The sequence below is a fragment of the Hemicordylus capensis genome, chromosome 11 (assembly GCF_027244095.1).
Source record: "Hemicordylus capensis ecotype Gifberg chromosome 11, rHemCap1.1.pri, whole genome shotgun sequence".
In the NCBI taxonomy this organism is placed as follows: domain Eukaryota; kingdom Metazoa; phylum Chordata; class Lepidosauria; order Squamata; family Cordylidae; genus Hemicordylus; species Hemicordylus capensis.
This window is the reverse complement of record NC_069667.1, coordinates 23802219-23922177: the sequence shown is the minus strand read 5'-3', so window position 1 is coordinate 23922177 and position 119959 is coordinate 23802219. Positions and strand designations below refer to the sequence as shown.

General features: G+C 48.2%; 6 protein-coding genes and 1 long non-coding RNA gene across 14 annotated transcripts; 3 read left to right on the top strand and 4 right to left on the bottom strand.

Annotated features, from left to right (window-relative positions):
• Nucleotides 1–3478: 3478 nt before the first annotated feature.
• On the top strand, nucleotides 3479–47974 carry SEPTIN6 (septin 6). 2 transcript variants are annotated; one of them, XM_053273311.1, is made up of 10 exons: nucleotides 3479–3815; nucleotides 14043–14157; nucleotides 25936–26131; nucleotides 26767–26953; nucleotides 27949–28110; nucleotides 30887–30983; nucleotides 31473–31641; nucleotides 32881–33013; nucleotides 33565–33755; nucleotides 38246–41176. In XM_053273311.1, exons 1-10 carry the CDS (start codon nucleotides 3786–3788, stop codon nucleotides 38259–38261), a joined length of 1296 nt encoding a protein of 431 aa, XP_053129286.1. In that variant the 5' UTR covers nucleotides 3479–3785; the 3' UTR covers nucleotides 38262–41176. The 2 variants fall into 2 exon arrangements, with proteins under 2 accessions (XP_053129286.1, XP_053129288.1); XM_053273313.1 differs by lacking the exon at nucleotides 38246–41176 and adding an exon at nucleotides 46479–47974 and having other exon boundaries at nucleotides 3485–3815.
• On the bottom strand, nucleotides 44612–53773 carry LOC128335298 (uncharacterized). Its single transcript, XR_008311568.1, has 3 exons — nucleotides 53551–53773; nucleotides 48796–48891; nucleotides 44612–45286 (listed from the first exon to the last, which is right to left on the bottom strand). It is a non-coding gene; the product is annotated as an uncharacterized LOC128335298 (long non-coding RNA).
• Nucleotides 51971–62859, top strand: NKRF (NFKB repressing factor). 3 transcript variants are annotated; one of them, XM_053273308.1, is made up of 3 exons: nucleotides 51971–52525; nucleotides 58541–58680; nucleotides 59437–62859. In XM_053273308.1, the coding sequence occupies exons 1-3, from the start codon at nucleotides 52239–52241 to the stop codon at nucleotides 61407–61409; spliced, it is 2400 nt and encodes a 799-aa protein (XP_053129283.1). In that variant the 5' UTR covers nucleotides 51971–52238; the 3' UTR covers nucleotides 61410–62859. The 3 variants fall into 3 exon arrangements, with proteins under 3 accessions (XP_053129283.1, XP_053129285.1, XP_053129284.1); XM_053273310.1 differs by lacking the exon at nucleotides 51971–52525 and adding an exon at nucleotides 53735–53833; XM_053273309.1 differs by lacking the exon at nucleotides 51971–52525 and adding an exon at nucleotides 56117–56226.
• Nucleotides 62860–63971: 1112 nt separating this feature from the next.
• UBE2A (ubiquitin conjugating enzyme E2 A) lies at nucleotides 63972–74718 on the bottom strand. Its single transcript, XM_053273314.1, has 6 exons — nucleotides 74207–74718; nucleotides 73888–73968; nucleotides 68935–68960; nucleotides 67460–67549; nucleotides 66519–66607; nucleotides 63972–65313 (listed from the first exon to the last, which is right to left on the bottom strand). Exons 1-6 carry the CDS (start codon nucleotides 74248–74250, stop codon nucleotides 65185–65187), a joined length of 459 nt encoding a protein of 152 aa, XP_053129289.1. The 5' UTR covers nucleotides 74251–74718; the 3' UTR covers nucleotides 63972–65184.
• A 2958-nt stretch (nucleotides 74719–77676) lies between these two features.
• Nucleotides 77677–86060, top strand: STEEP1 (STING1 ER exit protein 1). Of its 3 annotated transcripts, none has more exons than XM_053273235.1 (7): nucleotides 77677–77947; nucleotides 79511–79628; nucleotides 80611–80652; nucleotides 81955–82093; nucleotides 83465–83554; nucleotides 83925–84017; nucleotides 85577–86060. In XM_053273235.1, exons 1-7 carry the CDS (start codon nucleotides 77824–77826, stop codon nucleotides 85637–85639), a joined length of 669 nt encoding a protein of 222 aa, XP_053129210.1. In that variant the 5' UTR covers nucleotides 77677–77823; the 3' UTR covers nucleotides 85640–86060. The 3 variants fall into 3 exon arrangements, with proteins under 3 accessions (XP_053129210.1, XP_053129212.1, XP_053129211.1); XM_053273237.1 differs by lacking the exon at nucleotides 77677–77947 and adding an exon at nucleotides 78858–79000; XM_053273236.1 differs by lacking the exon at nucleotides 77677–77947 and adding an exon at nucleotides 79125–79389.
• Nucleotides 86061–98291: 12231 nt separating this feature from the next.
• SLC25A5 (solute carrier family 25 member 5) lies at nucleotides 98292–105522 on the bottom strand. Its single transcript, XM_053274319.1, has 4 exons — nucleotides 105282–105522; nucleotides 101416–101902; nucleotides 101169–101309; nucleotides 98292–98688 (listed from the first exon to the last, which is right to left on the bottom strand). Exons 1-4 carry the CDS (start codon nucleotides 105390–105392, stop codon nucleotides 98531–98533), a joined length of 897 nt encoding a protein of 298 aa, XP_053130294.1. The 5' UTR covers nucleotides 105393–105522; the 3' UTR covers nucleotides 98292–98530.
• A 1900-nt stretch (nucleotides 105523–107422) lies between these two features.
• SLC25A43 (solute carrier family 25 member 43) lies at nucleotides 107423–119319 on the bottom strand. Of its 3 annotated transcripts, XR_008311697.1 has the most exons (7): nucleotides 118145–119319; nucleotides 115852–116093; nucleotides 114819–114991; nucleotides 109837–110085; nucleotides 109412–109546; nucleotides 108663–108961; nucleotides 107423–108139 (listed from the first exon to the last, which is right to left on the bottom strand). XR_008311697.1 is itself a non-coding variant. In XM_053274399.1 (6 exons), the coding sequence occupies exons 1-6, from the start codon at nucleotides 118417–118419 to the stop codon at nucleotides 108785–108787; spliced, it is 1251 nt and encodes a 416-aa protein (XP_053130374.1). In that variant the 5' UTR covers nucleotides 118420–119319; the 3' UTR covers nucleotides 107423–108784. The 3 variants fall into 3 exon arrangements, 2 of the variants coding, with proteins under 2 accessions (XP_053130374.1, XP_053130375.1); XM_053274399.1 differs by having other exon boundaries at nucleotides 107423–108961; XM_053274400.1 differs by lacking the exon at nucleotides 109837–110085 and having other exon boundaries at nucleotides 107423–108961; nucleotides 118145–119308.
• Nucleotides 119320–119959: the final 640 nt, after the last annotated feature.

The window sequence follows — 119959 nt, the reverse complement described above, 5'->3', positions numbered from 1 at the left end:
GCCCCACTGTTCTCGCGAGAACTGGGGATGAGATGTTGGTGAGATCCCGGCTCTTGTGAGGGCTGCAGAGGCTGCACACAGACATCTAAGGGAGCTCTGGCCAAGGATGAGGGCTGGGCTAGAACTCCAAGGAGGGCAAGAGGTGAGCATTGCCCTGGGAGTTGGAGCCAGGCAGGCAGGTGGGGAATGGAGAAGGGGGCAAGAGGTAGGGGTGTGCAGGGACCAAATCCGAACCGAGCTGGGGGTCCCTGAACCGGTTCAGTCGACCCCATCGGCTGGGCCTGTCGGGTTGACGAACCAGCTCAAACCGGTTCGAAGTGGTTTGTGATCCAACTGCTTGAACCGGCCCGGTTCGCGGCGGACCAGTTTGCAGTCGAATCGGTTCGGCACATCCCTAGCAAGAGGTGAAGTAACCTCCACCTCTCCACCCCTGAAGCCTCTGAGGGCATTCAAAGAGCCCCAGGCCTGTGGAGGAGGAACTTCACACTGGGAAACCAGCAAGATGCCCTACACCCTGCTATCGGGGCAGCTCTTCAGGACCTTGCAAGGGCCAGCCTTGCCAAATTTGCAGGGAGCACTTCACCTCACACTCCTTGCAAAGTCTGCAAGAAGCACGAGGAGAGACGAGGAGGCTGGTGGCCCCCTTCCCTCCCGCCCCTGCTCCCCACCCCACTCTCAAAGCTTGTGAGGGTCAGTTTTGAAAGGGGATTGGGGCCCCCAGAGGCGAGGGGCCAGGCAGCATTTGGCACATCAGGCACTGCGACTCACTGGGCCACCCCAGGGTCCCACCCCCTTCGTTTTATCCTCACAACAACCATCTGAGCAGGGGCGTAACTACAATAGGGCAAGGGGAGACAGTGGTCTGGGGGCCCACAGCAGAAGGCACAGGCCCCCACTGCCTAAACAGTGAAGATCACTGTTATATACACAGGTTGGGCGCGCGCGCGCATGTACACACACACACACACCCAGAGCCCTATCACAGATATGAGATTTCCAGGTACCACATTTACCTGAATAGAAGGCAACTCCAAAGGTAAGGCGATCCCTTAAAGGACAGAGGTTAAATGTAGGTTATACCTGTACTTGCCCCAAAGAAAGAGGACTCTGGATTGAAAATGAAATGCCCACACACACCCCCGGCCCCATATAGCAGGAAAGAACTGGGTGTGGGGGGATTTTGGATTCAGTTAAATACAGCAATCTGTTGTCTGGCCCGGTTCAAGACCGGAGGCAGAAGGAAATGACGAGAGCACCAAAGTGATGCAGAAACAGAGAGCTCGGCGACGTCGAGCGACATGTCAGGAAGACGACAGTTGTGAAAATGTGGTCTAGAAAATGGCCACAGCGTTTGTTGTAGAATCAGTGAGGGTTACAAACGGTGTTCTCTATTGGTTGAGCGGTCTTTGTTCGGGATCAGTGTTGTTACTGATCGGTCAAGCCGAACGCAAGCTTTCAGTCTCTGTATTCCACCCCCCGCACCCCACCCCGGCCGTTGCGAGAGAGCCTGCTTGACATTAATTAATAAAGATGTACAGAAGAGGTACACAAATGCGGTCCTCCTTTCTAGGTCTCCGGATGCATTTCTGGGCCGACCCACCAGGGGGAGGAGGTGAGACGCTTCCCCCTAAAGACGCACTTGCTCCTATGCTAAGGATGCTGACAAAGAAGCCGGCCCCATTCAGCTCAGCAGGGCTTGCTTCGGAGTAAAGAGGCCTTGGTTGAGGTCGTCAGGGGAAAGGAAGCCCTGTCCAGTCCCTGGGTACTGTTTAAAGCTCTCTGAGTGTGAGTGTCCTCCTCGTGGCGTCACTGAATTCCATGCAATAACCACGGACGCTGTGTGAAGAACATAAAACACTGGCTCGGCCTGCACAGCTCTACCTGACGAATGAGCAGCCTGCAGGCAGTGCGGAGAGGAGATGGAGGAGCACCTGGAGAGCTGCGGGGAGCCAGAGGCAACTGCACCTCGTTTGACGCCCCCCCCCCCGGGCTTGTTAGGATGTTTATGGGCCTCTGAACAGGTTCGAACACTGGCCGGTTTGGGGCGGGTAGGACTTTTTGGGCGGGGGAGGATGCACTTACCCCTCCCTCCGCTTCCCCCCCCCCACCGGCGCTGGAATCCTGTAGAATCTTTCGGGGCAGCAGTAAACCTCCTGGCCGCCCCTTCCCCTCTTCGGCCAGAAGTACCGGTCATGCGCATGTGCACGTCAGACGGGTTTGCGTGCGATCGTGACGTGCACCTGATGTGCACACATGTGCCTGGTGCTTCTGGCCGAAGAGGGGAAAGTGTGGCAGGGAGGTACTTTGCCACCCCGAAAGATTTTACAGGACTCGAGTGCCAGTGGGGGGGGAAGCGTGGGGAGGGGTAAATGCACCCTCCCCTGCCACCCTTAAAGCCCTACCCCCCACCCCCTTCGAGCCACCCCCGCCCGGTTCCGTGCACATCCCTGCACGTGAGAAACTGTCTGCTGTAGATCCGTAGATGGACTTTATCACGGTTGGTGAGCAGTACATGTCTGCTGTAAGATATTCCCCTTCAGGATGAGGCCCATAGTTCAGTGGTAGAGCATCTGAAGGGAGCATTTCAGGGAGGAGAGCTGGTCTGGTGGTAGCCAGCAGGACTGGTCCCCTTTGCTAAGCAGGGTCCACCCTGGTTTGCATTTGAATGGGAGACTCCATGTGTGAGCACTGGAAGATATTCCCCCTTAGCAGATGGGGCCGCGCTGGGAAGAACATTTGCATGCTTGCATGCAGAAGGTTAGAAGTTTCCTCCCTTGCCAGGGGGTAGCTATAATTGAGCGGATGGGTTCCAAGAACCTGGTCCCCCCAGCTCCCGAGGGCCCCCCAGCTCCACCCCTCCCTCTTTTCTTCATCATCTCCCTCACTCCAAGAGGCCACCAGAGAGAAGGGCGAACACGGCCCGCCTCTCCCTCCCCTAGCTATGCCCCTGTATCCCTGGCAGCATCTCCAAGCGAGGACTGAGATGGCCTCCTGCCTGCAACCTTGGAGACGCTGCTGCCAGTCTGTGTTGGCAATACTGAGCAAGAGGGTCTCAGGGCCCGGTTCGGTAGAAGGCAGCTTCCTATGCGCTTACGTCCCCAAATGCAAGGAGGACAGAGAGAGAGGAAGGTGACTGCTGTGCCGGCATTCAACACAGACGTGTGAATAAGCGGACCCGTGGACGGGTCTGTACCTGTGCCCACCGCGCACAGTGTGGCCCAGCAGCATCGCGTGTGCTGAAGAGGAGTAAAGAGGCGCCGCTGCTGGGAGGAGGAGGAGGGAGGCTGTCTCGGGGAGGTCGCCGTAGGGCGCTCGCCTCCGCCTCTTGGAGAACCATCCAGGCAGGCGCGCAGCCACATTATAGCGGCGGCTCGGCCTTTTCTCTCCCGCGCGCGCTCCCGCGCGCGCCTCGGCCGGCTCCATTCTGGGACGCGGGGGGGGGGCGCGCGCCAAAGGGCTGCTTTGTGGGGGCGCCGCTGGACGAGGAGCTGGCTGGGGGGACCCCGCGCGCGCGCTCTCTCCTCTGCGCCCTAGCCAGCGCTCCGCCGCCCCTGGGGCTCCGGCGCAAGGCGGGTCTGCGCCCCCGGCCCGCGCCTCCCCCCCTCGGCAGTGCCGCAGTGGCCGAGCCCTTCCTCTCGCCCGGCCCGCCCCGCCCGTGGTCCAGCCTCTCCCCGCCGGAGGACGGAGCAGCCGCCGCCAGCCAGCAGCGAGAGGAGCGCGATCTCCCTGCGGCGCGCTCGGCTCCCGGAGGCGGCGGCGGTGGCGGCGGCGAACGGAGGCAGCCCATGGCGGCCACCGAGATAGCGCGCCAGGTGGTGAGTGGCCTGCGCCGGGGGCTCCCTCCCTTGCAAAGCGGCTGGGCGGCGCACCTTGCCGGGCAGCGGCTCCGCGCATTGAATGGAGCCGCCGCCCGAGCGGGAGGGCTTGGGCAGGGCGGGAGGCGGCGGCGGGCGGCTGCTCTTGCTCCGGGCCGGATGGCAGCAGTTCCCCCCCCCAAAGGCAGCCCCCGCCCCATCCCATCCAGGGAGGAATCCGAATTAAGACCTGGCCGTTCACACGGGGGAGGAGGAGGAGAGGGGCTGCGGGGTGTGCGTGTGGATGGGCTGGTCCTTTCCCGGCGGCGGCGGCGGCGCGTCTTCTTCTTCTTTCCTTTTTTCCCTCTTTTTGGGGAGGCAGCCGGAGGGAGGCTGCGTTGGGGGGGACTCTCTCTTGCAGGTGATGGGATGGGCGGGCGGCTAGCTGGGGGAAGGGGGGCTCTTTGTTCAGGCTGCATGGTGGGGCGAGGTGGGAGGGGCGGATGGAAGGGCCGAGGATGCTCTTGGGCAAAAGGGATGGCTTCAGGGGACGCCTTCTCCTCCCCCCCCCCTTTTAAGGATCAGGCAGGTTTGCTTGGTTCGGGATCCGCCGGGTAATTTGGAATAGCCGTGGCCGCCATGGGCTGGAGTTGATTTGCTTCCAGTGCAGGGTGGGATTGGTTAGTAACTGTTCCGTAGTGGAATGTTTCACAGGTGACTCTCAAAAGGTCACCTAGGCCTAAGCAGGATAAGAAGGGTGTAATCCCCCCCCACACTTTTTGCAAAAAGGGGGGGGGGCAGGACCAGAAATGGATTGCAGCAAATTGTAGTTAGGATCAGGGTGGTCAGTTAAGAGCTCTTCTTTTAAATAAATTTACACATTGGGGTTGTGGTGTGTGTGTTTCTTCCAGTGTAGTGCGCAGAAGGGGTTGTTTTTGCGGGCGGTGGGTCGCGATGGCCACGGTCCACAGCAAACGCCCTCTTAAAGTGCTTCTGGGTTCGATCGTAAATGGTGCCGTCCCAAGGCAGATTGATCTCCCCTGTGTTAAATGCAAAATATCGTGTGTGTCTCTCTCTCTCAATCTGGTTCCGCATGGATGTGTACATCTATTGGCCTGATCCTCTTTGGGGCAACATCAGAGCATTGTGGCATCTCCCAATGTGACACAGGGAAGGGTTTTTCAAAATGGGGAGGCTGGGGGCCTTTGTCTCCTCAAAAGCTTCATGAGGTCCTGCATTGAGGTCCCAGCAGGTGCTATTCTCTGCTACAGTGCAAGAAAGCGACACTGAAGGCCCTCTCCAAGCAGGAGATGGAGTCTCTTCTTTGTGCTCAGAAGGTGAACCTTGCCATTGACAGATGGGTCAGTTTCCTTGCCATCCCCCACTTCTTTTAAGGAGGAAAAGGATTGCTAGCACTCCTGGGCTTCTCGCCTGCTAAGGACCTTAGAGCAGGGCTGCCCAGTAGAGTGTGCTCTCGAAATGAATGATCTCTCTGTGCTTGGTCAACGGGTGGGATGCATTTCTGGGGCTGGAATGGCTCAGGTTTCTGGGTTCAAGTCTGTGCTCAGCTTTCATTCAGAGGACTGTCTCATTGCAGATAAAAAACCAGGCATGTACACTGTTCCGTCGGGTAGTAACTAGGATTCATTCCAACTGTGTGCTTGGGTGACTTTTTCAACCAACGGCACATATTGGGTTTGGAACGAAGGGGCCTAAACTCGGATCCCTCCTCAGCCGTAAAGCTGATTATGGGCAAGCCGCCTGGCACCTGTCCTGCTCACAGAGCTGTAAGGATAAAATGGGGTGAGCTCCTTGATGAAGATTGGGACGCTAAAAAAACCCCCCAAAAACAGGCTTGGTGGCCAATGAGATGAAGTAGCTTTCCTTCCACTGCGTGTGATGTCCTTGTGGGTGTTGGCCGTTTATATCCTGCTGTGTGCCCTTCCACAAATATGTTTTTGAAATTGGCTCTTTGACTGTATTGCTGTGTGCCCTGCAATTCTCTAAGCAGTCCATTGGAGTCTGGGGTGGGTTTCCCTTTCTTATGTGCCTGAAGATGCCTGGAGCACCTTCCCTCGGAGGCAAGGCTGCAGCATCGGGGGCTTTTTAGTCTGGGAAAGAGGCGACCACAGGGAATAATAGAGGTGTATAGAAATATGTGTGGAGTAGAGAGAGTGGATAGCCACCTAAGGGCACAGAGGAGAAGTAACTTGCCTGGGGAGCAAGAGGTTGCTGGTTCAAATCCCCGCTGGTATGTTCCCCAGACTAGGGGAAACGCCTATATCGGGCAGCAGTGATATAGGAAGGGGATGAAAGGCATAATCATCATCTCACACTGTGCAGGAGATGGCAATGGTCAACCCCTCCTGTAATCTACCAAAGAAAACCACAGGGCTCTGGGTGCCAGGAGTCGGAACTGACTTGACGGCACAACTTTAGAGAGAGTGAACAGAGAGAAATTTTTCTCCTTCTCTCGCAACGCTAGAACCAGGGGCCATCCCGTGAAACTGAAGGCCAGGAAATTTAGAGCCAACGGAAGGAAGTGCTTTTTCACACAACACGCAATTCATCTGTGGAATTCTCTGCCACAGGATGTGGATGTGGTCTGTCCAACCCAGAATCAGTGGCTTTCCAGGGTCTCTCTCCTGGGGGAGCTACCTGGAGTCCTTCTAAGTGGAGGTGTCTGGAACTGGCGTCTTCTTCGCTAGGGCTGCACATCTGGGCCCCTCCCACTGTGGCTGGTCTGCAGCTCCTGCCAGCCTTGGTCGCTGGGCACTGCGGCTGACGACGATGGGAGGTTGCAGACCAACAACGCCTGCAGGGCCCCAAGTCGTATTGTCCTCTTCTGCACAAACCATGTGCTCCCCCGGAACTCATTTCTGGGTGGGGCAGGGACTCTTCCTGGGGTCAGTGGGTGTCGCCGACTCCAACGTCAGTACTACTAGGCCCGATGATCAAACTCTCCGACTTAGGGTGAGGCTAATTTTTACTTCTACATTCCCTCAGTTCCAAGCTGCCAGATGGTCTATTTATTTATTTATTTTTAACGTGTCTTTCAAAAGCCAGCAATTAGTTTGCAAAGTCGGTTTGAAATTTTTTTTTTAAGAGCAAGATAGGAAGTGGTTTCAAGAATTCTCAGCCTTGCTGCTTTTGGAGTTCTTTGTGCGCGGGGAACTCCATTCTGCACAGGCTCTTCAGTGGCTTGGTGTGGCGTGTGGATAAGCTGTGAGCTTCGAGCAAGAGTGCCTGGCCTCGGTTGGGTCTCCAGAGGCGGTTGGGCGACAGTTCCGTAGCCACAAGGGCTGGAGGCCATTTGTTGCTGTAGTCCCACGAGATCTGGGGGTTGGGAAGGCCTCTGGCTTACAGGTCTCGCCAGAAGAGCTCATGCGACTCAATCCAAATGGAAAGGCTGCCGAATGTAGCTTTAGGGAGCTTAGTTAGGAGAGGATAATTTGTTTTCTGTGCTTCTGTTAAAAGGATGCATGTGATAACCTTGTGGGTGTTGGCTGTTTTATATTCTGCCATGTGCCCTTCTGCAAATATGTTTTTGAAAGTTGCTCTTTGATTGTGTAGCTGTGTGCCCTGCAATTAGAGGAGAGCTGGTCTGGTGGTAGCAAGCATGGCTTGTCCCCTTAGCTAAGCAGGGTCCACCCTGGTGGCATACGAAAGGGAGACTAGGAGTGTGAGCACGGTAAGATATTCCCTTTAGGGGATGGAGCCACTCTGGGAAGAGCATCTAGGTTCCAAGTTCCCTCCCTGGCAGCATCTCCAAGACAGGGCTGAGAGAGATTCCTGCCTGCAACCTTGGAGAGGCCGCTGCCAGTCTGTGAAGACAACACTGAGCTAGATAGACCAAGGGTCTGACTCAGTATATGGCAGCTTCCTGTGTTCCTATGTTCCTAATTATCTAAGCAGGTAGCAATCCATTGGAGTCTAGGATGGGTTTCCCTTTCCCTTTCTTATGTGCCTGAAGATGCCTGGAGCACCTTCCTTAGGAGGCAAGGCTGCAGCATCTGGGGCTTCTTTGGGAAAGAGGTGACCATGGGGAGACATGATAGAGGTGTATAGAATTATGCATGGAGCAGAGAGAGCGGACTGAGAGAAATTCTTCTCCCTCTCTTGCAACACTAGAACCAGGGGGTCATCCCATGAAACAGGAGGCCAGGAAATTTAGAACCAACAGAAAAGGGAAAAGGAAAGGTTGTGCCGTTGAGTCGATGTCAATTCCTGGCGCTCATAGAGCCCTGTGGTTGTCTTTAGTAGAATACAGGAGGGGTTGACCATTGCCATCTCCCACGCAGTCTGAGATGATGATGCCTTTCAGCACCTTCCTGTATCACTGCTGCCCAATAGAGGTGTTTCCCATAGTCTGGGAAATATACCAGGGGGGATTCGAACCAGCAACCTGTTGCTCCCTAGGCAAGTTACTTCTCCGCTGCGCCATTAGGTGGCTATCCACTCTCTTTACTCCACACATAATTCTATATATTATTCCTCTTAGTTTCCCATACAGAAGGAAATGCTCTTTCACACAACACATAATTAATCTGTGGAATTCTCTGCCACGGGATATGGTGATGGCCACTAGCTTGGATGGCTTTAAAAGGGGCTTACACAAATTCATGGGGGACAGGTCTCTCAAAGCAGGAGAGAGGGCATGCACATTCCTCTTGCCTGTGGGCTTCTCAGAGGGCATCTGGTGGGCCACTGTGGGAAACAGGATGCTGGACTAGATGGGCCTCCTTGGGCCTGATCCAGCAGGGCTGTTCTTATGCCTGCTTGCTGGTTATGGGTAGTCCTCCTTGATACAGTAGTAAACAGCAGAGGATTGTACATCGTCTTGAAATCAGACTAGCAAACAGTGCAGTCAGTCGGGTTCAATTTAAAAGGATGTAGAGAACATCCCAAGCTGGGGAACGTGAACCCTGCAGTGGCAGCTTGTCCGGCAGGGCTGTTCTTATATATCTGGGCTAGATGTGCCGGTGTCCTGATGGGTGTGCTACCCTGAGGCCCCAGAACTCCTTGCCTTCCTTTCCCTGGCTCCTTCCGCCGGCTATTTCACAGCTCCCTGTCCAGGAACCACTCCCACTTCTGTTGCAAGTAGCCAGCACTGCCGGGAAGGAATAAGTCACTGAATGTTTCAAGATGTGACCTGGGAAGCATCTACTCTGGCCCTCAATACAATATGCCCAGTATTCAAATTCTTTGCATTTGTTTTCTGGTGCATCTTACACAGGAATATAGGAAGCTGCTATATACTGAGTCAGACCATTGGTCTATCTTGCTCAGTATTGTCTTCACAGACCGGCAGCGGCTTCTCCAAGGTTGCAGGCAGGAGTCTTTCTCTCAGCCCTATCTTGGAGATGATGCCAGGGAGGGAACTTGGGACCTTCTGCTCTTCCCAGAGCGGTGACTCCATCCCCTGTGGGGAAGATCTTCCAGTGCTCACACTTCTAGTCTCCCATTCATATGCCACCAGGGTGGACCCTGCTTAGCTAAGGGGACAAGTCATGCTTGCTGCCGCCAGACGAGCTCTCCTCTTGGAAACTGCTAAGCTGGCTTCCCACTTCAAGAGCACCCAAGGCAACTGACAAGGGTTGCGAACCCGCTGTATATAAACACAACGAAAACATTCCTAGAGCAGCATAAATATTTTCGGTAACTAGGAGAGTTTTAAAAAGGCGTTTGGATTGTGAGCCCCTTTGGGGCAGGGAATCCTCTTACTCCAGGCCTTGACACGTTTTCTTTGGATCTAGGAGCCAGCCGCAAAATTTGGGAGCCAGACAAAGGACCCTTGACAAAATTCCTGGAATTAATGATGGGCATTGTGGAGGGGGGGGAAGGTGAATGAGCTTCTCTTTCTCCCCTTTACAAGCAACATACTAGGGACAGGGACAAAGAAAGAGTTTATTAAATAAGTCTAGCTATTAATATTGTGCCTGGTCTTTGACCCAAATCAAGAGGAGGAGGAGGAAGACGACGACAGACAACCACCACCAGCTCTGAATATCCTACTTTAGGTGCCACTGCCATGGTTAAATTTCTAGGCACTGTGCATGGCTCCCTAAAGCCACCGGGGAAATGACTTGACTAGCAAGCCTGAGGTTGCTGGTTCGAATCCCTGCAGCTGGGAAGTAACTTGCCTAGGGATTAAGAGGTTGCTGGTTCGAATCCCCGCTGGTATGTTTCCCAGACTATGGGAAACAGCTCTTTCGGGCAGCAGCGATATAGGAAGATGCTGAAAGGCATCCTCTCATACTGTGCGGGAGGAGGCAATGGTCAACCCTTCCTGTATTCCACCAAAGACAACCACAGGGCTCTGTGGGTGCCAGGAGTCGACACCGACTCGACGGCACGCTTTGCCTTTACTATGGCTCCCTAGCACTAGGGATTTGTCAAGCCCTGTTCATGAGCAGTTTCTTCCCTGGAATGTGAAGTCTCCTGTTTCAGGAAGCGTCGACAGTGCATTTGCAGGTTAGACAGGACCATTGGCTTGGTAGAAGGCAGCTTCCTGTGTTCCTCTAAATGCACCACGAGAATCAGCAGTGACTGAAACCTATTACTAGGACACTGTAATTTTAAACCTTGTAGCTGATCTAGTTGATTTTTTTTTAACTGACTCCGATATTGAAACAAATCGGTATCTCCATGTAGGTAATACTTGAGCATATCTTAAGAACTAGCTTAACCCATGCAGAGCATCTGTCTAGTGTGCCTGCACACAGAGTGATTGCAGACATCCCTTTTCTCACTTCTCTTGATATCTGGAGACAGAATCCTTTTGCTTGAACTCAAAGCGGTATTGGCAGGCGTATATACAGAAGCCGGTTTCTTTGTAGGGAGGAGAGCTGGTCTTGTGGTAGCCAGCATGACTGGTCCCCTTAGCTAAGCAGGGTCCACCCTGGTTGCATATGAATGGGAGACTTGATGTGTGAGCACTGTAAGATATTCCCCTCAGGGGATGGAGCCGCTCTGGGAGGAGAATCTAGGTTCCGAGTTCCCTCCCTGGCAGCATCTCCACGACAGGGCTGAGAGAGAGATTCCTGCCTGCAACCTTGGAGAAGCCGCTGCCAGGACTGCTCAACTTCGGCCCTCCTACAGATGTTGGCCTACAACTCCCATAACCCCTGACTATGGGCCACTGTGGCTGGGGATTATGGGAGTTGTAGTTCAGAAACGGCTGGGGGGCCTAAGTTGAGCAGGCCCGGGACAGTACTGAGCTAGATAGACCAATGGTCTCTCTCAGCATATGGCAGCTTCCTGTGTTCCATGCGTTAGCACAGATGGGGTTGGGGACAACCTCGCCCTTCCTGCTTTCGGTTCAGAGTTGCCGTCCACTGTGCTGTGATGGGATTGCACATTGCAACAGGCAGCAGTCGCTGGAATAGTCTCCCCGCTCTCTTCGCTTGAAGCCCCGCCCGGCTACCAACGGGTTAGATTTCCAGCCAAGTCTCTGGACACTCTCTGTCATCACTCACTCCTGCTTCCTTCCCTGCCCTTCCTCTGAACTCTGATGCTTCCTGGCCAAAGTCGGAGAAAGTGGGAGCTTTTCGGCCTTATGAGCATCCGCCGAATTCTCCCTGTAATGCCGGGGCAGTGACTGGCATCCTTTTATCTCTGTTGGGATTGGCTTAGGGCAAATCGAACTGGGAAGATATCCAGGTAGCTTGTCATTTCCGTGCCCTTTGTCAAGGGCTTCAAAGCCAGTTCGTGAAGAGCTGTCAGGATCTGTGAATCCAGATGGCCGTTGACTGTTCTTGGATGCCAGACGAGTGAGTTGTGGAATAAAGAGCATGACGAGAGGGCTGCCTGGTGCATTTTCTGCTGCTGGTGATGGTGTTGGAACACAGGAAGCTGCCATATACTGAGTCAGACCACTGGTCCATCTAGCACAGTATTATCTACACAGACTGGCAGTGGCTTCTCCAAGGTTTCAGGCAGGAGTCTCTCTCAGCCCTATCTGGGAGATCCTGCCAGGGAGGGAAGTTGGAACCTTCTGCATTCAAGCGTGCAGATGCTCTTCCCAGAGCAGGCCCATCCCTTAAGGGGGAATATCTTGCAGTGCTCACACAGAGCAGTATATAAATATTTGTAGTTGTAGTAGTCGTAGTAAACTGAGCACTCCTTTGGACATTGTGGCTAGGGATTATGGGAGTTGTAGTCCAACAACATCTAGGGACCCAAGTTTGAGAAGTCCTGTCCTCAGGGGAATATCTCACAGTGCTCACACGTAGACTCCCATCCATATGCAAACCAGGGTAGACCCTGCTTAGCAAAGGAGTTAATGTTTGCTACCACAAGGCCGGCTCTCGCCCCCTAAAGGGAGCCCCCTTCTTCATCACCCCCAGGCACATGGTTTTGCTGCTGGGTCCTGCTACAGGGAGGGAAACAGTGCAGTTCAGCACTTGTGAGATTGCCAGCAGATTTGAAAAGAGAGAGGTGGGGCAGAAAGTTCTCTGCAAACGAAACTTCTGCCTGGTGGCTGAATCAGGTTGTCTTCTCCCCCTGCCCCCTTTTGCTGCACCTGTGTTGCATTTGTGCGTTGTGGCTGCAGAGAAAGCGACAGGAGCAGGAAACCGAAGCGTAGCCCTGCATATTCCCCTGCAACCAATGGCTTCCTGCACAGGCATTTCAGAAACGCTGCTGGGGCTTGACATTTCTGAGATGTGCTTGATGTGGCTTCCATGATGGGCACGCCATGTTTGGCGCTTCTCTTCGGGCTAGTGAGATGGGCGGCTTCCGTCGCCGATAAGAGGAAGTTGGCTTCCATGATGGTGCCTGCATTCTGCCGGCTTCTCCGTTGCTCGGTTCAGCTTGTTTTGAAAAAAGCTCCTCTGTTTCTCTGACTCCATTCTTCAGCGGTTCGCTTTGCATGAAGGCATCTGACTCTTGCTTGACTCGGTCGCTTCAGCTTTGTAAGAACCAGGGGAGTGTGTGGGTCCCAGATTCCTTGAGTGTCCAGCACGGCGTTCCTCCACCAAATAGTGGAGACTTTGTGGCAGGCTCTCGTGGGATTAGTAAAACCGCCCGGTGTGGTGTGGTGAGCAAGTTGGGAAGGGAGAAAGAGGCGTGCACTGCATGGTAGGCGGGAGAGAAATATGTTTTGCATCTGGCTCTACAAATGGCAGATGAGGACCCAGACGTGGATCTGGCCCAAAGCTAGTTAGTTATTTATTTAAACATTTCTATCCCGCTCTTCTTCCGAGGAGCCCAGAGCGGCACACATGGTTATTTTTCTCCTCACAACAACCCTGTGAAGTCGGTTAGGCTGAGAGTTCAGTGACTGGCCCAGAGTCACCCAGTGAGTTTCATGGCTGAATGGGGATTCGAACACGGGACTTCCTGGTCCTAGTGCAACACTCTAACCACTACACTATTCTGGATCTTGTTAGGGGCTGGGCTGTTGGATTACAGCTCTCCAATCGGCTTGGCATTTGCAGTTCTCCAATCGGCTTGGCATGCAGAGGGTCCCAGGTTCAATCCCTGGCAGCATCTCCCGGTAGGGCTGAGAGAGTCTCTCGCCTGACTCAGCTGGGAGAGCTGCTGCCTGTCAGTGTAGGCCAGGCATAGGCAACCTTGCCACTCCAGTGGTGGTTGAACCACATCTTCCACCGCTCTTAAGGGGCCACGCCTTGCGCCCTAGCCACACCCCCAGATTGGGGGCCCCCATGCCCGCCGTCAGGCATTAACCCAAGCTGCTGCCTTTGGCATCCCCTCCCCGCCCCGGCTCATTGGTTAGTTTGTTTTAAGGCAAGCATCCCTCCCAGTAGCGGCTTGTCCTTACTGGTAGGGATGCTTGCCTCCAATCAATCAATCAATCAATCAATCAAACTAGATGCAGAACGAGAGCTTCTCTTCCTCCGGCTGACACCTGTTTTCTCGAGCTTTGAATTCACATTAATTTGAAACGGTTTGGTTTTTATCTTGTGAGGTTGTTTTCATGGTTTGGGAATTTAATTTGATTTCGGTTTGTTTCACTCTGTGAATTGTGTTTGATTGTTTTTATTTGGTGCTTGGTTTTGTTTTGTTTTTAAGATTGTGGTTTGGATTGTGTACACTGCTTAGAGATGTATGTATTGGGTGGTATAGAAAAATGATAGCTAGAGAAATACATAAATAAATATCCCAGGGTCTGTTTGGGCGTTAGATGGCTTTTTCAATGGGAAGGGATGTTTCCAAAGGGTGTCTGGAATAGAAGATGTCTTCTTAGGTGTGGTCTTAACATCTATTTCCTTAAAACCATCTTAGGGAGAAGGCTGCCGTACCGTTCCTCTTTCTGGCCATGTAGGATTCGATAGCCTGCCAGACCAGCTGGTAAATAAATCGGTTAGCCATGGATTCTGTTTCAACATCCTGTGTGTGGGTGAGTACTTCTTTCTTTCTTTCTTTCTCTTCTTCCATTTTTGGGAAATTCTGTTGTTGAATAGGGGCTTTTAAAAAAAAAATAAATCCTGCTGCTACAGTGCCGCACAGAAGTAAACTGGCTTACTCAAGTAATCCTTTGACTCGTCCAGAATACACATTCTCTGTCGTCGGATCCAGTTTTATGATGAATAAATAAGATTTGCTGCCTCTTTGGGTGGTCTGAAGAGCATGGGATGGGATGGGATGAACTGACGAGGAGTCAAAACACAGGGAGTGAGAGGATGGAGCCCCCGAGGATTCTGAGACCTGGGCTGAGATGTTGTATGAGAGAGCCAGCGTGGTGTAGTGGTTAGAGTGCTGGACTAGGACCAGGGAGACCCGAGTTCAAATCCCCATTCAGCCATGAGACCTGCTGGGTGACTCTGAGCCAGTCACTTCTCTCTCAGCTTAGCCTACTCCACAGGGTTGTTGTGAGAAAGAAACCTAAGTATGTAGTACTCCGCTCTGGGCTCCTTGGAGGAAGAGCGGGATATAAATGTTTGTGTATATATATATATATATATATATATATATATATATATATATATATATAAAATTAATAATAGTAATCCCTGACTATTGGCCTCTGGGGATGATGGGGGTTGTAGTCCAGAAACAGCTCGAATATGATGGATATTTCTATACCGCTTTTCAACAGAAGTTCCCAAAGCGGTTTACACAGAGAAATCAGGATAAATAAAGGTGGCTCCCTGTCCTCAAAAGGCTCACCACCTAAGAGAGAAACATAAGGTAGATACCAGCAGCAGCCACTGGAGGGATGTTGTGCTGGGGACGGAGAGGGCCAGTTGCTCTCCCCCTGCTAAATAAAGAGAATCACCACTTTTGAAAGGTGCCTCTTGGCTCAGTTAGCAGAGAGACAGCTGGAGGGCTGAAGTTGTACAGCCCCCCTTTAGGGCCTGTAATTGCTGGAATGGAAATAAATCCAGAGCTTCTGTCGAACATGCTGCTGCCGCTTTTGTGAGTTTCCTCGCTCCAGTATCTGCTTATTTCGGCCTGCTGGGCACAAACAATGAATGAGATTTTAAAAACCTATTTCTGGAGTGTGGCACTTCAGACTACTGGGGGTGGGTGGGAATTGTGGTTGTGTGCTTCTTGGAGGGGGGGAGGGGGGAATGCCCTGTGCATAGAAAGTTATCAGGATGGGGGAGAAGGTTAGACTGGAACCTGAAGATCTGACTTTCTAAGTGCAACTTTCTAAGTGTTTTTCTGGAGACACGTTCAGTCAGATGATTTCTCACCTGCAGCCTGAAGTGGTGCAGTCCAGAAGCAGGTTTACTTCTTTATCTGCTGTTTTTGAGAACAAATTTTGTGCAAATGACTGGTAGAGGTCTTCTGGTATTTGCAGAGGAGAGCTGGGCTTGTGGTGGCAAGCATGACTTGTCCCCTTAGCTAAGCAGGGTCCACCCTGGTTGCATATAAATGGGAGACTAGAAGTGTGAGCACTGTCAGATATTCCCCTCAGGGGATGGAGCTGCTCTGGGAAGAGCATCTAGGTCCCAAGTTGCCTACCTGGCAGCATCTCCAAGATAGGGCCGAGAGAGACTCCTGCTTGCAACCTTGGAGAAGCCGCTGCCAGTCTGTGAAGACAATCCTGAGCTAGATGGACCAAAGATCTGACTTATGGCGGCTTCCTTAGTTCCTAAATGCAAAGCAGGGCGGACCCTGCTTAGCAAAGGGGACAGTTCATGCTTGCTACCAGAAGACCCGCTCTCATCGCCTTCCATCAGCACCCACACTCTTTGGAAACGGCACGTCTGTAGAGGCTTCCTTGCTGAATTGCTTGTCCTTTCAAAAACCTGTTTGCTTATGAATGTGTTCCCTTATCCAGATCAGCAACTACAGACTGTGCAGCCAGCCGGGCACTAGAAGCTGTTTTTAAATAGTGAAATGTTTCAAATGCAGGCATTGGATGTCTTCTGCTTGCTCACTGGAGCTCAAAGCCTGACAGGCGCAGAACTGTGCACTCTCTTTATCTGGGTTTGGCAAGGACGGCCCAGGCTTGGCAAACCGTGAAATATCTCATGCTAGAAATTTGGTGACCCCTCTGTCAGGAAACGTTGCCCAGGCAGAGATCCAGGATGGCATTGTAATGAGATCTGGGATTGGGCTGAAATGTTCAATTCCAGGAAACACTTAAGTTTGAAGGCAATACATCCATACACTTCCTCCCAGAACAGCTGATGCAATCTGCCTCCTCTCCTTAATAAGGTCTCGCTTTGGGGCTTTGTTTCCAGGATATCCGGAGCTCATTCAATAGCTGTTAACTTGCTTGGCAATAATACAGACAGGGCCACTAACGCCCAGTATCTTGATTGAAAGCAACTTGAAAACCAGTGAGCTGGCTTCTGGGTTTCACATGACTCTTTGTCAGGCCCAGTTTTAAATAAAAGGAGGAGCAAGAGGGAAGCAGAGATGATGCCGATAAAGGACACGATGGGAGCTCTGTGCAAGATGTTAGTCTAAGATGGCATTTCAGAAAGCTGTTTGCAAATTAATTGGATCAAATTGCACTCAATTCCATGAAATCAGCTCACACATTCAGTTGGGAATAGCTGAGTGCATTGTGTGCATGTGTGAACCAGCTCACATACATAGGAAGCTGCCTTATACCTTGGTCCATCTAGCTGAGTGTTGTCTTACACCAGGGATTCCTAAACTCTTTAATAAATGTACCCCTGATGTCACAAACCTTCAGCTCAGGTACCCCATAGAGAGGGGTGTGTCTGTGTGTCTGTGTGTCTGTGTGTCTGTGTGTGTACGTACGTACGTACTTATTAAACTGTTACAGTTATGAGACCGACTACACCTAATGGCACAGCGGGGAAATGGCTTGACTAGCAAGCCAGAGGTTGCCGGTTCAAATCCCCACTGGTATATTTCCCAGACTATGGGAAACACGTATATCAGGCAGCAGCAATATCGGAAGATGCTGAAAGGCATCATCTCATACTGCGCGGGAGGAGGCAATGGTCAACCCCTCCAGTATTTTATCAAAGACAACCATAGGGCTCTGTGGTTGCCAGGAGTCAACGCTGATTTGACAGCATACTTTACCTTTACTCCGTAAGTACTCCCATTGAAGTTGATACAAGTTCACTTAGGAGTACTCTTCTAATTTTCTGAAGCCTGTCAATCAAGCAGAGGGGAGGGGCATGCTGAGCTTCAGCACATAGCCAGCCAATCAGGAACAAAGGGGGAAGGTCTTCACCCTCCTCCCTTTCCTTCTGCAGCTGACTGATCTCTAAGGACATGTCGCCTTCAGGCCAGCAATCCTCAGATGGGGAACAAATAGTACAGCTGCAGCATGAGGAGACAGGAAGAATCTGAGTACCCCCTGGGAGCTCTTCAGGTACCCCTAGGGGTACTAGTTCTCCCTGTCAGTGTTCCCTCCAACAGGGATTCCCAGACGTTGTTGACTACAACTCCCATCATTCTCATGCAACGGCTATTGCAGCTGTTGATGCTGGGAGTTGTTGTCAACAACATCTGGGAATCCCTTTTAGAGGGAACACTGCCTCCTGTTGGGAACCTTTGGTCTACTCTACACTGACTGGCTGTGGCTGCTCAAGATTTCAGCCAGGAGTCTTTCCCAGCCCTACCTGGAGATACTGCCAGGGATCGGACCTGGAATCTCCTGTATGCAATGCCGGTTCTCTGCCACTGAGCTGTGGCCCCTTCCCCAGCATTTTGTGCTTGATCTCTAGGAGGGCATTGCAAACACATCATTAAATGGGTTTGGCTGTAGATTCACCCAGCTGTTGAACCGTATTAACACAGCTTTTAAAGCAGCCTTACTCCATTTTTGCACTATTTTTGTTTTGTGTTTTTGTGTGTGTGTGTGCTTTCTCAAAGAGGAAGCTTTTCTTCTGATGAGGCTCCTCTTGCAAAAATAAAAAAATAAAATCTGCCATTGTGGTTTCCAGCTTCTCAGCTTGCTCACTTGAAGCAGCGCTACTCCCCTTCCATACGCTTCAATTGGAAAAATATTTTTGTTGCCAAACATCCCCAGATGGTTTCCTATTTTAATAACCTGGCAGACTTAGTCTCTCTCCCTTTTTAAAATAAAACAAAAAACAATTGCCAATTGTGATTAATAGCACGATGCGCACGAACCGGTCTGGCAGTCCTACAGACTGCCGAACCGGTCGGGAGGTCCAGCATTCGGATGGTTTGTCGGCGAGGGAGGTTACCTCTAAGTAACAGGGAGGGTGCCGATCCCCACCCCCACATTTCCCCTGCTGGAGCTGGCGCCAAAAAGGCTGGTGTGGGGCTGCTGCGTACCACCTCCTGGCCCTGGTCAGCGTTGTACCGGAAGTGGCCGGCGAGCGCGTCTGATGTGTGCATGCACACCAGCCACTTCCGATACGACACTGACCGAGGCTACAAGGAAGTAGGCAGCAGACCCACGCCAACGTTTTTGGAGACAGCGCTGGTGGAGGACAAGGGGTGGGAGGAGATAGGCACCCTCCCTGATACTTAAAGGTTAACCACCACCACCACCACCACCACCCCACTGAACCATCCAAATGCTGGTTTGTGCACATCCCTAGTGATTAAGTCATGACTGGGCTCACTTTTTGCATTTCCTTTGGTTTTATGCAGTGTATTTTCTGTATAAAGTCAGTTTTGCTTTTCAGTTCTCAGTGTGATGAGCTTTTTAATTCCAGATACAGTAGGCAGTTTTAAAAAAAAAATCTTTCCTGGAAGGTTTTGAACGTCCTGTTTAACTGTACTTCCGTTTTAATAATGTTAGAGATTAGGTATTTGTGCTTTGGTGGATGGTGATTATTTGGTGCGTGATGCCAACTCGCATGGCACCAGATTTAAACGTAATTTTATTTAATGGCATCTTCTCAATATCACTCCGGTCTTTTTAAAAAATGCTGTCTTTAAAGAGAAAGAAAAGAAGCATTAACGTTTGCTTTCAGAGGGCTCACTCTGAGTCAAATTAAAACTTAAGGGTCAACGTAGTTGATGGGAAAGAATCTTTAGCAAGCTGATGCTTTCCTTAAAAAGCAAGAAGAGATTCTAATTTTGGAGTGGCATATTCGAACAATCTGGGGTCTTGCTTAAAATGTCGCTCTGCCCACAGAACGGATGCCTGCAGCTGTGCCATTTAGGGGGCAGGGTTCCCACTTTGGACAGAGGCCCGAGATGGGGCCTCCTGCACTCACTAGTAAAGTGTGCCGTCAAATCAGTGCCGACTCCTGGCGCCCACAGAGCCCTGTGGTTGTCTTTGGTAGAATACAGGAGGGGTTGACCATGGCCATCTTCCGCACAGTATGAGATGATGCCTTTCAGCATCTTCCTATATAGGAGTTTCCCATAGTCTGGGAAACGTACCAGTGGGGATTCGAACCGGCAACCTCTGGCTTGCTAGTCAAGTCATTTCCCTGCTGCACCAGCTCATCCTAATGAACACAGGGGGCACCCAAGGAGGCAGCTTGGGTTGTTTGGCTCCCCACTCTGCCTGAGAGTCGGGCTGCCTGCCGGCTGGCCTGCAAGCTGTGTGCAGCTCTACCTGATGGATGGCCAGCCTGCAGGCAGTGCAGCTCTCCGGTGGGGTGGGAGAGAGAGAGCACAATGCAAGCTTGCCTTCTTGGCAACCCCCTGGCTTGTTAGGACAAGCTGCTGCTGGCTCTTTACCCTTGAGCTATACACAGCCATAAAGGGGGGAGGATACCTTGGAACATGTGCAGAGTGCCATCCCTCCCACTAATGAGTAATTGCAAGTAGCTGGAAGTTTGAAATCGGGAAGAAGGGTTTCCAGCTCATCAAAGGCCTTGACTATCCTACAATACTCCCAGTGGCTGGCTGTTGACTGTGTGAAGTGACTCCATTGAAAAGCATAATGGGATATGTTTGAGATAATGGGAGGCAAAATGAAGGCTCTGTCTGTGGTGTTCGTCCTGGGGTGACGCATTCACACATGCACAGACGTCATTTGGTCTCCTGTCACTTGATTAGCCAATACCTGAAGACTCTCAGCTCAACGCGTGAAACTACCTTTATCGGGAAGGGCTGTCAACCATCTGTGATGGTTTGTTCATGCATGTAAGTGCATGTGGCAGTCATTGCATAATGAACGTGTGGGTGGGTGTATGTGGTAACCAGCCTGAAATCTTGCAAACATGTCCGTCAAATCAGTGCCACCCACCTGCCCTGCCAGAAAAGCAGTATTTTTGTCTACTTTACTCATGTTTCACCCTTCTTTGCCTAGAGGCATTTCTTACTAGCTGATAAGCATTCTGCTAACACCAAAGACACCTAGCTTTTATGGAGCTCCTTTGGTGTGCTTGAAAAGTGTTCCTTATGCATGAAACATTCCATAGTCCTTACAACAACCTTGTAAAGTAGGTCAGTATTATCATTGCTGCTGAGGCTGGAACATAGGAAGCTGCCATATACTGAGTCAGACCCTTGGTCCATCTAGTTCAGTATTGTCTACACAGACTGGCAGCGGCTTCTCCAAGGTTGCAGGCAGGAGTCTCTCTCAGCCCTCTCTTGGAGATGCTGCCAGGGAGGGAACTTGGAACCTAGGTGCTCTTCCCAGAGCAGCTCCATCCCCTGAGGGGAATATCTTCCAGTGCTCACATTTCTAGTCTCCCATTCATATGCAACCAGGGCAGACCCTGCTTAGCTAAGGGGACAAGTCATGCTTGCTACCACAAGACCAGCTCTTCTCCCTCAGATGCTCTACTGCTGAGCTAAGGTCCCTGTGATGTCCTCCGTGTCCTGGGGCTTTGGTCTTGACTGATATCTGGTTCACATTTAATCTAGTTTTTTTTACTCTCTGCTCCTGCCGATCTCCAAGAGACTCAACATAAATCAGAGGGGGTGCCACATGGGTGGGTGGGGAGTCATGTGATGTGCCTCTGGGGGGGCCCCTCAAGGCAGTGGGGCCCCGAGTCGACTGCCTTCCCTTGCCTAATGGTAGTTACGCCCCTGGAGAGAATGAGAGGACGAGAACAAACTGGGATTAGGACAATACTGCAGGGTTTGACAAATCCCAGTCACCAGGAGGCCATGGCACCTAGAAATTTAAACATGGTGCCTAGACTCGGATATTTAGAGTCAGTTCAATCAAATCTTGATTTGTCCCAGGTAGCCCTGCTCCTGTTCCAAGGATGTTACTGGTAAAGGGGATGAAGAGAAGCCCATTTACCTCCCCCCTCCGCCAAGAGTGATTGCTGCCAGAGATGTAGAACCTCTGATCATGGCGTTCTTGTGACAAAGCATTTGACGAAGGAGATTCCCGGCAGGAGTAAATGCTGTGATGTTGCGCTTTCCTCTTGCCACTTTGAAGCACAGTATGCCCGTCTGTTTTAGTTGCTTGATCTTGGCTTCTTTCACCACGATTGTTCTGTCCTGGCATATTTCTCTCCTCCCCGCCATCTCTCTCATTCATATGCTCACACACAATATCAGAGCAAACATTATTACATCCTGTATGTACACCTGCACCTGTTTCCCGATGCATTTATTTATTTATTGCAGTCTATATAATCTGCTTTCTGCTGTCAACATGTGTATACATCTCCTTGGGTGAAGGCAGAGATGAGATTTTGAGATTTGTTGAGGAAGTTTGGTGGCACCAGCTCATATTCTGGCTCCTGTAGGGAGGAGAGGAGAGCTAGTTTTGTGGTAGCAAGCCTGACTTGTCCCCTTAGCTAAGCAGGGTCTGCCCTGGCTGCATATGAATGGGAGACTAGAAGTGTGAGCACTAGAAGATATTCCCCTCAGGGGATGGAGCTGCCACTCTGGGAAGAGCAGAAGGTCCCAAGTTCCCTCCCTGGCAGCATCTCTAAGATAGGGCTGAGAGAGAGTCCTGCCTGCAACCTTGGAGAAGCTGCTGCCAGTCTGTGAAGACAATACTGAGCTAGATGGACCAAGGGTCTGACTCGGTATACGGCAGCTCCCTATGTTCCTATGACACAACTGGGACCTGCGTGGAGCTCTCCCAGTCCTTCTGCATGCATGCAGTTGTTGAAGTGGACAAAACATAGCTGCTCTTCCTGCACTCTGGAAACAATCTGAAGAGAGGGAACATGTCACTGCTATTGTTCTCTTTTCTAGAGCACTTCTGGAGTGTAGGCAGAGTGGGGGTGTTTTGTCTGCTTATGCAACAACACAGATCTATAGGGACCAGAGGAGTTGCATGGGAGTCCCAGCTGGGTCCACGCAGTTCCTCTTCACACGTTCACTTTAGTAATCAGGATGTGAGCCACTGTCACTACCATCCAAACATGTGCATTTTTTTTTTAATCCCAAGGCAAGCATTAAAAAATGATGATTATTCTTCAGATTTCTACCATAGTCCAATTTAAGCTTATGGTGGGCACTTCTATTGGCTAGTGCCTGTGACATCACCAACCTTTCTCTCTCCTGTCCCTGCAGCTATTGCTTTTGGCTGTTGGGTGGTTAATTTTATTAGTTGCCATTTGATTTATTTATTTTTAACGTTGTTCTGCGAGCCTTCTTGAGCACAAACTGTAGAAAAGAGAGTAAAAAGATTGTACATAAATACATAAAAATAGATTTCTTTTTCTCTGCAGATCAGGCAAACAGGTGCTTGGGTGTGTAATGTTTTCAGCTGCGGTTCTTAAATCGTCTCCTGAAATCCAGTTCCATCTCATGTAACTAGCTGTTCTTTTTCCTTCCAATCCTCTCGCTTGCTTTTTTTTTGCGACCCAAAAAGCGGAGGGCACAGCCTTTCTGTTGTGTAGTGACTTGGGTTTCCCACCCACCCCATCTCCACCCCCGGAGGGCAAATGCTTTCCTGATCTGTGATGCGGGAAATTTGTGTCAGTGCATTAATGTACTACGAAAGACTGTGGGCAAATCAGCAGCGAATTGTAAAATTGCTCTTGATCTTTGTTGCTGGGTTTTGATGAAGCCCCTGGCCAAAGCTAACATGCAAGCGGTGTTGTTATCGCACATCATGCTTTCGGTGGCTCAGGGTGCATTTCTGTGCCCTTTTTATAGCTTTTGAACATAGAACTAGAGCTAGAAAAAAGTAGTTTCTTATTCTGCAGCAGCAGCAGCATTTCTGAGTGTTCAGCTGGCCTGGAACCTGGGGTCCCTCCCCCCTCCACCCGTCACTCATACACTCTGATCATGCTAATGAAGCATCTCTGCTTTATTTGGAAGTTTGTTTGTGCAAAATAAAGTCATTCTTCCCAATGACCTACCGATACCAAATTTACATACACAATCCTGCTACACCAGAATATGCCAGATGGATGTTTCGAATGTTTTTTTAGGTGGTTTTTTCTTTTGGCAGAAATGCTGAATATGTAATGATCATATTTTAACTGTTATTGCTCTCAACAGATTTTTAACACTCAATCAGATAAAATGACATCAGGCCCAAGAGAAACAGAAGATCTTTCTCAGATTCAAATTTACTATGATTCAAAGTTACTATGTATGATGTTTGTTTAATAAAATAAAAGTGTTTGACATTGAAATTGTACCAATTAAAAATTGTTCTTTTACTTGCCTTTTGCAAGCACATTAATAAAGCATTTTATTATTCATTTCTTGAACTTTCCAGTAAGTGTAATCTATGTGAAATGACTTTGCCTGGTCAATGACAGGCCACTGACATAATTCACTAATCCGCACACATTAATACTAGCCTGCCCGCCTGCCTCTGTATATGTCTGGGAATTTTTTATATATTGGTTTTATTATTTTAAATTTTCTATACTGCTGTTCATTAAAAAGCTGTATAATGGCCACTTACAACATACACATTTTATATCTCGTTTCCAAATGTACACTTGTTCACTCACACTGTGAAAACCACGTTTCCCCTCGCCTACCAGGACGTTGAAGACTTTAGATAATTCAGAACTGCTGTTGGGCTCTCCATCTCGGGACACAAAATGAGCATCTGGGATCTTTAGGGCACTTTCTCACGATGACCTTGTGGGCTGGCGGGAAAGTAGGGACCTTGGAACCAACCAACATGCAGGTTCCCGATTGTGTGTCGCGAGAACTCAGAAATGTGGTCTGGGTGTGATTTGCAAGCCCAACATCTTTGGGGTCTCACAGCACAACATGGGGAGCGTGCATGGTGCTTAGATCTAGGATTCCCCTTTCCCTGCGAGCCTGGACCATTGTGAGAACTTGCCGTTTGTGAGCTATAATAGAGAATTCCATTAATCAATGGAATTCGCTGTCACAGGATGTGGTGGTGGCCACTAGCTTGGGTGGCTTTAAAAGAGGCCTAGCCAAATTCATGGAGGACAGGTCTATCAATGGCTACTAGTCCGGTGGCTATAGGCCACCTCCAGCCTCAGAGCCAGGATGCTTCTTAATACCAGTTGCAGAGGAGCAACAGCAGGAGGGAGGGCATGCCCTCACCTCTTGTGTGTGGGCTCCCCAGAAGCATCTGGTGGGCCAGTGTGTGAAACAAGATGCTGGACTGGGTGGGCCTTGGGCCTGATCCAGCAGGGCTCTTCTTATCTTCTTATGTCCCTTAAATTCAGCATCATTGTTTTCAGTGGAGTAACAGCTCTGTCTCCTCCTCTGAGCCTTTGAATGCCGCTTCTCCTGTGTTCACGTGGTATTCTCTGTAGTGGCGTCTCACCTTTTGGAACACCCTCCCCAGGGTATTTGCCTGATGACCTACATTGTTCTTCTGTAGGCACTCGGCAGAAACCAGGCTAGGCTCTCATGCTGTCAGTTTGAATTCTGCTTTAAAGGTGGAATTTTGCTCTAGCTTGCTGTGACCCTGTTGCTGTTTCAGCACTTGGGTTTTCTGCTGCTGTTGGGTTGATTTTATGATGCTTGGCTTAGTTTTAAGCTAATCTTGGTTGTCATTTGACTGGGACTGTTTGTTTCACCCCACAAACTATAGGACACCTAATGGCGCAGTGGGGAAATGACTTGACTAGCAAGCCAGAGGTTGCCGGCTCGAATTCCTGCTGATATGTTTCCCAGACTATGAGAAACACCTCTATCGGGCAGCAGTGATATCGGAACATGCTGAAAGGCATCATCTCATACTGTGCGGGAGATGGCAGTGGTCAACTTCTCCTGTATTCTACCAGACAACCACAGGGCTCTGTGGGTGCCAGGAGTCGACACCAACTCAACAGCACAACTTTACCTTTACTCCACGAGTACTCCCGTTGAAGTTGAAGTACTCTCCTAATTTTCTGAAGCCTGTCAGTCAGGCAGAGGGGAGGAGCATGCTGAGCTTCAGCACATAGCCAGCCAGTCAGGAGCAAAGGGGGAGGATCTTCACCCTCCTCTCTTTCCTTCTGCAGCAGGCTGATCTCTAAGGACACATCGCCTTCAGGCCAGTAATCGTCAGGTGGGGAACAAAATAGTACAGCTGCAGCATGAGGAGACAGGAAGAATCTGAGTACCCGCTGGGAGTCCTTCAAGTACCCCTAGGGGTACTAGTTCCCCCTGTCAGTGTTCCCTCCAACAGGGATTCCCAGACGTTGTTGACTACAACTCCCATCATTCTCATGCAACGGCTATTGCAGCTGTTGATGCTGGGAGTTGTAGTCAACAATGTCTGGGAATCCCTGTTAGAGGGAACGCTGGTCGCCAGGAGTTGACACCAACTCGACGGCACACTTTACCTTTACTCCTTTACTTTACCACAAACTATAGGCACAGAGAGTGAACCACTTAACTTTTCAGGGTCTTGTAAAAAGTTTCCTCTTTTTCTAAAAAATTCTTGTTATTTCCAAAGGGGAAACGGGCCTTGGGAAATCAACGCTGATGGACGCCCTTTTCAACACCAAGTTTGAAGGTGAACCGGCCTCTCACTCACAGCCGGGAGTTCAGCTGAAATCCAGTACTTACGATCTTCAGGAAAGCAACGTCCACCTGAAGCTGACCATCGTTAGCACAATGGGCTTCGGAGACCAGATTAACAAAGAGGACAGGTAAACAAACCTGCATTTTCCTTTCTTCATGCTGTTCCAGTCTCTTAGAACTTTGCACCAAACTTAGTATCCGTGTTAAGACGACAGGGGACATGAAACCTTAATATCCCACAAATGAATTTCAGACCCCATCTCAAAATGGCAGCTGTGTGTGTGTTCCCCCTAACAGCTTTGCAATGCCTTGACCACTTTATTCCCATCTGAAGTCGGCTTGTTCCCTTAATTTCAGTAAGACTGAAATGAACATTGTGGGAGGCAGAGGGGCTCCCTGTTGGGAAGCCTTGCAATTAAAGGTGCGGGAGACCAGCCCTCTTTTCCAGATGGTAGCCCTTCTCAAGTCAGCCTCAGGGGTGCCATTGGAACCAACTCCGTGCCCGGAATATAGAGGCATTTTTGCTCTTCCGTTGGGGCTGGTTAACTCTGTATAGAGACTTGGTCTATCTGACGCAGATTTGTAAGACATTTTGAATGGGGGAGCAGAGTCCTTGCTGGCTGTTCGTGAAAAGGACAAGTCGTTGCGTAAACCAGGCGGTGTCATGAATTGGGCAGGAATGTTGGCTTATCTCTGGAATGAGAGGCATGGCCCACCCTTTGCAACACCGTTTCTGTGGTTTTTCCTCCCGCATCCTAACCAGCTATAAGCCCATTGTGGAGTTCATCGACGCCCAGTTCGAAGCTTACCTGCAAGAGGAACTGAAAATCAGGCGGGTGCTGCACAGCTACCACGATTCCCGGATCCACGCCTGCTTGTACTTCATCGCCCCAACAGGCCACTCATTGAAATCTCTGGACTTGGTAACCATGAAGAAGCTAGACAGTAAGGTAGGGGTTGTGTTGGCCTCGGTGAGGAAGTGTGGCTTGGTGATTGCTCCTGTTTTATGTGGTGTTGGGTCTCTTTTATTTCCTCTTCTCCCTCTCTTCTACCATGTCTTCCAGTTCCTTGAGAAAAGACCCACTGTTCACCTTTACAATACACATTTTGCATGCTGAACATAACATAAGAACAGTTCTGCTGGATGAGGCCCAAGGAAGCCTATCTGGTCCAGCATCCTGTTTCCCCCAGTGGCCCACCAGATGCCTCTGAGAAGCCCACAGGCAAGAGCTGAGGCCATGCCCTCTCTCCTGCGGTTGCTCCCCAGTAACTGGTATTCAGAGGCATCTTGCCTCTGAGGCTGGAGGTGGCCTATAGCCACCAGACTTCCACCCAGACTAATAAACTGGCTTAAAAATAAGCTACTAAGCTATTGGTAGACCTGTCCTCCGTGAATCTGTCCAAGCCCCTCTTCAAGCTAGTGGCCCTCACCACATCCCGTGGCAGAGAGTTCCATAGGTTAATTATGTGCTGTGTGAAAAAGTATTTCCTTTTGTTGGTCCTAAATTTCCCAGCCTTCAGTTTCATGTCCCTGGCGTATCCTCTTCCGTAGCATTTCACCCAAATGAGCCAGGGGGGCGCCAAAGGAGATAGCTCGGGTTGTTCCTCTCTCTCTCCTGCCCTGCCCAAGAGCCACACTGCCTGCAGGCTAGCCATTCATCAGGTAGAGCTGCACGTTTAACTGCACAGCTCTACCTGCCAGTCAGACTACCTATGAAGCTGCTTTATACTGAGTCAAGCACTGGTCCAGCGTGTAGTTGAGTGCTATCTACTCTGGCTTTTCCCAGCCCTACCTGGAAATGCCAGGGATTGAGCCTCTGCCAGTCAGAGTAAATGGTTTTGGACCTGATGGAACAGTGTTGTTACTCAGTATCGGCTAGCTTCATATGTCCAATGGGATATCCACACCTTCTGTCATTTTGGTTCCTTCTTGCTTTTTCTGCAGGTAAATATCATTCCTATTATCGCCAAATCGGATGCCATTTCCAAGAGCGAACTGACCAAATTCAAAATTAAGATCACGAGTGAGCTCGTCAGCAACGGGGTGCAAATCTACCAGTTCCCTACAGACGACGAGTCCGTGGCAGAAATCAACGGGACGATGAATGTAAGCTTCTCCACCCACCCCAGATCCAGTTGTTGTGGCTTATTCTTAATAAATGTATTTGGTTCGTTTTGTTGTTGGATTGCTTTCTGTCTCTTACCCTTGCAAGATGGGATGCTAATGCTTGCCTGTTGCTTTGAGTTGTTCTAAGGACTGACTTGGTAACACGCGTGAAGTACTTTGAACGCTCAAAAAGATGCACAGGATATTGTTATATTTTTTTTAATGTAGTCAGTAGGGCTCAGCCAAGACAGACATTCAATAGTGAAATGCAAACTGTGGCTGCCAGTCTTTCTTGAATCTACTGTGACGGTCAGTTGGCTTTACTTTCACCATGCATTGGTCTCCATCTGGTGAACCATCCCTTCCAGATAAAAATGACAGAACGGGGATGGAACCATAGCTTAGTAGCAGAACATCTGCTTTGCATGTAGAAGTTCCCAGGTTCAATCCCTGGTAGCATCTCCAGGTAGGGCTGAGAAAGATTCCTGCCTGCAACCTTGGAGAAGTCGCTGCCAGTCAGTGTAGACCAGGGATTCTCAATGTTGGGTCCCCAGATGTTGTTGGACTTCAAATCCCATAATCCCTAGCCCCAGTGGCCTTTGGTTGGGGTTTATGGGAATTGAAGTCCAGGAACATCTGGGGCCCAATGTTGAGAATCCCTGACGTAGACAATACTGAGCCAGATAGACCAATGGTCTGACTCAGTATATGGCAGTTTCCTATGTTCACTCACAAGAAACCTGTCTAAAACCCACTTGTTTTGTAGCTAAGAGCACATCAGGGTCATGGCAACACAGACCATTTGGTGAGGTACTGAGCACCTATTCAGCTACCCATTCCAAGCCCTAGCTGCTTTGGCACATTTTCAGCCATAAGGACTAGTAACTTGCCTTCTCTTCCCCCCCCCTTTTTTTTTAAAGTGCTGGAAATCTCTATATCCCATTCTGTGTGCAGATATATATCAGTATTATCTAGTGGTCAGTATGCTTACAATCTGGGTTTACATCTTGCTTCTGTCATTGAACTCCTTGGTTAGCAAGTCCATTGACTTGGATTCCAGCTGACAAATACTGTCTTTACCTGAATCCAAGAGTGGGTGTTTTTCCAAGGTTTTTTGGATGTTAGAAATCAGGGGGGTGGTCTTAAATTCAGAACTCTCTTCCTTTGGGGTAAAGATAGGTATACAAATACGACGAACATTTATATGCTGCTTTGCAACAAAAGTTGCCAGAGCAGTTTGTAGATATAAATAATTAAATTAAATTACAATGGTATAAGCTGTATTTAAGCTCTGTTTTTAAAGGGGCTCATCTTAAATTCAGAGTTGTCCTGTATTCGGGTAAATACGGCAGGAACGGCAAGCAGAGACCCGTGAAAACATATGGGGGGGTTATGACTGCTGTGCCAATGAAAATTTGAAACATTCCCTCCTTTCTTTTAATAAGCGAGGGCTGATTCTCGCCCTCTGCTATTTTCCTCCAGCGATGGGAAACTCTCGTTCTCCCCCTGATCTCCCGGTCTGGCACCCTCTTCGTCTGCACACTCAGAGATCTGGAGATGCATAAAGCAAAAAGAAGCAGAATCCTCTCCATGCACGGGCTTTATAGGCCTGCCTTTAACTTGCATGGCTGCTCAGTCTCCCTGAAAGAGCACAGAGAGGATTTAATTATGATAGCTACGAGTCTCTGGAATATTCCTGTCATCCTGCTGCCCATGGTGGGTGGGTGTAGCCGAGTGCAAAATGCGGCTGCCTGCAAGGCACTGTGTCTCCCTCTTCTCCCCAGTTCCACCGCCTTTGGAAACGAGTTGTTTTCTGCCAGCCATTTTTGGCTTTTGCTGCAGAAGGCAATGAGAAATACATTTCCCATTCATTTCCTGTAGGGTGGAGGCATGTATTTATGTGCTGTTTTCTCATGACTGCAGGAGCCGGACTATTTCTGGGCCTGGCACTTGCCTTTCCCAGCTTTAGGAATGTGCTCTTTTCAAAAAGGTTGGGTAAAAGTTGTTTTAAGTGGAGGATCAGAAGGTCATCTATACACCGTTCTATTTTGGGTTGTGGGGTTCCCCCCACCTTTTTTTTTTAACATGGATACAAATTTTCCATACATGGAAATATTCATTGCTCCTTTGCACCCACGTTGCCTTGGCATGGCTAGACCACAAACATCAAGGCCTACAGCCAGAGAGAACACATCAAAGGATTGCTTGTCCTTACTGGTTAGTGACTTGAGTGCAAGAGGTGCAGTGCTGCTTTTTACCTGGCAGGTCCCCCTCTCCTTTTACATAGGAGGCTGCCATATACGGAGTCTGACCATTGGTCTATCTAGCTCAGTATTGTCTTCACAGACTGGCAGCGGCTTCTCCAAGGTTGCAGGCAGGAGTCTTTCTCAGCCCTCTCTTGGAGATGCTGCCAGGGAGGGTGCTTGGAGCCTTCTGCATGCAAGCAAGCAGGTGCTCTTCCCAGAGCGGCCCCATCCCCTAAAGGGAAGATCTTGCAGTGCACACATATGCCTCCCATTCAAATGTAAGACCAGGGCAGACCCTGCTTAGCAAGGGGGACAATTCATGCTTGCTACCAGAAGACCCCTCTTGTATTCTACCAAAGAAAACCACAGGGCTCTGTGGTTGCCAGGAGGTGAAATCGACTTGACACTTTACCTTACCAGAAGACTAGCGAGTTCCTAGAAGTAACATATAAATGCTAATTATGGTTATTGTTAGAAGGAATCCTGCTTAATTTGGATCTCACCCTCTCTCTCTCTCTCCTCTCTTCTAGGCCCACTTACCATTTGCAGTGATCGGCAGCACAGAGGAAGTCAAAATAGGAAACAAAGTGATGAAGGCGCGTCAGTATCCCTGGGGGACGGTGCAGGGTAAGTGATGATGCTGGCCTGCCTCCCAGGGTTGTTGTGGTAAAAAGGGAGTGGGTAAGGGCCTTGTACATCACCCACGCTCTTTGGAAGAAGGGCAGAATAGAAATGTGGCCACCAGTTGCAGAGACGTGGGGTTTCCCGTGGGAAAATTTTCCATTTCTGAAACTACGACTTGGCTACTTGAAAAGCTTTTGAGATACAGTGAGGGGAAATTAATATGGTGGTGGTTTTGTTTCTTTGTTTTTTTTATAAATAGGTCAAATATTTAGAATTATTCTAAATAAATATCTTATGTAGACCCCTCCCTGGTCCCATCCCCCCATCACCTGACTGCATTTCTTCCCTGTTTCTTATTTGCTGTCCATAGTATAGGCTACCCTCTTTGTTTTCCTTAACTGAGAGGGACTCAGTAGGGTGGATGTTTAGAACCACCCTGCATTCAAAAGCCCTTTGCTTGTGTCTCTGTCTTTTTTGCCACAAACTCTACAGTGGAAAATGAAGCCCATTGTGACTTTGTGAAGCTAAGAGAGATGTTGATCCGTGTCAACATGGAGGATCTCCGGGAGCAAACGCACACGCGCCATTACGAGTTGTACCGGCGATGCAAACTGGAAGAAATGGGATTTAAGGACACCGATCCAGACAGCAAGCCGTTCAGGTATTGCTCCCCAGAGTAATGCTAGGAGTTAGGATGTCATGGCTGTTGGGGAGGAGAAAGAACACTTCCCTGCTGAGAAAGCAATCCACCTACAGCTACCAACACTTCACTAACTGGCCACAAAACAAATTGTAATCTACAAATTCTTGAAATTTTGTTTATCATATTTTAATACCACCTGATATGTACATCACTAGGCGGTGTACAAAATATAAAACAATATAAAAAGTCACAGATTAAAAAACCCCTAAACACAATAAAAACAATCGCATAAAACAGTTATTAAAACAAATTATTAAAATTAATTCTAATCAAAAGCCTGAGAAAACAGGCAGGTCTGGAGGGTCTTCCTGAAAACGAGCAGAGAAGGAGATGCTCTTATTTCAACGGGGAGCAAATTCCAAATCCCTGGGGCAGCCACAGAGAAAGCCCGGTCCGGAGTTGCCATCAAACGAGCTGGTGACAACTGGAACCGGACCTCTGCAGAAGATCGTAATAGGCAGCAGGGTTCATGACAAATAAGGTGCTCTCCTTAAAATTTTAGAAGTGGCTTGTGCATACGGAAGGCAGTGTATGTTCGGAAAATCTCTGGTGCAGAATTTTGACTTCTGGGAAATCTGACATAATGTGATTGGAATATCTTATGTTTTTAGTCTTTATGGCCTCCGTGAGTGTTTGGAAACATATGGGCAGAGTATGTTAAGAGCTCAGCACAGGTTCTTCTGTACCACATACTCTCCCTTGCTCTTATCCTTAGCTTACAGACTCTCCATGTCACACTTTCTTCATTCTTTATAGTCTCTTCCCTATAAAGAGTCTATAGACTATGGACTACATCTCTCTAGTCCTTTAGAACCAAAGCAAACATCCAAATGATTCAAAAATCTAGACCTTGAAAATGGAACAAACACAGGAGATTTAGTTTGACTATGATGATTCTAATCTTTCATTCATTCTGGTTCAAAGGGGCCTTGTTACAGTGGAGACGAGTGGAGTGCCTCCATCCTCCGCTTATCCTGTCTCTTCAGTGCTAAGGTTTAGAAACCTCTGCATTTATTTTTAATGAAAACTCAGGTTCCATGGCAGCTAGATATTGAAGGTTGTGTTTCGCACAATTCCTCATTCTTGCAACCATGCAGATTTCTAGACTCTCAGGGACACTGCCAGGCTTTGGATTGCATGCCCTGCAGGCAGAATTTGATCCACCGATCTGTTCTCTTCTGCCTGCTCCAACCTTAGTTTACAAGAAACATATGAGGCCAAAAGGAACGAGTTCTTGGGAGAGCTACAGAAAAAGGAAGAGGAGATGAGACAGATGTTTGTCCAGAGAGTCAAGGAGAAAGAAGCAGAGCTGAAAGAGGCCGAGAAAGAGGTGAGGGCAAACGTGCCTGTGTGTGATGGTGAACTAATCTATGGTTCAGTATTGTGGAATCCACTTCTGTTTTTTTACTCTGTGTATTCACCCTTTTTACATAGGCAGCTGCCATATACTGAGTCAGACCTTTGGTCCATCTAGCTCACTATTTTCTACCCAGATTGGCAGCAGCTTCTCCAGGGTTACAAGCAGGAGTCTCTCTCAGCCCTTTCTGGAGATGCTGCCAGGGAGGGAACTTGGAACCTTCTGCATGCAGATGCTCTTTCCAGAGTGGCCCCATCCCTTGAGGGGAATATCTTACAGGGGATTCCCCCTAAGGGGAATATCTTCAGTGCTCACACATGTGGTCTCCCATTCATCTGCAAACCAGGGTGGACCCTGCTTAGCAAAGGGGCCAATTCATGCTTGCCACCATGAGACCAGCTCTCCTCCTTTGATCAGCTTCTGCAGTCCCCCTAAACATGGTTAGAAATACCTCCGCCCAGTACACCACGCATGATGTCCTGGGTGCCTTGTGCTGCTCGTGCATCTTGGGGCTTCTCTTCCAGCTGCACGAGAAATTTGATCGCCTGAAGAAACTGCATCAGGACGAGAAGAAGAAGCTGGAGGACAAGAAGAAGTCCCTGGATGACGAGCAAAACACGTTCAAGCAACGGAAGACGGCCACAGAATTGCTCCAGTCTCAGGCTCAGCAGGCCGGAGGGTCACAGACTCTGAAAAGAGACAAGGAGAGAAAGAAGTAAGTTGGGCTGCATTGAGGGGGGGCGGAGGCATTTTGCGCCATTGTTTCTCCCTCCCTAGTGAGGCTGTGCCTTCAGTGCACGTCATGACTTCAAACAGCGGAGGGAGAAGCTACCGTGCTCTACCGCTGGGCTGTACAACTTCAGCCCTCCAGCACTTGTTGGACCAGAGCTCCCACAATCCCTGGCCGCAGTGGCCAGTAGGCATGATGGGAGTTGTAGTCCAATGACAGCTGGGGGGCTGTAGCCGTGCAGCCCTGCTCTGCTTCGAAAGGTTGCGCCAGGTTTGCCACGGGGTCCGTTGGCATCCCCTTCATCGTCAGTCCATGGCCTCGCCAGTTTTCGTGTTGGTGAAAACTGGCCAACGGAAACTTCTGAGCCCAAACGCCAGGAAGCCCTGTTCTGACCTACAGCCTGATCTTCGTTCAGTGATGAACATGCTGTGGCTAATGTACGGCAATACGGCTGCCACACAGTGGTTGCTTCGAATCGCTCCAGGTAGTCACCACATGCATTAGATCTTGCATTAGATTAGGCCGCCATCTTTTGGGCACCCGAGTTGTCTAAAACCAAAGGTCTGCTGCTTAACACAAATTGTTCTCCATCCCAGTGCAGTCCTAGTGGTGCGCTGCTGGTATTTATTTGAACCGGTTGTCACTCTGATGCTGACTGCTAGGCCTGGAGGGCTTTCACCATAGAGTAGCAGGGACAGAGTGACACCTTTTGTCTGCGCCCATAGAGTTCCATGGCCAGTTGAACTTTTCAGTTTAGTCTTTGAAATGTAGGCTGTTGGCCTATTCAAATATGACGTCCAACACTTGCACAATTTGTCTACAGCGTACAGGTACGCGTGGGTTATTTTGAACGCGGGTACAGAAGTACACTTCCAGACTGTACCATGCATTTGAGAGACCTGCAACCTCAGTGAAAATGAACCTCTCTCAAATGTGTGGTAGAGACAGGAAATAAGCACAAGTACAGTCATTCACACAAACACAGGTACAGATATCTGAATGCAGGATAATGTATGCTTATATGTCACTCCAGTCCAGTATTTGGATTGTGGAGGAAACAGTTGTGGGGGTCCTTAATAAAACCCACAAGCCCCTCCAACATACACATACACCTTTAAACTAAACCAGCCACCCAGCCTTCTAAAACAGTAGTCAGTGAAGCCATCCCATAAGGTAAGAGAGTCAGGCTTTCTCCCCTTCCCTCTGTCATTAAATCTCACTCCCGTCTTTACATCCCTTTTTTGTTTTTGAAGTGGCTTCTGCTTGTAGACCATTAACTGGCCCTGAAGCTATTCCCTTTAGTTCAGTCCTCCTTTTTTAAAAAAACAACAACAACTAATCCCAAGATTTGATTTTCTTTTTTCCCCCTCTTTGTTTTTGGTGCGCTTTTTAAAAAATTATTATTATTATTTGGTTCATTTCCCTTAGTTGTCATTTGTATGTTGTTTTTACAGTTAACCCACTGTTTGCTGCATGGTGCATGAGGGTACATTGTGCTGGTAAGCTTGACTAAATGAAATGGCCATTGCCGGGGGAACCCAAAAGGCACTTTGGGAAAGAGGCAGACCCGGCCACTCGGAGCCTGCAGCCTGGCCCCGGGTTTAGCCAGCACCCGAAGGCCAGCCCTTATGATGCGTCTCCGCTGCTTTTCCCCACAAGGGATGAGAGTCAGGCTAGAAACTCTTTAACCTCCTCCTGCTCTGTCAAAGAACTCTGGCAGCGTCCTTAGGTTATGCACTCCAGTGACTTACTCCTGTGTACGCAGGGGAGTAAGTAACAAAGATGCATGGTAGGAGACATCTGACAGGTCGCCTGCTCCTCTTCACCCTGCGGAAGACAGGGTTAAAGAGCCTTTTGCCCATGTGGGCAGCGCCAGATTTCTGACCCTTATGTTCTTGCTGCCCCTCAAAATATGGAGTTCTTCCAGATGGCCATAAACTGCAGAACATGCAAGCTTGTGCACAAGTTCCATGTACAATCACCACACACACACACACCCGCCCCTGAGACAAGCTGCAGCAAGCTTCCACTCTGTTTCTTAGTATGATCTTATTCTCTGCACACATGCCAAGCAGGGAAGAGAGTGCAATCTTCACAGTGCCACCTGCGAGCCAGCTTCTGCATTCCAAGGAGTCCATGCTCCTAGTTGCCACAGAAGTAGTGGGTGGGCTCTTCTTGGAATGCAAAGAAGAGGCCAGCAGGAGGCGCTGCAAAAATCGCACAAAGTCCCTGCTCGGGATATGTACAGAGAATAACACTGCTGCGAAGTAGCGTGGGAGTTTGCTGCAGCTTGTTTCCAGGGCATAAGATCACTCCTGAAATTTGTGTGAAAGCCTGACATACTCTGCAGTTCATTGCCATCTGGAAAAGCCCATGGCCTCTTTAAAAAACAAAACAAAAAAAACCCCTCACTGCTGGCCTAGCTAATTAATAAATGGTCTAGATTAATGTCCCACAATTGGTTAAGTGCCACCTGGAACATAGGAAGCTGCCATATACTGAGTCAGACCCTTGGTCCATCTAGTTCAGTATCGTCTACACAGACCGGCAGCGGCTTCTCCAAGGTTGCAGGCAGGAGTCTCTCTCAGCCCAATCTTGAAGATGCCAGGGAGGGAACTTGGAACCTTCTGCTCTTCCCAGAGCGGCCCCATCCCCTAAGGAGAATATCTTAAAGTGCTCATAAGTTGTCTCCCGTTCAAATGCAACCAGGGCAGACCCTGCTTAGCTACGGGGGCAATTCATGCTCACTACCACAAGACCAGCTCTCCTCCCTGGCTACTCCACAAGCAAGAAAGGTGGCTTTCTAGTGGCATCTAGGAAGGAATCTTGTTTGCATCAAATCTCTGTCCATGCTCAGATTTTTCCCTGTATGGGCTGATACATAATGCAAATGGGAATTCTCCTGTGTCCGATGTGCGCTTGTGGAACAATAAGCATTCAGAGCAAAAGAGAGGGTGAAAGTGGGGAGAGAAAGCAATTGTTTGCTCTCCAGGGCTTGAAATGTGAAAAATAAGCTCTAACAATTGCAATGATTATACAAGGCCTGAGAACATATTCGGGGGCTGGAGTGTTGCTGGAATAAACATTGTGGGTTCTTGTTAGCTTTGGATGGCTTTTGGCCGGCCTCCATATACAACACTGTGGCATTCTAGTCAGTGGCTCAAAGAGGCCTCCTTTTTGTTCCTAAGACAATTTGCAAATATTGCCGTCCTGAATGGGGCATCTGTTCTTGCCCATGCCAAGCTCAACAGCCAAATGCTCTCCCGCCTCACCAACAGTTCACAAACACTCCCAGTATTGATGTGGTCTGAGGAGTCTTGCATGGCTTGCCCGTTTGGGTTGGGGCATCAACAATTTGCATCCAAGTGAACAACCAGGCTGCAATCTGCTGAGCACTGGAAGGCTGCGTTCATCACACTCTGCCTTCCAGTGTGTTCTAAGTCAAATTTCAACCAAACCAAATCAACACTTTTCTCCTTCCTGCAGATGAGAGACTAGGGGTGGGCCACTCACAGGCTGCATGTGGACCCCAGCGTTCTTTGGGTGCTGCTCATGATCTTTTATTAGAAGTCTACAAATGTCAATTTGAACATTTCCTTCAAGGCTCGTCCCTTTGGCAACATGACGGCCATATTCATGAGCTCAATGGCTCAGAAACCAAAAAGAGAGACTAAATATTGATCCAAATGTATTTCTCTCCAACCCCGCCCCCCATTATTTCTTTGGACCAGGGGTTCTCAAACGTGGGTCATAGGGACATAGGAAGCTGCCATATACTGAGTCAGACCATTGGTCTATCTAGCTCAGTATTGTCTACCCAGACTGGCAGCGGCTTCTCCAAAGTTGCAGGCAGGAGTCTCTCTCAGCCCTATCTTGGAGATGCTGCCAGGGAGGGAACTGGGAACCTTCTGCTCTTCCCCAGAGTGGCTCCATCCTAAGGGGGATATCTTACAGTGCTCACACAGATAGTCTCCCATTCAGATGCAACCAGGGCAGACCCTGCTTAGCTAAGGGGACAAGTCCTCCTTGCTACCACCAGACTAGCTCTCCTCTCTCCCCAGATGTTGCTGCACTACAACTCCCATCATGGTCTTTGGCCATTGGGGCTGGGAATGATGGGACTTGTAGTCCAGCAACATCTGAGGACTCAGGTCTGAGAATCCCTCCTTTAGACCATGATGCGAAGCTCTGCTTTTTAGGTTATTCAAGTGAAGGGTTATGGTTTCGGGACAGAGATATCCGAATGAGCACTGCATGTTCACCTTCAGTGGCTTGGCATCAACCATTGTCATACTAATGGTAACTGCATGTAATCACCATATAAAAGACCTTTTGTGTCCCATGATAGGAGTCCAGTGTAGCATTTGATTCCAGTTATGTTGTCCCCCCCCCCACGCTGTTTAAGCCATATTTATCTTATTAACTTATTATTAATCAAGAGAAACATTAATCCCCCCTTTTTTTTCCATTTTCAGTTCAGGTTTCCTGTAGATCCCTTCCTTTTGCACCAGCAACGGCTGCCCCACATTTTGCGTTAACCCACAGCCCACCCCTCTCTACCCATTTCTCCACCTTCTCCCCAGTGCAACCTCTTGCTCTGTTTGCCGTTTCCCTAAACACCCAAAGAGGCTCTACTCTCTTGACTGTTTTGGTGAAGAACTCGGCCATCTTTTTTTTTTCTTGGAGCTGCTGAGAGAGGTTCCGAGCCCGTTGTCTGCCTGAGCCTGTTCTGCCAGAAGCTTGCAGGAGACATTCCTTCTCATCTCATTATTGCATCGATGTGCGTGTGTGTGTGTGTGTGTGTGTGTGTGTGTGTGTGTGTGTGTGTGTGTGTGCATGGGAAGGCCGCATGTATCCTAACGGGTTGTGCCTCATGCTGTGACACCTGAGCCCTGTCGTGGATTCTTTTGTGAAGGTGGCAAAAAAAAAAAAAAAGGGTGCATCAAGGGTTACTTTTGGGTTTGTTTTAGAGAGGACTAGTCATCATGAGTATTTTATTCATTGCATTTTCGGCTGCATTTTGACTGTTGCAGAGTTTGCAATGATGCAAAATTCTTAAGGGTTAGAAATACAGGAAACCCCTGAAGATCGCAGGGGAAATGTTCCACGGAAGTACCATGAAAGTTAAAACGGCAGTATTCAAAACTTAAGCCTAACTTGAAAAATTGGGTTCGGTTCCTGGGAGTTCCTGAGAAGCAGCAGCGAGAGCTGTTCATTTGTGTTTAACTTTTTAATCCCCAGCTCTTTCTCAGCTGAGAAGTGGCATGGGCTGCTCATTCAGGGGTTGGGGGAATTTAAAAGTTAAAACAAATAAACAGCCCACCACTGCAGGAACTCCCAGAAACTTAACATAAAAACATAAAAGAATCGGGAGAGCCAATCACAGATTTCCATAATCTCAGCTAGCCTGGTCCTAGTCAGAGAGGCAGCCTAACCCTTAAACAGCTTTACTCAGGAGTAAGTCCAACTAAGTTCAGTTGAACTTATTTCCTAGGAGGCACTTGAACAAAATTCATACTGCTTCCAAAGGATTGTGCTTAGAGTTGCATCCAAGCACCCGTTTAGTGGCAAATAAGGCCTTTGATAGATATGGAGCTTGTTTCCAAGTTAGTATTGCAAGATCATTCTTTCAGGTTAATCAGATTCAGATATTTTGCCTGGCTGTGTTAGTCGACTGTCTTCTACAAATCTGGCCTCTTGTGGTTGTTTGTTTAAAGTATATAAAGTATATAAACTATGGCTGGTTTTTTTTAAAAAAATGGTAAGTATTTTTCTTTCCAACAGTGGAAAGAAACCATGTGTTTACATTTTTAGAAATCCTTTGTTGGGTTTTTAAATCACCTTTTTCAATGTGATTCAGTACTCACACTGAAACTTTTGTTTTGTTTTCATACTGGAAATCTTGGTTTGGTGGGGAAACTAAAAAGGGAAATGGAAATGTTAATTTTGTTTTGAATCTGTCGATTTTTATTTCACTTCGATTTGCAAAACAATTTGATCAGATTTTTTAATGGGTTTTGCGGTCTTTTGACATGGTAATTTATCAAACCTTGCAGAACTAGTCTAGTTTTTAAAAGGAATAATGAGCAAAGGAGTTAGGAACATAGGAAGCTGCCATATCCTGAGTCAGACCATTGGTCTATCTAGCTCAGTATTGTCTTCACAGGCTGGCAGCTGGAAGATAGTTGGAGAGTTGGAAGCTAGAACAAAATAAAACCAACGTAGAAATAAAGGCTCTTCCCACCCCCACCCCAGTTAACCATGGGCACATTCACACTAGACTTAAACTGGTTTCATATGCATCTCCTTCTCCAGAGAATGCTGGGAACGGTACTCCTGTACAGGGTAGTGGTGGTGGTGCTTTGGATTTCTAGCAGAATTCCAAGTCTACTCACCAAGCCACAGTTCTCAGCCTTCTTTGGTGGAAGCCATGACACTTAAAGTGGTAGGAAACAGATACATGTTTTTCATGTGTGCATGCTCTGTATGTTGTTTTGGGTATCTAAAAAGAGCAAATTGGATTCCCCAGAGTTTACAGTCCTCAAACCTAGACAGGTTTTACTGGACCGGACTGGGTGGAGGCAGATTTCAGTTGCCATCATCCTGTCCCCTCTCACCACCTTGGTCTTTCCTGCCACTTGGACAGGAAGAGAAAACTAGCCTGGAAAGCAATTTGGAAGGTTTGGTCTGATCAGAGGTGCACCCAGGTAGTTTTGGAGCCTGGACCTAAAGGCCTTTGGAGCCCCGCCCCCCCTGCAAGTTAAGCATCACTTTTTAACATGTAGGTTCTTGAGGGCACAAACCGCACCACCCAGGACAGACTAAAGATGATTTGGTGGAGGCCCTGGACTTCAGCCCCTAAGTCCAGGGCTAAGAACGCCTCTGGGTCTAATCTGGAGACAGTATTTTTAAAAGTATTTAGTATTTAGTAAAAAATACTAAAAGACAGTATTTTCTAAGAGGAATTTGGTCCATTAAGTTTGAATATATCAAGCAAGCTTGTGAAACAGTCAAGTGATGTTTGCAGCAGAATATACCTTTGCCCCACTGACTGGAGAATCGAGAGCCCCCCCGAGCACCTATAATCTGTTTAGTGTCCAGATGTATACCTTCCCAACACCTACACCTATACCTACCTCCCCAACACACACCCACACCCCGCCCCCATAGGCATGACTACATTATTCTTACCAGGATTTCTAGGCATGCAAGGATATTTAGAATGAGGGCATTATTCTTGGATTATGAAGTATTTTTTCCTAGTGAAATCATTGCACTGAATGAACATGGTTCTAAATTGGTATGGTCCCCTTATATGTACCTAAATGTGTATCTATGTGTTACCCTGTCAGAGTCTATATTTTTGATGGGAAAACTTTTTAAAATAAACTTCTTTCCGACAATAATTCTGGTTAATACTTTGCTCTTGTTTTTGTTGTTTTTTGTTTTGCCCTTCTTTTACAGTAACCCATGGCTGTGTACTGAATAGTTTCCCTTGAGTAGAACTGGGCTGGAACGGACCTTCATTTATTTAATATGCTTCAGTTCAGCCATGGCCTTCTCATGATGCTTCCACCAATGATAATCTAGATTCATGTTCTACATAATCAGGATCTGATTATTTTATTTTATTTTTATTTTTTTGGCTGTGTAATGGTGTGTACTTGTAAACCATGTAAAATAATTGAATTTAGACCCTTTTTTAAAAAAAGACACTGTGGAATTCTTAGGGTACTTTCCTAGGCAGTGGAAGATTCACTACATAGAGTTGCCCTTCTTGTTCTCTTGAGCTTTTTGGAGCCAGCAGGATTATAGGAATTGTTGCAAACCCATGTAAGCCAGGAGTACTACATGGGATTGCAGCAAAAACCTTGACATCACCTTGTGGGCATTTTCCTGTAATTTAACCTTGGCACACTATGACAAGCTCAGGGCTGCCATCAAAAATGGCAGCCCTGTGCAGCGTTCTCCTCTTCCACCAACTCAAAACCCTATGTTCTGACATCATCCTGTTGTCTTTATGTCAGCCAGGGTTAAAAGGCAGAAAAATGCATCACAGGATGATATCAAGACACGTGGTAGGTTTTACACAGCGGAAAGCTCAAACACAGGGCTGCCATTTCTGGTGGCAGCTTCGTACACTTTTAGTCCACTGTGAGCCAGAAATCAGCATGTATCCTTGCATCAATTCCTGTGATCCTGGTAGCTCCAAGAAGTGCCTCCCTTTCTGCAGAATTGCTGAAGACGTCTGTACCTTCAGTCCATGTTGGGATCCTTGTATGAAGCGAGTTCAGCTTCTCCACCATTTGCATGTACCAACCCTAATTCCACTGCGATTAGACTTTAGCTTGTTAAGGTCACTGGAGTCAGGATTCAACCAAGCTTTATCGCTCTTAAATCCTGAAACTCCACACACTGGCACAAGTGTCTGTATATAGCTGTTGTCCTTGTTTTGTGTGTGCCCTGACTAACCGTGCCAGGAAGCTGACTGGACACCTGCTGGTGCTGAATTCTGTCCTACTTTCACAAGATGAAGGAAAAAACAGTAGTTGGGAGGATGGTGTGGTGTGGCTGAAGCAGCTCAGAGCATTATGGGAACTGAAATCTGCAGAGGCAAATGAACAGGGCTATACATCTCAGAAGAAGCAGGAAAGCCCACCTGTTAAAAGAGTTGCCGTGCATCTCATGGGACAGCCATAAAATCTGCCATGGCGTCTAGACAATCCTTATGTTTATCTGGCTGTATCAAGGCCTTTTCGTCATTGTTTGTCAGGCTGTTAACCCACCACAATCGACACCCCAGCTGAATGTGGGCCTTTTGCTGGGATCCTGCAAAGATAAGCGTCCCAATTGAGCAAGTAGCCCAACAGTATTCCCTGTAACGGGGATTTCCAGATGTTGACTACAACTCCCAGCATCCCCAAGCAAAGGCCATTACAGCTGAGGATTCTGAGACGTGTAGTCAACATCTGGTACCAGGGAACACTGGTACCCGGCTCTCTTGACAACTGCTTGGGGTCACGCAGTGTGCCCAGCACTCCTGTGATGACTGTCTGGCTTAAGCTGTTACCTTCGCTGTGCATGCATATAATACCTTGTGTTCTGGTACCTCTCTATCAGGAATCCCCAGCTGTGGCCCTCCTGCAGATGTTGGCCTACGACTTCCATCACCCCTGGGCACTGGTCATTGCGATGGGATTATGGGAGTTGTAGACAAACAGCGGAAAGGTTGCGGTTTGAGACCCCTGCCTGCTCTACAGGAATTCATACAGAGGCCCTGTCTTTTGAGAGGCGGTTCTATCTTTCCTTTTAGAGGGGAGGAATCGCATGAAGAGAGCCCTTGTGACCAGCTCACGGGGAAAGTGAACTGATCCTCTTGCGGGCAGGATCAGAACTGATGGGTTGAAATTAGAACGAAGCAGACTCAGGCTAGTCAGTAAGAGGAACTTCCTGACTGTAAGAGTCCTTAAAACAGTGGAACTGTCTGCCTCATGCAATGCTAAGTTTTCTCCATTGTTGGAGGTTTTCAAACAAGGGCTGAATGGCCCACTGTCAGACTGCCAAACTTTTGCAGGGTTGCCAGAACCTAAGGGGTATACTTGTGGGTCAAATGGGCCATAAGCCAGAATTTGGCTTTTTTAAAGCCAAATCTGGCCACCTAGCGCCAAGGTCCCTTCCATCTCTAAAATTCTATGAGTCTGTTTTCTCTGCCTGGTGGCCTCTGTTCCCACATGCACGATTTCACCACCAGTTCCTGGTAAATATGTGAAGCGCACCTTGAGACATTAGTTCTTGGAGAAGGAAAGATTAGCCCTATTTAATATTTGGGTCCCTTTAATTCTTATTTTTACTGTTCTCCCTAGCAAACAGAATGTCAGTTCTTAGCTGTGGTCCACCACCCCTGCCCACTCAATTTAATTTTTACTGGCAAAAAAACCAAACCCATGCTGTCTCAGACTGCTTTGTTTTTTAAAGACACCACCACTGCCTTTGTAAAGTTTTGGAGTGGTGAGAGCATTGACAAACCTTTCCTGTGCACTAATTGTCAATATACTTCATTTTCCCGCTTGATACTTCAGGAGTCAGGCCACCTGGGGGAAAGGCCAGGTATGGTGCAATCTCACACAGGCACCTTGCCTAGATGTTACGCTTGACAGCTGGATATTCAGATATGCTTTTTACACACAACTGTATTTTGCACGGGGCTGTGGAAGGGGGAGGAAAATCTGGCATCAGTTCAGGCAGCAGTTGAACAAGCATTCTGTTTCTATGTAGGTTTGCAAATAACCTCTGGAATATGATTTAATATTTTAAAATTATTATTGAAGGGGTTCCTGTCTTGATTGACCTGTTGGGGGAGCTGAAAAGACTCTTTTCTGCTATGCCCTTTAAGGATGGGAAGGTCCTTTGAAAATAGTGAACCAGATTTCTAAATCACCTTGAACAGGACCAATTGGTGCCCTGGTCTGTTACAGAAAGGGAAAGTCAGGTCGATTTCGACTCCTGGCACTCACAGAACCCTGTGGTTTTCTTTTGGTAGAATACAAAAAAAGTTTACCATGGCCTCCTCCTGCACAGTGTGAGATGATGATGCCTTTCAGCATCTTCCCATATCGCTGCTGCCCGATATAGTACCAGCGGGGATTCGAACCGGCAACCTTCTGCTTGTTAGTCAAGCGTTTCCCCGCTGCGCCATTAGGTGGCAAATTCAGCTCTCTCCGGTTGCAAAATTCAAGCAATATGCTCTCTGTCTTTTGAACCAACTAGTAAGACTGCTGATTAGAGTAGAATTTGCTTGAGAGCCAGGGTTCTTCTCGGAGTAGGTGATAGACCACTGGAAGTAGCTGTTATCCAAACCATGGCTGACTCAGTTTTGCCAGCTGGCACCACTGAATTCCAAATTTCCAGAGCAAAAAAAGGGGGGGATTCCCCCCCCAAAAAAACCCAAGACACTTGTGGCATCTAGAAGGTGACTAAGAAATTTATTCGAGCATAAACATTTGTGGACTATCATCTGCTTCAACAGATGCATAAATATTATCCTCCTTTGGTAGCAGGGAATGGAGGGAGGGGAAATGTAAACAGCAAAGTCAAGTGTCGTGAAATGGAAGAGGTATCCTCCGTCTCTGGAAATTTTCTCAAGCATAGATTTAAAGCCAAAGCCTCAATGCTGACTCTGTTCAGGACCTTCAGTATTAGGATGGGTTCAAAGGTCACGGAAAATGATGAACTGTCCATTCCTGGAACGTGGTAGCCAGTCCAGCTTCTGGTTTGGGGACCTGCTATGCTGACATGCCTAATGTCAGGACACACCAATACCTGCAAATTCTGCGCTACTTGTGGTTGCAAACCCGACATCTAGATCCAGCTTCAAATCTTGGTTACGGATGTCAGGTTCAGAACTGCAAGTCAATGCCAACGTATGTGTTGGGTTCAGACCACACACCCAACTGAGGCATAGCTCTCCCAGCAGAAGTCAGGCTTGATGTTGCACTCTGCCAACTGGTTTCCCGAGCCTGCCCAAAGAGTAGAGAGATCTTTTTCTCTTCAGCACAGAGTGATCCTTCCTTCCCCCCAACCCCACACCCAACAATAGGTTTTTAGCCTTTGCAATCACTAATATGTCAAAGGGATCAAGTGGAGCGGTTAGGTTATCCAAAAAGCCTCTTCAGGCGACCCATGTTAAGTTAGCTAACACAAGGTAGATTTTAAGAGCTTGACCGTAGAATCTGGTGTTAGTTTGTAGTGACAACCCCCCAAATGACGGCAGAATGAAGAGTCTGATTCTGTCACCATGGAACCTCCATTTTCAAGAGCAGTATACCACTAACTAGGAGGTCTATTTGTGCCCCTGCTTGCCACTTGCTGGAGGCATTTGGTTGGCTGCTGTTACAAATGCAGCATTGCATTAAATGCCGGTCTTTTAAAAAAAAAAAATCTTGCAGTGGGTTGCAGTGGAATTCTATTGTATTGTGTGTTGTGCTCAAATAATTGGTGTGTTGGTTGTCTTCTGACCAGGGAGTTGAACCATTGCAAATTTGGTCTCCATTCCAGTTCTTCAGTCTTTTTTTAAAACTCTGGTTCAGAAGCTCATTTTTAAAAATGGTTCAGGAATTGGTTCAGATGCCTGGAACAGGTTCAGATATTTTGCTTGCAATGTATCTCAGTAAATGAATGCAATGGCACTAGTTAATTTGAGAAACCCCAGTGGGCTTTTAAAACTGTTTATTTCTGCATTTTTAAAAGTGGTTTGGTTTTTTTAAACGCACAATGCTTACCACAAGACCACCACCCCTCCCTTAAGAAAACAAAACAGTTATACAGTTGAAAGCAAAGTGTCTGATTCCTGAACAGCTTTTTAACTGGTTCCCGCTTTTCATGCTTAGGGGTTTCAGCAAGTTAAAAGCAACCAAGAGATTTCAGATTTTTGGTTCCCTTGGGAAATCCTCCCTCAACTGGTTTCGGGATTCAGGTTTGGTTCAGCTCCCTGCTTCTGACACCACAACATTACACTTTTGGGGGCCCCAAGTGTTGATCTGTTCACCTGTCCTCTCTCGGTTTGATTGTGTCCTGGGCTGTTTTCTACTTTGAATCCGGTTTGTCTTTGAATGTGGCTCCTTCTTGCTTTGTTACTGATGATCTGTGTTTTTCTCTCTCTCCCCTTCTCTCTCTTTCTCTCTCTCTCTCCCTCCTTCTCTCTCTCTCTAGCTTTTTCTAATCTGTCTCCACCTGCTGCATTGTGTCTGAGGGAGAAGATTGCCACTTGAGAAGAAGAGTTTAGGGACCCCTAGTCTGGGAGAGGGAGGGGGAGGAATAAGTAAGTCTTTCGGTATCTGGAGAGACTCTGTCTTTTCATTTTTCTGACATGCATGGGGTGTTGAAAGCTGAGGCATCTTGTGGTTTTATGTAACAACACAGGAGACATCCTGGGAAAGTTAACACCCACGTGTAAGCTATAAAAAACCTCAGAGGACTCCGCAACCTAAAGGTGATGGACAGATTGATGATGTAGCAGCCGAACGATATTGAGACAGTGTTGTAGGGTTTTTGGTTTTTTTAATTTTTACATTTCCTTCCTATTTTGCCTAATCTGATGGATGTTTTTAAGTATCTGTGGGAAAATTGTGCTAATTCATTGATTTGCTTGGATTTTTAATTTTTTTTTTTTTTTAAGTTTTATGCAATGGACAGCCAACAGAGAAACAAGCGACTTTGCTACCTCTGAGGAATATTTAATTTTAACTATGAAGTAAAGGGCAATGAGGGAAGAGCAAGGGGGTGGGGAATATATTTTCCATTGGGGTCATCGCTAAACTCTGCCAATTCATTCAAAAATAATCCGCTGATTGAGTAATATTTCTACTTTTAAATTTTACAAAACTCCACTAAATTGTGTCCCATGGTGGTTAGGAAATGGAAATGAGCCACATACTATATTCAATCGTCCCTCCAAGGGTGGTATTATACTCTCAGCTGCCGCCCCCCCCCCTCATATGGGGTTTATAAAACTGGCCTACCTCACAAGGATGTTGTGAGGAGTGCCGTGACAATATAGGATGCATTTTAAGCGCTTGGGAGGACAAAATTCGCAGAAACACTCTGTATGATTATTGTGATGAGTTTCATCCCCAACATCAAACCCTTCCCAAAGTCCTTCTGGCTTACAAACTGACTTTGCTGTTATCACTATCAAGATTGTGGAGACACTTGTGGGTATCTTGGTCACCTTGTTTCTTAAAGTTCTCTTGAAACTCACATGGACCATCCTTTAAAAAGCTTTGGGAGCTTTCTTCTTCTTCTGAGCACCCTGGGAACCTTTTTGGAACGTTCACTGCATGACTGTTTCCGAAACCAGGGGTGCTCAAACTTGGGTCCTTGGATGTTGGTGGACTACAGTTTCCATCATCCTCAGCCACAAGGGTCAAAGGCAACAAAGCCCATTGTGGTGGAGGATGATGCGACTTGTAGTCCAACATCCAGGGACTCACGTTTGAGTCCCCTATATAAACCTTTGTTCTCCTGCCTCTTCTCTCTCTCTGTCTCTCAAAAAAAAAAAGGTTTTGTTTTTCTTTACAAACAAGAATTGTGATTTGACAGCTGCACTCAGTATATCTTTACACGACCCCCACGAAAGAACCAGCACTGTTGAGCTTTGAAACCTTTCTAATGTTGTCAATTTTCAATAAAAAGTAATCCTCCCAAAAGAGTCAGTTCCCGGGTGATTATTGGTTCTGCCATCTCTTCAATCATACCTGTACCTTTTGGTTTACCTTGCAGCATTTTAATTGCTGTATAGCATAATCAGCCACCTTTGAAACATACATACTGTCAAACGACTTCATAGAACACTGAAGTTCTCAAACTTGGGTCCCCAGATGATGTTGGACTACAACTCCCATCATCCCTAGCTGCAATGGCCATTGTGGCTGGGGATAACGGGCACTGTAGTACAACAACACCTGGACACCTAGACAAATCTGGTGGGCCACTGTGGGAAACGGGATGCTGGACTCGATAGACCTGATCCAGCAGGGCTGTCCTTGTGGTGTTAACATCTGGGGACACACATTTTGAGAACATAGGAAGCTGCTATATACTGAGTCAGACCTTTGGTCCAAATAGCTCAGTGTTGTCTACCCAGACTGGTAGCGGTTTCTCCAAGGTTGCAGGTAGGAGTCTCTCTCAGCTCCATCTTGGAGATGCTGCCAGGGAGGGAACTTGGAACCTTCTGCTCTACCCATCCCTTAAGGGGAATATCTTCCAGGGCTCACACATGGAGTCTCCCATTCATATGTAACCAGGGTGGACCCTGCTTAGGGGTTAACTGCTAACTTGAAATGAGGATAAAGCTATTTCAAGCAGGTCTGACTTTGGTAAGTTCCTTGATCGTTGACTACCTGGGAACCCTAGGTACACCAGCATGAGTTCTAAGGGAAGAAACACAGGAGATAAATGACTATTAGTCAAACACGTGAGTTTGCACCACACCTACAAGATGCCCCGCGTCAGATGACCATTTCCGTACCTGAAGAGTCCAAGTGAACAAGACCATCTGTTGTCTGATGCTACTGCAGAACTGAATAGGCAATTTAATCTGGATTCGACCAGTGACCCAGGTTTCCTGTGGGGGAAAAAGAAAAAGATGAGAGCAAACCTCTTCAAATAGAGACAGATTTATTTATTTTTTTGTAAAGTAAGTGTTTGCATGCAAGATGAGACCCTCAAATATTTTTGATCTGCAAGAGATTGTCCACCGGACTCCCCCCAAATAAGTTGGCTCGAATTCCTCCTTTAAAAAACAGCCCTCTGAGTGGCCCTCCACTTTTATCATAAAACTTGGTTGAGCCTCACCAACGCCCTGCATATTTGCACTAGAAGGGGGATGAGTGCTCGAGTAAAACCAAATGTACGTAGTAGGAAGCCTGGTCTGCAATCCCTGGTATCATTAAAGGCTTCAGGTTGTTTTTGCAGAAACAGAGCTGCTTCCTCCGTTGGGGAAACCTGGGTTCAAACCTCCACTCAAGCATCAAGCTGTTCATGCCAGGGCAAGGAGAGTCTGTGATAGACACCAGGGCTGGATTGGGACCTGAGGCCAGTGGCCAGACCAGACATGTTCTTCTGCACTACTAAAAACAGCCAAACTACTTCCTGTCAGTAGAAAAACAACAGAGGCAAGAGGCATGGGCTACGTTCTCTCTCTCTGTGATGCCGTTTTTCCTTTCAACTTAATTGAGTTTATATAGTGTCATCAGTGCACATGAAAATAGCAGGTAGCCAGGCTGCTCCATTACATACACACACAACCGTAATGGAAGGCGTACACCTTTTATTTTGATTGACTGATTAAGTGCCGTCAAGTCGGTGTTGACTCTTAGCGACCACATAGATAGATTCTCTCCAGGATGATCGGTCTTCAGCTTGGCCTTGAAGGTCTCTCAGTGGTGCATTCATTGCTGGCGTCATCGAGTCCATCCACCTTGCTGCTGGTCATCCTCTTCTTCTCTTCCCTTCCACTTTTCCCCAGTATTATGGACTTCTCAAGGGAGCTGAAGATTTACATAATGTGTTTGAAGTATGATAGTTTGAGCCCGGTCATTGGTGCCTCGAGTGAAAATTCTGGATTTTAGGACCAATTGAAACAAAGGAGAGGGAGCAAACTTTTGAGTTCCACAGAGCTCTTCTTCAGGCTGAATGTTAAGCAAAAGATAAAATGTGTGGGGAGGAGGGAAGCAGGGCATAATGGGAAAACCCCTAAGACTACTGCGCATGTTGCTTTAAGGAGTAACAAGAAGAAAAGTCTCTACCCTGAGGAGCTTCCAATCTAAACATCTGAAACAGGGGAAGGCAACGGGAGGGAGATTAGGTGTGTGTGTGTTGCATTTCACCTGGGAGAGTATTTAAAGAATGCTAATCTCACCCTGCAATTTCAAGCGGAATAGAAATTTTAACCCCCTTCGGAGTCCGTCACTTCATTTGGCTGCCTGTGTTAGAAAGCCTGCTCTACACATTATTATTATTAGTAGTAGTAATACTATTTATATAAGAACATGAGAACAGCCCTGCTGGATCAGGCCCAAGAAGGCCCATCTAGTCCAGCATCCTGTTTCACACAGTGGCCCACCAGATGCCTCCGAGAAGCCCACAGGCAAGAGGTATAATGCATGCCCTCTCTCCTGCTGTTGCTCCCCTGCAGCTGGGATTGAGAGGCATCGTGCCTCTGAGGCTGGAGGTGGCCCACAGCCACCAGACTAGTAGCCCTTGATAGACCTGGCCTCCAGGGATTTGTCCAAACCCCTCTTAAAGCCATCCATGCTGGTGACCATCACCACCACCTCCCATGACAAGGAATTCCATAGATTAATTATGTGCAGGGTGCAAAAGGAACTTCCTCTTGTGTTGGTCCTACATTTCCCGACCTTCAGCTTCATGGATGTGAATTCACCCAGTCTATGTGTGGGTAGTTAAAGTCATCCATTCTTACTGCTCTGTCTTTGACGCCGCTCTTATTCGCTTCTACAACTGCAGGTCACTCTCAGCGTTTTGAGCAGGAGGGCGGATTACTTTTCCACCAAAGTTCTCAAAGCAGTTTACATAGAAAAAGTAAATAAAATAAGAGGTCTGTCCCCAAAGGATGCGCAGTAATAATAATGTTTATCTGCTGCTTTTCAACAACAACAACAACAAAAGCTCAAGGCCATTTAAAGGGACGAGGGTGGGTGGGAATAAGATGATTCCTTCTCCGCAGAGGGCTCGCAATTTTAAAAAGCAGCACAAGATAGACACTAGCAACTTGGGATGCTCCTTTCAGTCAACGCTCCACTGCTAAGTGAGCAAAGAGGCACCTTTTTAATATCTAGGAGAAAAGGTTTGTCCCAAGCTGCTCCCTGCAGCGTTAGTTTTCTACTTGCAGGGTGGTGATCAGGGGGAGCAGTCCAAATGGCAATTCACCCACCCACATCTTTAACAATGTTTAATTTTAATTTTATCCTCAGGGAGTTTTGTAGGGAATATATATATACTTGCAGAGGATGGATGGATGGATAGGTAGATAGTCCCTGCAAGTAGAAAGCTAGCACCAGGGGCATAGCTAGGGGAGAGGGGGCCATGTTCACCCCTCTCCCTGGCAACCCTTCAGAGTGAGGGTGATCATTATCAATAGGGAGGGGTGGAGCTGGGGTATCCCTCAGGATATGTGGGGCCCGGGATCTTTGGAGCCATATGCTCAGCTGAGCAAAGAGGCACCTTTTCAAACGGGAGATTCCCTCCATTGAGCAGGGGGAGAGCAACTGGCCCTATCCGTTCCCAGCACAGCATCCCTCCAGGGGCTGTTTGTTGAAAAGCGGTGTATAAATCTTCTTCTTCTACATCCCCTGGCTAGCACTGCAGGGAGCCAGTAAGCCTTTCTCCCCGATGACACAGGTTTGGGGTGGTGCTTTTTGTTTGTTTGTTTGTTTGTTTTTAATGCTCATCATGGAGGGCTTCTTTTTTGGCTTCTCTGGCCAGCAGCAGCCCGAAGTGGTACAGTCTCCTCCACCCCGCTCAGGACTCCACCACCACCACCCCCTCCCTTCTCCTCCTCGCCACCGCCTTTCCGGGGTCCTCCCGCCCGCCAGGGGGCGCTGTCCCCGCTCGCCGCCCCACCGAGCGCTCCCTCCTCCTCCGCCTGACCTCCGGGAAGAAGAAGATCTCGCGGTCTTTCGGCGTTGCGAGCCGCGCGCACGTGAGCAGAGTGTAACAAGGCGAGAGAGAGACAAGGGGCGGCCGGGAAGGGGCTCCGGGGCGGCCAGGTGGGCCGGCGCGCGTGCGCGAGACAGGGGGCCCCGGGAGGCGCGCCCGCCGCACGTGTGAACGGGCCGGGCGCTCCCGCGTGCTCGCGCCGCCGCCGCCGCCGCCTTCCCGCTCCAGGGCTCCGGGCCGCCCGCCTGCTCCGCCGCTTGGCGCGCCGGCCGGGGTCGGCCCTTGGAGCCCATGGCCGGCGGAGGGTGGCTGGTGCCCGGCGGGGATTTCCTGTCCCCGCAGCCGCCGCCTCCGCCTCCCCCGCCGCCGCCTCCCCCGCCGCCCGCCGCGGCTGCTGCAGCTGCTTCCCCCGCGCCGGAGCCGCCTCCCGACCTGGAGCCCTGGCGGGAGCCCCAGGAGAGCGACAAGCACTGGGCGCTGCGCAGGCAGTTCCTGCAGCGCAACCTGCCGGGCGCCGACCTGCAGCGGCTGCTCGCCCTCTCGCACGTCTGGACCAACCACGTCTTCATGGGATGCAGGTGAGGGAGGGAGGGAGGGAGCGGTGGGGCCCCCGCCTGGCTGCCTCCCCCCGCCAGCCACGCGGAACCCGGGCCCTTTTGGTGGGGAGGGTCTTGTCTCCGCCCTCGGGACGGGCTGGGGTCCTAGCCATGTCTCCCTGGATCAGGGGGGGGGTCCCAGATGGGCCTGACTACAACTCCCATCACCCCCAGCTGCCGTGGACTTGGGCAGAGGGTGATGGGCAGTGTTCCCTGGATGGGGGGGGGGTCCCAGATGTGCCTGACTACAACTCCCATCACCCCCAGCTGCTGTGGACTTGGGCAGAGGGTGATGGGAGTGGTAGCCAGCAAGCTCTGGGAATGTAAACAGGGAATATTGCTGATGAGAGTGGTAGCCGCCAATGTCTAGGAGCCCTTGGTACAGGGAACAGGGTCTTGGCTGGGGGGGCCGATCACCTGCTTTGCAAGCAGAAAGGCCTGGGCCAAGTGAGGGCTGGGCACAGCACCAGGCTGGAAAGTCGCTGCCTGTCCGTGGAGACTGTTTTTGGACTGCAAACTTATTGTGGCTGGGGTGGCAAGGGCATGCTGCAAGTTGTAGTCCGAAAACGGCTGGAGGGCCAAGTTTGCCCAACCCTGCTGCAGACACTCAGACGCACCAAGGGTTTGATGGGGTAGAAGGCAGCTTCGTATCTTTGGGGGATGTGGAGGAGGCTTCAGTGGTAGGACCCAGTGGTCCCTCTGATTTTTTTCTCATCTCTGCGCGGAATGAGTTTTGTTCTGGGCGGCAGTATCAAGGCAGCGTGTGTGTACCTGCAGTCAGAGTCGGGCCTTCCTGATTCAACCTGAGCGGGATCTAAAATGAACTGAGCGGACGTCAAAGAAACTTGTGAGCGTGCGCACACCTTAGAGGGGAACAGTGTTAGGACCCCTAATTGGCATTCAGAAGGTCTCAGTTTCAGTCCCTGGCTAGGAGCAGGAGAGACCCCCTCTTTGACTCCCTGAAGAAATGCTGCCAGTCAGAGTAGCTAATACTGGGCTAGACGAACCAATAGTCAGCAGAAGGCAGTTTTGGACTGTGTCAAAGTTAACCAGGAGGAAATTCAGATTTGGAATAAGAGCCTTCCCCGACACACTCGCACATCTCTGATTCATCCATTGCATTCCTCTCTCCGTCTCTATTACTATTATTCCCCATCATTCTAGAATTCTGCTTCCTCCTCAGTCACAAAAGGCAGTTCATGCCTGATGAGATTCTGCCCAGCAGACAGGATGTCGGGTTTGGACAGGTCTTTGTTGAGGCCTATGCATATAGCCTCCCAAAATCAGGAGGTACACACACGGAATATGGGAAGGGAGACTTATCTTGGTTGCTTTAGTATCTGTCTCTTGAGCACAGAATGGCTTACCGCAATATCTTTTTCTGAATGTTAACAGTTGTGTCCTGAGGGGGCTCCCACTCTAAAAACAAAGCAAAAACCCAAAACACCCTAACGATAGCATTAACCATTTATGGTAATTTTTTTAAAGATAAAAGAGGCCAAATGGCGGGGTGGGGGGAATGACTACCCATACCTGTAAAGCACCACAAGAAGCATCTGTTGCCAGGCAAGCCAAGCCATATAAGATTTGCACTGGAGATTTACTGAACTGTAAATGTATACAAAATCCCGACGCCTTTCGGGCTTTACAGCCCTTCTGCAGAGAGTTCTATTAGTTTTTTTTAATTCGCTATTAAACTCTTCGTGCCTTTGATCCTAAATGGGCCCATAGGACTTCTCAGCTATTCAACTATTTATTTTATTTGATAAGCAGTGCTCCCCAGAGGAAGGGCTGTACAGCTTGAAAACTTGTCGAGAAAGTATCTATCTTTGTCATTCAATAAATCTTCAATGCCCTCTTTATCACCACCTGCTGTGATACAGCCGACAGTACTGAGCTAGATGGACCAATGGACTGACTCAGTATATGGCCGCTTCCTATGTTCCTAGCTGTTTTAACTACAACTACAAATATTTATATACTGCTTTTCAACAAAAGTTTCCAAAGCAGTTTTGGAAAGAGAAATAAATAAGATGGCTCCCTGTCTCCAAAGGGCTCACAATCTATAAAGAATAGATTAGAGATTAGATTATTGAAGAAGACAATAGATTAGAGATTAGATTAATAAAGAATAGAAGGGGTACTGTGCTGGGGCTGGATAGGGCCAGTTGCTCTCCCCTTGCTAAATAAAGAGAATCACCACTTTAGAAAGGTGCCTCTTTGCCCAGTTAGCAGGGGATCAAAGCAGCAAAGACTATAGAGTCTTGTGGCACCTTAAAGACTAGCATGGGTATTGTGGCACAAGCTTTTGTGGACTGGAGCCAACTTCATCTGGTGAATGAAGCATTATCCTCAGTTGCCAGGTATACATAAGTATAGAGAAGACCATGAGATGCAACATATATTCCATTGCAGGATGTAATTGACCTACCTCTATAAATGTTTACGTAAAAATCACAGAAAGCTGCCACAGACCGTTGCAGATAAGTCACTGGTGGGTCCGAAAAGACTAGTTCAAATCAGAAATTCTGTTGAACACTCATACAATGATCTGTTCACAGGTAGAGTTATTCACACATTATGTTGGACACAGGGACTTTCTATCTGCACCATGCATTGGAGGGGCCACTCTTTAAATGAATGCATGTACAGTTCTTCACACACAAACATGTACAAGTGTACAGATATCTAATGTACAGATATCTGTGCTTTCCTACATGTCTACCTGCATTCATTTTAAAAGTGGAAGTAGGTACAGCCCCCTAGAGCAAATATTTATCTATCTGTCTATTTATTTATTATTATTGATTGATTTCTATACCGCCCTTCCAAAAATGGCTCAGGGCGGTTTACACAGAGAGTGAGTGAGTGAGTGAGTGAAATAAATAAGTAAGTAAGTAAATAAGTAAGTAAGATGGATCCCTGTCCCCAAAGGGCTCACAATCTAAAAAGAAACATAAGATAGACACCAGCAAGAGTCACTGGAGGTACTGTGTTGGGGGTGGATAGGGCCAGTTGCTCTCCCCCTGCTAAAGAAAGTATCATCATCTTAAAAAGGTGCCTCTTTGCTAAGTTAACAGGGGTACATTTTATTTATTTACAGGGGTACATTTTATTTATTTACAGGGGTACATTTGTATACCGCCCCATACAAAAATTGTACTAAAGTACAAAAATGTACTTTAGTACATCTGGATACCACCATACAAAAAAGTCCCTGGGCGATTCACAGTATAACATAAATATATAAATAGCTAGTGTGCTGCTGTACCTGTGTTCAATATAACATGTGAATAATTGTACCTGTGTACACTCCTCACGTGGGTATTGAACTTAAATGTCTGAATAGGGCTGCTGTCAGACATGAAACTGTAACATTAGAAATAAGTGAGTGACAAAACAGAGATTCCCTTTTAGTTGGAAGTTTCAGCTTCCACCGTCCTCCGTAACGCACAGTTGTGATTTAAATGGACACAGCAAGCCAGAGTGGCAGTTTAAAGAATGCTGAGGGTGGTGGAATTTTCAGAGCCAGGACACATAAGTATCTTAGGCTGTTAGTTTCAAGTTTGCTAATCCAGGCATGTTTTCCTTTTTAAAATATCATTGGATTCTATGGTTCCTCTGTAGGAAGTATTTCCAAGTCCGAAAGGCCGTGCCGTCTGAATGAAAATGTTTAGCAACAGGTTGATTCAGCTTTTTTGGCTGCGATTTCTGAGTTGTGGTCTCTATATCCTATACGAAGGGCTGCTGTTCTGCCTGGGTCCTGAATGTTGCCCCCGGGGCACTCTTGCATTCTGCAGCAGCGGCCGTCCACACTTAAAGAGCCTTGAATCTTTTTTGGTTAATGTGGGGGGAGTTAGGATTGGGTGTTCTTGAGATCTAATGGGATAGGAAACAGCTGGAGGTTGGATTAGGTCCCCTGTAGCCTGTCCCCAATTTAGGGCTTCCCCATTGGACTTTTAACATCAGTCATACCTTCTGACTTCAGCTGCTAGGCTTTAAAGTGGAAATACAGTTGACTTTAGCCCTGATTGATTGATTAATTAAGTGCCATCAAGTCGGTGTCGACTCTTAGTGACCACATAGAGAGATTCTCTCCAGGATGATCTGTCTTCAGCTTGGCCTTGAAGGTCTCTCAGTGGTGCATTCATTGCTGGCGTCATCGAGTCCATCCATCTTGCTGCTGGTCATCCTCTTCTTCTCTTTCCTTCCACTTTCCCCAGCCTTATGGACTTCTCAAGAGAGCTGGATCTTTGCATAATGTGTTTGAAGAAGTAAGATAGTTTGAGCCTGGTCATTTGTGCCTCGAGGGAAAATTCTGGATTGATTTGTTCTGTTTGTTTGTTTTCCTGGCTGTCCATGGTATTTTCAAAAGTCTTCTCCAGCACCAAAGTTCAAAAGCGTCAACACTTTTTCTATCTTGTTTCTTCAAAGTCCAGCTTTCACAGCCATAGAGTGTCACGGGAAAAACCATTGTCTGAATGATTCTAATCTTTGTAGGCTTAGACACGTCATGGCATCTTAATATCCTTTCCAACCCTACCAAGTGTGAGTCTGTAGTATATTTCTTGACTGCTGGATCCTTTTTGTTGGTCGATCCTAAAAGGCAGACGCTCTCCACCACTTCAGTGCCTTCATTATCAGTTCTGAGACTGGTTGCTGTACCCCTTGTCATTAGTTTAGTCTTCTTTACATTTAGTTGTTGTCCCATTTTTTCACTGTGCTCCTTGCCTTTCATTTGACTTTAGCCCTATTCACACATTATGCTCGGCGCTCATGCAATGAATGTACAGTGTGTGCAAGTTCAGTTATTTGCACATGACAGCAATGTGTTTCCCGTCTATATCCTGCATTTCAGGTTCACTTTTGAAATGAATACAGGTACAGTCACTCACGCAAAAACACGTAAGAGTGTACAGACATCTGTACACTCATACAGCATCCTGTGAATGTGACACCTTGGGAGAAAGCTGTCGCCACCCTTCATGCACGGACGCCAGTTTGCCCATTGGATGATGCTCACAGTTATAGGACAACTTTCAGTAGAGTGGCAAGCTTCAATTGGTAGATGGAGCACTACGACTTTAGCTGACCCCTTGGGAAGGGCCTGTTTTTAATTAGTGGGACTGTGGGTTAGGCACACTTCATTTTCGTTTGCCTTGGGCTGCTCTGGTTTTGGCGCATGCAATCGGAAGCAAAAATTCAAGACTGGAGGGTGACCACATGCGCACAAGATTTTAATGTCTGCTCAGTTAATTTTAGATCCCGCTCAGGTTGGATCAGGAAGGCCCCACACATGGGCACACGCCGCGCCTTGATACTGCCACTCAGGACAAAACTCCTTCCGCACTCGGATGAAAAAAATTGGACTTCCACTGAGTGGAAGCTTTGGTTGATTAAACTGGGTGTTAGCTTGTCATCCCTTCAGCCTCTCAAAGAGGCGTCTGTATGGGGGCTCTGGTCATGTGCATTTGTATTTCAATTTAATTGGTGGTCATTTTTAGTTCATTAAGGCCAGTAAGTAATCGCTTGGTGTTTAATTAGTTTGGGGCTTGACAAATCCCAGGTGCCAGGGAACTGTGGCGCCCAGACTAGGCTACTCAGAGGTGGAGTTATTTAAGAACCTCTTAAATGGTCCCAGGCAGCCCTCTTTCTGTTCGAAGGAGATGACTTGTAAAGGGCATAAAAGATAAGCCCGTTGACCCTCCCCTTCGATAGGGTCTGTCACTCAGTCTGGTAACTTTGCCAAGGGTCCATAGTCTGCCTCCTAAATGTCTGGACAGACTCCTAGATCCAAAGGGAACGTGTCAAGGCCTGAATTAGTTAGCAGCCATGGAATGGGGCCATAGTTCAGAGGTAGAGGATCTGTTTTGCATGCAGAAGGTTCCAGGTTCAATCACCGGCGGCATCTCCCGGCAGGGCAGAGTAGACAATACTGAGTTTGCTGGGTCAGTGGTCTGACACAGTACAAGTCAGCGTCCTGTGTTTCTGATGTAGGTATGGTGCTCAAGTTATGGAGAAGGTCCTGCAGATGGCCGAAGGGATTGATATTGGTGAGATGCCGTCATTCGAGTTGGTGCCTGGCGCAAAGGCAACGAAACGGCCACGTTCCCCGCTTGACGACTCTCCTTCTCGCAGTGAGTATCTTAAAGTCCAAAGTCATGCAGTGGAGATTGATTAGCAACAAGTTCAGGACAGGCAAATCGAGGCTGTTTTCACGAGCAGCCTAGCCAGGCGGATACCAGTGCTCCCTTAACCGGGCTGCCAGGCTTGTGTGTCTCCTCAGCTCCATGGTATTTGGATTTCACTTGCTTGCCATATAGACTAGGGCTGTGTGGGTTCACATCCATAGGTTTGCCACACAAGAATGGAACAGTGAATATCTCTGCTTTTCAGTAGTGCGTTCCACATTCGCATACAGGTGTGGGGTGGAAATTTTCCCTAAATGGAAATGTTCTCGAGGGGGAAAACCCATACTTAATGGTTTTGTGGGAAATTTCCCACTTCTAACATTTCTACTTGGTTACTTGAAAAACTTTAGAGATACAATGAAGGGTTGGGTTTTTAGGGTTTTTTGTTTTGACTGTATAAATAGGTGGCATAACATGCCAAATCAGGTCAGAGTCTATTTAGGGCATCAGGAAAATTGTTATATTAATTTTGTGTGTGGAATAAATGAGTGCTGATCTTATGCAAATGAGGGGGAATTTGCATGGGAATTTTTTTCCAAATTTTTCCAGCTCAAAATTTTCCAGAAAACCCACATCTCTGTTCATACGTGAAATGTCTTGTCCTCATGGCTGCAGAGAAGAACTATATTTTACCCTGCTTTCTTTTAAAAAAACAAAAACAAAAAAAACCTTAAAATGCTGTGACTTGTTTGCATCCCCTAGGTTCTGAACCTGCCCGAAAACAGGCCCCCAGATTCCGCGTCAGGCCTCGTTTTGAACCCATCCACTTTGTGGCCAGCAACACAAAAGATGGAGAGAAGGAGCAGCATTCCAAAAACCAAGCACAGGATGCCAGAGAGAACATCACCACGCAGCAGATACAAAACTATGCAGATCGAGTCTTCAGCAGCTTCAGTACACAGGATGGGGACCTCCAGTTTTCCAGTTCCATAGGCTTGGGCTATGCAAGTAGCCAGACCGGCCAGGTAGAACCCAAGGTGGTTTCCAAAACCAAAGACACTCCCGCAAGTGCTGGTGCAATGGTTTTGGCCTCCCCATCTCTCATCCAGGCCTCCTCCGAAACATTCCCCAAGTCAGTGATCACAGCCAAACAGTGTTTCATTAACAAGCTTGTGCTGGCTGTCCGCAAGAACCTCGCTAATCCCGATGCTAGCAGCGGGCCTGATAAAATTAACTACACATACCTATTGACACGGTCGATACAGGCTTGCAAGACAAACCCCGAATATATTTATTCTCCCTTAAAAGAGATCTCCCCTGGGGATCTCCCCAAGAACAAGAAACTTCTAAAAGAGGGCTTTGCTTGCGAGGTCAGGTGTCAGAATGTGTATCTGACCACAGGATATGCCGGCAGCAAAAACGGGTCCAGGGACCGAGCCACAGAACTGGCGGTGCTGCTGCTGCAAAAGCCCGTGGAAGTCAAAGTGGCACAACGGAAGTTCAAGAACACCACCCGAGAGGACTTGGTCCTCTGTGAAAGTGGGATGTCGCCTCCTGAATTTCCACCGGCACTCAAGCAGCTGGATGACTTTATTGCTGCTATGCGGGAATGCACCCCTGGGCAGCCAAACTCAGACCCCCAGCAAGGCCCCAGCTCCACGAAGCACTGGACTAACTTTGTCCTCACGGAAAATGCCAGCGATGCCATTGGGATCCTCAACAACTCAGCCTCCTTTAACAAGATGACTGTCGAATACAAATACGTCTTGATGCCGAACCGGCTGTGGCGCTGCAGCGTCTATTTGCAAGATCACTTTTTAGCGGAAGGGTACGGCACCAAGAAAACCAGCAAGCATGCTGCGGCGGACGAGGCACTGAAGATCCTTCAGAACACTCAGTCTAATGCAGGAGCCACCAAAGCGGTCCAGGTTCAGAAAGTGGGTAGCGCCACACGAAATCCGGCCAAAAAGAAGGACCTGAAAGATCTCGTCGTCTACGAGAATTCAATGAATCCGGTCTGCACTCTGAACGACACCGCTCAGTTCAACAAGATGACCGTGGAGTATGTCTTTGAAAGGATGACAGGGATGCGGTGGAAATGCAAGGTGATGCTAGAAAACGAGCTGATTGCCGAAGCCATTGGAGTAAAGAAGACCGTCAAGCATGTGGCAGCGGAAGAAGCAGTAAAAGTTCTCAAGAAGACGCAGCCGACGGTTGTGAACAATCTGAAAAAAGGCACAATTGAAGACGTCATCTCTAGGAATGAGATCTGTGGGCGTTCAGCCGAAGAAGCTTTGAAGCAGCAGATCAAGGAAGACAACATTGGGAATCAGATTTTAAGGAAAATGGGCTGGACAGGGGGTGGCTTGGGCAAAAGTGGAGAAGGGATACGGGAACCGATTGCTGTGAAGGAGCAGTTCAAAAGGGAAGGACTTGGGCTCGATGTGGAAAGGGGGTCCAAAATCACCAAGAAAGATATTGAACAAATCATCCAGAATTATGCATTCTCAGACAGTAAAATCGATCTGACTTTCTCAACCGAACTTACCAACGACGAGCGGAAGCAGATACATCAGATTGCTCAAAAATACGGCCTTAAGAGTAAATCCCATGGGCAGGGCCGTGATAGATACCTGGTCGTTAGCCGAAAGAGGCGCAAAGAAGATTTGCTAGACCAGCTAAAGCAAGATGGCCAAGTTGGCCATTATGAACTCATTATGCCCCAGGATAAATAAGGCAGGAAAGCCTTTCCTGGGGACGTCCATGCTGAGGCTAAATTCCCCATTAAACAGAGGAGGGAGCTGTGCATATTGTTGTGAGAACAATGATTTTAAGAAACATGTTTTACTTGCTCATTTGATTTCTGAAACTTAGGACTCTAAATCAGACTTCTGTCCAAACATCTTTAGTGCAGTCCGGATAAATTAGTGCAGTTAACTGTTGTACGACATCTTGGAAATGGCTGTGCTCTCAACACATTTTACTAGTTTTGGAATAGCAGAAACACTTCCATCTACTGGAAACTTCATACCCATTCTTTTTTTTTTTTTTTAAAGGATACCCCTTTTAATTTTGCCTTTTAAACAACTTTTAAAACGGATGAAAGGAGATGGCAGTATGAAGAAAATTATATGTAAAGTTGGTAATAATAAATAGAATTTTATTTCTGGACATGCAAAGAATGGCACGTTTTGTATTTAATATGTTGGTTATGTTGAGGATTGAGGGGTAAAGATTTCTTCACATAGGGGTTCTCAAACTTGGATTCTCTCCCCACCCCCAGTTGAGGATACTGGGAGTTGTTATCCAACATCTGGATACCCAAGTTTGAGAAACTTTCTTAGCATATTCAGAAATGCAGCATTGTTACAGTAATTAGGATGAGATGGCTCGGTTTACCCAGTGGCACTGTCCGAGCTTCAAAACTGGCACAGGGTGCAGAATTGGCAACATTCAGAACCTTGATCTTGCTCTTTAAAAACAGACCAGCCAAAGTTGAGCATTTTTACTTGCATTATCCTAAATGTGTTTACTCAGAAGCAGGTTCTGCAGCTTAACCCCAACAGCGTGGTTAAGATGGTAGCTGTAGGCCTTTTGATTTCAATGTGGGAGATTTATGTACATAAGATTATACATGTACAGAACTCTCCTTGTTAAAACCAATGGGCTTTAAATGTACTCAATTTTGGCTGGGTTGTGCTTCCCGTTTCTAGACTTCAATGGTTGTACAGGTAGGTTTGAAAGCTTGTAGCCGTATGTTACGAAATCCTGGGGAGGGCTGTTGTTCCTTTGCGACTCGCAGATAGATATGCTTGTTCAACTTGTATAGTTGTACAGGGTTTGCAATTGGTAATACCTTGGCATGAAATTTAATGTTTCTATATGTGCTGCAGAACATACACTTTACCTTTACCAACAGGCATCTGTTTTCTGAAACAGGAGACCTTAATACACTTCTTCTGACAGGAAAATCAACATGAGACAAGTATTTTTCTCCATACTCTGTTGAGCAGTGAAGTATTAAAAACAAAAACCTCACTACACGTTCTTAGTCATTTTGGGACGAGTGTGGTTGTGTTTGTTTTGAGACGTAGCCTCCGATTACTTGTTTTCATATGCTTCCCTTGTGTACATGTGCTTATGTATCTCACAGGGAGAGCAGCAAGTAAAAGGTTCTTCTCTCTTGCTATTGTAGCATGTGTGGTTTGTGTTTCTCCAACTTCTGTACTTGAACAAAATATCTTCCTTTTTCTTCTTCCAATCCAAGTTTGCATCAAATGTGCTTCCCTTTGGGATGTAGGCGCCCTCTAAGAAAATGACGCTCGCAAAGTATACAAGAAACAAACTCTTTCCCAGTTGGTTTTTCTAACCCCATATTACTTGTCTTGTCTTACTGTGCCAGAAAGCAAAAGCAGAGGGTGTCTAGCTGGTCAATTGTATTAGCCTGCAGAGATTTGCATATGTCCAATGATAATTCTGTTTGGGTCAGAAGGTCAATAGATCAGTATAAATGTATATAAATGTATAAAAACAGTTTATGCACTTTAGTAATGTTGAACCAGAAGTTTTCCCCCTTATGGTAGTTTCAGAAAGGAGACTGCTCTTAAGTTGGTTGTAGCCGATTACCACTTTAAGTACTTATATCAATGTTAAAATAATATCCTTAATTGAGTAGTAAATTATCAGTTAAACTTAATTGGTTGATCAGTGAAATATTTCAGTTTTGATATTACCTTGAGGAAACAAACTTGTTTTCATAGGTAGTCACATAGAGTTTGGCCTCACAGGAAAACTATTTCAGGAGTAAAAAGCATTACAGCAATTCATCAGCTTTTCCCTCTAGCCATGAGAAGCAAGGAGTGTTTTGTCCTGCCCTCATTCTCACATAGCTACCTGAACATGCTCTTGATTGTAGTTACAAGCAGCAACTGCAGTATTTACATGGAAGTAGATAGCCAGCAACGAGTCCAACTCCAGTTTGCCATTAAGCAGTGGACAGTTAACCAGCAGCTTTTGAACGCTATAGCAGGGAAATGCTGGATTAAGTCTTGTGTAACACCTTTGCAGAGAAAGCATACTGTTTCCTTTTTAAATCCTCTCTGATGGTATGTGGCAGCTAGTTCCCTTCTTTGGAGGGAGTTTTAAGGCATGCATTTTTGCAGAAGCATTGTGTTCTATGCCCACCCACCTACCCAATTCTTCATTTTGCAGCTGGAAATCAACTGGCAGCAGCAACATTTTTTTCTAGATCATGCTCAGTGACTACAGTTGTACATGTCTAGTCTCTTTCAACAATAAGCACTTAAGGTTACACATTTATTTACAATAATTGAAAAATGTACAGTTTCTTACATGGGTTACTTGTGCAAAGTTGTACTCAACAGATCAATGTATACACAGAAGACATTGGAAGAGCAGACAAACACACTGATCAGTCTCCTCCCACACTGCTACTTAAAAGGTATCCAAAATGTACAAACTGAACTATACCAAAATGCTTTTGCAGAGATGGAACCACTTTGTAGAACTGCGGGGGGAGAGAGCAAGGAGGAGAGAGAATGAAGCATGCAGCAGTTGCACTTGTGATCTTCCTACTTCTTCCACCAGAAAGCCAAGCAGGAGGGTCAAATTACCTAAGAGATTGGGATTAGTATCGTAAGAGACTTTTCAATGCTTGTTTCCCCCCCTCTTCCTTACTCCTACCATTAGCCATGTTACGTTTATCCTGTGCCTGGCCCCTTTACAGCCATAGTCCAAAGGCTTATTTATATATATAATCCACAGGAGTCCTGTGGAAAGGATACATTGCTTTTAACCTCAGACATGCCGTCACCACCACACTATAATGAGAGATCACTTTGCACATCACCCATCAAAGCAGAGGCCCACCCCTCCTTCACCCCACTGCCCTACTGGATGCATTTGAAATGGAAACTGCTCTGCAATTCCAAAGACTTCCATATTCTGAACAGAAAAACCAGCAAGAATGGGAAATGGCAGGAGAGAGTTAGTTCTTCGCAGCACTTCACAGATGCAGTGGAGTTGATACCAGCAGTTAAATGACCAGCCTGGACAGATCAGCACTCAAGTCATAGTTAAAAATGTATATTGTATATAAACATCCCTTTTTTTTTAAATCAAGCTACACGTAAGCGTCACTGTGTATAACACAATTACAATTAAAAGCTTAGTGTACACTACAGAAATGCACAGTACTGCCCTAAGACTGGAGATGGTAGACCACAGAGTGGAATTCAGCCTCAGTAATTCTTTTACAAGTAACCCAAGTACAGTACATTTGACCTCAAGGGGGCAGGGATGGAGGGGGGGGTGCTTTCTGATGTCCAAGGAGGAAAAAAGCTTCAGCGAGGGTGGGTGGCAACAGCACAACAGCTATTTTGCTTTCAAGGTAAATGCAGTGATGCTAGGAGGAGGAGGAGGAGGATGACGACTCAGACACTTCATACATATATTTTTCCTCATCAGAGTGTTCATTTGCATCATCCAGGGTCAACAGTCACGCCAACTCTGTTCTACTATTGCAGAAACCCGTTTTTCATATTCCCGCTTATTCTCTTGGTATAGTTGAGCTGCCTGGCTGTTTGCTGGACTGTTTGGATTAGGCTCATCCAGTAAAGACTGTTCAAGAGAAAAAGACGGATCAGGCTGCAGAATGAAACATCACACAAGAAAGCCAGCTTGATCCAACAGCAACAAATGTAGCATATGTTAGGAATGTATCAGGTTTCGTTAGGGCCCATACTGGCCTGTAACCTCCATTCTGTCACTTGACTTTTTACATTAGTAACTGCGGCATCATCTACCCCTCCCAAGATAGGGCTGAGAGAGATTCCTGCCTGCAACCTTGAAGAAGCTGCTGCCAGTCTATGTAGACAAGACTGAGCTAGATGGAGCAAGGGTCTGTCCCGGTATACGGCAGCTTCCTATGTGTTTCTGTATTCACACACATGAAGTCTTCATCTAGAACAATGTTCATTATAGGGACTAGTGACAACTCCCATCAACCCAAGAGTGTTGGGCCTGTGTGAAACTTGGGCTGAACACTCTGCACAGTTCCCTGGCACCATGCAGTGCTGCACTTTGCCTAGTGCTGGGTAAGGGAAGCAGAGCCCTCTTGAGCCTTTGGCACCATCCTGGAAGGTGTACACAGAGTGTTGGAACTGGAGCCCTTCTTAAGAGAGGGCTCTGTCTCTCTTAAAGGGTCCTCCCAGCACTGAGAAAAGTGCAGTACTGTGTGGCAGTCAGCACAGTGGGAAATGGCATTGAAGGTGTTGTGTGTTTTTTTAACCAAAGTGGCCCCTGCTTGAAAACAGCCTCCAAGTACAAAAATGCACACAAAGAATTGTGTCCACAAAGTGGCAGAGACACAACGCATCCTAACTGATCCGGTGTTGCTACAATTCATGACATCCTCTCATTCCTATTTTCTGTTACCCGCCATGTTCACAAGAGTACTTGACCTTTCAATGACATGCAATTCTATGCTTGGGGGATTTGTGAACTAGTACATTAATATTTGAAGACTGTTTAGGAATGCCCTGTTACTCTTTTCTTTTTAGTGTGTGCTTTTTGCACTTTGGATATCCATTTAGTCTCACCTGTATTCTTAAAAAGCTAATTCATATACCATTTCATTGGTTCTGACCAGTATGGATACATGCCCCAAATAATTGTATTAGCTTGGATTATAAACGTGCATTAGAAATAATGGTCAGGGAATCTTACTTTGCCCTTGCTAGACAATTAATTAGGCCATAGAGATGCTACTGCCTTGACTCACACACTGAATTGCCATTTCAAGTTGTCACCAGAAGCACTGTTACCTGTATGGATGTTAAGATGGACGACACATCATAGGTAGGACTCCAACGGTTCTGAAGAATATCCAGACATATACTACCATCTGCATAGACTACAAAAAGAAATTTAATGTTACATGTTAACATGAGATGCAGGTGGCCCCTTCCAGCTCCTTACCAGCATTTGCTGCATAAACATCAAGAGTCACCCACGCACAAGTGTCCTCAGCTATCCTGCTGCCATACAAGTTAGAGAACAGGCTTCTGGCTAACAAAGTTTTGCAAGTCCATCTAGTTTCACTGACACTTCCTCTATTATGACCTCACAGCTATTATGAAGCTGTGCACACACTGGTATTTCAAGCAAGGATTAAGCAGCAGGATCTATGCCAGCCACCCTAAGAAGCAAAACAGCTGGCCAATGTGAACTTTGCAATACAGTACATATTTCAGAATCCTTTTCAGATCAGCTGAGGAGAACATGAATGCGCAAGATGGGAATACCAGTGAAGATAAAGCCATTAAATAGTACTTTAAGATAACATCTGAACCTGCATAAATGTCACAAGCCTAATGTCTTGTATTTTGCTAGTGATCACAAAAACAACATACTTCATTACAAAGTTCTGCTAAAAGCCATACAGGTGGAATGTCAAAAGCAGACAAGATTTAGCAGCCCTGACTGTAGGAAGCCTGAGCTAGCAGTATGATGAAGCAGACCTGATATATTCACATATACTTCCCTCCTTGATATTAGGGATGCTACCTCAGATATCAGAGGAGTCACTGAGGAATCACCATCTAGTTCACCAGAACATTTTAGCAGCAGAGTGGGATGGAGTTATCAGGAACATCTTTGTTGCTCAAGAGCTATGCTTCTTTTTAACTTATCAGTATCTGGCCCATTTTCTTTGACTGCCCTTGATGTACTTAAGGCACATTTTACATGTTTGATGGGTACGTACCATTTGGATGAAACATTTTAGACACAAATCTAACGGTAGGTGGCTTGTTTGGATATTCTTCTGTGAATTCTATGGTAAGCTTGAAAGTTCCTGCAATTGAGAGAGAAGTTCTAAGAATTTTGATTGTGATTTATAATAAACGAGTGGTCCCTCGACCAAACTGTCCTAAACTGAATAGTCTCCAGTGTCACAACATTCTTGTAGTACAGCAACAACGGCCAGCCAGACTCCTCTGGGAAGCTCACAGCCAAGACATTCCAGTGAAGGACTCACTATCTGGTAACCAGAAGGACACTGCCTGTGCATGGGAGGTGGTCCCACAGTTAGCCACATTCTGTATACAAGATGCTTCAAACCATCTCTTTAGCAAAGGGCGCTATTTAGATGGCCAGCCTATTCAAGGCAAGGCATCTAGTTACAGTAGACTGCATCTCAGCAATGCCAGCGGCTCTTCCCATAGAAAGCTGCCTTATACCAAGTCCATCTAGCTCAGTATTGTCTACACTGACTGGCAGTGGCTCTCCAAGGTTCCAGGCAGGAGTCTCTCCCGGCCCTATCTGGAGATGCAGCTGCCAGGCACCTTCTGCAAACCAAGCAGATGCTCTAGCACTCGGCTATTAAGGCCCCTTCCCCAAAGATGGCACACATGGTTCTCCCATCCAGGCACTGACCACAGCAAGACTTGCTTAGCTTCCACAAGGTGGCTGTATCAGGTGCCCATAGACCAGGGCTGCCCAACTTCAGCCCTCCTACAGAAGTTGGACTACAACTCCCATAATCCCCCATTAATAGCCACTGGGGCTGCAGAGGGGAGCCGTAGGCTAAAAACAGCTGGGGAGCCTAAGGTGAGCAGGCCTGCTGTAGACCATGCTCTGGGACCATTCTCCTCACCATTCTCCAGAAACAGGCCTGCAGGTTTTACGGGGGGTGGCTGGAGATTGTCCTCTCTCAGCCCGTGTTCCCGGGGCCAGGGCAAAGAAATGAGTTGGTTCCCAGGCTGCCAAGCCAGCAGTTGCCCTCAGGTTTGCCCAGGGACTGAGCTGGCAGCTCTGAAGCTCGTTTCTTTCAGCCCCTTAAAATTCAGCAGGACTTGACATTTCGAGCAGGTGTGGGCACAGCCTAAATGCAGCCATCTGCCACAGCATCTCAGTGCCTGCTCACACGCCTGGGGAGACTAACCATCCTGCTAAACCGATCTCCTCCTCCTCGGAACAAGGATTGCAGCCTTTTTGTTCTATGCTTTCAAGTGCTCATGAGATGTACTCATTAGGAAACATGCAGAGGACCAGGCTGCACATTTCCAAGCATTTAGGATGAAACAAAATTACGTAAGGAAAAAACCCAGGAGTTCTCAGTCTTTGTGCCATCCTGATCTGTTAAATTCTCAGTGGCTAACATACAATTCAGGTCAGTTCTGTTCATCTTATGGTAGCTGGATAGTGCAATAATTTATATATTTTTTAAAAAACACTTACCGTCTTCAAAAGGGGTTCCCTCCGGCCTGAAAGAAGAGAGACAGTGTCAGCATCTCACATTATATTTAACTGGCAATCATCATTTACATCATGAATGTTTATATGTCACTTTTCAACAGAAAGGTCCTCAAACTGATTTACATAGCAAAAGCAAGAAGATGCAAGCCCTATGGGGTAAATAGAAGCAAAGAAAACCAAACGCCAGCAACAGCCCCTGAAAGGGATGGGTAGGGACAGTTGCTGTCCCCTTGCTTCAAAAGGTGCCTCTATGCCCAGTGCAGCATGGTCTACAATAGTTGCTGTATCTTCCCGAGAAAAGGAACAGGGCTCAAAGTTTGCAAGGCTTAGGATCTTTAGAAGTGGGCGGCGGGGGGGAGGAGTTCATCACTTCTACACTGGGGGATAAGCGACTCATGGAAATAACTGCTCAGGGGATCAATGTCTACTCCCATCCTGCGGTTACTTCTAATCCAGCCCGCAAGCACAGATGCCCATCCAGGGCAGGTAGCAGGGAGGGTTTCACACAACCTCCCTTTCACTGCCTCTTGTTAAGAATTCAAGCCAGATCATTCTCCCTTCGAACTCCAGTAGTCTTGACTACCCTTACGGTTGTTGTGCATGCTAACCAAACAATAGTCATTCACCACAGGTGACTGGGCAAGTAAGGTAAAGTGTGTTGTCAAGTCGATGTCGACTCCTGGAGACCAGAGCCCTGTGGTTGTTGTTGGCAGAATACAAGAGGGGTTTACCACTGCCATCCCCTGCGCAGTATGAGATGATACCTTTCAGCATCTTCCTATATCGCTGATGCCCAACAGAGGTGTTTCTCATAGTCTGGGACACATACCAGCATGGATTCAAACTGGCAACTTCTGGCTTGCTAGTCAAGTCATTTCCCTGCTGTGCCATTAGGTGGCTGAATGGGCAAATACTCGACTATAATACTTAAGCTTCCTCCTCAAAGAAGTGTGGGTTTTTTGGAAAGGAACATTTTCTGGAAATTCCCCATGCAAATTTCCAAGAAAGACCCAACTTTCAAACAATCTCCAAATACTCTAAAGAGCTAACAAAACCAGTCATCAAGGTAGAAAGCCAGCAGGGGAAGGGACTTGTCTCAGTGTATTGCAAAGAGTGTTGGATGTATGACTGACTACTCGATGGGCAGAAGTCAAGGTTGAGTGTTTGGTGCAAGGAGCTCCTGGCTCTCAGGGGAAATGTTGGTTCCCTCAAAGCCAAAGTGACTGATCTGGAGAAGCTCAGAGTCAGAGAAGTATGTGTATGAGTCTTCCAGGGATGTGATAGAGGCATCTCACTTCCAGGCTAATGGTTCCTCTGCTGTCATGGGAGAATGGAGGCCTCAGGGAAAGAGGACATCATTCTTAGGAAGAGAGAGAAACACTCCCTAAGCAAGGGTCCTTCTGTGGATGAGGAGCCCATATCCTCTCCACAGGGTGGGGGCCTCCTAGTAATAGGCAATAAGATCATTAGGGGTAGAGAGAGATGGGTCTGTGACCCATGTGTAAACTGCACAGTGACTTGCCTGCCTGCTGCAAAGGTTGTGGATGTCACAAGGCATCTAGATAGGCTGTTAGGCAGTGATGGGAAGGAGCCTGCTATTGTGGTGCATGTCGGCACCAACGATGCTGGGGAAGCAGTCAGGAGGTTCAGGAAGCAAACTTTAGGCTCCTAGGTAGCATATCAAAGTCCAGGACCCCCAAGGTAGCATTCTCAGAAATGCTACCTGTTCCATGTGCAGGGCCAGCAAGACAGGCAGAGCTGAGGAGTCTCAATGTGTGGATGAAACAGTTGTGCTGGGAGGAGGGGTTAAGCATTGCAGTTCATTTTAGGACAAGATGAGCCTGTACAAAAGGGATGGGCTCCACTTGAACCAAGATAGAACCAGACTGCTGGTGTTTAAAATAAAAAAGGTTGAAGAGCAGCTTTTAAAATGATGCCTGGGGGATAGCTGACAAAAGCTAGGCAGTATCTGGTTCAGCAAATGCCATCCCTTAAGGTGTGAGAGTGTAAATGCTTCAGATAAACCAGAAGGGGACAGTAGAACCAGACAGAAGGATGTGCTAGCTGGTCAAAGAGATCAAACGGCCATAAGAAAGAGAGCACACACCAGGTAAGAGATTCAGCGTACAGGTGCTTATATGCCAATGCGTACAGGTGCTTATATGCCAAAAGGGCCTCCAAACAGGTTTGTGCACAGGACCTGGTGTGAGATGTCAGTGTCATGGAACCTTTAGGGAACAAGTGACAGTAGTGTAATCAAATTCAGCATATATGCAAGGAGAGAATCGCCAAGCAAGTCTGACACAGACACTTTGAACTTCAGAATGGGAAACTTCTCTAAAATGAGGAGTTTGGTGTAAAGAAAACTAAAAGGGGAAATCAAGAGATCACTCCAGAATGCATGGAATTTACTTAAAAACACAACAACAGAAGCCCAGTTAGAAGGTATACCCAAAAGGAAGAAAGGTAGCACTAAGTCCAGAAGGATGGCTAACAAGTCAAGGAAGAAAAATTCCTTCAGAAGATTGAAGGCCTGCTCAAATGAAGAAAGGACAGAAAGGAACAGGCACTCTCACAAAAGAAATGCAAGGCAGCATAAGGGAGGTGAAAAAAGAATGAGAGGAACATTTAGCTAAGAGCTTCAAGAGGAACAACAACTTCTTTAAATACATCAGAAGCAGGAAACCTGCCAGGGAGGTGGTTAACAGACCAACCACCTCCCTGTGGTTGATGAGGGAGTGAAAGGGATTATTATTATGGAGCTTGCAGAGAAGCTAAACGAGTTCTTAGCATCTGTTTTCATGGCAGAGAATACTAAGCGCATACCTGTGCCTAAACCAAGCTTCTCTGGGACAGAGGCTAAAGAACCAAGTCAGATAGAGGTGATGAGATGTTCTAAACTGTCTGGAAAAATAAAAAATTAACAAATTGCCAGGGCCACATGGCATCCACCCAAGAGTCCTCAAAGAACTCAAATGTGAAATTGCCTACCTCCTTGCAAAAATACATAACTGATCCCTACAATCAGGCTCTGTACCAGAGAACTGGAAAGTAGCCAATGTAACACTGATTTTCAAAAAGAGATCCTGAGAGGCACCAGGAAATTACAGGCACGTTAGCTTAACATCTGTTTCAGGCAAATTGATGAAAAGCATTCTCAAAAGATAAAGTTGTTAAGCATATAAAACAGGCCCTTTGAAAGAGAACCAAGATTTACCTTCTGCAAAGGTAAATCTTGCCTCACCAACCATTTGCAGATGACACCAAGCTATTTAGGGTACTGAAATCCAAAACAGGTCGAAAGGAGCTCCAAAGGGATCTTTCCAAACTGGGGGAGTGGGCAACAAAATGGCAGATGCAGATCAATGTTAGAAAGTGTAAAGAGATGCATATAGGGGCAAAACCCCACCACATATACGCTGATGAGGTCCGAGTGGTTGGTGACTGACCAGGAGAGGGATCTTGGGGTCGTGGTGGACAACTCCTTGAAAGTTTTGGCACAATGTGTGGCAGCTGTGGAAAATGCCAATTCCATGCTTTGAATCATTAGGTAGATGACTGAAAATAAAACTGCTAATATAAGAGGCGCAGTGGGGAAATGCTTGACTAACAAGCAGAAGGTTACTGGTTCAAATCCCTGCTGTTACTATATTGGGCAGCAGCAATATAGGAAGATGCTGAAAGGCATCATCTCATACTGTGCGGGAGGAGGCAATGGTAAACTGTGGACAACCACAGTGCTCTATAGGTGCCAGGAGTCGAAATTGACTTAACACCATACCTTATTTTTGACCGAATGTTATAATGCCTTTATACAAATCTATGGTGTGGCCACATTTAGAGTACTGTGTACAGTTCTGGTCACCATACCTCAAAAAGAAGAATAAGAGACTAGAAAAGGGACCCAGAGTGGTGTAGTGGTTAGAGTGCTGGACTAGAACCAGGGAGACCCGAGTTCAAATCCCCATCCAGCCGTGAGACTTGCTGGGTGACTCTGGGCCAGTCACTTCTCTCTCAGCCTACCCCACAACGCAGGGTTGTTGTGAGGAGAAACTTAACTATGTAGTTCTGGGCTCCTTGGAGGAAGAGCTGGATATAAAATGTAATAAATAAATAAAGGTGCAGAAGAGGGCAACCAAGATGATCAGAGACCTAGAGCACCTTCCTTACGAGGCAAGACTACAACACCTGGAGCATTTTAATGTAGAAAAGAGAGATGAGGTGGCATGAGAGGTCTATAGAAATAAGCATGATGTGGAGAGTTGAGAGAGAGATTTTCCTCCCTCTTGCATAATGCTAGAACCAGGGGTCATCCCACAAAACCAATTGCCAAGAAATTTAAGACCAACAAAAGGATGGACTTTTTCACACAATGCATAACCAACCTCTGGAACCTTCTTCCTGAAGATGTGGTGACAGCCACCAGCTTAGGCAGCTTTAAGAAGGGCTTAGACAAATTCATGGAGGGCAGGTCTATCCATGGCTACTAGTCTGGTGGCCGTGGGCCACCTCCAGCCTCAAGACGCACGATGTGCCGATACCAGTTGCAGGGGAGCCACAGCAAGGCATGCACATAACTCTTGCCTTTTGGGCTCCCCGGAGGCATCTGGTGGGCCACTGTGCGAAACAGGATGCTGGACTAGATGGGCCTCCTTACGCCTATGGCCAGCAGACTAGTAGGGCCTCCTTACGCCTACCCTCAGCCCCCCCACCCACGTTATCCCAACCCACAGGCACAGCTCTCCCATCCAGGCACCGGCCTGCTCAGCCCCGGCAAGGAGGCTGCTTCCTGCGCCCTCTTAGCCCAAGGGTAGGCCACGGCGGCTCTGCAGGCGCGGTCGGACTACAGCTCCCATCATCCCCAGCCACAGGCTGGTGGGGGTGATGGGAGTTGTAGTCCGGCCGCGCCTGGGCCCGGGTTCCGGCCGGACTCACCCGAAGATGACGGCGTTCCACACCATGATGTTGTTCTCCGAGGGGGCCCCGCTGACTCCAGCCGGGGGATCCTCCTGCAGCCTGCGGAAGGGGAGCAAGGAGAGAGAGACGGGCCCAGCCCTGCTCAGCTCAGCTCACCGGCGCGCAAACAGCGTAACTCCCCCCCGCCCTCGCCCTCGCCGGCGCGGCGGCCTGCGCAAGCGGCGTAAGGCCGGGCCGCCCAGCCGCTGCGCCGTTTGCGTAGCGCTCCCTCTGCCGCCGCCATGTTGGATCGCCTCACCTCTCCCCCCCCCCTCCCTCCGGGGCCCCTCAGCCTTACCTTTTGAAGTCCCGCATGAGGCGCCTCCGGGCCGGCGTGGACATGGCGGGCTCGCGGTTACCAATCACTCATACACCAGGCCCAGGGAAGGCGGGGCGAGAGGGGCGTCCGGGAGGGCGAGGCGGCGGCTGGCTCCGAGCGCAGCGGCGGCGGCGGCTGCCCAAGCGACGGCGGGCTCTACCACTGGCGCCTTAATGAAGGGGGGGAGAAGGAGACGCTCCCGTCCTGGGCGCCTTAACTACGGCGGGGCCGCTACTGGGTAATAGCGGACCGCACCACCACCGTTGTGGGGGGGCGGAAGAATAAACGGAGGCGGCGCCAGATACAGCCGAATCACACCGGAGCGTACCACTGCGCCGCTGGAAGGGGGGCGGAGGCGGTGCCGCAGCGAACGGGCCGACACCATTTGTCTCAAGAGAGGGGGAGGCTCCGCCCTCTTTGGGGGCTGGCTGGAGCGCCGTTTAAAAAGCGGGCGGAGACGCCCACCCCAGGATTCTGGACGATACCAAATGGGGCCAGAGGAGGGAGGAACCGTCACGGAGAACCAAGGGTCTAAGCGCCACTACAGTACCTGTAAAGGGCTGTTCTTGTCCTCTCTGCTCCTGATTGGTCGGCAAGCCACCGGCGGCTCCGCCCCTGGGCGGGGCCTTTGTTTTGCATGACGGCATTGGTAGCCGGACCCTGTGCGTGGTGTTTCCTGGGTAATAAGCCCTATTGTGTCCAATGGGGCTTACTCCCAGGGAAACTGAGCAGATGGCTCGTAGCCGGGGTAGCTGCTTTTAGTGCTTTCTCCTATTCTGGGGCTCATTCTCAGTCGCCTTCTTCAAATGCCCTCATATTTGGTCTCATATCTGTAAATGAGCCTTACAGACTTGACAAAAGTGAAATCTGATAGGTCCCCGCCCTCAAGGAGCTTACATTCTAAAGACAGACAGTGGGGGAAACAACAGAGGGACATACATGGGCAAATACAGTGAGACCCACATAAAGCTAAATTGTGGTTGGAAATTAGGGTTAAACGGATAAGAATCTATGGCTATTGCATCCCCATTGCTGTTATTTTAAATCCTGTTCCTTCCCACCCTTGCCACACACACACACACACCCTTGCAAGGTGGCTTGTGGTGATTTTTAAAAAGTGAATGAAAACTGACTGATTTGGATAGCAGTTTTTTTAACTGCTGATTTCCAGCCAAGAGCCTTTTCTCTTACCATTCTGGACTTCGTACATAATGTTAAATTATCACACAGTGGGCTGCCTGTATATCTGTGGAATTATGTCAGCATAATTCCAGTATAATTCTGGGCCAAGAACTGTGTGTTCTGCCCTTGGTTACAGGCTCTTACTTAATCGTTCTCCTGCCTCCTGTCTGGATCAGTATAAAATTCACCATGCTATGTGCTGCAGCTTATTTCTGAGAGTTGATTAGGGTCAGGGGGTCTCAAGAAGCACCTGTCTAGCTCTGCACGCATGCACAATGCATCTGTTCGTAAACAGCAGCCCCCGAGGGAGGCCCAAGTGATTGTGGCTCCTGTGGCAAGGTGCAAAATGCTCTCTGCCCCATGCCCCTTTCAAACCAACCCTTGCACGTTTTGAAAATCCATGGGGGGGGCAGGGAGGGGGGAAGGTGGCTAGCAGCTGTCTCTTCTTTCCTTGTGCTTCTTGCAAGCTTTTGAAGGGTCTGAGACGAGAGCTGCTCTGACTCATTGTGCGGGGTCAAAACCTGGGAGATCAGTTTGATCTGCCTGTTCTGGATGGGGTCACACTTCCCCAGAAGGAACAGGTATGCAGTTTGGGGGGTGCTTCTGGATCCGAGTCTCTCCCTGGTGTCCCAGGTTGAGGCGGTGGCCAGAGGTGCCTTCTATCAGCTTTGGCTGATACGCCAGCTGCATTGGTTTCTTGAGATAAATGACCTCAGAACAGTGGTGCATATGCTGGTAACCTCCAGACTGGATTACTGCAATGCGCTCTACGTAGGGCTGCCCTTGTGTGTAGTCCGGAAACGACAGCTGGTTCAGAATGCGGCAGCCAGGTTGGTTTCTGGGTCATTTCGGAGAGACCATATGACTCCCGTATTGAAGGATCTACACTGGCCACCGATAAGTTTCCGGGCAAAATACAAGGTGCTGGTTATAACCTTTAAAGCCCTAAACGGCTTGGGCCCTGGGTATTTAAAAGAACATCTTCTTCGTCATGAACCCCACTGCCCATTGAGATCATCAGGAGAGGTTTGTCTTCAGTTGCCACCGGCTCGTCTGGGGGCTACTCGGGGACAGGCCTTCTGCACTGCTGCCCCAAAGCTTTGGAACGCGCTCCCTGCTGAAATAAGAGCCTCCCCATCTCTGACAACTTTTAAGACACCCAGGCTTTTAATTAAATATTGTTTTAACAGTTTTCGCATCGTTTTAAAATGTTGTTTTAGAATTTGAGTTGTAATGTTTTAATTTTTACTACATCATTTATTTTAACTACTGTTTTAACTTTTTGTTATTTGTTTTAACTAATGTTCTAATGTTTGGTTTGTTTGGTTTGGTTTTTGTTTGCTTGCTTGTTGTAAACCACACCCAGAGATGTGAGTTTTGGGTGGTATAAAAATATGTTTAAACAAACAAACAAAATTAAAGGCCCACCCCAACAGTCTCCTGAATGGCAAACCATTTCCGAATTCAAAAGCAGCCTAGTACAGCTGCTGCAGGCACAAACTTGCCCCCTTTTGAATCAGTGTCTCAGAAAGGCTGATCATTTCTTTGGGGCCAGTGGAACAACCAACATGGCCGATTTGTGCCCTGCCCTCCACGTCCCCCTCTTGCTGAGCAACTACACCCAAACAGTGGCACTCACTCTTACCCCTGGACTTCCAGGCCAAAGTCCAGGGCCTCCATACCCCCAGGGCACCCCCAGATCCTCTCTAGAGACAGAAGGAGAGATTGGGGAAAGAAAGACATGGGGTGAGAATATGTTCCGTTGCGTGTTGAAATGTTTGGAATGTTTCTGCGAATGCATATTTGCATCAATATATACCTGTTTTATATCCTTACCTTCTTGTGAGTCCAGTTGCTGTTTGTGCCCACAAGAATGCATGTGTTAAAAAATATACTGCATGTGTCACAGGGTGTGTGTGTGTGTGTGTGTGTGTTAAATCTCAAGATAGTGGTCCTTGCACGATTGAACCAGGATCTTCAGAGCACTTCTAACCGATTGAAGCTCTCTCCCCGCAGATTTTTCTTTTTCTCTCCCCCCCCCGCCCTATTTCCCACCCCATCAACCCACTTATTCACACCTCCCGGGATCGCTTCCCACGTTCTCCTGGAGGCTGGTGGTGCAGAGATTCTTACCCACTCAGTCCGAAAGAGCTGGCAATTATTACAGCTGTGCTCATTTCATTTGCCCGGGAGGAGGGAGGCTCTCAGAGCTCCATGCACCCTCCTCTCTGAGTAAGGACTGCAAAACCAGCCCTTTCGGGTTGCAATCTGCAAAAGGCAGAGAGGAGGAGCCACGCGCAAGCCGCTCCCGGTTCCAGCTCCAGCCCTCGCGAAGGCGGAGCCGACCCCGCAGAGGGTTGGCCCGGCGCCGGCACCTCCAGGCTCAGGCTGCCTGCTCCGCCGCCGCCGCCGCCATGCCTAAAGTGGTGTCCCGTTCCGTGGTTTGCTCCGACACGCGCGACCGCGAGGAGTACGATGATGGCGAGAAGCCGCTGCACGTCTATTACTGCCTGTGCGGGCAGATGGTGCTGGTGTTGGGTGAGCAGGGAGCCCTCCGGGGTGGGAGTGGGGGGTGGGAGGGGGCCCGACCCGATGCCTCTGGAGGCCCCGCGGGGAAGGCATCGAAGAAACCAAGCCTCCTTCCAGGGGAGTCGCGGGATGCTTCCTCCACAACCGGTCTCTGTGTCTTCAAGAGACCTGTTTGCCTCTTTGGGCGACCAGACCTGAAATCTAAACCCGTTTGTTTACGTTGTTGTTGTTTGGTTGGTTGGTTTGTTGCGCCATCTGTATTATATGCAAAGGACAAGTCCTAGGAACCTAGGAAGCTGCCGTATACCGAGTCAGACCCTTGGTCCATCTAGCTCAGTATTGTCTTCACAGACGGGCAGCGGCTTCTCCAAGGCTGCAGGCTTCATGAAACAGGGGGCTTTAGGATAAGGGCTCTCAAGCCTTTATTGTTATTAGCCTCTTTCCAATCAGGTTGAGCCACAAAGTGGGATACACACTTCACATTCACACTGCAGATGTGATGATAAAAAGTGTCACCAGCAGCCCTTTAGAAAGGAGAACCAAGAGAGCCTTGGAGCATTCTTAAATAAAGATCAACAAGTGTAGGACACAAGCCTTTACAGCACTCTTCCTTGGGAGAAAGCCCATGGAACTCCATGGGACTTCCTCTGAGGAAACATGCAGAGATTTGTGCTGTGGTAGTGGCAGAAGATTTTGTGGACTAGAAACTCCTCCATCTGGTACAGCAAGTGTTGACTACTGTGGGCTGAAACGTCTGTGTGTAGCTAATATTATATATAGAAAGAGGTGAGGAGTATATTTTACCTCCTTGTTTTTCGTGGCCATTCATGAGAATTTCCCCCTCTGTCCTCTACACCCATGCCTACCTGCCAACTTTTGTAGTCCACAAAAGCTTGTGCTACAAAAACGCGAGTTGGCCTTTAAGATGCCACTTGCTACCTTGGCAGCCACACCAAATTCTAAACTGCCGCTTCTTCCTGACCTGGCACTAGGCCTCCCTTCCCCTCCCAGAAGCTGGTAGAACCACCAACTGCCCTTTGAAGTACAGGATAAGCCCTTAAGGTGAAGAAAAACGTCCTCACTTTGTCCAGATTTGCTGTTTTTATCCATTTTATCCAAGCGGCTCTGGGCAGCATTTGCTGACCACTCTTGGCAACAGGGTGCTAGGCCAAAGAGGTCCTTGGGTAATCTGTGCAGGACTCCTTTGGACCCACATGCTGTACACGTGATAGTTGACTTGTACATGTGTATAGTTGTTCGCATATTAGGTTAGCCGTGTACAGCAGTACACATGATCTGTACTCTGCAATTTCAAGGGGTTGTGTTGACATTTCGAATAAATGCATGGCCATGAACCTGTGAATGGCCCTGCTGTGGACCTCCATTGATAATATGGGATGCTAGCATTGGTGTTATGAAGATGGAAGTGCATTTTATACTGATTGAAACTGGTATGCCCCGCCCAACTATTTTTCTAGACAACTTGTTGACACTTTTCAGCAGGAGTGAACCTTCTCTCCTCCAGGACAGCTGAATTCTCCTTCACGATCTGGTATCTTTTTGTTTCTGCAGACTGTCAGCTAGAGAAGCTGCCTATGAGACCGCGAGACAGAGCCCGTGTGATTGACGCTGCCAAACACGCACACAAATTTTGTAACACCGAGGAAGAGGAAAACGTTTATGTCCGCAGGTAGGAAATTTCAAGCTTTCCCCAAAAGGCCCTGTGCAGGTATTACACTAAACCATGGCTTGCTTGCTTTAACCACCATTAACTGTTGGACTCATTCAGATATCACATAGGAACATAGGAAGCTGCCATATACTGAGTCAGACCATTGGTCTATCAAGCTCAGTATTGTCTTTACAGACTGGCAGCAGCTAATCTCCAAGGCTGCAGGCAGGAAACTCTCTCAGCCCTATCTTGGAGAATTCAGAGAGGGAACTTGAAGCTGTCTGCTCTTCCCAGAGTGGCTCCATCCCCTAAGATCCCCTAAGGGGAAGATCTTACAGGGCTCACACTTCTAGTCTCCCATTCATGTACAACCAGGGTGGACCCTGCTTAGCTAAAGGGACAAGTCTGGGAAGAGCAGTAGGTTCGAAGTTCCCTCTCTGGCAGCATCTCCAAGAGAGGGCTGAGAGAGATTCCTGCCTGCAACCTTGGAGAAGCCGCTGCCAGTCTGTGAAGACAATACTGAGCTAGATAGACCAGTGGTCTGACTCAGTATATGGCAGCTTCCTATGTTCCTATGTAAGGTCCCAGATTCAATCTCTGTCAGTGTCTCCAGGTTTGGTTGGGAGAGAATCCTGCCTCAAATCTTAGTCAGTGTAAACAATACTGAGCTAGATAGAGCAATGATCTGGTTCAATATAAAACAGCTTCCTACATTCCTCTGTATCTGCAACTTAATGATGATATGGTCAGAATGGGGTTCGACGGTTTCTGCAATGTTTTTTTAAACTTCAGGGTTTTTTAAATTGTGTTTGACATTTTCAGCCATAGAGCATACTGTATACACACCCTGCAACCACAATAAATAAGAAATAGCCATCACTGAAATATAGAATCCAAAAGGAGTATGACAAAAACAAATTGAATGTGTATTTGATACATTTAGCTCTTCTACAGACACCACTATAGTACCTGTTGTTTGACTCCTGTTTTCCTTCCGTAGGCCCGAAGGCATTGAACGGCAATACAGAAAAAAGTGTGGAAAGTAAGTATTTCCTGTAGGGTGTATTTGGATTACAATATGAGAGGGGCTGTATTCTCAGGATGGTAATTTTGGGCCTGGAAGCAAATTCCGTGTTTGTGCATGCCAGAATCAAAAAATATTGGGAAAAGAATACTGCTTGTTTGATGCTTAAGTGCACCCATGAAGTTTTTAGAAGTCAGCAGATAATTTATATCTACAACAGCAACAACAAATGTTTGTATACCTCTTTTCAGCAGAGGTTTCCAGTTTACATAGAGAGATGTCAAATAAATAAGATGATAGATTAACTAACTAGATTAACAGACCAAAAAAAATGTGAGGGGGACGAAAGTACAATACAAAAACATTTTTAAAAACATTTTTTCAAAATCAGTTACCATCAGATCCCAATTTTTTAAAATTTGAAAGGCCTGAGTGAACAAAAAGGTCTTTACCTCGCATCTAAAAGAACAAAGCACTGAAGCCAGACAAACCTCACTGGGAAGGCTAGGTGCAACCACCGAAAAGACCCTCTCCCTAGTAGCCACCTTCCTTGCCTCGTTTGGTAGGGTTACTCTGCAGAGGACCTCCAAAGAAGATCTTAAGGACCAGGTTGGGATGTATGGAGCAAGGCACTCCTTCAGGTAACCTGCTCACCCCAAGCCATGTAGGGCTTTAAAGGTTAAAGCCAGCACCTTGAATTGGGCCCGGAAATGGACTGGGAGCCAGTGTGCAGCCCGTTTTCGTAATTGTCTTTACTCCCCAGGTACAGACTCTGCTTCTCTTCTACCAGCCACCAAAACAACAACATTGAAGGATCTGAAATGTAGTACATAAAAACAAAACAACAGATCCTGAGGATATAACCAAAAACAAAAAAGCCACTAAATGTGTGAATATAAATTACATTGAAAGTAGATAATTTATATATATAGTGATCTGGATATATATACATAAGATGTAATGACCAAATGTTTATAACAGTACATATGTACAAACAAAATAATAATATCGAAAACTATGAGACCACAACAGCTATCCAGTATTGTATGCTGTTTCAATATGTCTTCTTCAAGGGTCCTCTAAGTTCAGTCAGTCTTCAATATGTGTCAGCAGTGGTGTCTTGCTATTGTTTTTCTGCTGGACGATGAGTATTTCTCTGAGGGAATCCGTCGGTTGTTTCCCGTCATTTGTCATCTGTCCATTCCGTCTCCTCGAAGGTTTCCAACAGACTTTAAAGGTTAAAACCAGCACCTTGAATTGGGCCCGGAAACGGACAGGGAGCCAGTTCAACCCGTTTCCATAATGGTCTTTCCTCCCCAGGTGTGGACTGCTCCTTTTCTACCAACACCAGCAGAAGAATGCCCCCGTGACCTTCATTGTGGATGGGGCTGTGGTCAAATTTGGGCAGGGCTTTGGGAAGACCAACATCTACACACAGAAACAAGAGCCACCCAAGAAGGTAGGGAGACGTCGGCCGCTGTCGTGATGGCCTGTAGTTAGATGCTGTGTCTTTGGACCTTGGGGCTAGAGGCTCCTACCGGGATTTGTATTGTTATTAATCCTGGTGGTGATGAACACAGGGTATCTTCTGCTGGAGTGGGGGTTCAGCTGAAGCACCCCCTTGGCCTGGCTGGAGCCCTCAGACTTCCTTTCCTACTCCCGAGGTTCCCAATCCCAGATATTGTTGGACTACAGCTCCCTTGGGGATGATGGGAGTTGTAGTCCAGCGACAAGGTTGAGAAACCCTGCCCTGCTCCATGAAGTGCGTGCCCCAGGACACTTGCCTCATCATCAGTACCTGCTGTTGTATCAAAGAGATGCAAGTGTAGGGTTGTCCTCTGCCAATTTGGCTCTGCCCAGACGTGCCTTCTGCAAGGAAGAGACCCTCTGCTGACTCTTAAGCTCTGGGTCTGGTGGCTGGCATTGCAGCCGCAGATGTGGTTGGACCATCCGGGCGGAGGTGCTAAAGGTGTCCACACTTGCATTTCTCAGCTGCCCTTCAAGTTCTCTTGCAGTTCCCTCTTTCTTTCTTTATTTGAAAAGGTGTACTCCGCCTTTCTCTGCATGCTCAAGGCGGCTAACACCAGTTAAAAGAATGCAACAATTAAAATACGGTAGAAGTGGAAACCGTAGCAACAATTGTAAAAACAAAATTTTGTAAACAGCACCAAAAAACAGAGAGGGGAGAGACCACTAAAAATAAACCAGCAACAGTGAAAACTTAGAGAGTATTTGGAAAGGCCCACTGAAATAGAAGTGTCTTGAAATTATTCTTACAAATTTCCAGGGAAGGTGCCACCTGAAAAATCAAGTGGCAGGAAGTTCCAAAGAGATGCTTGCTCACACATTTTGCACTAATTGAACTTCAGAAGGTGGCAGGATATACAAGAGGGCTTCTACAAACAATCTTATAGGGCCCTCTTCTTTTTCTTCCTGGGGCAGACCCACTTGGGTTCTGGTAGTATGAATTGGTTGCAGCACCACATTCAGCCTGGCCCTACTTACTTCCAGTTAGGCTGGCTGGGCTGCAGAACCACTGAAGCACAGTGAGAGAGACGTGGATCCAAAAAGGCTGATTCTAGCAGTCAAGTGTCGGGTTCAATGATGTAAGATTTAGATGTCGAGACATGGAGATCAAGCGTGTTTGTATCGGTCACTCTCTGCCCCTGTGGGAGAATTCCTTTCTCTTCTCACGTTAGATTTTACGAGAGGCTTCCGTGCTGCAAAGCAAAGAGCTGTTGGTCTACATGGCTTTTTTTTTTTTAATTAACAAGAAATAAAGAATAAAAGAAATGCAAAAATCAAATAACGACTGCTGTTGGTTTCCAAGGTGATGATGACCAAACGGACGAAGGACATGGGCAAGTTCAGCTCTGTCACCGTCTCCACCATCGATGAAGAGGAGGAGGAGATTGAGGCGGTGAGTCGGCTTTGCTTTTCCCAACGTAGCAAGTGAAATCTGTATCTCTCCAGCTCAGGGTTTGGTGGGTGCGTTGTGACGCCTCATCCCTGCGGCTTCTCACTCTGTGGCATCCACTCCCTCCTCTCCGAGGAAGGGGTTTGAGTGCAGGCAGATTCAATGGAGATTCAATGGCTGCTACCAATCAGTGTAGACAATACTGAGCCCGATGGATTAAGGATCTGACTCAGTATATGGCAGCTTCCGATATGCCTTTGGCTGGGGGCATGTAGCTGGCTCACCTTCTCCAAGTGTACATACATTTTTGCTGCAGAGCACGACAGGGTTTGGCCACAGAATAACTCTTCCCACGCTCTTGTCTGTTTTCCAGCGCGAAATTGCTGATTCGTACGCACAGAACGCCAAGGTGATTGAGAAGCAGCTGGAGCGGAAAGGGATGAGCAAGCGGCGGCTGCAGGAACTGGTGAGTTTTATTTATTTTCCCCCTTCCTTTCCCGTTTTTGTGGGTGGTTTGATGCAGTCTTTGTCTAGTGCTTGTGAGAATCAACTCGCTTCCCCCTTAAATAGCGTATCTCAATGCTACTCCTAGACATGATGGTCAGCCCTGCTAATTGTTGCATACCGCTGACATGCTGTGGATCTTTTGTTTGACAAAGCAGCCGTTCATGAAATACTGCCTTCTTGGTGAAGGCAGGGAAGCAGTGACAATAAAATCCCATTGATTATATTCAGCTGATATTCGGCTGTTTGGACTATGCTGTGTTGGCACATACTGTAATAACAAGATGGGATGGGGATATTAGAGGCAAACGATGGGTGATGATATAATATTTTATTAGACAAACCAGGTTCTTCAAAGATGGTATGCTGACTTTTGAGTTCCATAGAATTCTTGGTCACATAATTCCTGCTAGAGCAATAAGAGGTGTAAAGCAGGGCTGCTCAAATTGGGCCCTCCTGCAGATGTTGGCCTACAACTCCCATAATCCCTAGCTATTGGCCATTGTGGCTAGGGATTATGGGAGTTGTAGTTTAAAAAAAAAACAGCTGCGGGGAGCTAAGTTGAGCAGGCCTGGTATAAAGGTTTAATGCTCTCTCTGGCCAGCCGCTTTTTCTGGCTGCCCGCCACTTTCTCCACCCCACCCCACCCTGGCCGCTGCCGCCATTTTCTCTTCCCCCCTCCCCACCACTGCTTTAGCTTTCTCCACCCACCCCGCCCCCGCCGCCTTCTCTCCCCGCCCGCCTACCTACCCGCCCGTTTGCTGGCCTGTCCATTGGCCTTGTGTTCCCCGCCACCATCGCTTCCCTCTCCCCCTCCCTTCGCTTGTGAACTCTCGCGAGAGCTGCCACACATGGGATTAGCCACAGGTACATCTTAGAGAATTAGATAGATGGATGGATGAATGGATGGATGTTGTCTGAGGAAACTGACAAGCTGGGTACCATCTTTGAGCATCTGGTTGGCCCAGGAGAACAGCAGCTTTAAAACTTTCAGCCTCCCAGCAAACCTTTGCACATGGGTTTCTCAGCTGCAGTGGATCCCTCTGCACTGCCTAGGATTCTGGGGCATGTTTTAGGTTGAATCCTAGACTCATGTGAGGCATTGGCCAAGTGAGTGAGCATCACAGCTACCCTAGGGATGGATCATCTGCTCTGTATGCAGAAGGTCCCAGATTCACTCCCTGGCAGCATCTCCAGACAGAACTGAGAAAGACTCCTGCCTGAAACCTTAGACAGCCACTGCCAGTTGGAGGAGACAGTACCAAGGGCCTGACTGTACAAGGCAGTCTCTTATCCTAAAACACAACCAACACTCCTCCAGAATTCCACTATACCAGGCAAGAGTGTTCCCCAAGAAGCCCCTGACAAGCTGCAAGGTTTCCTAGCCTTGTCTGAAAGCCATGAGTGTGTGCCTCTCTTTCTGTAGAACCAGCATAGCCAGCAGTACTGGATATGGTTATTTAATTTAACATTTAACCACCACCACCCCTCCTCTCTCTTTCTCTCTTTTATTCCCATTAGGCTGAGCTAGAAGCCAAAAAGGCCAAGATGAAAGGAACTCTCATTGATAATCAGTTTAAATAAGAAGGGCCGAATTCTGGCCAGAGCCGAGAAGCGTCATTTTTGGAAAAGGAAGAAACCCACAGCTTTTTAATCTTCCCTTCTTGGTGTGCATGAGAAATCCAGACACAAAATGTTGGGTGCCAGTTATGGAAGATGGGGTTGTTCCAGTTCCGAGATGGATTCTGCATTTTATTTTGTATCCTCGGTCTGACATTTTCTGAAACCTTTTCAAGTTGCTTTTCTAGGAGGTTTCCACCCCTTCATTTGCTGGCTTCCTCTGCAGGCAGCCTTCTGCCAAGTGTGTGGGGCATTAACATGGCTCAAATAAGCTGAGTTATTTTATTTTTAAATATTCATATGTACATAGGAGGCCTATGCATCTAAAGTTTGTATTGCCCAAGTGGAAACTCATTGTACAGAAAATAAATCCTTGCTAAGTGATTGTCATGTGTTAAATGGTTTCCCCACAATCCTATGGCACAAATGGTGAATGCATTTATAACCCCCTTCAAACAGTGTGTTTTGTCAGTGTACAGATATCTGTACACAAGTGCATTTTTGTGTGTGTGTGAATGGCTGTACCCGCATTCAACTTCAAGTATGTGTTGATGGGATCTGACCTGTCGGTGACTGACCAGGAGAGGGATCTTGGAGCTGTGGTGGACAGATTGTTGAAAGTGTCAACTCAATATGTGGCAGCTGTGAAAAAGGCCATTTCCATGCTAGAGATCATTAGGAAGGGGATTGAAAATAAAATTGCTAATATTATAATGCTCTTATACAAAACTATGGTGCAGCCACACCTGGAGTATTGCGTACAATTCTGGTCACCACATCTAAAAAAGGACATTGTAGAACTGGAAAAGGTGCAGGCTACCAAGGTGATCAGGGGCCTAGAGCACCTTTCTTATGAGGCAAGGCTACAACACCTGGGGCTATTTGGTTTAGAAAAAGGACAACTGCAGGAAGACATGGTAGAAGTCTATAAACTCATGCATGGTGTGGAGAAAGTGGAGAGAGAGAAATTCTTCTTCAGATTATTTCACAGCTGCAGCACTGAGGGAGAAAGCGTGTTTAAATCTCCCCACCAGCACCGTACCACTTTCCTGACTTAAATTCCATCCCCCCCAAAACTGGTGTTTGTCCTACTAGGGGGGAATGGTATAAGGGTGAATAGCAGAACAGTGCCAGGAAGGAAAATAGGGTTAAATACCCTCCCCCACCCCCAGTTTTAAGTTTTGCATTGTTATTTAATCACCGGGAAATCTGATCTCTCATTTCTCATGGAATGCATCCTTTGGTACTGCGAACCTGATGATGAATACGAATGCGACGGATATTTATATACTGCTTTTCAACAAAAGTTCCCAAAGCAGTTTACACAGAGAAATAAAAATAAAGAAATACAGATGGCTCTCTGTCCCCAAAGGGCTCACAATCTAAAAAAGAAACATAAGGTAGACACCAGCAACAGCCACCGGAGGGATGCTGTGCTGGGGATGGAGAAGGCCAGTTGCTCTCCCCCTGCTCAATAAAGAGAATCACCCCTAAAAAGGTGCCTCTTTGCTCAGTTAGCATGATGCACCAAACGCAAGAAATTGGTGAGGTTGCTTCTCCAAGAAAGCTCCGTTTGCTGTGCTATGATGCAAGGTGACCCAGTTAACCTGAGGCAGAAAGTCAAAATCCCCAAGGCCAATGTACCATCTCGTACAGCTGGTTTCATTGCTCTGCTTTTATTAAGAGATACCAAGAGTTAATAGTTCTAGAGAGGCTGAAAGTGGGTGTAACGTCTGGAAATGGAGCATTTTGGTGCGTCTCCATAAAAACATGTTGACCAATATCCTAACATCTGACGGTGCTGAGTTCTAGACTAAAGTCACACCAGTGCTCACAAGGGGAGGGGGATTTAGACCACCTCTCTTTCCCCCAGAAGTCCTCTATACCACCCAGAAACCTATGCCACACAACCTCCCACCAAACACGTATTTAATTAATCTACCCTCCTGGTGCAGTATTGGGGTATCAGCTGCAAACATTAAAACTTCTGGGTTTGCAGCTAACTTGCTCCTTTATGGGAAGAGGGGACCTTAAACTCCCAGGGTCCTTAAACTCCCAATTTTGCAGCTGACCTGCTCCTATAGGCATGGGAAAGGGGTGCCTTCTTCCCCCTGTATCAAGGAGAGAGTCAGCTGCAAAAGGCAGGAGATTACACTCTTGGCTTTCGTAGCTACCTTGATCCTTGGCGTTGATAAAGGAGGTGCCTCCTTCCTGGTGCATTATGGGGCAAGTCAGCTACAAAAATGGGGAACTGACCTTGAGCAAGTCACTGTGGCACACTGGTTGGGAAATACTGCCTTAGGGCTGTGTGACCCTCAGGGACATATTTTTGGGTGGCACAGAGCGCAAGTCAGGGGGAAGGGGAGGTCGTTGACATTTACCCCCAGTGTGAGCACCGGTGCTGCCTTAGTCAAACCCATCAGTACATCTCACCCAGCACTGGGGCAAGTTCGTTAGGATATTGGCCATCATGTGCAGGAAGTGAAGCTGCAGAAGCAATATTTGACCAGTGGGGGGCTTCAAAGGACATCCTGCAAAACCCAGCTGAAGAATCCAGGTCTCCAGTACCCGGTCAAGCAAGGGTGGGCAAACTTGGCCTTTGCAATTGTTGTTGAACTACAACTCCCATCATCCCCAGCCACAACTGTAGCAGGAGTGGTCCTTCAACAAGAGCTGGAGGGTCAGTTTTGCCCTCCTCTCTGCGGTAAAGTCAACGTCCTCCTTGACTTCCAGGCTTTGCAGCCTGGCCCCTGACAACTACATCATGAGTTTTGCCTGTGCTAAGGGGACCAGGAACATCACCCCTATGGGAGGAGAGCTCATTTTCTACATACAGAATTCCTGCTGTGGGTTTTTAAACGTCTGGGGAGGAGTTTGCCCCTTTCCCCTAAGGACCAGTTCTGATGTTATGTGGGTGCCTGCCCTATACTCAAGCATGAATTGTCCCCTTTGCTAAGCAGGGACTGCCCTGGTTGCATATGAATGGGGGAGGCTACACGTGATCACCTCAAGATATTCCCCTTAAGGGATGGGGCCGCTCTGGGAAGAGCATCTGCATGTTTGCAGAAGGTTCCAGGTTAAAAGGAGTAAGAGGAGAGAGAGAAATTCTTCTCTCTCTCCCATAACACTAGAACCAGGGGCCATCCCATGAAATTGATTGCCAGGAAATTTAGGACCAACAAACGGTTGTATATTTTCCACACAAGGCATAATCAACTTGTGGAATTCTCTGCCACAAGATGTGGTGACAGCAGCCAACAAGCTGGATGGCTTGAAGAGGGGTTTGGATAACTTCATGGAAGAGAGGTCTATGGCTACTAGCCAGAGGGCTGTGCGCCACCTCCAGCCTCGAAAGGCAGGATGCCTCTGAGTACTAGTTGCAGGGGAGTAACAGCAGGAGAGAGGGCACGCCCTCAACTCCTGCCTGTGGCTTCCAGCGGCATCTGGTGGGCCACTGTGCGAAACAGGATGCTGGACTGGATGGGCCTCCTTGGGCCTGATCTAGCAGGGCTGTTCTGATGTTCCCTCCCTGGCAGCATCTCCAAGATAGTGCTGAGAGAGACTCCTTGGAACTGCAACCTTGGAGAAGCCACTGCCAGTCTGGGTAGACAATATTGAGTTGGATGGACCAAGGGTCTGACTCAGTATAGGGCAACTTCCTGTGTTCCTATGATGAAATAATGGTATTGGGAGAGTGATATTTGCAAATCTTTACATGGATCTTTTTTAACGCCTATGTTAGCTAAGTTGTTCAATGTAAGTCTAAAACATATTTTAAGAAATGGGTACGTACCACCTGTTATATATTGCCTTCTGTTGGTGACGCTGTTAACAAAATGTCAATTTAGAGGATGCATTAGTCAATAACACAGCCCCTGATTTTCGCATGCAAATGGCCGCAGGTTCCGTCCCTGGCAGCATCTGCAGGGAGGGCTGGGAAAGACCCCTGCCTGAAAGCCGGGAAAGCAGCTGCCAGTCAGTGTAGAGACCATCCTGAGCTAGATGGACCAAGGGTCTGACTCAGTCAAAGGCAGCTTCCTTTGTTCTGCGCTTTTTATGAATGACACTGCTGTCTTGCTCAGGTTGTCGTTCAGTGTGAATGAAACTGTGTTAAGCAAAAGGATCATCTGCATTCCTTTTGAGTGCAGCTGTTGAATGCTCCTGTGCCTTCAATGCTGTGGATGCATTCAGTGCAGCATTCAATAAATGCATTGCACTAATTCAATGCATTCAGTTCCGTCTAGCTCAGTGTTGTCTTCACAGACTGGCAGCGGCTTCTCCAAGGTTGCAGGCAGGAGTCTCTCTCTGCCCTGTCTTGGAGATGCTGCCAGGGAGGGAACTTGGTACCTTCTCCTCTTCCCAGAGCCGCTCCATCCCCTGAGGGGAACATCTTCCAGGGCTCACACATCAAGTCTCCCTTTCATATGCAACCAGGGAGGACCCTGCTTAGCTAAGGGGTCAAGTCCTGCTTGCTCCCACCGGACCAGCTCTCCTCTCCTTCTTCAGAGAGGCACAAGGAGAAGCTGTTGCCCAGCCAGAGGCCCCCTCTTTCGGGGACCCTGGGATATTTGTCCCCCCTTCTTCAATTATAGTTACGCCCTTGATTCGCCCATTCATTCAGGTCCACGTTCTCCATTCACCTTCATTCAGTCATCTCCAAGATCCTCCCTCCCGGTGCTAGACTTTCCTACGCACAGAGGGCTTTCCCAGGCGCTGACGCCAGCCAAGGCGGAGTTTTGAGCTAATCAAGAGAAAACAGGCTTCCGGTGGCTTCTCACATCTCCTTACAAGGAAATCCACCAGCGGGGAAGCTGTCATAGCCGCCCAGACCAGTGACCTTCAGTCAGGTGATTGTTAAAGGGGAGAAGAAGAGAAAGGACTCGCTTTCCAATCCCCGAAGGTCACTCTCACCGTGTGGAGATTTCTGTGCAGATATTGCAGGATCCTTTCCTGGCCTGGCTTCTCTGGCCTGATTGACATACGCCGTTGCCACTGTTCTCCCTAAGAATAGGGCATGTGGGTGCAGATGCCCTTTGCCAGGGTCTCCAGAGCAAGGGCCAGTTTATAAGCCGCCCAGAGACTATACAAATTAGGGGTATGCAGTATGTTCTGAAAGCCACCGAATGGCACAGCGGGGAAATGATTTGACTAGCAAGCCAGAGGTTGCCGGTTCGAATCCCCGCTGGTAGGTTTCCCAGACTATGAGAAACACCAATATCGGGCAGCAGCGATATAGGAAGGTGCTGAAAGGCATCATCTCATACTGCGCGGGAGATGGCAATGGCAAACCCCTCCTGTATTCTACCAAAGACAACCACAGGGCTCTGTGGGCACCAGGAGTCGACACCAACTCGACGGCACAACTTTACCGTTACTTTAGTATGTTCCGAGGTCGAAACATGCTGCCTCAAAAGAGACCATTCTGAGTGTTCCCAGCGCAGAACAGAACGCCCTTTAAAGGGGGCCTGTTCTTCCAAGCTCAGAACAGAACGATCCATTCCGAGGCAGAACATTCCGAACCGAAATGGATCCCAAAATGGTGCTCTGAACAGGGTTGGTCTGTTCCGATGGAACATTTCCCACATTTTGCGGTCCGTTCTGAGCTCAAAACAGAACGCGAAATGCATGTCGGGCACACTCCTAATACAAATGTGTTAAATCAGTGCTCTTCATTGTAAGGCCTGGGGACCAGTGGCTTCAACTCTCAAGTGTCCATTATTGACTGGGCCTGTGCTAAGTTTTGGCCAAAGCTGGATACTCTGCACAGCCTTGCTGGCACCATCAAGCAAGCCGTTCTTCTCGCCATGCTGTGCAGTGCTTTGCCCAGTACTGGAGGGACCCTTTAAGATAAGCAGAGCCCTCTTGAACCCCTGCACATCTTGGAAGGTGTACATAGAGTGCTGGGTCGTGCGTAGCCCTTCTTCTGCAGGGGGGGTGTGTTTCTCTTAAAGGGCCCTCCCAGCTTTGAGAGACGAAGTACTGAGCAAAAGTCAGCACAGTGGGAAACGGCTCTCCCGCTGGATTTTAAAAATCTTTTCCCCCCAAAGTGTCCCCCCACTTGAAAAATAACAAAGATCTCGGTGTTGTTAAATACATGTTTAGCAGAATCAGGCTGTAAAACATGATTCAAGATGGCTGGCTTGCATGTTTGAACACTTCTCCACGAGGAAAAGAAATGTATCTTGCTCGTAGAAAAGGAACGAGCATTGAATCGTAGTCCCTTGCAATGTTTTGTACGTCCAGGAATCCTACTAAGAGCATGCAGGTAGCAGGCAGAGGATGTCGGATTCGCACTTTCTCAAGGGCACAGCCCACCTGACCGCTGGTCTAAACCTGCCGAGAACCTTGTTTAACAGGTATGCGGCTTTACAGCGGGAGGTAAATGTCTCTATATCTGGCCTGGTTTGGTTTAAACCAAACTGCACCGTTGACACTAATGACCACATTAACAAGATTTTTTGTTTTACTGCCTAGATCATCAGAACAGGTTGTCTTTAGGTAGGGAGGGAGGGGTGTGTGTGTGTGTGTGTGTGTGTGTGTGTGTTCAGGCACCAGTGCAGGAGAGAGCAGCCCAGCAGAGCTTCCCAGATAATTGCACAGAGGCAGCAGGGAAGCAGCAATTTTTAATGCCCTACCCTTCCCCAGGAAGCCTTTTATGTCATGCTGCCCTGAGGGTTACACAGCCCTCGGGGACATATTTTCTGGTAGCACAGAGGACTTCCTGGGAAAGCCATTGCCTCCTCCTGCTCAGTATGACATTATGCCTTTCAGCATCTTCCTATATCGCTGATGCCCAACAGAGGTGTTTCTCATAGTCAGGGAAACATACCAGCCAGGATTCAAACTGGCAACCTCTGGCTTACTAGTCAAGTCATTTCCCTGCTGCAAGCATGAATTTTATCCCCTGCTAAGCAGGACCCACCCTGGTTTGCATTTGAATGGGAGGCTACATGTTTGAGCACTGTAAAATATTCCCCTTAGGGGATGGGGATTCTCCGGGAAGAGCTCCAAGTTCCCTCCCTGGCATCTCCAGACAGGGCTGAGAGATACTCCTGCCTGCAACCTCGAAGAAGCCGCTGCCAGTCTGGGTAGACAATACAGAGCTAGATGGACCAGTGGTCTGATTCAACTGGGCAGCTTCCTATATTCCTATAATATGTTGGCATAATAGATGCTAAAAGCTTTAGGTCAGGGTAGGCTGCCTTGGCTCTCCAGATGTTGTTGAACTATTATTTATTTGTTATTTATTTATTTAACAGATTTGTATACCGCCCAAAAACTTATGTCTCTGGGCGGTTTACAACAAAATAAAAACAGAAAGTAAAACATTAATGACAAACAAACACAAGAAATTTAAAACCCAACAATTTAAAATGTTTAAAACAATATTTTAAAACGACGTCAGGACAATAAAAACAATATTTAATTAAAAGCCTGGGTGTAGAGATGCGTCTTTAGAGACTTTTTAAAAGCTGTCAGAGATGGGGAGGCTCTTATCTCACTAGGGAGCGCATTCCAAAGCCTCGGGGCAGCAACAGAGAAGGCCCCGTTGGAACTACAACTCCCATCATCCCCAGCCTGTGACTGCAGTTGGTATCGTTCAAACAACAGCTGGAGTCTGAAGGCCAAGGTTGCCTCCTCCCACTGCTTTGGGTTAGCATTACCTGTCGACGTGTCTTTCTTAGTACTGCTGGACTTTGCCATATCCTGCCCACCCATTCAGCCACACGCTTCCCTCTCTCTTTCTTACCTGCCAAGTTCTGAGGAGGTCAAGGTTTGTGCCCTCGCATGTGACGGTTTTTCAGCAGCACCCGCCCTGGCCTGTCAGGACAAGGAGTGACATTCCTCTCGTTGTATGCAACGCCTGAGCCACACAAACACAGCTGATACCACAGCCGGGAGCAGGCAATTCATGTACAAGACAGCAGAGGAACCCGTTTGCTGGATGTTCTTCAGGTCCCATCAGCCCAGAGGGATTTGGGGTGCATGGGGCGCCCACAATGCCAGGACCAGAGGAGGTGAGACGGAAAGCAGCCGCTACACAATAGAGGGAAGGGGGTCTCTTTTAATAATTTTATAATAATAGTAGAAGCAGCCTTCAACTGAGTCAGACCATTGGTCTGTCTAGCTCAGTATTGTCTTCCCAGACTGGCAGCGGCTTCTCCAAGGTTGCAGGCAGGAATCTCTCTCCGCCCTGTCTTGGAGATGCTGCCAGGGAGGGAACTTGGCACCTTCTGCTCTTCCCAGAGCGGCTCCATCCCCTGAGGGGAATATCTTGCAGTGCTCACACTTCTAGTCTCCCATTCATATGTAACCAGGGTGGACCCTGCTTAGCTAACGGGACAGGTCATGCTTGCCACCAAGCATAAGGTCCTCTGCCTTTCACAGCAGCGACTACACATGCATTGAGCTCAAAACATGGATGCTGAGAGCATGGCCAGTGGGTGTGACCCTCCTCCACAGGCCACGCTTTCTGGCGCTATCCCTGTGGTTTGCATCCAGAGGTATATAGCAGAGGTCTTGTCAAATAACCATTTCCCCATGACAGTACTCTGCAACCAATCAAGGGCAAGAAGAGAGCTGGCCTTGAGGCAGCAAGCATGACTTGTCCCCTTCACTAAGCAGGGCCTGCCCTGGTTTGCATTTGAATGGGAGACTAAATGTGAGCATTGTGAGGAATTCCCCTTAAGGGATGGAGCTGCTCTGGGAAGAGCACCTTCCTGCTTGCATGCAGAAGGTTCCAAGTTCCCTCCCTGGCAGCATCTCCAAGAGAGGGCTGAGAGAGACTCCTGCCTGCAGCCTCGGAGAAGCCGCTGCCAGTCTGTGTCCTGTAGAAAATATGGACCAAAGGTCTGACTCAGAAGCTTACTAGGAAAATAGGCAGCTTCCTAAGGGCCAAAAAGCTTCCCTCCTGGATCATCAACTGACCATCAAGGTGCCATTGATTTAATTTCGAATTCTTCTACAGTATATTATTGCACAATAATCGTCAGTGGGTGAGGCAGGGGAGGGGACGAATCAGGCCAGGCAGCCACACCCATGTTACGGGCAGGGGGTGGCACATGTGGTTACTCACCCAGATCCTAAGATGATTCATCACAACGTCTTCACTACAAGAGGCAGTTCATGTGCGAGGACTCAGGACTCGGTATTCCAGCACCAGCAGCCTTGCATGCAGAGAAGAGTTGCATAATAACAGAACTTGACAAGAAGCAGGAGGATGTGTAGGTGGGGAAAGCTTGCTACGTAGCCCAGCTGATTTCAGCATATCAGAATCACTGGAGATACATCCGTGCTACTGACCTATAAGCAATCCACAGCCCCAACGGGCACGCCTTGCCCGTGCCTGCCTAGAATACCTTTGGATGTTGGGTCACACATCACTCACACTGACAACGCACAAGTGAATGTGTGCACTGACTCAGGTGAGAACTGAAGCACATGGCCCAGCTGAAGAGAAAGTGGTGATTGAGAGCCAGCATGGTGTAGTGGTTAGAGTGCTGGACTAGGACCAGGGAGACCAGAGTTCAAATCCCCATTCAGCCATAATACTAGCTGGGTGACTCTGGGCCAGTCACTTCTCTCTCAGCCTAACCTACTTCACAGGGTTGTTGTGAAAGAGAAACTCAAGTATGTAGTACACCGCTCTGGGCTCCTTGGAGGAAGAGCGGGATATAAATGTAAAATTAATAATTAATAATAATTGATCTGTACTTTACTACTACTGCTACTAATATACTGCTTTTCAACAAAAGTTCTCAAAGCAGAAAAACAAACTTTAGGGTGAACACACCCTCCCCCCCAAATCTTAAGTCTCTTCATTGTTTGGATTTTAAGCTGATTAATGAATTGTTTACATACATATGAATAAAAATAATTCTGAAGAAGTACCACCCCTACTTTCAGTCATGGATGATGCACACCTGCATCAGATCTTTATTTTAATATTTACTGAAAAAATAGCCCCCCCTCCCTTCCTCTCTGAAGATGGAGCAGTTTGAAAACCAATGCTATTAAAGCAAGTGTTGATGTGCCTTATAATAATGTGTGCCTTAGAAAGTTCATCCTGTCTGGGAAAGTGATTAAAAGCAACAATCACCCACTTAATTCCTGTTGATTGGAATTGGAGCTAAGCACTCCTGACATTGTCTGGGGTGCATTAAAAAGAAAAGTATTTTAAAGGGACCTCACTGGGTTTTCCCCATAATGAAAGGAGCTTCTTAGTGTGTTGGATGCTTCCCCAGTTCCAGGAAGACAGGACAGTGAACTTGAGCAACTGGAAATTCCGATCGAGATGGCTTCCTTCTTCCTCGGAAGCGAGCCGAGAGGGTGGAGAAATGGAGAAATCTGAGCCGTTCTGCACAGTGTCATTCCGGTTTCTGGGCCAGCTGGCTGCGAATTGTGAAATGCCGGTGCCTGCCAAGAGTGCCACAATGGAGGGGGAGTGGGACAGCAAAGGAAAGGCACTGTAGCCGCACAGTTCATTCCAGGTCACTGCCCTTGCCAAATCAGTCCCATAGAACTGAGCTCCCCCTCTTAATTAGTGCATTTTAATAATGACTGAACACTATACATGACCTACATACATGGTTCTTCTCTCCCCCCCCCGCCCCAACAATTCAGGCTTTAACAGCACGAAGGAAAATGGAACCTGCTGCATAAGTGTTTTGCTCCCATTTCTCCCCATGGTGGGAAGTTCAGAGTCACTTGCCTAGGCTTGGGGACAAAGAGCTACCAACTGGAGCAATTCGATCTTTAGTTATTGTTGTTTTTCTATGTAAATCGCTTTGAAAACTTTGGTTGAAAAGTAGTGTATGTGTAGTAGATTTCCGTGGGACCAGGAAGCTCTTGAGCAGGGCCACCTGCGCCCCTCCAGATGTTGAACTACAACTCCCAGCATCCATAGCCACTATAAATCATAGCTGGGGCTGATGGGAGTTGTAGATCAGCAACATCTGGAGGGTCAAAGGTTGGGAACCCCTGCCCTCGAAATCCATTACGTTTGCTTTTACTTACATATTGAGACATATCATCTGAGAGGGCAGTGTGGGTTGTGTGTGGGTACAGCAGCCCAACTATTTGTGGTAGGCAACATTTATTCAGCGTATCACTGTCGTCGTCATCATCATCACCACCACCACCCCAGCCAGCAGGATATGCGGCCACCTCAAGCCCAATCTCCAAACCTCTTAGCTGTTCTGCAACTGAAGTTTCTTCACCCAACACCCAAAACACATTTAGTGGGTCATCTTAAATGATCCAGGTAAGGAACCTTAGGTGGATGACTCTAATCCTGTTTTGGCCCATAATGTGTACGCTCCATACAGACGAGAATCATGAAATCCAATCTTCTGTCACTGCTGTGTTCATATTGGCCAACTGGTTTGTCTCGTATCTAAAAAACTGCACACTCTGGCTCTGTTCACACCTTATGTTCAACGCACATGAAGTCTCTGTGCAGATCAGAATGCAGCTATTCTCATGTCATGTTAAACACACAGTCGCACACTTCCGATCTGTACCTGCATTTTGAGAGGGTCTGTGCCCAAGTTCACTTTTAAAAGGCATGTATGCATAGCCGTTCACACGTGTGTTTGCAGCATAATGTCCAGAGGGCTACAGTGTCAAGAACCAAGGAGACTCACTCCTGTTATTTCTTCCCTTGTTTCCCTACCCCAGAACAGGATGTTTGTGGAAAGTAGGCTATCTAGTAGATAGAAAGTTGGGATTTGTTTTTCCTGCTACCTTGGCCCTTCACAGGTACCAACATCATTCTGTTCCCTTGCATAACAAGGCTAAGGGCAGACACCATACTTGCAGAACAAGTGAAAAACCTCAATAGAGTATTTTCCAGTGCTCACATGTAGTCTCCCATTCAAATGCAAACCAGGGCAGACCTGCTTAGCTGAGAGAATTGATTCACACTTGATTAACAAGAAGGTGGTTGCCGGTTCGAATCCCCGCTGGTACTTATATTGGGCAGCAGCGATATAGGAAGATGCTGAAAGGCATCATCTCATACTGCGTGGGAGGCGACAATGGTAAACTCCTCCTGTATTCTTCCAAATGAAAACCACAGGGCTTTGTGGGCACCAGGAGTTGAAACCAACTCTACGGCACCCTTTACCTTTTACCACAGGACCAGCTCTGCTCCCCAGGGGAAAGACAGGAAAGCTACAGGTCAAAGTAGACCAGCCTTTACAAAATGTTGTAGCCTCTCTAAACCTTGGAGGATTTGACTATTGCCATCTCTTCAGAAAACCGCAATGGGAACCCTCTTTGCTGAAGCTTCTTGGAAGATATTTATACCCGACCCTTAGAAAATCCTCCCCATGACTAGTTTTAACAGATGAAATTCATCTCTCATTAGCACCAATGGCAAAATGGTCGCAGTTTTCACATGTTTAAAGCACTTCCAAGTCATCCAGTCATTTAGGCCCAGCTTCGTACAACATGGCAAGTTTCTCTTACAGCAAGGGTTCTCAAACTTGGTCCCCCAGATATTGCTGAGCTCCAACTCCCCTTATAATCAGGAGACTCAAGTCTGAGAATCCCGGCATTATGACATATTATTGAAACAGGGCACAGAAGGTTCAATGCAGGCAGAAACACCACATTTTGTTCCATGGTTTTTTTTTCTTTATTATTATTTCTCTCAAACTTATTTAAACAGGAGTGACTGAGTAAAAATGAAGTTTGAGTCCCAATGGCAAGGGAATGATTGGATAAACAGGTCAGGCAAGCAGAACTGTGGCCCTGTTGCCAACCAGTAGAAACCTCAGCGGGAACTGATAAATAGTTTTGACGGAGTCCATTAATATTACATAGGAAGCGCCATCCTCGGTTGGAAAGTGCTTATGTGTACTTCTTGATTTCATCATACAGGACTAGGACAAAAGCACCCCCCATTCCTCTGAGGACATTGGACCAAGCACCCTTGAAGAAGGCCTTGCCCCCCTCGTCACGGGCAATCTTCCGCCAGCAGTCAATGGTCCCCGAGTACATGATGTCCGCTAGAAGAGAAAGAGAGCCAGTCATCATTTCGACAGCCGCCGCAGATTTCCAGAAGCCATACTCTTGTCTCCACCAACTGGCAGCGGTTCGCCGAGGTCTCATGCAAGAGTCTCTCCCAACCCTACTTGGGAGATGCTGCCAGGGATTGAACCGGGAACCTCCTGTAAGCCAAGCAGATGCTCTGCCTCTGAGCTACGGCCCCCAAATCTCAAGGGGACTATCCTGCAGCAGAAAGCACTCGTGTAGTCACCCACCCAAAGGCAAGCTAAGGCAGACTCTCCTTAGCAAAGGGGACAGTTCATGCTCGCTACTGCAAGACCAACTCTTTGCCCCATGGTTAATCTGGAAGGACCAGCCCTTCCCATTCACACGGGCAGGATCCAGGCCAATGTAGTCATGACAAAGCACCATGGAAACAGATGGCACTTGAGTCCCGTCTCTTTCAATGGAACTTAACCTGGACCCTACCCATGTCTTCAGGGAGCACGTGGGGAGGAGCATAGCACCTGCTGGCCACACCCCTCAAACAGCCTCATGTTTTATTAATATAAACAGGGCCCATTCGCACCAATGGGGAACACTGGGCTGAAGGCAGGTGGCCAGCAAGTACACAGCTTCTGGCCACTACTAGGCATAGCCAGTAGTGGGATCCCATTCCTCTCACACAAGGAATGTAGGAAGCTGCCATATACTGAGTCAGACCATTGGTCCATCTAGCTCAGTATTGTCTACACAGACTGGCAGCGGCTTCTCAAAGGTTGTAGGTGGGAGTGTCTCTTAGCCCTATCTTGGAGATGCTGCCAGGGAGGGAACTTGGAACCTTCTGCTCTTCCCAGAGTGGCTCCATCCCTTAAGGGGAATATCTGACAGTGCTCACACTTCTAGTCTCCCATTCATATGCAACCAGGGTGGACCCTGCTTAGCTCAGGGGACAAGTCCTGCTTGCTACCACAAGACCAGCTCTCCTCCGCTAACAAAGCATGTAGGCATCCCTCGCACTCGAACTGGTTAACCAGAATGGGAAGAGGAGAGAGAAATGGTTGGCTAACATAGCTGGAGATCGACTGCCATGCAGAAACAATCAGAACCAAAGACCCAAGGTGGCAGTTTATTTTGGAACTGTGGGCAGCAGCAGACGTGGCGGCTTACAATAACTACGGCTGGGTTGTTTCAAGAACAAAAACGTTTACGTTTTTGTACACAGAACAGTAACTAGTAAGTGTGTTAAGTAAGAGTAGTTTTGTTATTGGGTTCAGCTGGGAACATGCGTTTTTAAAGAAGTATTGATAATTTAGCCCGTTAATTAAAACATGTTGTGCAGGAGCAGATGAGCCAATGCATTGATCTTGCTACTTTTAAGCCACCCAGAGTGTGGAGTTATCAGACTGGAAGGAACAGGACTGGAATGACCTGACATGCATGCACACACCTTAGAGGGAAAACTACTCCCCTCACATGAACGAACCTCCTACAGACAGGGCTAGGACTAAGGAGGAAAGAGTAGACTAAAGAGGTGGCTTAACCCTGCTCCTAGAGATCTGTTCTATTACTTCATCCCTCCAGCTATTGCTGGACTACAATTCCCATCATCCCCAGCCCCAGTGGCCAAGAGTCAGATTATGGGAACTAGTACAATATCTGCAAGAGAGCCAAAGCTGTGCAGACCTATACTAGTGCTTCTACTTATAGCTTTCAATCTGCAACTTTTAAATGTGATTTTGGCCAGGTCTTTTGATTAAGGCTTATTGTTATATATGGTATCTATTTTATCAGTGTTGTGAACTGCCCCAAGCAGTTGTGTACTAGTGAGGTACAAATATTTTGAAATACGATACAGGCAAATACTTCCAGTCCTTGAATCATGGGTTAACCTAGAAGTATGGCTACCAACCACTAAGGCCTCCAATATATAAATTTAACTTGAGTCCTTGGCTGCAGTTTAATTCATGCTTCCCCCATACCAGCTCCTCTGTCTGAAGAAATCGCTCCTTTTCCACACGCTTCATGCCATCAATTTATTTAGACCATATGCTATGAACACTGCTCTCTCCATTTAAAGGAAACCAGGTAAGTGAGAGCATGGACGCCTTTAAATCTTCTCACCAGCTAGGGCCAACTGGATGAATCTAGCTTTCAATTAAGCATGTAGGCATACCTCCATCTATACAGGCCAGTGCTTTCAATGTCATTAAACTCAGGCCTACTCAACTGTGGCCCTCCTACAGATGTTGGCCTACAACTCCCATAATCCCTGGCTATTGGCTACTGTGGCTGGGGATTATGGGAGTTGTAGTCCAAAAACAGCTGGGGGACCTGAGTTGAGCAGGCCTACTGAACAGAGACTTTCATGCCAGGATGCATCCCCCTCTACATCTCCATGAACAATCATGCTTACACCGCAGCCAGAAGCGGACTTCAGGCGGTAAAGAGATCTAGCATCCAGTTTCCCCTGCATCTACCGAGGGGGTTAGATACACACCTCCTTTGCGACCAGACTGCATCATCATACGCCTCCGGACTGTGTCAAATGGGTAGGAGGTCAAGCCAGCAACAGCAGTCACTGTCTGAGCAATCATCCAGCTGATCAAGATGTGGGTATTCTTTGGATCGGGAAGCATCCCTGCAAGGGGGAGAGAAAGCAGCCGTCAAGGCTGTTCTTGCACACCAACAATGCCCAACGTCAGCTGAGAACGCATCAGAGACACTGCAAGACCCCAAGTACTTACCCTTTGCGGTATCGTAGATACCGAAATAAGCAGCTCTGTAGATGATGATGCCCTGGACCGAGACATTGAAGCCTTGGTACAGCCCCCCAATGCCATCCGACTTGAAGATCTTGACCAGGCAGTCTCCAAGCCCTTTGAATTCACGTTCGGCCCCGGCTTTGCCCACGTCAGCTGCCAGACGTGTTCGGGCAAAGTCAAGAGGGTAGACAAAGCACAGAGAGGTCGCACCAGCAGCCCCGCCAGATGCCAAGTTGCCAGCAAAGTAGCGCCAGAACTGGGTTCTTTTGTCGACACCTCCCAGGAAGATCTGCTTGTATTTGTCTTTGAAAGCAAAGTTGAGGGCCTGAGTCGGGAAGTATCGGATCACGTTGGCCAAGTTGCCACGCCAGAACGACACGAAACCTTGCTCCTTGGGGATCCGGACCACACAGTCAATGATACCCTTGTACTGCTTGTCTACTGTGATCTGTTTGCTTGCATGTTGTACCTGTTCAGAAGAAAGAAGCGGAGAATTCAGACCAGGGCCGGACAAATCCCAGGTGCCAAGGAGCCATGGCACCGAGAAATTTAACTGAGGCACCAAGATTAGAATATTCAGAGGCAGGATTGATCTCATTTAAATCATGATTTAAATCACTTCACAGAAGGACTCGATTTTAATTATTTAAGTCACAATTGAAATTACTAGTCAGGAAGGTTCTATTTAATCATTTTCTATAAAAGTACATTCTTGCTGTCTAACCTTAACACATATTTAGGCCCTGCATTTCATTGTCGCACTGTCTGCATTTTGCACATACACCTCTCTTACCCACAAGTACAGGAACTTCAGTCAAATATTCCCAAATGGGCTTTCTTATGGTCTGCTGCCATGATAGGTGTTTCCCTTCTACAATGGAGGATACACTCGGGAAAAGTTTCCTCAGGGCTGCATGCATATGCTCTGCTCACTTTTGCTTTCATTTTCTATTCCCCTCCCCATCCCGTGTGCATTTATATGCAGACTCCAAATCCTCCATTCATTCATTGTCTTTACACTTGGGGGGGGGAGGCTTGATTGTGTGTGTGTGTTTGTTTGTTGCATGTACACTACCTGCAGGATAGGACTGATCAGGTCAGTTATCTCTCATCCCCTTATACTGCTTTTAACATGCTCATATAATAGAATTAGGATCAATATTCATGATGATGAACCTTTGACCTAAGTTCTTTATGAACTCGTTTTTTAAATCAATTAAATTTTTTTTAATCTAATTTTTTAAGGTCGATTTTTTATCAACCCTGTTCAGAGGTAGTATTATTTAATAAAAACTTTGTCACAGGCAGCCCTGTTTCCATCTAAGTATGTTACTTATCAAGGGGATAAGAGAGAAACCCATTTACTCTCGCCCTCAGAGTGTCAGTCACTCTTAACTCTGTCAAGTGTCCACTGTCTGGTTCCTAATTTGGGGGGTGGGCTCCTAGATTTCAAATCCCTGCTGGTGTGTTGCCCAGACGATGGGAAGCACTTCTATCGGGCAGCAGCGATATTGGAAAGTGCTGAAAGGCATCATCAACTCATGCTGTGCAGGAAGAGGCAATGGTCAACCCCTCCTGTATTCTACCAAAGGAAACCACAAGGCTCCGTGGTGGGCGCCAGGAGTCCACACCGACATCACATGTTACCTTTCCCTAGATCCAAAGAAAATTTGTCAAGGCCTGACAGCTACCTTTTCAGCCAGTTCCTCCACTTAGGAAACCTAGGCTTTATGCTCAAAATATGCAGTGAAGCTCTGACTGAATGAGGGGGAATAGAAATGCAGCTGTAACTGCAGTACACACAGACAGAAAGGTTAGATCCATGCAAGGCCTGAGTTGCACTGAGACTGTAATCAAGAGCTGTGGGTGCTATTTTATTTCTAGTCAGGAGAGCTACAAACTTGCCTGTATCCTTAAGATACATGCAAGAGCATCTAAGCGGGAAACTGCAGGTTTGGTTTCCGTTTCCGACTGCCTCGAATGCTCCCTTTAGCTTCCACTAGGCCTGTGCTAAGAGTGCAGAGGTGTGTCTACGTTTGACACAAAGCTCAAGCACGAGAATCATTGCCCTTGGAGCATGGGAGTCAGAGCTGGAAGGAGGCTCTCCAATACACCAGGCCTTCAGAGCAGAGATTAAGAGCCTCCCAGTTTATTAAAGCCAGAGGCAAGCAGAAGGATTGGAGCTATTCCAGCTGAATAGCCAAGAGGGCCTTTTTGGAGACAACAAATACCAGACAAGTCTTCTCAAGAGGAGATCTGTTTCCCCCACAAAACAGCCAGATATCATCGCTGGATTAGAGTCCCATTGCAAGGTGACTGCCCCGTCCACTGACCTTCTGCTACAAGGCCTGCAAAGGGCTCAAGGTGTCCACAGTGCTCTGGTCGGCAGCTATGGATCACAAGGCATGCTCAATCCTAGCCTGCCCGCCCCCTCCCCAAATTGGACAGAGATCCCCTTTTCACATCCACCAGCTTCTGGAGTCGCAACTCCCAACCAGCATTCCAAAAGGGACCAGCTTGGCGCTCTTCTGCTGAGCCCGACTAGAGTTCATCAGCACCTCCTCAACAGGCTGTGACCTTGAGGGCCCTTTCCTTGCTGCCATCCCTTGAAAGGGAGTCCCAGCATGTTTGGATACTGCGAGTGTCCCATAGACAGCCAGCCCATCTGTTGCCTCTTGGGCCCGGCTTGAACTCCCCTGGCCTGGTGCCACAGCAAGACCACCTCCCAGTGGACACTCTCAAGGGGGCAGCCCTCACCGCTTGCCTTGGGTGGTGTGTCCAGCCTCAAGGTCACGCCCGGGGCTTTTGCGGCCCGCTTTCAATCACCCGCCCCAGATGTCTGCCCTCCTACAGACATCTGGAGTGGCCACGCCCGGCCGTTGTCCGGGGTCGCCGGGGGCTTGCACAGAGGGGGGCTCCCAAGGCCCGCGGACTTCTGCCTTTCCAAGGGCTTGGGGGGGGGCTCTCAAGGGCATCTTCCAGCCCAGCGCCATCCCCGAGCTGCTCGGAAGAGGAGGCGGCGACTGACGCCAAGTGGCAGGGTGTCCGCAGCAGGAGGCCCCGGCCGCGCTTCCTGGGAAGGCCGCGATGACGACTCGAGAGAGGCGCCCTTCCTGGCTGGCTCTCCCTCCCCCGCGCTAATCCAGAGCCGGGCAGGGATCTGCATAAGCGGAACTAGTTCTCGCCAGCAGCAGCCCCATAATGGCAAGCGTGTGGCTTCCGCCACCCCGGCCGGCATTTTTAGCAAGAACGGGCCGACTCGGGCTGAGCCCTTCGCTTCCCCAGGCTGCCCATCAGCCGAGGGATGTGGAGGGATGGAGAAAACGCCGATCTTGCCCCAAGCATAAAGCTGAGGCCCGCTAGAGGCGCCGGGGAAGGGCACAGCCCAGCGCCCCGTCCCGTTCAACCGGGGCTCCCCAGGGCCTCAAGGAGAACATCTCCTTGCGCAAGGAGCCCGGGCCAGCGAATTCGGCCTAGAGTTGAAAGCAGGAAGGAGGATGCCGGGGCCCGGATCTCCTTGGGGCGACCTTGGCAAGCGCTCGAGAGGAGCCCGCCCGCGTCTCCTGCGCGCCAGCCTGCGCCACGAGGCCGAGTTTCCGCAGCCAAGGCAGACAAAGGCCAAGAGCCGCCGGATGAGCTCGGCGCGCCTTTACGCACGAAGCGCGCAAAAGCCCACCCAGGCAAGGAGCACGCTTTACCCCCTACTCCAAACAGACGCATTCGTTTTAAGCCCCCCCCCATATCCCCATCACTTGAACCCCCACCTCCCCCCACCCAAAGCCAGCAGGAGGCCCGTTTTTAGGACGCAGCCTCCCCCCCCCCGTGGAAGCGGCCCCGATTTCCCCCACCTGGAGCAGCAGCTTGACTCTCTCGATGGGGGCCACAGCCGTCTTGGAGATCGCGGCTGCCACGCCACCCGCCAGGAAATCTTTCAAGAAGGAAACCGCCGCGTCGGTCATGATGCCGGGGAAGAAGCCGAAGCGCGCAGCAGAGGGGGGAAAAATTAGATCCGAGTGGGGGGAAACCGCGAAAGAGGGGGAAGGAGCGTTATGAGCGAGAACAGACTGCCGGCTCAATGAGACCGAGCAACTGAAATGGCCGGTTTTTATACAGCCTCGACGGCTTGAACGTGAGAACGGCGGGAGGGAGGGGGAACTCGGGCATCTACGCACAGCCGCTTCCTCTCGCCCTGATTGGCTCCAGGCAGGAGGGAGGGACCGGAGGGAGAACCGCAGAACAAGAGGGAGGTGGTGTGCCCCAGCCTCCTCCCGCCCCCCACTTGCCCTCCGTGGCAGCTTGGCTTGTTAGATGGTGGGGCACGGGAGAAGCCAGGGAAGGGAAGCGAAGCGCCGATCCAAAGGGTGCGCCGGAGAGACGGCTCGGTGGGACGCATTTTGCGCAGAAAAGAAAAGAGGAGGCGGGTGGCTGTAACCTTGGGCGCGGTGGCGTGGGGGGGAGCCGAGAGAGAAGGGGCAGGGCTTCGATCGGAGGAGGCTGCGGCGGCGTGGCTCTCACCTGGATGACGCTCAGTGACACAGGCAGGGTGTTCCTAAGGCAACCTCGTAGAGGAACATTCTGGGTGTCCTTAAACGTACTCTCTGGCTGACAGCAGCAGTAGTAGTGTGGAGTCACCTGCCCCCCACCCCCCGCAAGGAGTCTTTGTTTTTCTGGCCAGAATTAAGTTTCTCTTCCCGCAAGATCTTTTGGGGACAGAGACAGAAAATCGAAATGGCACTCCACTCCCACTAAATCAGCACTGTGCCCATTGGTTTTGCCAGTCTCACACTACCATGATCTTGGGCCTTGTTCATTTCCATGGGCCAGGGGACCAACTCTGTGTCCTGTGGGTCAGCCCTGTCTGCTGCTCTTCATGGTGTCCAGAATCTGCTGTCTAAGGAGGCTGCCCCCTCTTGCTTTACGGTAGGACAGCCTTTGTTCTACATATGCAGCCTTTCAGGCTACAAATGCACTTCTCTGCACACTTACCTGGGAGTGAAGCCCTATTAAACTCAGGGGACTTACTTCCAAGTAGGGCATGCATACGCTTGTGTTGTATGAGCATAAGAAGAGATCTGCTGGGTCAGGTCAAGGGCTCATCTAAGTCCAGCATCCTGGACTCTCCCTACAACAGATGCCACCAGAAAGTCCACAAGCCAGGTGTGTGATGGCAACAGGATCACCCCGAGGTTGATATTCCCTCAACCTGGAGATTAGGAACATAGGAAGCTGCCATATAGAGTCAGACCCTTGGTCCATCTAGCTCAGTATTGTCCACACAGACTGGCAGCGGCTTCTCCAAAGCTGCAGGCAGGAGTCTCTCTCAGCCCTGTCTTGGAGATGCTGCCAGGGAGGGAATCTGGGACCATCTGCATGCAAGCAAGTAGATGATGCTCTTCCCAGAGCAGCTCATATCTTACAGTGCTCACATGTAGTCTCCCATTCAAGTGCAAACCAGGGCAGACCCTGCCAAAATAGACATATGGCCCAATCTCCTGTGGTAAGAAAGAAGCTGGTGGGAGAGTCCATGCCAGCAAGAGTGAGATATGCAGGATGGTTGCTCCTTCTGGCCCACTAAGGATGACCAGAGTGCAAAGCTGGGCTCCTGGAACATTCTTCACAGCTATGTAGTACTAGTACAGGGGCCGCCAGCCTTGGGTGCCCAATGTTATTTGGACTACAACTCCCATCATCCCCTTTGGGCAGGATGACTGGGAATAATGGGAATTGTAGTCCAAGAACATCTGGACACCCCAGGTTAAGAACATCAGAACAGCCCTGCTGGATCAGGCCCATCTAGTCCAGCATCCTGTTTCACACAGTGGCCCACCAGATGCCGCTGGTTGAGAACCTCCTGTGTAGAAAAGGAATCTCAGCAGAGGCAGCCTTTCTCACCACTGACACCTGCCCAAATTCCCTCTTCTACACATCTATAGAAAGAATGGAGGGCCATAAGATTCGGCATTCCTATTTTGACTCGCCACACCATATGTTTTCTGGAGAAGATAAGTTTAATATCAAACACATTTTGATGAAATGCGGGGGGGGGGAGGTTGCAAGGATTTTCAGTGCATTTATTGACAGTACTTGGTATGCTCACATGATTAGACGTTTAGGGTCTCTCTTAGGTTTCTCTCTGCATGGAGTCCCTCCGCCATATATTTTGGTTTGGCGTTTACGTGCTGCTTGAGCAAGGGGATGCCATGTAGATTCTTGAGCAAGAGAAGCATCACATTGAGAAGCATCGCACTGGGCAGCCCGCTTGGGTTGTACCCCCTCAATAGGCAGGTGGTGGTGGGGAAACACATAATTAAATGCTTCCCTGCCCAGTCAATTTTGTGCTTGCAGAAAGCTAGCATGCCAAGGAAGATGCTAACCTCGTTTTCACCCTGAGCTACTTTTCTAGATGCAGGGGGTTTGAGGAACCATTGGATAACATCATCCTGCCCCCATCTGCATCCTTAAGGGCTGCACAACTTCGGCCCTCTGCAGATGTTGGACTACAACTCCCATCACGCCTGTCTCTTGGCCACTGCAGCTGGGGATAGAGTTGTGCAGTCGTGCATAAGAGATGCAGCCTAGTTGGTGGGGGAGGGGGTCCTACCATGCAATTCTTCCGCTGATCTAAATCAGCCCTCGAGTTAGAATCAACCTTGTCTCCTCCGAAAGCTGAAGTATGTTCAGACAGATGCCAGCCTTTACCATCAACCTTTAAAAAAAGAAGAAGAAGAAACGGCCAGTTTTCATTCTGGTCGTGTTCTCCGGAATGTACAACGTCAAACACATAATCTCAGTTTTCAGCGGGGGGTGGGTTGATTCTCCTTGGCACGTGCTTGTAGTTTTAAATCTTAGTCTGGGATTTCAGGGCACACCAGAGAATGAACGGTCCTCCATTCCATCATTATGCCTCCTGAAAGACATTTATGCCCGGCCTTGAAGAAAGCTAGCATAAGATGCTAACTTAGTTTTCACCCTGGGCTAGTTTCTAAGGGGAATAGCCTCCAGTGCTCACACATGTAGTCTCCCATTCAAATGCAAACCAGGGTGGACCCTGCTTAGCAAAGGGGACCATTCATGCTTGCTGCCACCAGACCAGCTCTCAACCAGAGAGGTGGCCCATCAAATGGGAGGCCACAACAGATGGCTGTGAAGTGATTTGGCTTGGGCCTGATTTTAGCAAGAACAGGCTCTTAGCCAAACAAAGATGTACATGCAGAGGAACATGCATCTACCATTAACGAAAGTCCAACATCTTCCTTTCTTCACCCCGCTGAGGATAGCTGGCAGGAAACCTTAATGTCCATTTTGCAATGCAGTCTTCCGCAATTACTTTTCAGATAACGCTTCCTGGTGCTCAGAAGTTTCTTCTTCCAAGGAGTTTGAATTCCTGCAGCTCTTGTGGTTGTAAACTCTGGTCCACGCCTGGAGTTAGCTTGTAGCTCAAAGGGGAATCAATGTAACCATTTCGATACAGGCAGACCCGTTTGCAAAACTCAAAGGTGCTGAACATGACTCCAAAGTAAGGGACAATCTGTTCAAAACAAAATCCAAAACCCAAAATTATTCATATATGAAATTCTCTGGTCCTCCAAGCTTTAAGGCTAAGAACTTTTAGGGTGCTGGCATATTAAAAGTGGGGCTACAACCTTTAATCTGTAGATCAGTCAACTAAAAGTTTAGTTGATTGATTGGTGGGGGCCACTTAGATTGCTAACCTATGCATATTTCCAACACACTTTCCTTGGAGTAAGTCTCACAGAACACAGTGGGACCTCTGAGTAAATAAGTACAGGATTGCACTGTGGATCAGTAAGGACCACATTTAACTAGTGGGGAGATGAGTTAAGAGTCTCTCTCTCTCCTGGAGCAGCCACCAGATATGTTGGTGACAACCGCAGGCAAACCTCTCCGGATGATCTCAAGGGGCGATGGGGATCACAGTGAAGAAGACTTTCTCTTAAATATTACAGTCTGTCCATACCCTGAGTAAGTTAGCCGTGAGTCCACTCCAAAGGGCAAGGGCTCCGTTAGTCTTCACTGTCTGCTTAAAACAGTCTATCATGCCAGCAAAACTGATGTCGACTCCTCCGCCCTGCGGGAGGCAAGGACTCTGAGCCTGCTCCGGAGAGAACACAGAAAAGTCTTAAAGCAGTAGAATCCATTCCATTTAACACAGAGAGAATCTGTTTTCCTTGGCTTTACCTGTGCTCATTTTAAAAGTGAACCTGCATACAGGCTTTTCAAATGCAGGGTACAGACAGGAAGTGTTCTGTACCTGCATTCAGCATAACGTGTGAATGACTGAACCAGTGAATAGATCTGTACTTGGATACACTGTACACTCATCGTACGAGTGTTGAACATAACATGGGAATGGGCCTATTAGCACAGCAATGGCACACTCACCTGAGCCACTGTTGATTGGCATGCTAAGCAAAAATGCCAGGGGGGCAGTAGCAAGAGCCCTTCAGACATGAACAGGTAGGTATTACACAGCAACGGTTTCCCCCATGGCTTGTATAAATCATCCCTCAAATAGCTTCTCGGAGGCGATAAGCCTGAAGTGATCCCTTCTGTCAGACGGAGGTTGCAGAAGAGATGTGTGAAATGCTTCTGGTATAATATTTCAAGCTTCTGGCATCTCCAGCTTGTTTGCTGAAAGACAGAATGCCAGGAGCGCAATCCTGTGAAAGGAAAGCCCTTCTCTGTAGATCCGACAACCAGCCGAAGGATTTTCAGTTGATCAGTCATCTTGTCTTTTCATCCACGGATTGAACTTATCCCCTGCTAACTGAGCAGAGAGGCACCTTTTTAACATGGTGATTCTCTTTATTGAGCAGGGGGAGAGCAACTGGCCCTATCCATCCCCAGCACAGCATCCCTCCAGTGGCTGTTGCTGGTATCTATCTTAGGTTTCTTTTTTTAGATTGGGAGCCCTTTGGGGACAGGGAGCCATCTTTATTTATTTATATCTATGTCAACCGCTATAGGAACTTTTGCTGAAAAGTGGTATATAAATATCTGTCGTATGGGTCTGCAGTTGGCACCGGCTTGTCTGGTGGCTACTCAGGGGTGGACCTTCTCTGCTGCTGCCCCAAAACGTTGGAATGTGCTCCCTGCTGAGTAAGAGGCTCCCCAGCTGATCTCCCCAGGGGACTTCAACTCCCATAATCCGACAACTTTTTAAAAAGTCTCTAAAGACACATTTATTCACGCAAAGCTTTTTAACTAGAATTGTGGTTCTCAATTGTTTTCATGTTTGCTTTAGTCTGTTTTATGTATCATAAACTGCTCAGAGGACTATATTTGGGACGGCATACAAATAAAAACAAACAAACAAACAAAAATAAAACACAGTTGCCTACCACCACAGTCCTGTGCATGCAGTATAAAAAAGTGGCATGCTCAGGGGCGGCCCTTGTATGAGACGAGGTGAAGCAGCCACCTCTGGCAGCAAATTATTGGGATACCACTTTGGGGGGAAAAGAGAAAGTGGGAGGAGAGTGTGCACAAGGGAAAGGTGACGTTGGACGGCTGTCTCAGGTATGCAGAGATCCTGAGCTGCCACTGGGGGCGCTGTACTCACCTACAGTGTCCCCAAAAGCATGCTCCAAAGCCCCGCCTCACTGTGCTCAGAAGCTCCGCCCACCCACTGGCCACGGTTATCTGCAAAGACAAACTCGGGGGGTTCCAGTTACGGAAAGCATCTGTCCACAAGTGCAGATTTTGTCTTCGCAGACAGATGCGATACTGTGGACAGTGTGTGTGTGTGGGGGGGTGGAGCTTCTGAGCACATCAGCGCGGCAGAGGTTTAGAGCACGCTCCCATCTGCATGGGGGCAGGGCTACAGAGCACTCTCTCAGGGATGCTGCACTTGCAGTTTCCTTCGATTTTATAACTTCTGAGGAAGGCCCATACCTACAATATAAGTGCTTTTCGAAGTACTGCAGGGAGCTTACAAGATTTAGCCTGCTTTTCCTTGGTCCATCTCATAAACGCCACCATAAAGCTGGAAAAAGGGAAGAAGATGTTCCAGCATCTCACCACCACCATCCTGGTTCCCCTTTTCTGCATTTCCCACCCCCAATCCTACAATATCTCTTTTGAGATGGGGATACGGTACACAGTATTCCAAATATGGCTGGACTGCAGATGTGGTGTAGTGGTTAGAGTGTGGGACTAGGACCAGGGAGACCAGAATTCAAATCCTCATTCAGCCATGAAACTCACCAAGTGACTCTGATCGAGTCACTTCTCTCTCAGCCTAACCTGCCTCACAGGGTTGTTGGGAGGATAGACATAAGCATGTACACTGTTCTGGGTTTCTTAGAGGCAGAGCGGGATATAAATGTATAAATAAATAAAAATACTGGATTTCTTAGATGTTCAGTTCCTTTTCCTAACAATCCCTAGCATGGATCTCTGGCATCTTTCCTAGTTAGGCAGCACCTGTACACCACCTTTTCTGTAAGCTGGGGGTTCTCAAACTTGGGTCCCCAGATGCTGCTGGACTACAACTCCCATCATCCCCTGCCACAATGACCAAAGGCAGGGGATTATGGGAGTTGTAGTCCAACATCACCTGGGGACACAATTTGAGAACGCCCTCTGTAAGCCATCAAACTGGGTTCTCAATCAAAGCCTACCATCAACATATACATTTTAGCAAGCCGTTTCAGGGCAAAAGAATTAGCTCATTCAGAGCTCTTTGAAATTATTTTTTCAACTAAAAAGGCTGGAACTGGAGAACGTCCAGCCTTGCTAAGAAGGGATTAGGAAAAGTAGTAACACGGTAGATCCGAAGGAGTTCATTTCACTTAATCTGAGATCTAAAATAAGAACACAGAATCCGTGGATGGCTAGGTTAGCAAAGGGACACTTGCGAATCCCCTGGGCGGAAGGGAAGGGAAAGCAAATCCTGCAGCCTTCAAGCAAAGTGCCGGTGAAATGCTGGGAATTCAGAGTTTCACTCTTACTCTTATCCAGAGGAAGGTGCCAGCAGGGATACTGACCCAGCTCTGCCTCGAGAGAAAAGTTTTAGAATTGGGATTTCTGTACTAGGACTCTCTGCTGGTGGAACGTTCAGAGTGGAATCACAGCTTGTTTAAAAATACATTCCACGGTTGGTGGTGGTTCTTAAGCATTGCTTTGACGGGTCAGACCAAGGTCTAAGGATGCCAGGTCTCAGGGGCTGACTGAAAGTTCTGCCCTCCTCCTCAGCGTGTCCAGGGGAAGGAGCGGGAGGCTGTCAGTCAGGGGATCTCCAGCTTGGGTCCCGAGATGTTGTTGGACTACAAATCCCATCACCCCCAGCCACAATGGCCAGTAGCTTGTGTGTTTCTGCTGAAGCTCAGTTTACACATTGGCAAAAGGAAATCTGCCCCACTCCACTGCTTTCTGCTAACCCGTAGGGTTCCATGCCAAAACATGCATACTATACCTTTCATTTCGCTAACATGCCCATCAGGAGCACAGGGAAAAGAGGGAGACAAAGGGATAAAATTAGGGTGGATGACATGGAGGTCTTAATAAAACTAATGCTTCTAATTTCTAAGAGGTATTTAGCATAACATAGCTGCAGTTAAAAGGGTTAAGAGGAGACTCGTGCACTGAGGCGAAAAGAACACAGGAATATTGGGGAGCAGGGCTGCAGAAATCCACTAGTCTACTAGTCTGTGACGAGTGAAAAATGATGCCTGACGAGTGAAAAGAGTCCTGGTGAGCAATGTACCAACATCGCTTGAAGAGTAAAATAAAATCTGGCTGATAAACTGAGCCAACATTTCTTTACCCCTGCTGGGGAGGACCACGGCTGAAATAATACATTTCACCTAGATAGCTTTGGAAGAACTTTTTAAAAAAACATTCTTTTTAAAGAAAATTACAGCACATGCTGCCCAGCTGAGGCCCGATCTGGTGCTCAGCCCTGGCTCAAATTAAGCTCTGAGGCTGGAGTGAGAGGCCAGGAAAGACAGGAAGGTTCTTCAGGGAGCTTTCAAGCTGAAATGCATTTAGCCGAGGAAACCACACACCCTAGTGGCTGAGAAGGACCTAACTCTTATCCTCCGTCAGCAGTAAGGGCTGAACTTAGGAAGCTGACGTGGAATCCTCAAACCTGCGTTTGGCTCACAACACAACTGGGAGGGGAAGCAAGACTGGCCCCGCCCACGGCATTGGCTACACCCCCTGCATCAGACATCTGGTACAGGGGGGCGTGGCTACTGCCCAGAAGAGGGTCCATTCAGAACCTCTCCCATCCTCCCAAGTCAGCGCTTTATTGAAATGCTGACTGGCATGCTGGACTTCAGTGAAACGCTGTGTGGGGTGCTCAGCCGGCAAGTTCTTCATTCACCAGCTGGGTGTGGGAGGGGGCAAGGGGGCACCCTAGCCAAGGGCAAAGAGGTGCCTTGGCATCTGCCCCCCCAGACCTCGGTGGCCGAGGGACGTTCGTCTCCCACTTCCTCCATTGTCCCCACGCCTGACTGTACCTGTGTTCATTAAGCGAACCTGGATGCAGGCCGTTCAAATGCATGGTATGGAGAGGAAGTGGACTTCTGTACCTGCGTTCAACATTACATGTGAATGACGTCCCTGTGTACACTGTACACTCGTTGAACGTAACGTGCGAATGGGCCTTTGCTGGGGTTGGGGGAGCGACCGCCTAGGAAGAATCAGTGGGGCAGGGGAGGGGTTTAGCTCCACTCTTCTTGCCAAAGCTCCTCTGCACATGCCATAGGAACATAGGAAACTGCCATATACTGAGTCAGACCATTGGTCGATCTAGCTCAGTATTGTCTTCACAGACGGTTTAATTTAGTTAATTTTATTATGTTTATTGTATCTTGTATCTATGTTATTGCTGTGAGCCGCTCCAAGCAGTAGTGCACTGGAGGGGCAGGGTATAAATATTTTAAATAAATAAATAATACATAAAGTAAGAATAAGCAAAAATAAAGCTTTATTATTTCTATTTTCATTGTCCTTTTTGCTAGAATTTTTGTTTGTTTGGTAATGCTCTGGGGCCTTTTAAGCTTGACATAGCTTAGGGTCTCGGCATGTCACAACCCGGCCTCGAGAAAGCTGCAGTTATTCCTGAAAGATATGTTGGATAGCCCTTTTGGTAAAGGTGCCATAGATCAAGTCTGGGTTCATACCACTCTCCTGCCTGTAAGACACAGCCCTGCCCACTTTGCGCCTTGATATGAATTTGTGTCTACTCTGTCAAGTAGGCAACAGAAGAAATGTTCAGGCCTGCGTTCATGCTATAGCCTACTTTGTGGGCCCTCCATCCCGAGGTACCACAAAGCCCAGCTGCCTATGCACGTGTACTGCTGCCTGACCACCCCTGCTTGAAAAGATACGAGTGAACACAGCCCAAAACGGCATACCTGCATTTTCCTCTTGACAGTTTCGAAGGGGAACGAAACGGTCTGTGCGACGCCAGCCGCCAGACAGCCGTTGATGAAATTCTGTAATGGCGTGAAGCGGAGGCTGGGTTCACCCCAGATTTTATCCAGATGGGTGTAAACAAGAAACGAGCCAAGGGAAAATGGGATGGCACCTGTCAAGAAAGGCAAACAAAAGAACGTGCTCCGTAAATCTGGTGACACCTATTCATAACCCACTATGGAATTCTCTGCCACGGGAAGCAGTGATGGCCACTAGGCTGGGTGGCTTTAAAGGGGCTTAGACAAATTCATGGAGGACAAGTCTATCAATGGCTACTAGTCGTAGGGCTATAGGCCACCTCCAGCCTCAAAGGCAAGATGCCTCTTGATGTTGCAGGGGATGTTGCAGGGGAGCAACAGCAAGAGAGAAGGCATGCCTTCACCCCTTGCCTGTGGGCTTCTCAGAGGCATCTGGTGGGTCACTGTGTGAAACAGGATGCTGGACTGGATGGGCCTCCTTGGGCCTGATCCAGCAGGGCTTTTACGAACGGCTATGCTGGGCCAGAACTATGGCCCATCTGGTTCGGCACTGCACCTGCCAACACTGACCAATCAGACACTTCAGATAAATTGGCAAGCTGAGCATGATGGGAATATCTCCCTCCAGCAGTTAACCCTAGGCATTCGGTATCTAAAAAAATATAATGTCTCCGGAACAGAGGTTGTCCAAACATGGTCGATCCAATCAGCATGGGGCTATTCTGCTTGTCCAACCCTGAAGATACATACCATCCTTAGCTTGAGTTTATCTTTGTTAATGGCCAAACATGAAGCATTTTTATTGAGATAGAACCTGATGCTGTGAATAGTGAGTGTATCCCAGGAAACAGAAATAAATAAATAAGTGTTGGATTTTGAGTCGGAAACTTGGTTACGTAGCCCTACTCAACTATGGACCCGTTGGATGTAGCCATGCCAACGTGGATGGCTTTAAAGGAGGTTTGGACAAGTAAGGCAGCCCAGAGATAGATACCTAATACTGACAATGAAACACCACGGTAAAGTGCAAGAACTCCTTCCTGATGATAAATCATATACAAAGCATGAAGTATCCCTTTGTAGGAAGGCTCCAGCCGGTTCTGCACGATGAGTCGTGTCTTGATGACCTCTGTTGGGTATGTGGCCACAGCTGCCACCATGCCTGCCAGGCTCCCGGCCATGATGGAGCTCCACTGGGAGATGTGGCCCACGTCATCCACAAACAGCAGGACAAACCTAAGGCAAGGCAAACCACACTTAACATTTTCATCAGAGGCAAGTTCTCAGACTACTGTTAGCAACTTGATTATGGTTCCTTTTTTGCCTTGAGGCTCACTCTGCTAACTGAGCAGAGAGACACCTTTTCAAGTGGTGACTCTCTTCTATTTAGCAGGGGGTAAGCAACTGGCCCTGTCCATCCCCAGCACAGCATCCCTTCAGTGGCTGTTGCTGCCGGTGTCTCTTTTTAAGATTGTGAGCCCTTCAGGGGCAGAGAACACCTCTGTATTATTTATTTATTTTTCTATGCAAACCCACTTTGATAACTTTTGTTGAAAAGAGGGATATACATATTCTTAGAAGTAGCAATAGTAGTATACCGTAAGTCTACTTCACTCCACGAACCATTATATTAAAAACAACCACCTTGGTTTGAACATCAAACCTAAGTTTAAAATTAAAAATCATAGATTTATTTATCAAATTTGTAGACCACCCCAAACTTTAGGTGGTTTACAACCACCTAAAACGGATTAGAAATGAAGACCGTAAAACAATTTAAAAAGCACAGTCCAGTTAAAAAACAAGTATTTAGGGGCTTTTAATACAGATTTAATCAAGCTATGCAGCAGAATTAAATTTTTAAAAATGAATATAAATAATTAGTACAATTAGCAAATAACCAATGGAGGGATGCTGGGGGGATGCTGTGGGGTTGAATAGGGACAGCTATCCTCCCCCTGTTACTGTACATAAAAGATAGCCAGTGTTCCCTCTAACAGGGATTCCCAGATGTTGTGGACTACAACTCCCAGAATCTCCAAGCAAAAGCCATTGCAGCTGGGGATTCTGGGAGTTGTAGTCCACAACATCTGGGAATCCCTGTTAGAGGGCACACTGAAGACAGCTTGTTCAAAAGGTGTATCTTGTCTCAGTTAACAGTGGTCAGATGCATGAAGAGAAACCCCAGAGAGATAAAGAAACAAAACTGAAAACAGTGGAATCAAATGCAAGAGGAAGTGTGAAAGGCACCGTCTCATGATAAGCTTAAACATATGCAGGATAAGCATGGCGACAGTTCACAACTGCTAATAAACAACTCCTAGCAATGTTAAGTTCATCCAGGCTGGGATGTGATCGACACACTTGGATGAAATTATCTGTTGTAAATGGCCATGATGCTTATCTTGCACATTTTTTAAACTTGTCATGAGACTAAGCCTTACATACTTCCTCCTGCAGTTGTCTCTGCTGTTTCCAATTTTGTTTATCCATGTGTACATACGAAGCTGCCATATACTGAGTCAGACAGACCCTTGGTCCATCTCGCTCTTTTGTCTACACAAGACTGGCAGCAGCTTCTCCAAGGTTGCAGGCAGGAGTTTCTCTCAGCCCTATCTGGACATGCCAGGGAGGGCACTTGGGATCTTCTGCATGCAAGCAGGCAGATGCTCCTCCCAGAGCAGCTCCATCTCCTCAAGCAAAGGGAACAAGCCATGCTTGCTACCAGAAGACCAGTTCTCCTATGTGTATACACACATACAGGTAAAGTGTGTCGTCAAGTCAATTTCAACTCCTGGCGCCCACAGAGCCCTGTGGTTGTCTTTGGTAGAATCCAGGAGGGATTGACCATTGCTTCCTCCCACACAGTATGAGATGATGCCTATCAGCATCTTCCTATATCGCTGCTGCCCAATATACCAATTGGGTTGTCCCAGGCCTTGGGTAAGGAAAAGTTCCTGGGTTTTATTTATTTGTTGTCAGATTTGTATCCCGCCTTTCCGTTTCTATTTCAAAAGACACCAAACCCAAGGCGCTTTACAGTACCTTTCAAACCCTACAAATATATCATCACACTCTTCTTAAATCTCAGTATTAGAAATAGCACCGGTCCCTTCAAAACAGATGCCCGGGGAAACCAGGCCACCCAACGCCATCCTGGCCGCGTACCTCCCGCTGCCCGGGCCCGGCTTGGCTCCGGTTTCAAAGGGCAGGTTTATTTTTGCCACTCTGACTCTCCTTCGAGGCGGCCGCCCGCCCGCCCGCCCCGGAGCCCTCCCGCGGCTTACCTGCGGTGGGCGGCGAGCTGCAGGGCGCTGTAGGGGAAGAGGCGCAGGCAGGCGGTGAGGTTGCCCTTCCAGAGGGCCCCGATGCCCTCGGCCCGGCACAGGCTGCGCCCCGCCCGCCAGAGCCCGCGCCCGGCGGCGTGCCGAGAGCCGACTTGAGACAGCACGGTGAGCGCTTCCAGGGGCGCCGTCACGCTGAGGCTCGTCGTGCCGGCCAGCCCGGCGCAGCCGAGCCGCTGCAGCGCCGTGAGCCGGCTGTCCCGCTTCCAGGTCGCCATGCCTCCTCCGGCCCTCCGACGGCTGCACCATGCCCGCCGCGGGGCCGGGCAACCACCGCGAGTGAGTGAGCGAGCGAGGCGCGCGGCGCTGCCTCCACCCGGCGGTCCAGCCTCTGCGCTCACCGCGGCGGCGTCGTCAGCCGTCGGAGGCGGTGCCAGTCGGGTCGGAGAGAGCGGGAGGCGGCGGGAGGGAGGCGAGAAAGCGCCCCGGCGGAGGCCGAGGGAGGCGCTCCTGACGGCCTTACCCGTGGGCCGACGCCGGATTGCGCACGGCTGGAGAGGGCGCGTTCAAGCGCCCCTCGAAGACTTGGAATGGAAGCTGATGGGCTCCTCCCTGCTGCTGGCACCGATGAGCCGGCGCGCCTGCTTCTGGGCTCTAGGAGATAGGATGGGGTGTGGGACGCCTCTCTTGCGGGAGAGTCCTGCATTAGTTCCCTATATTTGCTTCCTGCTCCCATTCCAAGTGCTGGCTCTCTCCTTTCAAGCCCTTCTTCAGGGCTTAGCGCCTGCTTATCTTCAGGACCGCCTCTCCTGGCCAGGTCTGTCCCGTGTGAGATCTGGTCAGGTGGCCCTTCTTTCGGTCCCTGGTCTCGGAGAGGTCCATGGTACTAGGGCCCGTGGAGGGGCTTTCTCTGTTGCTGTCCCTCCACTCTGGAACGCTCCCCCCACGCCCAGATTCGGTCTGCCTCCTCCCTTTCAGCCTTGAAAACCTTGTTGAAGACGCGTCTTTTCCGCCAGGCGTTTGCCCTTTACATCTCGGATGCTGTTCTCGCCTTGTCCCTGAGTTTGTGGACTGGGCGATATATTCAGTCTCTTAATAAATAAAATAAAATAAATATGAGGCCAACGGGGACAGGCGACTAGGGAAGATATGACCGTGGCACGGAGGTTGCCACCCACCCTTCTTTGGGCAGGGCTCCTCTGTCTTTACTAGCTGCAGAATGCCAGGGCAAAATGAAGCGGGGGTGGGGGGAGAGGATGCATTTTCCAGTATGGAAGTGCAATGAGGATAATAAAAATACTATACTGCTTCTACTGCATTAAGGTTTCACTCAACAACCTATCGTGTATGTATCTTGGTGAATATTATATAAGTATACATATAATAGATCCAGCCAGATCTATGTGAAGCAATTTACATCTCTAAAATGCTCTGCTATGATTGACAGTGCTTTCGAATATTTACATTGCTTCACTTCACATCTTATACACACACTGCCACTCAGCTACATCTGTGATGGATTGAATGAAGCACTATTCTTCGGAGGAAGTATGCAGCCAGATACAAGGAGATGCTGGGCAATAACCACCACTTTCATATCCTGCTTGTGAACTTCTCCAAAAAGGCCTCTGGCGGCCTCTGTTGCGTCAGTTGCTACCATAGATGGAAAAGGCTGCAGAGGCTGAGAGGAAAGGTGCTGCAAACAGGAGATCAGGAGGGACTGGCAGGACCAAAGATTGCATATTTGAAATTGCAGGGGTTTACTGAAGCAGGGACTTCAGCAATAAAATACTTCTACCTCTCCTGTACTAGCTACAA

Bases quoted from the DNA above. Each gene is read 5' to 3' on its own strand.
- SEPTIN6 (XM_053273311.1), top strand. From the start codon at position 3,786: ATGGCGGCCACCGAGATAGCGCGCCAGGTG. The intron at 14,158-25,935 runs GTGAGTACTTCT...TTATTTCCAAAG, and splicing joins TTTCAACATCCTGTGTGTGG to GGGAAACGGGCCTTGGGAAA. The intron at 30,984-31,472 runs GTAAGTGATGAT...CAAACTCTACAG, and splicing joins TCCCTGGGGGACGGTGCAGG to TGGAAAATGAAGCCCATTGT.
- NKRF (XM_053273308.1), top strand. From the start codon at position 52,239: ATGGCCGGCGGAGGGTGGCTGGTGCCCGGCGGGGATTTCCTGTCCCCG. The intron at 52,526-58,540 runs GTGAGGGAGGGA...TTTCTGATGTAG, and splicing joins CACGTCTTCATGGGATGCAG to GTATGGTGCTCAAGTTATGG. The intron at 58,681-59,436 runs GTGAGTATCTTA...TGCATCCCCTAG, and splicing joins TGACGACTCTCCTTCTCGCA to GTTCTGAACCTGCCCGAAAA.
- UBE2A (XM_053273314.1), bottom strand. From the start codon at position 74,250: ATGTCCACGCCGGCCCGGAGGCGCCTCATGCGGGACTTCAAAAG. The intron at 73,969-74,206 runs GTAAGGCTGAGG...CCCCTTCCGCAG, and splicing joins CTCATGCGGGACTTCAAAAG to GCTGCAGGAGGATCCCCCGG. The intron at 65,314-66,518 runs GTAACAGTGCTT...TCTCTTGAACAG, and splicing joins CCATCTTAACATCCATACAG to TCTTTACTGGATGAGCCTAA.
- STEEP1 (XM_053273235.1), top strand. From the start codon at position 77,824: ATGCCTAAAGTGGTGTCCCGTTCCGTGGTTTGCTCCGACACGCGCGAC. The intron at 77,948-79,510 runs GTGAGCAGGGAG...TTGTTTCTGCAG, and splicing joins GCAGATGGTGCTGGTGTTGG to ACTGTCAGCTAGAGAAGCTG. The intron at 83,555-83,924 runs GTGAGTCGGCTT...TCTGTTTTCCAG, and splicing joins AGGAGGAGGAGATTGAGGCG to CGCGAAATTGCTGATTCGTA.
- SLC25A5 (XM_053274319.1), bottom strand. From the start codon at position 105,392: ATGACCGACGCGGCGGTTTCCTTCTTGAAAGATTTCCTGGCGGGTGGC. The intron at 101,903-105,281 runs GTGGGGGAAATC...TCTTCTGAACAG, and splicing joins GAGTCAAGCTGCTGCTCCAG to GTACAACATGCAAGCAAACA. The intron at 101,310-101,415 runs GTAAGTACTTGG...TCCCCCTTGCAG, and splicing joins TATCTACGATACCGCAAAGG to GGATGCTTCCCGATCCAAAG.
- SLC25A43 (XM_053274399.1), bottom strand. From the start codon at position 118,419: ATGGCGACCTGGAAGCGGGACAGCCGGCTCACGGCGCTGCAGCGGCTC. The intron at 109,547-109,836 runs GTGAGTGTGCCA...TCTCCGGAGCAG, and splicing joins GCCAATCAACAGTGGCTCAG to GCTCAGAGTCCTTGCCTCCC. The intron at 108,962-109,411 runs GTATGGACAGAC...TGTTTTGAACAG, and splicing joins TCACGGCTAACTTACTCAGG to ATTGTCCCTTACTTTGGAGT.